This window comes from Crassostrea angulata, chromosome 5 (assembly GCF_025612915.1).
Source record: "Crassostrea angulata isolate pt1a10 chromosome 5, ASM2561291v2, whole genome shotgun sequence".
Classification (NCBI taxonomy): Eukaryota; Metazoa; Mollusca; class Bivalvia; order Ostreida; family Ostreidae; genus Magallana; species Magallana angulata.
In genome coordinates this window covers 45,659,451-45,788,789 of record NC_069115.1, presented here as the reverse complement: position 1 = coordinate 45,788,789, position 129,339 = coordinate 45,659,451, and the positions used below count along the sequence as shown (strand labels likewise).

The 129,339-nt window shown below is 32.0% G+C and overlaps 8 protein-coding genes and 1 long non-coding RNA gene across 13 annotated transcripts; 7 read left to right on the top strand and 2 right to left on the bottom strand.

The window, feature by feature from the left end:
* The first annotated feature begins 3,710 nt into the window (after positions 1 to 3,710).
* Positions 3,711 to 14,140, top strand: LOC128185172 (uncharacterized). Of its 2 annotated transcripts, XM_052854836.1 has the most exons (10): positions 3,711 to 3,919; positions 4,834 to 5,092; positions 5,445 to 5,504; positions 5,794 to 6,013; positions 6,524 to 6,631; positions 7,488 to 7,698; positions 8,050 to 8,135; positions 8,269 to 8,400; positions 8,825 to 8,920; positions 12,015 to 14,140. In XM_052854836.1, exons 1-10 carry the CDS (start codon positions 3,775 to 3,777, stop codon positions 12,165 to 12,167), a joined length of 1,470 nt encoding a protein of 489 aa, XP_052710796.1. In that variant the 5' UTR covers positions 3,711 to 3,774; the 3' UTR covers positions 12,168 to 14,140. The 2 variants fall into 2 exon arrangements, with proteins under 2 accessions (XP_052710796.1, XP_052710797.1); XM_052854837.1 differs by lacking the exon at positions 8,825 to 8,920.
* Positions 14,141 to 17,466: 3,326 nt separating this feature from the next.
* Positions 17,467 to 40,591, top strand: LOC128186242 (2'-5'-oligoadenylate synthase 1A-like). 2 transcript variants are annotated; one of them, XM_052856025.1, is made up of 6 exons: positions 17,467 to 17,624; positions 23,606 to 24,006; positions 24,240 to 24,498; positions 24,695 to 24,861; positions 26,537 to 26,727; positions 38,779 to 40,591. In XM_052856025.1, exons 2-6 carry the CDS (start codon positions 23,626 to 23,628, stop codon positions 38,921 to 38,923), a joined length of 1,143 nt encoding a protein of 380 aa, XP_052711985.1. In that variant the 5' UTR covers positions 17,467 to 17,624; positions 23,606 to 23,625; the 3' UTR covers positions 38,924 to 40,591. The 2 variants fall into 2 exon arrangements, with proteins under 2 accessions (XP_052711985.1, XP_052711986.1); XM_052856026.1 differs by having other exon boundaries at positions 17,467 to 18,150.
* LOC128186243 (uncharacterized) lies at positions 27,246 to 36,220 on the top strand. 2 transcript variants are annotated; one of them, XR_008243910.1, is made up of 5 exons: positions 27,246 to 27,287; positions 31,398 to 31,445; positions 31,712 to 31,794; positions 35,217 to 35,302; positions 35,902 to 36,180. It is a non-coding gene; the product is annotated as an uncharacterized LOC128186243 (long non-coding RNA). The 2 variants fall into 2 exon arrangements; XR_008243911.1 differs by having other exon boundaries at positions 27,273 to 27,287; positions 31,366 to 31,445; positions 35,902 to 36,220.
* Positions 40,592 to 44,780: 4,189 nt separating the features above from the next.
* Positions 44,781 to 53,296, top strand: LOC128184890 (2'-5'-oligoadenylate synthase 3-like). The gene is made up of 6 exons (XM_052854527.1): positions 44,781 to 44,913; positions 47,866 to 48,286; positions 50,442 to 50,700; positions 50,884 to 51,050; positions 51,712 to 51,905; positions 52,770 to 53,296. The coding sequence occupies exons 2-6, from the start codon at positions 47,888 to 47,890 to the stop codon at positions 52,915 to 52,917; spliced, it is 1,167 nt and encodes a 388-aa protein (XP_052710487.1). The 5' UTR covers positions 44,781 to 44,913; positions 47,866 to 47,887; the 3' UTR covers positions 52,918 to 53,296.
* Positions 53,297 to 53,598: 302 nt separating this feature from the next.
* Positions 53,599 to 65,837, top strand: LOC128184689 (2'-5'-oligoadenylate synthase 1A-like). 2 transcript variants are annotated; one of them, XM_052854257.1, is made up of 6 exons: positions 53,599 to 55,733; positions 58,684 to 58,994; positions 60,181 to 60,439; positions 61,079 to 61,269; positions 61,692 to 61,885; positions 64,411 to 65,837. In XM_052854257.1, the coding sequence occupies exons 2-6, from the start codon at positions 58,698 to 58,700 to the stop codon at positions 64,550 to 64,552; spliced, it is 1,083 nt and encodes a 360-aa protein (XP_052710217.1). In that variant the 5' UTR covers positions 53,599 to 55,733; positions 58,684 to 58,697; the 3' UTR covers positions 64,553 to 65,837. The 2 variants fall into 2 exon arrangements, with proteins under 2 accessions (XP_052710217.1, XP_052710218.1); XM_052854258.1 differs by lacking the exon at positions 53,599 to 55,733 and having other exon boundaries at positions 58,555 to 58,994.
* Positions 65,838 to 79,101: 13,264 nt separating this feature from the next.
* LOC128185452 (2'-5'-oligoadenylate synthase 3-like) lies at positions 79,102 to 93,768 on the top strand. Its single transcript, XM_052855045.1, has 7 exons — positions 79,102 to 79,469; positions 80,449 to 80,632; positions 82,002 to 82,260; positions 82,440 to 82,572; positions 91,468 to 91,615; positions 92,665 to 92,858; positions 93,584 to 93,768. Exons 1-7 carry the CDS (start codon positions 79,462 to 79,464, stop codon positions 93,732 to 93,734), a joined length of 1,077 nt encoding a protein of 358 aa, XP_052711005.1. The 5' UTR covers positions 79,102 to 79,461; the 3' UTR covers positions 93,735 to 93,768.
* Positions 93,769 to 105,058: 11,290 nt separating this feature from the next.
* Positions 105,059 to 112,789, top strand: LOC128183924 (uncharacterized). The gene is made up of 10 exons (XM_052853156.1): positions 105,059 to 105,200; positions 105,306 to 105,450; positions 107,000 to 107,087; positions 107,275 to 107,360; positions 107,495 to 107,668; positions 107,885 to 107,982; positions 109,201 to 109,340; positions 110,203 to 110,315; positions 110,859 to 111,016; positions 112,280 to 112,789. The coding sequence occupies exons 2-10, from the start codon at positions 105,344 to 105,346 to the stop codon at positions 112,483 to 112,485; spliced, it is 1,170 nt and encodes a 389-aa protein (XP_052709116.1). The 5' UTR covers positions 105,059 to 105,200; positions 105,306 to 105,343; the 3' UTR covers positions 112,486 to 112,789.
* On the bottom strand, positions 112,713 to 128,447 carry LOC128183923 (uncharacterized). Its single transcript, XM_052853155.1, has 11 exons — positions 128,219 to 128,447; positions 127,211 to 127,290; positions 126,533 to 126,644; positions 125,677 to 126,110; positions 124,658 to 124,792; positions 123,223 to 123,434; positions 119,052 to 119,270; positions 117,390 to 117,645; positions 116,012 to 116,163; positions 114,765 to 115,009; positions 112,713 to 114,647 (listed from the first exon to the last, which is right to left on the bottom strand). The coding sequence occupies exons 1-11, from the start codon at positions 128,223 to 128,225 to the stop codon at positions 114,403 to 114,405; spliced, it is 2,097 nt and encodes a 698-aa protein (XP_052709115.1). The 5' UTR covers positions 128,226 to 128,447; the 3' UTR covers positions 112,713 to 114,402.
* Positions 120,330 to 121,726, bottom strand: LOC128183925 (uncharacterized). Its single transcript, XM_052853157.1, has 4 exons — positions 121,571 to 121,726; positions 121,346 to 121,410; positions 121,123 to 121,217; positions 120,330 to 120,623 (listed from the first exon to the last, which is right to left on the bottom strand). The coding sequence occupies exons 1-4, from the start codon at positions 121,622 to 121,624 to the stop codon at positions 120,505 to 120,507; spliced, it is 333 nt and encodes a 110-aa protein (XP_052709117.1). The 5' UTR covers positions 121,625 to 121,726; the 3' UTR covers positions 120,330 to 120,504.
* Positions 128,448 to 129,339: the final 892 nt, after the last annotated feature.

Here is a 129,339-nt window from a genome sequence, read left to right as displayed (position 1 = left end):
TATATAATGTATGGCACATATGATAGAAGTAGAAGACCGGTTGAGCTACATGCATGCATGCATGCGTGTGTCTAGAGGGAAACCGGGGGAGGAGGAAGGGAGACGGGGGAGGGTTCCGGACATTTCCTAGAAAATTTAAATTTCTTATTTACATAGTAATTAATTTCTGAATATGTGCCCAGGACTCCTCCATCCCCGGGCAAAACTGAATATCCCTTGGGCCCCTTCGAACCCCTCTGAAAAAAAATTCTGGACCCGCGCATGTGTATGAAAAGGATGTGCTACGAAATGATACAATGAAGTTTAGAGTATTTACCCCGGCACTGATATAGAGGATATATATATGCAATTGATATACAAGTGTCAACTATTGTTGGTTCATACTGGTTTAGCAGGAACAGGATATGCAGTGGGGTAGAGTATCAGCTATCAGCTAGAAGCAGGATGTACTGTATGCAGTAAAGTTCAGATATCAACGTTAACTATTTCTAATGCATATCGGTATCGCGAGAAGCAGGATATAGTGTATCAACATTAACAATATCTATAATGCATATTGGTATAGGCAGAAGCAGGAAATGCGATGGCGTTTTAAGAGTATAAACTTCTTGTACATGTATTTCTGAAGCATGGTGATATATACTAGCAAAACGCAGGATATGTTTTAAGTTTAGAGAGTCAACTTTGTCTAATGTACACTGGTCTAGCTAGAAACAGGATTTATACAATAAAGTTTAGAATATAAACTATTAGCTACATTTAGAAGGAGAGCATATATGCCTTAAAGTTTAGGGATATCAAAGTTAACTATTTCTAATGCATACATTTGTATTATGTACATATACATGTACATTGGAGTTTATGGTATCAGTTATTTCTGAGTGCTTCCTAGCGTTCCTACACTTGTCCCTCGGCCCCAGTCTCTAGAATATTATACAGTGAAGTACTTATTAACTTCGGTATAGTCTATCTATGTACTTTGTGCACGCTAGTCCAGAAAACAGTAATCCAAATGGTCTCGTTCCACGAACCCCCGACCAATCAAAATGAGCAGGGGCCCAATAAATATAATCACGCAATGCAAAAGTATCTTGTTCAAATTCCCGGACAATTATTTTTAGTATCCTCTATGATACGATAGGTCTCTGTAGACTTCTCCATTAATGGCCAGATCTCATGCGCGGTAATTTGGTGCGTACTCTATGGGGAAAAAAACATGGTCGTTTTGGCATTCGGAGACCGGGAGCTTTTCATCATTTCTTCATCCCAGATCTATTTTCAAAATTCAGTTAATCATTTTCGAAATCCCAGATAACGCAAATTAAATCTTCGATTATGGGTTTTTAATCTTGTATACTGCTGATAACGGTGCATGGATGCAGAATAAATAGAAACGCTTTGAACTAAGTACATGTATGTATCCTATGTATATTCTTTGAGGTTGACATTAGAGTGCCAACCCAAAATAAAGCATAGCTACATGTACGTAACGAAAGCTGAAGAATCTGGAGGACTGTTGGTGGGTCATGATATCTGGACTATACATGTACGACAACTTAACCCGATATCCGAACTGTGCAATACATGTACAATTTTTCTCAACTCTGGATGTTTGTCAACCCAAATATGATACCTATATTCGAACTGTAAATCTGTCCGTAATTTAATGTCATTTAAACAGAAATGTATTATTAAAAGTGTATGTATTCAGTAATGATGAAAAAAGCTATTGATATCCTAAAACGTGTAATATCGGTATCATACCAAAAGATTTCAAGAGATCAAAAATACATGTATAATCATCGAGATAACTTCATTGATTTTAAATTATGTGATATATCGGTAACAAAATCTTTAAGACAAAACTTGTTTTGCTATATTATAATAGTACTTACATGCAGCATTTCTGAATATTTTCGCTTACTTTGCTATGGAAAAAAAGCTAAATAGTACTTCTGCTAGCATATTAATACTTTGCTTCACTCTTTGTTTTTGCAAACTGACTCTTTCCATTATTAAATTTCTATATAATCATTGTTTCTTTTCGTCGATCCGTTTTTAACGCATGCTGCAAATTTTGCGATACGAACAAATTCTGAAATCTATAATAGGTATATATACATGTATATGTGCGGATTTTTCATCACACTTGCAGAATTGCCCCCTCCCCCCAAATTAAAAGAGGAGAATCGCCCCAGTCTGTGTCTGTCTGTCTGTCTGTCTCTCTCTGTCTCTCTCTCTGTCTCTCTCTCTGTGTCTCTCTCTCTCTCTCTCTCTCTGTATATATGGATCTTCCATCACAAGACAATATGGTTGTTTTCCACCCCTGCCCACTACTATCCACCTACTTTTTTGAGGCAGTTGCATTAATCTAAGTGCCATTTTTATAACAAGCTTGTTTTGAACATTAAGTGCATGGCGAGATATCCCGATCAAACGCAGCGTAACGATGCAGATAAATCACAAATAGTGGAGCGAACCCAATCAGACAATATAATCAAATTTGGAATTCAGATCACGAGTTATCTTGAAAACTGATATAACATAATAAGCGGCTAAAATTAAATGTAGGAATCTATCCTCCTTGTGGTAACTTTCCCTACTCTTTGATTTATAGAACATCAAACGACTCCACTGGCTGTAGAGCCACATTAGCAATGGCGTAACGGGGCTTCGCTGCAGCAAACCGCATCAAAACTTCAAAAGCCAGCATAAATGAGAAATTTTATAAAACGGATTTTTTTTTCTTTCTTCGAGATGGGATTATATCTACTGCATCGGACAGAATTAAAAACATCTTTAATAAAATACTGGCGAGTGGCAAATTACTGTTGCGATCTTGATATGAAAGAAGGTTTCCCCGCTGCGTTTGTTTTGATTGAAAAAAGTGCCCTTGCCTAGATTTTGCCAAAAGATGTTCACCATTTGATGTCTTAAACGTTCCAACTGAATAAATGTAATAGGATTTGATTTCCATCCACATTTTCAATTTTGGTGATGTTTATGGAGAAAAGTAACAGCGTAAATCTTGCACCCGCAAAATACATGTTATGCATGTACAATTTCAATTTCAATTTCTTTATTAACCAATTAAGGGCCCTCAAGGGGCAACATGAAGACTGTTGACATACAACATCCAATGAACATAAAAATAAACATATACAAGAGGGAAAGAGCTGGATGATTAAAAGAACTATGACAGACATGAACAATTAAATAGTATATATGTATATATATATGTATAATTATGGATGTTTCCATACATTCAATATAGTGTCTTCTGTACAAATGTCGTGTGAGTTTGGTAGGTTGGGGGGGGGGGGGGGGGGGGTTACCCCAAATACATGTATCTTGAAATGAAAATAAACAAATACATAAACAAAAATCATCATTTTCCCACAGCTCAAAGTCCTAAACTCAAATGTTTTGGTCAACCCAAAGGTCATCATCTTGAGCCCTTTTTGAGCATGTTACAATAAATCAAACACATTTATTTCTCCTTAAAATGTATGGGTATTGGCATTAGCCCTATCCTGAGGCAACTGAAACCGAATTTTCTAGACAGTACTTAGAGAGAAGGGGAGCGGGGCCTAAAACCCACACCCAGCTTCAAATCAAAGTTAATTTTTTTTCGAAGGGGGGGGGGGGGGGGGTTATTATGTTATTATGACAATGCGACGGGCTACACAAAGAAAGATAACTCGAACACGGAAGACGTAACTCGTCGATGTAAACAGAAACTGGAGGCGGGCATTGCCCAGCTCAGCTGATAAAATGACAAATATTACATGCCAGTTGGTTGCCAATGCAATTATCTGCAATGGCACAACTTACGTGGAAGAAGAGGAGAAGCTGACGTACCTTGACGAGTGGTTCTGGATCTATCTCGGTATCTATGTCGGCCTTGTACTGGTTGCAGGTAAATGAAAGAATTTTCTCGAATTTCCTCGATACTTTTAGTTTCACTTTTCCGGATGTTGATAAATCATTGAAAATCTCAGCAAATACCCGAAAAGGCAACTCAGTCATGCATGCGTTGATAGATGTGAATGTGTTGTTAAAAACTAGACAGAAACCTGACTTCTCTATTTATTTTAATATAATTTAAAACACATCCTAGGCCTATTTGTGGCAGAGGATACATCTAATGGCGCAGGCTCAATAGCATCACACTTTTTCTAGCATTAGCTACTGTGTGTTAATCCTTTGGCTGTGTTGTTTTTGCAGCTATGTATTCACTGTGTTATTATTTTGTAATTGGATGGGAGAAATAATTATTTGAACCCAGACCCTCCAAATCTCTAGTCAGTTGCTCTACCAAATGAGCTCTCTGGTATTTGAACCGATCTGACCATCACATTCCTTCCCCCTTAAATGATATTTTCCCTTGAAGACCTCCCTATGTTGTTCCCCTTGCAGGAGTTAACCTGTCAGTTCATTGCAGGGGTTGGCATGGCACCAAATGTAATGGGATGGGAGAAATGGTGGGGCAAACCAGACTGGGATTCAAACCAGGGCCCCCTGTATCTCTAGTCAGGTGCTCTACCAATTGAGCTATTTGGCAGGAGTGGTATTTGAATCGGTCTGACCATCACAATTTTAAGATGTAAAACATATGAAATTCTTTTTATGTCTGGACCTATATTAAATTGAATGAATTGAAAAAAATCCAAAATAAAATATATTGAATCAAATTTGAATTGAACAATTGAATACTGCCATCTCCAAGTGCTAATGTAGGGTATTAACTGAACAGCCTATGTTGCTTAATAATATTAATTTTTTTTTTGCAACAAAATCTCTAACCCAGGAATTTTGAATTTCTTTTAACAGGACTGATGTCTGGGCTGACCATGGGTCTTCTCTCCCTGGACCTAATGACACTACAAATCATGAAGGAGGGAGGAACCCCCAAGCAACAGAGACAAGCAAGGAAGATCCTCCCCATCGTCAAACGCCATCACTTGCTCCTAGTCACCCTACTGCTGGCCAATGCTGGGGCTGTGGAGGCCATGCCTATATTCCTGGACAGGATCTCCTCTCCTGTGATAGCTATTGTCGTGTCTGTTACTGCTGTGTTAATATTTGGAGAGTAAGTTTACAGCAATGTGAAGAAAATTCAAACATTAACATGTTAAGATGAGATCCTTGGAATCCCACAATCTTTTTTGCCTTTTGACTGACCAGGGGTTTCTAATTATGCTGTTCAATTAATTTGACAATTTTAAAGAGCTTACTCAGGTAGATCAAAAAATGAGAATATTCTGAAAGGTGGCAAAAGATGTTTGACAATGTTTGAGATTTGCATTAAAATTATTCACCAGAGACACTGGAGTACAATAAAATTTTGAAAAGCTTGGAAAGTATATGTGTTTATTTTTTGTAATTTTTAAATGTAGAAGGATTGAAGAAATCACTGATTTTATGATATTGTATTTATTCAGAGTTGTTCCTCAGGCAATCTGTACAAGATTTGGATTGGCCATTGGAGCCACACTAGCACCGTAAGTTAATGTACATTTACACAAAAACACCATTATTTTTATCCTAAAACAATTCATGTTTAACAATTTACCAGTATGCAAATACAATGTACAAGTAAATTATTTAAGGAATTATTTTTTATATTTATTTATTATGTATTTGTGATTATATTTTAGTATTACATGTACGAGGTGATCAAATATGGTCAGGGGTGATCAAATCCAATAAAGCATGATATGCTGAATGATAGATTTGAAATTTTGATGTAATGACATAGATTATGTGTAGTTATGTGTTTCTTACCTTTAGGCTCGTCTATGTTCTGATGGGTCTGCTTTTTGTTGTGACCTGGCCATTGTCCAAGCTCTTGGACTGTGTGTTGGGAGAGGATCATGGGACATTTTTCCGACGGGCCCAGCTTAAAGTTCTTGTGGACTTGCACGGTCCCAATTCCCAAGCCAACCTCAGCCATCAACAGGAGGAGGATGATGATGAACCTCTGTCAATTGATGAGGTCTTAATCATAAAGGTTTGTACATGTTACAACGTTATTCATGACAGGATGGAACAATAAGAGAATATCAAAGTCACCAATCTTCAAATAATGCATGAATAAATTGTTTTTCTGGTGCAGTATGGCATGTTGCTTTAAAATGCGTTATATATATTATGTGAAAATGGTGTGTTGATACATGTATTGTAGATACTGGTAGGCCATTGTTTGAAAAAGTTCTGTAGAAAACCTCTTTTTCTGTTAAATTCAGGTTTGATATTTACAGGTTTCCTAGCTGTGTTGGTTCATTTTATGGTTGTTTTTTTTTCACATTCTTTCGATATACTTTTAATTGGTGAATATATATTTCTTTGTGAAAAAATATTTACAATGGCTCAATTGATATTTGTGGAAAATTTTTTACTAGAAAACTGGTTGAGATTAATAATGTCAGTGTATTTTCCACTTTTAAGTAACTTAAAGATAATTTTACAGTGTTAGGCACATGTTCCTTTTTTGGACGTCTCTGTAAAATATATATTACAGGGTGCACTTGACATGAAGAACAAGACAGTGAGAGATGCCATGCTGCCTTTGGGTGATGTGTTCATGATTGATGCTGACTCAGCAATGGATAAACCTACCATGAGCAAGGTTGCTTATATATGCTTGTTTTTGTTCACTTGTATGTTACTTTATGTCTCTCTCAGAAAATTATCCCATCTTGCTTTTTTCCTTTACTGGTAAAATGTTTTACATTAAGGCCTTTGTTTGATGTTTATACTTTGTTGTTAAGAATAAATCAAGGATTTATTGTGCCACTTTCTATCGCAAAACATTTTTAGGGGAAGGGAAGTGTTTACCAGGAATATTACAATCAGCTTCCTTTAACCTAACCTAGCAAGGGTCTGATGGGAAAAAATTCATTTTAGGTTCAACAACACAACACTTATCTGTTGATTCAGTTCTTTTGAAAGTGATTCTGATGGTGCACTGTCAAGGTTCATTAAGAGGGCTCGATGATCAAGACCATTTTTAGACATTATCACTCTCCTTTAAAACAACAGCTTTATATAAAAATATAGGAAAATTCCCAAACATGAAAAATAAAATATGTGGATTTTTTATTACTAAATAATAGCTTTAAGATGAGCAAATCATATCTTAAAAGGTAATATAGATCTGATCATTAATTTGTTGACATTTAGCCTCCTTAAATCTGTTGTGTTAATTGATAGAATTTGTGGTGGCTCAATTTTTGTGGCATTGATGGGTAGCCCTCCCCCATGAATATACATCCTTGATGAAAATAGATTTTAAAAGAGTTATTTTTTTGAAAACCAACACATCCACAAAATTACACCCCAACGAATAAGCAAAAAACCCACAAACCACGTAAGTTGGCTACCCTTAAATTTAAATGATTCCACAGTACCTGTGAAAACATATTTTCTTGATCACTTTCTCTTAGTTTTTCACTATCAAATAAATAAACCCTGATATGTTTCAGATTCTGCATCAAGCCCACTCTCGTGTCCCTGTTTATGAGCACCATGAAGGCAATGTAGTGGGGTTACTGCTAGTCAAGAACTACATCATGTTGAACCCCGAGGACAGAACCCCTGTGCGGGATCTACTGAACGATTGCACCCGGAGCCTCCTTTATGTTTATGATGATATGCCTTTATTTGATTTACTGAATATATTTCAAACTGGAAAAAGTAAGAGTCCTACATGATAAAATACATTTAAGAGAAGTAAATACTAGTAGTCTCAATCATGTTCATTATTTATAATCTACTACAAAGCATTGTAGTGCAGTATGAAAATACATTTAATTCATGGGTGATGAAAGTCATGTTCATTATGATTAATAAACATTTTGACTACCATTCTCATTATGTATATACATGTACAAATAACAGGAATATCATCTTGATGTATGTTACCTGTTAAAAGACTTGATGAAACCTTTCATATTACCATATGACTTTTTATGATAATACGTTATGTCAAATTTTCTTGTCTTTTATTTTACATTCATGCAGTATGTATCAATTTTGATTGGACAGGTCACTTAGCCTTTGTGAGGAAACACACAGAGATAAAAGACATAGACGAAGGATATGAAGTGGAAATTTCCCCAGAATCTCAAGAGGTTAGACAAAATAATTTCTTTCTTAACCTCATGAATTATTTAAGGAGGACAGCTGTGTTGATTTTTTAACAAAAGATCTTTGCAATGCAAACAAGGACATATTCTAGAGATGTCTTTTATTTCTTAATCTCAGATAATTGGTATAATAACATTGGAGGATGTGATAGAAGAGCTAATTCAAGAGGAGATAATCGATGAAACAGATGTCTATGTAGATATACACCAGAGAATTCAGGTGGCAAGAGCGAAGAAAGCAAGGCTATCTGTAAGTGCATTAGTTAATTTGGCGTATTCTCATTTCTGTCTTCTTTAGAATGTGGTGATTTTAGAATTTAGTACACAAGCTTTTATTTTCAACATCAACACTGTAAAATGCTTTGACAGGTTATATTTAATTTCATTATATTTTTATAATTTTTAATCTACATGTTGTATGAACTAACAATTCTATGTATTTTCATAACTAATTTGTTTTTATTATTTTCTAATTGTATTATGTTGATTTCAGTTTTTCATCAATGAAATTAAAAAAAAATTAGATCTTGAACTTAAGTTTGTAGTTTGGTCACAGATAAAGTAATTTTTCCTTTAATAAAAAAAAATCATAAAAGTAGGTTTTTATTAAACCATATATGAAATAGAAGTATTTAGTTGATAAAGTAAATTTACCAAAAGAGCTTTTGTTTTAGATGTTAAATCGACTTCACTCTCAAGACCCTGATCGGAGTAATCTCCCTTCTGCCAGTAACGCAGCAGGCTTTCATATCTCTGAGTTAGATGATATTGTGAGTGGGATACCCTTGATGTTGTTCTTTAGCTATATCTCTGAACATGTTGCCTGCTTTTGCTTTAGATTTCTTAATGTTTAGAAAATGTTCATGTAGCATTAGTCTTTTTGTATTTACATGTTACTTTACAAAGCCTCAATTGGTAGATAATTATTTCTGTTAAATTTCAAATCACTTGTATCAGCTCTTTGACATTAGACTTTTATTTATTTATCTGTAAGACCCATTTTAGTAAATACCTCATGTGTTGTTTAGTATCAGTTGCAGTGGCTATCTATCAATCTTTTTATCTGCTTTTAGCTAACCTAGTATAATTTTTTTGTTTACCATAAACTTTCTAGAAAGGCGAACTATTCATACACAAATAAAATACAATTGCCTTAAACAAGGTTATTAATTAAATTCTGCTTGAAATTAAAAATTGATATAAAATGTGCACATATCAAAGCCAAATTGCAATATATAGAAAACGATACTTCTACGGTTCAATTGATAATAATGTTTTAAATACAGACAGATACGGGAATGAAAGAAACCAGACCTAAATAACAAAGATTGTTTGACATGCATTTTTAGTAAACTCAGGTGACCTATTGCTATCCGTTTTCGTCCGTCGTTGTGCGTAATGCGTCGTGCGTCGTCCGTTGTGCGTTAACAATTTTACATTTGTAACTTCTTCTTAAAAACTACAAGTCCAATTGTGATCATTTTTGATGTGAGGCATCTATATGGTAAGAGGAATATAAATTGTGAAATCCATGGCTTTACTGTCCCCGGGGTCCACAGGTGGGACCAAATATGCAAAAAAAAAACCCCAAAATTTTCAAAAATCTTCTTCTTTACTCCCACACATGTGAGGAAAAATCAGGTTGCATGGTTATGATGTCCATGAAGCCCTCTACCAAAATTGTGAAATTTATGGCCCCTAGGTCAGGGGTTTTGGCTCTAGGGTGGAGCCAATATGGCCATATAGTAAAAATGTATTGAATCTTAGAAAATCTTCTCCTCTACTCCCATAAATAATTGTTAAAAACTAAATGCATGAATACGATGTTCATGAAGCCCTCTACAAAAATTGTGAAATTCAAGACCCCTGTGTCAGGGGTTCAGGCTCTATGGTGGAGCCAATATGGCCATATAGTTAAATGTATTGAATCTTAGAAAATCTTCTCCTCTACTCCCATAAATATTTGTTAAAAACTAAATGCATGATTATGATGTCCATGAAGCCCTCAACCAAAATTGTGAAATTCATGGCCCCTGGGTCAGGGATTCAGGCTCTAGAGTGGGGCCAATATAGCCATATAGTAAAAATGTATTAAATCTTAGAAAATCCTCTCTACTCCCATATACATTTGCTAAAAACTAAATGTATGATTATGATGTCCATGAAGCCCTCAACCAAAATTGAGAAATTCATGGCCCCTGGATCAGGGGTTCAGGCTCTAGGGTGGGGCCAATATGGCCATATAGTAAAAATGTGTTGAATCCTAGAAAATCTTCTCCTCTACTCCCATAAATATTTGTTAAAAATAAAATGCATGGTTATGATGTCCATTTACTCCTCTACTAAAATTGAGAAATTCATGGCCCCTGGATCAGGGGTTCAGGCTCTAGGGTGGGGCCAATATGGCCATATAGTAAAAATGTATTGAATCTTAGAAAATCTTCTCCTTTACTCCCATATATATTTGTTAAAAACTAAATGCATGATTGTGATGTCCATGAAGCCCTCAACCAAAATTATTAAATTCATGACCCCTGGGTCAGGGGTTCAGGCTCTAGGGTGGGGCCAATATGGCCATATAGTAAAAATATATTGAATCTTAGAAAATCTTCTCCTCTACTCCATATATATTTGTTAAAAACTAAATGCATGATTATGATGTCCATGAAACCCTGTACCAAAATTGTGAAATTCATGACCCCTGTGTCAGGGGTTCAGGCTTTAGGGTTAAGCCAATATGGCCATATAGTTAAAATGTATTGAATCTTAAAAAATCTTCTCTTCTCCCACACATGTGGGCAAAAAAATTGAATACATGGTTATGATGTCCATTTACTCCTCTACTTAAATTGTGAAATTCATGACCCCTGGGTCAGGGGTTCAGGGCATGGTAGGGGGGGGGGGCAATATAGTGTTAATGCATATAATGTTTAAAAATCTTCTCGTCTATTCTCACACATCTGTATGAAAAACCGACTTCATAATTATGTTTACCAGAAAGTCCTGTACTAAAATTTTCAATTTCATGTCACCTGGAGTATGGGTTTTGACTCTAGGGCAGGGCCAAAATGGATGTATAGGTATTAATCCATATAATGTTTAAAAATTATCTTACTCCCACACACCTGAAAACTGAATTCATTATTTTGTAGACCAGATCTTTAAGTTTTCCAACAAAATTATAGGTTTCATAGTTCTTTTTGAAAAATGTCAGGCAGGGATATGGTCGTCATTACAAATTTATAATTTTTCTACACCAGAATGAAACCTAATTAAATGCATATATGAGACTCCTCGACAAGATTGTGTATGGGTTATATGCTACTCAGGTGACCGTTAAGGCCAATTGGCCTCTTGTTAAAATTTGCTTTTGGAAGTTGATTTATTCAGAATTATTTAAGCATATCAGAAATTTTGTTTCAATTTCTATAGATATTCTATTACATGTATAAATGAGATATTTTCTTTTTATCATAGCTTTTTCATTTATCATTCATTTCATCATCATTCTTTGAAGCATTATTGTCATCAATTATTTTTGTAACAGTTATAATTACATATTACTCTTAAGATAATCAAAAGAAAATTGCCACAAAATTCATTGTTTATAGTTTTTTGGGGACTTAAGCATCATGTAAAATATTGTCACATCGATCAATTTCATTGCCTTCTTGAAAAGGGGAATTACGAGCAGTTTATTTTTTCAATTCTAAGTAAAAACAAAATTGAATTATTTCCCTTTTTCAAAATTTACTTACCAATAATAATACGCCATCTGTCAGCTGCATAATATTTTGAAAAAGATTTGCTTGAGAAACTAAAGATAAATTTTTTAGTCCTTATGTGTGATATTTCATTTTATAGTGCATGACCAAAAGTAAATCCCAGCCGGCCCTGAAGAAATCTCCAGTGAAGCGGGCACTATCAGGCTCTGTCCCAGAGGACAGCAACATGCACCCCAACAACTATGATGAGGGGGACAGGGCCCCACTGTTGTCTACAGTTGTCTTCACTTGAATCAGCTGAAATCAACCTTAATTGGCTTAAAATCTTTAAATTATTTACATCATAGTATTTATACATATTTTGTTTGTGATATTTTTGTATATTCTATATACTTCGATCAATGCATTACATGCACTTGTTTTTGCAATAATGTAAGAAATATATTGTTATGAAATCTTTTTTTTGCAACTTTTTGCTTTGACAGTTATATTATACATTTAGAAGGACCACACATAAAACATTTAGTAGGCCACATGTGAATTTATTTCAAAATATTATCTACAAGGACCACACATGATTTTTTTTTCAATTTCATCGAATCTGTCATTAAAAACATAGTTTTGTTAAAAAGTATCTTTGGGTATTTTTATTTGCATAACAGGGAATCTTAGCAAATGACAAGCATGTGTTCATTAATTCTATATTGGGGTCCAAATATAGAAATAACCATCTGCTTTCCTTTTTTTCTGTATCTACCTTGTTTCTATATTGGCAATGCTTTTGAATTGAATTACATCAAGAAAGGTATGTCTATTACTATAATGTAAAATTTGATTTTTACAAACTCAAAGTAAATTTGTATTCTATTTGCACTGTGCTTAAATACAGTTTTACTTTATTTATAGTATATATATCATTTATTCAAAACTACAAACTGTTTATCTCCACATGTTTTCTTTTGATAAACTGCTGCTCATCGTGTGAAAATTGTTTCTTATTCATAGTGTTTATTTCTGGTGCATGCAATTGGACAAAAAATTACAAAATTGACTTTCAGAATCAACTACGAATACAATGTAAATTCTTTGTTTAATTCTTTCAGCCCCTCACTAAGTGGTGTATTTATTGGTTGAATATTGAATGTTTAATTGATTTTAATCAATAATGAATGCCAAAGCTCATTGGAATTGACTCTGTGTGTGTATTATTATAGTAATGTACTTTCATACCATACATGTCAGGTATAATTGAATTTCTTCTGTATGAATATTTCATAACTATCATTTTATGTTTTCCTTATAAAATGTTATAAAAACAGGTGACTTGATTTGGTATTAGAATGTGTAGTAATATTTGCGTTGACATCCTGAATTCTAAGTGCTATTTTTGATAACAGTTGTTGAAACTGTTTTTATCTTTCATTACTAGATACATGTGTACATATACGTAGTTATCTTTATCAGTTATCTTTACCATTTGTTTTTGTTTGTTTTTATTTTACATTTAAACTTACCAGGGGCTTTTGATAAAGTGTTTTTTTTTTATCATTTTGGTTACGTAACACCAGAAAGTTTAGATAACCTTTTGCAAAGGCAAATCACCTTCTTTATAGATGTATTGCGGTAGGAAATATTTATTTTGGTTGATGATAATTTGTTTCCTTTTAACTGACAACACAATCCTGAACAAATTATTTTCCTTTCATATTTGTGTCTCCTTAATCATTCTTCGAATGAAAATGATTTGTTTAATGTTCAAAATTTTGTTAAGGTTAATTAAAGTTTTCCACTCCTTTACCCTTTCTGCTGCTAAAAATTTGAAAAGATAAAAAATCAGAAGTTGTGTAGCCTTACTTGCTTGTAAAATGTTGATTACGTATCTAAATTAACACCCAACAACTATTATCCTGTGTATTCTATTGTAAATGTCTGGTTGGATGGGATGATGTAATTTTACTGTTTATCCTAATTAGTTACATGACTTATAATTACAAGGGCTTGAAAGGGTAAATATATATGTTTGGTCTGTCATTGCTTTGATAATCTATTTCTCCATTACTTGGAATATACTTTGTATTGTTATTGGCGTGATGTGTCTCAATCCGAGTCTGTTGAACAAATAACTGTCATGTATTTAGTTCTAAGAACTACCTTATATTTGAGCTATTCTATTAATATTACATATATATAGACTAAGTGTATAATCAGTTCACATGTATTACATGAATAGATGTTGGTTTATTTTACATATTAAACACTGTTACTTTAAAATAAGTTCTGTTGTTGTTTTTTTTAATAAATTTTTGATATGATAATTCAACAATTTTATGTATAAACTAACATTGAGAAGAGGCAGTAATTACTTCTTCAAGAGTTCAGATATCACGAAACATAAGTCTATTGGAAGAGAGATCTTTATAACGGAGGTTCGATGATCAAAAGAGTAATTTCCCCAGGGTCAGAGTAGGACCCGCTCGAGAGAGGGTCTAGTTTGAATATGAAATGTTTTGTTCAAATATTCTTCTGAATAAAAAATAAAAACTTTGATTTTAAATTAGGAAAAAAATATCCAATCTACGTTAGCACATTTACACAACATTTAGATTATTACAATGCAATATCATAACTCAAGAGAGAAGAAACAATGGGAAGGTACCCTGTCAAGTTTCAGAAAAGTACTACGATGTGGGGGACGGCCCCACTGTTGTCCACAGTTGTCGTTACTTGAATTACTTATTAAGAATCAACCTTAATTGGCTCAAAATCTTCGAATTAATTTGGTTTAAATATCTATGCATAATTTGTTTGGGATATTTTTGTATATTATATATAATTAGATCAATGCATTACATGTATGTGTTTTTGCAATTATGTAAGCAATATATCGTTGTGAAATCATTTTGCAACTTTTTGCTTAGAAACTTATATTATACATTAAGATGGACCACATGTAAAACATTTAGATTGGTCCAATGTGAATGTTTTTTAAAAATATTATCTAGAAGGACCGCACATTGATTTTGATACTTAATTTCATCAAATCTCTCATTCAAAACATAGTTTTGTAAAAAAAAAAACCCAACAAACTCTTTTGTTTTTTTTTATTTGTATAACATGGAAAATAAACAGATGACAAGCATGTGCACATTAATTATATCTATCAGGGGGTCCAAACATTGAAATAACAACATGATTTCCCTTTTTTCTGTATCTACCTCGTTTCTTCTTTGACAACTACATCAAGAAATACACATCTATTACTGTACAGTAAAATTTGATATTTTCAAATTCTAAGTAAATTTGAATTATATTTACACTGCTTAAATACAGTGTTATATATATATATATATATATATATATATATATATATATATATATATATATATATATATATATTCTTTGCATATATTGTATTATTTCTTATAAAACAGTGTTAGAAGGTATTTTTTAACCACTTTTTGATAGACTTTAGTTGTCTTTAATTTTGCAGATACATGACTAAAGTTTTTTCTAAATCATGTTTGTTTTGTTATGCATAAACCAAACAGGTGCATGAAATTAAATATGTTTAAAAAATAAACAGGACGGTAGATTGGATAAGTTTATAGAACCCAATGTATAATTGAGGTGTAGATAAATAAAATGCATCTATATATATAAAGGTCACCAGAAGTCCAATTCGGCGCATGCTACTTTCCTCATTTAGTTTTCAGGAAATATGAATGTTTATTTTTCTCCTTTACTTTACTACAGGAATGTGAGTAAGAAATCTCCTGATGTCGTAACTATCCTTTTAATTATAAAAACAAGTTTATAAGTTTTATATTTTTTTATAAGTTTCAGTTTTCCATTTTTTGAGGTATTAAAGTTACCCCCCCCCCCAAAAAAAAAAATTAATTAAAAAAATGATCTTTTCATTAATTATTCACAAAAAGTTTGAATTAATAAGACAGTGTACTAAAAAAAATTATATTGGCAGGTAAGCTTCACCGTAAATATTAACTAGTAAATATTAACACCCATGTCATTCTGATGTGATTTTGAATGTGTGTGATTGACGTGGATAAGAAGTGTACTCTCTCACAGTTTAGTATGTAACAAATATTGTTATAATCAGGGCTATTAATAACAAATACATGTTCTGCTTATATTGTTCTGTCCTTGATATGATATGCTATTTCTTCATTCCACAATGGCCTCTTTCTGGTGTGATATGTCTCAATCCTAGCTTTAACATATTTTAACGAAGTTAAGTATGATATAATTCTGTGAACTTTGTGTACGTAAACTAAAGAAAGAATAGAGAGGAATCTTTAGAAACCGGTATCTCGTGTCATTAGAAAATAATAAATTTAAAATGTTATAAAGATTCATAAAAATTGCACACTGCTTCACTGCTTAGATGCCTTGACAGGCTTGAGCGGCGAACTTTTGAGACCTTTCACGATATCTGAAATGGTGATGTTACAATGTACACAAAAAGTGACAAATTGTTTCTTTTTGGGAAATACAGGTAAATAAGGACAAAGACAAAGGTTTCCAATAAATATGCGACTAACTTCATGAAGTATGTTCGTTCAAAACTGAATATAGATGCCTTTAAGGTGGGCCCATACTCAGCATGTTCTTTTTTATATTGAAGTGATGTTGTTTTTTTGTTTTTATCTTGAAATCATTAGTTTGGCACCTTATATAATTAATTTTTTTTCCAAAAACCATGTCTTAACTACGTGTATTTATATCTCTTATTAAAATCTCCACAATATGTATCCTCTCGTCTTCATACACAATTTCAGCAATTTCAATTTCTTCTTCATTTCTAGTTTTAAATGTTTTTTTTCAAGTAAAACAAGTTTTAAATATATTTTTTAAATTTTTAATAAAGTTATATGTGATAAATACATAACAGTGGTTATTTGTATTCAAAAGATATATCTTATCATATTTTGGTAATTTAATGGTTTTATTGTTTAATTGTTTTCTTTAGAATTTTAGATTTATATCTGTTGCACTTGGAAAGTAAAAAGAGAGGGGACAACATGTTTAATTTTCTACTTCCTTTTAGAAAATGTACACCCACCATTTCGCTCAATCAACATGAAGGTTTGTTTAAAAAAAACCCCAATATTTTGAATCCTATAGAAGTTAAAGATGACATGAATTCATAAAAGCATTTGGTTGCCATATTAGTTTCGATCGCTCCGCTACTGCCACTGGGGTATATATACAGGTCGGGAAAGTTACGGTCGGTTGCTTTCCGATCGAGGCATTCAGGTTGCACGGACTTCAAAATGCATAAACTTCACTCTGTAGTAAAGTGTTTGTAATAAAGAATAATGCAAACAACAATCAATAAAATACAAAATATATTTATTCTTTGAAAGAATTCCCAATGCACAACGTCTGTATCTTTTTGAAAAACCCCGGCGGCACTAATTCCAACCCAGTAGCTAAATGATAGTTAATCCAAGAAAGTAACATCGTAACATCGACTTGTTTCCATCGGTTTCTATAAAAACGCTCCGTTTCTAAAATCCATGCGATCATTGACATTACTCGATCCGCCACCGTGTGTAGTTGCGCATGTGCAATGTTATAACATAACAGGAAAACAGTTCTACAATTATCGAGGATTTTTGAAGTATATGTGCCTGGATTTCAGACTGTCTTGTTACGTCGTTCATTGGATATTCCTTGCCGTCATATTATTTTTGTTCAAAACGCGTTTCTACACGTCTTTTCGTCCAAGGTAACGTATTCGGTTGTATGAAATACTTGAATGCGGTGAAGCATGAATAGTGCTCTCGGCCTTATATAGGGAGTGTGTAGCGATGAGCAGAACAATAGAAATCGACAACTGATATGGCGGTAGTCGGTGATAAAAGGGAAATAATGCGTATTTATGAATTCATGTCAGCTTTAAGGTTTACAACCTTCTATACATGCAGAAACATTCGTCTGCTACTAATGCAATATTACTTGTGTTTAAACAAGGTCTATACAACAATTATATGCTCAATAAGTAATGATATTTACATGTTTTCAATGATTTAAAAGAGTATACAGAGCTTTCATTGATAACGTCACCTGAGTACGAAAAAAATCTTGTTTCGTTATCTTTACAAACATCCGAGCTAGGCCGACAAAATGTATGTTACGAGAGAATAATAAGACGTAATAAGTATACATAACATTTTCTGAAAATCCATTCACCACGGGTCAATAAACGTCAGGTGGTATAAGGTAAACACGGAACTAAAGAACTATCTCGAAGGGTAAGCTACCTCCGAGTTCTTCTTATTTATTTATTACATAATTGCATAGCTTCTTGCAGAATTTCTTCTTTTCGCCAAATTGTATATTTGACCATTCTATAAAAGGTTATCGTACGAATGAAGGGGACGGTTACAATCTTGTGTTTCAGTATAAGTGTTAATCCCACATAATGTTGTTTTAAAGAACCCCTAGGATCAATATACAAAAGCAAGTGCATTCTATGAGATGATACGCAAAATAACAAAAGGACCACAACGATAACCTAGGAACCATTAGCCATAACTGACCCGAAAAGCTTTAGACCGTCTTTAGAGTATCATTCACAAAATATCTACTAGTAGACAACATAGTAGAGTATATCTTTTTTCTCCATATATTCTTAATTTAAACATTAAGCTCCTTTTGTTGCTTGAATTGTTGAAATGATTTTTTCAAAAATGTTCCACTATTTTGATGTAATCATGCAATCCGTTCTAAAGCTTCAAGCAAATTTTTATCACTAAGCGTTAAAGTTGCACCCTTTACTGATACAAAGTTCTCAAATTGAATGCAGGAATTTTATTTACACCTCTCCATTTTCCTAAGTTTCTTTAACAGGTCGGGTACACTACCTTATATGGATAGCATTATTTAACACGTGTAGTTTAACATTAGTAATACATTAGTTTTACTATTACATGTACCTGTAGTGTTTTGTACAAGTGCATTAATGATGAAACTCGATAAAGAAAGACAGACAGATAAAAAGATGATAGATAGTTTAAGGTAGACAGCTTAAAAGATACCCTTTTAATTAGATACAAAATATTCATCAGTCTGCAGAAATCTAATGACTATAATTTAAAAAAATTGTAAAACATTCTTTACTGGCAAAGTTTTAACCTATGATTTGTTAATACTTGAGAGTTATTGGGTGGACTGTTATAATTTTAACCGGGTTTTCCGTAGAAGAAATCCAGTTAATAAATGGCAGGCGGGCGGCTGCCTATGATGGAATACCCATTTTGTCTTGCAGATCAGCTGTACATATATTAGAGATATGCATATTGCTTAAATTTTGAAAATCTATGCAAAAATAATAGCTGTTGAACCGAGTCGTTTGTCCGGATAACTCGATCATCCTACAGATGCCAAGATAAAATCTTTTTCTATTTTAAAATTCAGTCGTTTAGATGTTTACATTGCTTAGATTTTGATTTTTTATGAAACATGAAAAATATACATGTTGAACTTAGTCATTTCTTAACAAAATGTTGTATATAGAAACCCATTTTGTGCTGATAATTCCTCCTACATGTAAAAGAAAAAGCAATTTTGCAATAAGCCATTGTTCTTTGAATGATTGAAACAGGGAATATTTAACTATATTAGAACATAAATAAAAGAAATCGCTTAAGAAAATGACATATATACAAAGGCAGAAAAACAGCTTTTTTTCCAGGCAGTGGAGGGGTCCCAATGTTACAGTAGGCCCATCCCAAATTTCTAGTTACATTTAGTCGGCCAAATGACACTCGATTTCGTAATATCAGAAGTATTATTTTTGTTTTTTGTGCATTTATAATTTCTTTAACATTTATATCTAAAATACACTGGTACACTGACTACCTACAGGTTAAGTACGGGAAAAAGATTCTTTCAATCAAATATGAAGTCGTAATGGTTTTAACACCAAAATGACACTCTGGATCCATTTACTAGATCTTGACCTTAATTATCTACCTACTGAAATTTCGGCAAAGTATATCATTTTGCCCTGCAAGAGAGCAGTACCGCAGTTATCATGAAGGAGTCTATTACTTTAACAGAGCTGGCCAAATATATTTCATGCCGATCATTTCTTTAAAAGGAATACTTTTTCCCCATTATATTGCACATATGGTGCATACTTTTATTCCAGATTACCCCCCCCCCCCTGCAGTTTTTAAGACATTTGCAGTTCAAATGTACAGATATGCACAACAGAGCTAAGCATCATGCTTTAAACACTGTGCCGGATAATAATGTCAGTGGCAAGGTGACATTTTTGCACCCGCTTAAGTTGCAGTTTCGGAAAATTGTTTTTAGTGTGTTTCACCTGACAGGTGAGATATTTACCTTTAAATTTAATATCCCATAGGAAAATGATAATTCCCAAAGGAGAATGGATTCTCCTACAGGAAATATTGACAATCCTATAGGATTTATAAAAAAGTCCTATAAGAATTATATATTTCCTATAGGAGAATGGTATTTCCTGTAGGACATTGATTCAGACATGTAGTTTTCCTATAGGATATTAAGTTTTCCTATCGGATTTTATCAAATCCTATCGGAATGGAAATTCCTATAGGAAGTTCTTGTATTCAGATAGGAAATTTCAAATTACCTTTAGGAATATTGTTTTTCCTATGAGAAAATATTCTATGCCTATAGGAATTTATTTTTGAAAGGTAAATATCTCACCTGACAGGTAAGATACAAAGATAACAAAGGTTGTTGTTAACTCTTTAAGCAATGGTCTATCATTGAATTGTTCGATATATGCACCATAGACGGGTGCAAAAATGTCACCTTGGCATTGGCATAATTTATCCAGCACAGTGTTTATAATATTTTAATAATATTTTGAAATCACTGAAACGAAATTATAATCATGATTATGTCGGGTGTAAAAAATGTGTAAAAAGCAAGGATGGCTCAATATTTTAGGATAAAGTCTGATTTATTCATTGTAATATTTACATAGAGTGTATATATTTCCCCTTAACTCTGCATTGGAAATCTGCGACGTTCAATTTCCCTTGAATATACTAAGCCTATTCATGTGCCATGAGCTAAAATGTAGAAGTCATCACGCGTTTTGAATGCATTTATTTTTGTAATATATAATAAAATGAAACGTTCAATATGTACTTTGAAAAATAGTTGTAAAATCTGTTATAGTCGTAAATATCTGTTAACAAAACATATTTTTCTCTACAAAGCTTTTAGCACTGTATTTTTAGTCGTGACAGAAAACTAAATAACATGGCTGTTTCATATGTTTTCATTTCCCTGATATAGCGCGTATACAAAGTTTTTAAAGTGACGATACACAAATACTTACACACATTACTCATTTTCCTTAAAATCTGATTAAGCTTTCTGTCCATCTATATTCTGCTAAACCAACTTATGGAACCCATTCTATCCAGGCAGCTTTATAGAAATATGTATTTGCATTTTATACGATGTTTTTTAATAATTAGTAGGATTTCAAAATTACTCAATTGGAACCTTATAGTGTCATAACTTATGGCAAAATAATCCCTAAATTCCCTGTTGGATTTGGGGCGTTTCCGCTTGCGTCAGGCATTGATTTTTTAGAGATGAAAAACCGTATTATAGATGATTGATTGTCCCTTTTTTGAATACAGTAATAACATTTAAAGTTTGGTGCATATCGTTTACTGAGCAAGTGAAAAGGCCCGGGTTTCATTTTCAGGCACAGTGTAACTTCTTTGTAAGCTTTTTTAGTCCTATTTCGCTAGCAATAATTTAGAAACATTTTTAGCAGATATAAACCATTTAATTCCATTTAATGTTTCGTTTTTGCTTTTATTTATTATGCATAATATTTATTTTGTTGGTTTTTTTGTTGATGTTACGCCTTAGGCGTATTTTAATACTTTAAATTCTATCTTTTCATTTTTAGAACTACATTTTAAAATAAACATCTAAGACATCATCCGTTGCATAACTTAGGGCCCGTAGAAAAAGATTAATTCTTAATCGAATATCTATTATATAATTCTTATCCAGGTAAGCTTTACTGCCTTCAAAGTTGTCAATCATCATACATATTTTCTTCTTTATTAATCATATTGATATTAATTATAATATGCCAATGACAAAGCAAAAGCAATTTTAATTATTTTGATGGGCTTAGTGACTGCTGTTAGTGGCTACTAGCTTCAAACTTGTTGTCTGTCTTATAGTTGTTTGTTTATCTAAACACAATTTTATCAATGTATAAGCATTTTGTCATTGTATAATAAATATCAACAGGAATACCTTCTAATATTAGGCGAATCTAGGAAAATGAAAATGTGTTATTTTATTTTCATTCAGTCATGCAATTTTGTATCATTAAAGGGAACAATTTCAACACTTACTGATAAAGGCCTGATTAATTTTTGAAAAAAAAATGTTCCCCTCTTTTTTTTTTGCACTAAAAAATTAGCCTCCCATTGTAGCTGTACCCTACTTCAGGGGATCATAACTTAAACACATATAAATCTTCACTACTAGGATGCTTTCAAACGTCATTTTTTCTTTACATTCTATTAATCTCCCTATTTAAGAGTGCGTGGTCCTTCATTAAAGCAAACGAACCCAATTCGCAAAAAATGCTTTGTGCCAAACTTGGTTGAATTTAGTTGGCCCATCGATTTTGAAGAAGAAGGTAAATATATGAAAAGTTTACAACGACTTAGGTGAACTAAAAATCATTTAAATGGATGTATTTTTGGTAAACTTTTATATGAATAAGCTTAAACTTTAAGGTTTATGATTTAAATTCATATGAAAGGATGATTTTTTGGGGAATCGATTAGTCCCTTTTGAAACAAAATATCAAAAGATGTTTCGTGAAAAGTTCTAGTTATTTACTCTCCTCCTTTTTCAAACTTGTTTATTTTATTTCATAACTTCAAAAATCCGCAAACAAAAAGTGGAAACAAAGAAATTTTAACACAGGTACTAGAAGTATATACATATAAAATTTATGCGAATACAATATTTGTAAGTTGTATTTTTTTAAACCCGGAATTTGTAATTTAAGTGTTGTAAAATTGATTTGAGATTCAATTTTTTTTTATTTTTTCCATGATTTGACTGTATGTATAATAACTACATGTACGAAATTGAATAAAGAATAAAAAAGAAAAAAAAGTCAATCATATAATTATAAACACAGCTAACTACATATGTACAAGTAAAAGTCTTTTCCGATCTGTTTATTAATAAATATTTTTTGTTCTTGGACCCGCCCATTCTGTTCTTTTCATTTATTCACACTTCTTTGACATTTTTCAAAATCATGGAGTATTTTCTGTAATTCATTGTATAATTAAAAGGGGCCCTGACATGTTACGGTAAACCATATATGGCGGCAAATACTAACAAATGCAATCATTGAAGTTTTCTAATCATGTGCAAATAATGAAATTTTAACACCAAAATAACAAAACGCATAATCTTGAAAGACGAATGTAAGTTATCAATATAATGTATACTTTTGGGCACATACTTGCTCTAAGAAAACGTAGAGTAGAGAACACGAAATATACAAAATATGGATTAGTCATACATACATATTGATGCTTATGAATATTGCTAGTATGCTTAAAAAAGTACTTTACAAATTTTATAACATGGTAATGTATGTTTTTGATGTGGCAATTACAGCTGCTTCTTTGATGATAATTTCAGATTTTAAACTTTAAATAAAGATGCCAAGACAATACACATTTGCATACCGAAGAAGTAATCCACACCAGTTTCCTCATTTTTGTGGCACATGCGTACCACAACGCCGATTTCTGCTTCCTTCACATAAAGAACAGCATGATCATGATAAACATGGAATTTCAATACCAACCACATCACCTTTTTTTGACTACTCCTTACCGCGATCGCTTCCCAGCTTCGGTTTGTCTGCTTCCTCCTCCTCATTGAGCTCTATTACAGCAGATAAACTGAACACATTCGTTCTGAAAGAAATTGAACCAGACACGACTTATAACCAGAGTTGTAGAGCTGTGGTCGATCGGCTTTGTCAGTTTATGCAAAACAGCTTTCCAGATCAACTGAGACCATCGGGAGTTAGAAAGGTAAATTTACACTTATAAAAACTATGCTAATTTTGGTTTGCTGACATCTTTAACTTTTCTGAATATTTTTGTTTTTCATTTGACGCGCCTTTTGAATTAAAAAATAAGATTAATAAAACCCTTAACAATTGTTATTCCTTGCGTAAAAGTGCGCGAGATTTTATTCTCTAGATGAAGACTACTCAGTTGTGAAGATGCCAAAAGTACTGTTGCAGTCTTATCTTGTGTTGTAGGGTGGGTCACTAGGAAAAGGAACGGCAGTTAAAGGGAAGTCTGATGCAGATCTTGTTGTTTTCTTAGCAAGTTATCATACCATATCAGAGGTTCGACACAATCTTAGGGATATTTTTGCTCGGATGAAAGTGTACCTCGGTACATACGGCGGCTGTTACATCGAAAGAACAACACCACACGCAGTGCAAGTGACCGTAACTTGTCATGGTCACTCTCACGATGTCGACATACTTCCAAGTGCAGATATATTAAGATACAGTAAGTAAACTTTTAGATGCATACATTTAAGATACATTTATTTCAGATAAATTCATAACAAAAGCATTTCTACAATTGCGATTAGATATTGAAAAAAATGATGAAAAATATTGAAGAACAGAAATTGTCAAACTAGTGTCTTAACATTTACTATAAAATATAAAAATGACAAAAGAGCGATTTTTGTAAATTGCAGATTCCAAAAATGCCATTTATACAGAAATGGAGACCTGTTTGCCTAAAGCAAGAACATATTATTCTGCCGCCCTCTCTCCACTTCAGGTTGAGTTTGTCTCTGGGGTTCCAACAAAAGTCAAGACATTGATTCGCTTGATCAAATACTGGAAAAAAACAGAATTTAAAGTATCTACATTTTAATATTTTAGCACATAGTTAAAGCAAATCATCTGTTATAATTGAAATTTGTAAAGTGGTAAGAAATTTCGACAAAACTATCGTTAAGTCTTGATGGGATTTTACATAGTATATGTGACATTCATAAACAACATTATAGATAAAAACACTGACACCTGAAGAAATGTGAATTATTAGGCTGCAAAACTTAACAAAGATGGATAATTCATGAAATCCAAGTATCATTATTTCATATGTTTAAAAAAAAAATTGAGGAATATTTATAAATTCTGAAACCCTCGGCATTTTCAAAAGAATATTACCCTGAATGTTTTCTATTTTTAAACAAATTTTGATTTTCCTTAAACCAAAATGTACAAAAAAAAATAAAACGTCACGAAGTCAAATCGCTTTATTCCTGAAAATGCGTTTATTTTCTATATTATATTTATTAAAGTATGTATGTCCATAATAGCAGCTTTGAATTAAAACAAATTATTAAAAACGTGTAACATATGATTGCAGATTATGATTTATTTTTTACCTAGCAAGTATTTTACAGGTCTTGTTCATGCAAAAATGTGTATTATTTTACTTATCACTGAGTTTACGTATACAAAAGTACAGATATATCTAAATCACTTTAGTACACAAGTCTATCATTGTGGTGAGTCGTATGAAGTCCAAACAAATGTTAGATATATACATGTATAAAGAAAGTATCTATACTACTATATTAAAATAAAAGACTCGAATGTTTGGGCTTTAATACCGAGAAATCGAAAGATTACTGTCATTTGTTTTATATATTTTAAACATTACTGGCACTTGGAGATTACCAATTTGTTTTTATTTTTTCTCAATCAAGCTTCGCTAATTAAAAATCAACGAAAATTCCGGTAAACAATCCGGAAATCATATAGATTTTTCAGATTTTACAATCTTGCCCATGCGCATTACATTCACCCTTAATCCCGAGAGGCTCTTTAGTTTTTGTTTCCACAATATCACATTTGCATGGATAAACTCAGAAACGATATTAGTGTAAATTTTCATTAAAATTTTGCCATATACGGGAGATAACTCTTACTCAGTGCATTTAATATGAAAAATCACGATAGTTTCGAATGTCAACTCGAAGCAAGTGAAAAACCTTGCTGGAGAAAGTGTTGAATTCTTCATTAATATGAATTAAATTTTTAGATGAAAGGTATTTACAGGTTCAAGATGGTTTATTATGAATAATCTGACTTATTTTCAAAGCAGCTTCATTAATTTTCTCCAAAATCGTTTCGGAGCTATTCTGCAATTTTTTGCTTCAATATGGGAGGCATTTTAATTTAAGTGGTATAGGTCTGTCCCGAGACACAGTTAGATTATTCTAAATAAGCAGGATGTAGTGAAAATAATAGCGCTATTGTAGGCTTGTAGGCTTATAACTTTATTATGAAAATGGCAACAATACGGTGTGTCGATGTATCTTTTTCGTAAATGTCGGCCATCATATACAATGTCAACCCGTGCACGCACGGGTCAAACTCTAGTGATAATTTAATGAAGGAAACTGTTTAAACTCACATAACCGAATAAAGTGTCAGTTAGAAGTCCAACTATGCCACAGTAATCTAATTATAAAAATTATAAAAAAAAACAGAAATAATTCATGTGATATATCTCTTTTAAGGAGAGTACTGTTGGTCAGAGATTACCATCGTCCTACGTATTGGAACTAATAGTCATCGGGGAATGGGAAGATGCCGGGAGCCCTCAAAACTTTAATCTCTGCAAAGGATTCTTCCATGTTTTGAGAGCTATTACTAACTACAGCCGTATTAGACACGCATGGATTAAGAATTATAGTACCAACTATGTCAGGTGTGTATTCCTATACGGTATATCTGTTGTAAGAACCCAGGCAACAGTCAAACCACAATCGTGTTTTAACCACAAAAAAACCCAAACGTTTTTGGATGTGTATTCTGACATCATTTTAAATGAGTGTTAGTAATCATTTCGAAAACCACCATATGGTTATTCTGAAACAAATGTTCACACGCTGTAAAATAAACCATATGACGACTGAAAATTGATGTGTGTGTGTGTGTGTGTGTGTGTGTGTGTGTGTGTGTGTGTGTGTAAGCACCTGAATACCACTACACGAGTATGAATACACACGTTTTATCCCACTACATTTTTTCTTCCCACTACATGCACCCGTGTAGTGGGAAGTAAAATCGTTCGGAAACGTTATTTCTCATCGTACTTGATTCAAAAAATATAAAATCGTACTATGTTCGGGTTTCCGGTGTGTATGTGAATTTTTTGACACGCATCGTGGAGTCCATTTGAGTACTTTACACACTTCCCTCCATTGGATATAAATAGCGCATGCGCAATCGGAACTTCCTACTCGAAGATGGAAATAATTGTTTACAGTAAGTATCATTTTTTCTTCGATATCTAGGGAATTATATCATTCTATTCTAATAGATAAATCTGGTAAACGACTATAACAAGGTCAGGCATTGTCTTTCCTGTTAAGTTTTTCACTGATAAGAGAACACGAGATCTAATTTTGACATCATGCGAATGCCATATTCATAATCAAAGAAGGGATCGTAACTTATTTAGAATTAAAATGTGTCTATTTTATTTCAAGATTTATTTAATTATGGAACAGATTATTACTTATATTTTAAGGGATATATCAGTACCTTCTTAGTGGCCGAAATTCGGCCCCATTCCTAATCAGAAATAGGTGATATTTCCTCAATTTACAGATTTAGCGGTATTTTTTCCCAACTGGTTAACACTGAGTCTATATTTAATTCTTTTAAATAAATACTATGTATTAAAAGCAAAATATGTGATCTTTTAACCTCAATCAGCATAGCTTTTATCATAATACCTGTTTAAAAACATTCTGTAAACATTGCCAACTTTTAATCCTAATTTCCTCTATCTTTCTAAAAATCATAATGCTGTGTTCTGTGGAATAGTTATGCTGTTTCCACATACATGTACTTGATTGATATACCTTTTCAATTGTACTATTTCATTAAAAATACGGATGAATTACGTTACATAATTATATTAATACAAACATATTAGGGGTTTTCTAAGTGATTTAGTATACTGATTTAAGAGCGTTAAAATGAAAAATATAAGTTTCCTCATCAGGGTCCAAGTTCAATAGGAGAGGATTTTTACTTAAACTAATGATGATTATTTCTTAACATTAGTATAGTTTAGGATAAATTAGGGTACAAATATTGATTGAAAAAGATTTAGACGGTTTCCTAAGTGAATAAATATACTGAATTCATAACGTTTAAATTAAAATTATGGGTTTCTTTATGGGAGTCTAAGTTCAATAAAAAAGGATTTTTACTTAAACTAATGGTGATTATTTCTTAGTATTAGTGTAATTTGAGATAAATTAGGATACAAATATTGATTTAAAAAATTTAGGGGGGGTTTCCTAAATAAATACTACACTGATTTTAGAACGTTAAAATGAAAATTAAGGGTTTCCTTATGGAAGTCTAAGTTCAATAGGAAAGGATTTTTACTTAAACTAATGATGATTAATTCATAGTATTAGTGTAATTTAAGATAAATTAGGGCACAAACATTGATTGAAAAAGATTTAGGGGGTGTCCTAAGTGATCAAGTATACTGATTTTATAACGTTAAAATGAAAATTATGGGTTTCCTCATGGGAGTCTAAATATAACAGAAAAGGATTTAACTTACACTAATGGTGATTATTTCTTAGTATTAGTGTAATTTAGGATAAATTAAGGTACAAATATTGATTGAAAAAGATTTAAGGGGTTTCCTAAGTGATTTAGTATACTGATTTAAGAGCGTTAAAATGAAAAGTATGAGTTTCCTCATGGGGGTCTAAGTTCAATAGGAAAGGGATTTTTACTTATACTAATGATGAATATTTCCTAGTTTAAGTGTAGTTTAGGATAAATTAGGATACAAATATTGATTGAAAAAGATTTAGGGGGTGTCCTAAGTGATCAAGTATACTGATTTAATAACGTACTTTAAAATGAAAATTATTGGTTTCCTCATGGGAGTCTAAATTTAACAGAAAAGGATTTAACTTACACTAATTGTGATTATTTCTTAGTATCAATGTAATTTAGGATAAATTAGGGTACAAATATTGATTGAAAAAGATTTAAGGGGTTTTCTAAGTGATTTAGTATACTGATTTAAGAGCGTTAAAATGAAAAATATAAGTTTCCTCATCAGGGTTTAAGTTCAATAGGAGAGGATTTTTACTTAAACTAATGATGAATTTTTCTTAACATTAGTATAGTTTAGGATAAATTAGGGTACAAATATTGATTGAAAAAGATTTAGACGGTTTCCTAAGTGAATAAGTATACTGAATTCATAACGTTTAAATTAAAATTATGGGTTTCTTCATGGGAGTCTAAGTTCAATAAAAAAGGATTTTTACTTAAACTAATGGTGATTATTTCTTAGTATTAGTGTAATTTGAGATTTTTTTGGATACAAATATTGATTTAAAAAATTTAGGGGGGGGGGGGCCTAAATAAATACTATACTGATTTTAGAACGTTAAAATGAAAATTAAGGGTTTCCTTATGGAAGTCTAAGTTCAATAGGAAAGGATTTTTACTTAAACTAATGATGAATATTTCTTACCATTAGTGTAATTTAGGATAAATTAGAGTACAAATATTGACTGAAAAAAAATTTAAGGGGTTTCCTAAGTGAAAACATACTGATTTTAGAACGTTAAAATAAAAAGTATATGGTTTTCCTAATGGGGGTCTTAGTTCAATAGAAGGAAATTTTACTTAAACTAATGGTGATTATTTCTTAGCATTAGTGTACTTTAGGATAAATTAGGGTACAAATATTGATTGAGAAAGATTTTAGGGGTTTCCTAAGTGAATAAGCTGTATACTGATTTTAGAACGTTAAAATGAAAATTATGGGTTTCCTCAAGGGAGTCCAAGTTCAATAGTTAAGAATTTTTACTTAAACAAATGATGAATATTTCTTAGCATTAGTGTAATTAAGAATAAATTAGGGTACAAAAATTGACTGAAGAAAAATTTAAGGGGTTTCCTAAGTAAAAACATACTGATTTTAGAACGTTAAAATAAAAAGTATGGTTTTCCTCATGGGGGTCTAAGTTCAAAAGGAAAAAACTTTTACTTAAACTAATGGTGATTATTTCTAAGTGTTAATGTAGTTTAGGATAAATTAGGGTACAAATATTGATTGAAAAAGAATTAAGGGTTTCCTTAGTGATTAAGTATACTGATTTTATAACATTAAAATGAAAAGTATGAGTTTCCTCATGGGAGTCCAAGTTCAACAGGAATGGATTTTGACTTAAACCAATGGTTATTTTTTCTTAGTGTTTATGTAATAAAGTATAAATCAGGGAATAAATATTGACTGAAAAATATTTAGGGGGTTTCCGAAGTGAATAAGTATACTGATTTTAGAATGTTGAATGAAAATTATGGGTTTCCTCATGGGAGTCTTAATTTAACAGGAAAGGATTTTACCTAAACTAGTGGTGATAATTTTTTAGTATTAGTGTAATTAAAGATAAATTAGGGTACAAATATTGATTGAAAAAGATTTAAGGGGTTTCCTATGTGATTAAGTATACTGAGTTTAGAACGTTAAAATGAAAAGAGTGGGTTTCTTCATGGGGGTCTAAGTTCAACAGGAAAGGATTTTTACTTTCACTAATGGTGATTATTTCTTAGTATTAGTGTAATTTAGGATTAATTAGGGTACAAATATTGATTGAAAATGATTTAAGGGGTTTCCTAAGTGATTTAGTTTACTGATTTTATAACGTTAAAATAGGAGAATGATTTTCCTCATGGGTGTGTAAGTTCAATAGGAAAGGATTTTTACTTAAACTAATGGTAATTATTACATAGTATTTGTGTAATTTAGGTTAAATAAGGGTACAAATATTGATTTAAATAAATTTAGGGAGTTTCCTTAGTGATCAAGTATACTGCATTTATAGCGTTAAAATCAAAAGTATAAATTTACTCATGGGGGTCTAAGTTCCACAGGAAAGGATTTTTACTTAAACTAATGGTGAATATTTCTTAGTGTTAATGTAATTTAAGACAAATCAGGGTAGAAGTAAAGATCCAAGAATATTTATGAGGTTTTTGGAGTGAATAAGTAAACTGAATTTTTAACGTTGAAATGAAAAGCATGGGTGTCCTCATGGAGGTCTATTTAGTTCAATAGGAAAGGATTTTTTATTTAAACTAAAATGGTGATATAGGTTTTTTTTTTAATAATCAATTACATGTACATAATGTATACTGATTTTTTCAAGTTAAAAGCAAAAGATATTGGTTTCCTCATGGGGTCCAATACTTTACAAAAGGATTATTTTATATACTCACGCTGATTATTTTGTTGCATTAATGAACTCAACATGTAACCAATATTATTCTTCTTTTTTACATTTTATTTTAGAGACTCAAAACCAAATTTTTTGTTGCAAATAGTGACTGATGTGCCTTATGATGTAGATGTTGGATATTGTGCTTTTCCAGGTAATGAACAATATTTTTCTTACTGTAAACAAGCACATGCTTAAGGGAAAAAAAGAAAGAGGGATATAGAAGAGAAAGAAGCTTTATTTGTACTTTAGTGTCTATGAGTAATACTTTTACATTTGATCTGAGTGAGCTGAATTAAATTCTTTATATAATTATATATTACTGTATACAATATATATGATTATTAAGAAATTAAGAATGAACAATTAATTGTGAATGATACTATGCATATCTGAAATTTTTCTACATTTTCTTTTAAGAGAAATGGCCCAAAATGGAAAGCATCTGCAGACAATGACTGATATGTTTTTTGATGCAGATGTTTAAAATGATGCTTTTGAAGGTATCAGTATAATTTTTGTTACTTATTGTAAACAACTAACTATTACAAATAATAACAGAAAAAGAGAAATGCTATGTGTGTGTGTGTGTGCGTGTGAGAGAGAGAAAGAGAGTGAGAGAGAGAGAGAGAATTAGATTGAAGGGGAGAAATAGTGAGATGACTTAATACAACTAATTTGTATAAATGAAGTAATTTTTCTATTTAGATATTTTACCTGAATGTCACTACATGCGTGTAAATAACTAAATGTGATGTCAATTTGAAAGAGAGAGAGAAGCTGATAGACACTAAGTTTGATTTAAAGGAATTAGATTGGAAGGGAGAGAGGAAGAGAGAGAGAGAGGAATTATTGAAAAAAAATGAAGCATTTTTTCTATTTGGATATAATACATGAATGTCACTACATATGTGTAAATAACTAAATGTTATGTATATTTGAAAAAAAGTCAGAAAACTTGATAGAAAATAAGAAACAAAGGAATTAGTTTGGAAGGGAGAGAGAAAGTGACTTATTAAAACTTTTTGTTTGAAGTGAAGCAATTTTTTTCTATGGAGATACTTTACCTGAATGTCACTACAAGTGTGTAAATAACTGAATGTTATGTCAATTTGAAAAAGAGAGACAAATAACTTAATAGAAAATATGAAAAAAGAAATTGTATTGGAAGGGAGAGAAGAAGATAGAGGACATGAGAGAAAGAGAGAGAGAGAGAGAGAGAAAGAGAGAGAGACAGAGAGAGAGAGAGAGAGAGAGAGAGAGAGAGAGAGAGACAGAGAGAGAGAGAGAGAGAGAGAGAGAGAGAGAGAGAAGTTGATAAGAAATAAAAGTTGAAGAAATTAGAGTACAGGGATTAAGATAGGAAGTGAGATGAGAAATTTCAACTTTTTGTATAAATAAAGTAATTTTTCTATTTAGATACTTTACCTGAATGTCACTACATTTATGTAAATAACTTAATGTGATGTCAATTTGAGAGAGAGAGAGAGAGAGAGAGAGAGAGAGAGAGAGAGAGAGAGAGAGAGAGAGAAAAGTTGATAGAAACTAAGCTTGATTTAAAGGAATTAGATCAGAAGGGAGAGAGGAAGGGAGAAGAATTATTAACATTTTGTTAAAATAAAGCATTTTTTTTTCAATTTAGATATTTTACTTAAATGTCACTACATGTGTGTTAAAAAGTAAATGTAAAGTGTATTTGGAAAAGTCAGAGAAATAGATATAAATTTAGAGATAGAAGAATTAGATTAGATTAGAATTAGAAGAAGAGAGAGAGAAAGTGAGAGGACTTATTACAACTTTTTGTTTGAGTGAAGCACTTTTTTTCTATGGAGATACTTTACCTGAATGTCACTACATGTGTGTTAATAACTAAATGGAATGGCAATTTGAGAGAGAGAGAGAGAGAGAGAGAGAGAGAGAGATATTAATAAAAAAATAAGAGAGAAAGAAATCAGTTCGCTACAGAGAGAGAGATAGATAGAGGATGTATTAAAACTTTTTATTCAAATGAAGCAATTTTTTTCATTTGACATTTTTAGCCTGAATGTCACTACATAAGTGTAAATTACTAAATGTGATGTTAATATGAGAGAGAGAGATGTCAAAAAGAAATAGAAGATAAAAAAGTCAGAGTGGAGGGGAGAAAGGAAATGAGACTTAATGCAACTTTTTTGTATAAATAAAGCATGTTTTTCTATTTAGATACTTTACCTGAATGTCACTACAGACGTGTAAATAACTAAATGTGATGTCAATTTGAAAGAGAGAGAGAGAGGTTGATAGACACTAAGTTAGATTTAAAGGAATTAGATCAAAAGGGAGAGAGGAAGGGAGAGGACTTATTAACATTTTGTTTAAATAAAGCATGATTTTCAGTTTAGATATTTTACCTGAATGTCACTACATGTGTGTAAATAACTAAATGTGATGTCTTTTTGAAATAAGTCAGAGAAATAGATATAAATTTAGAGATAAAGGAATTAGATCGAGAGGGAGAGAGGAAGTGAGAGGACTTATTACAACTTTTTATTCAAAGGAGGTAATTTTTTGTTGTTAATTGAGATACTTTTACTAAATGTCAGTACATGTGTGTTTATAACTATATGTAATGTCAATTGGAAAATAGAGAGAGAATTTAATAAAAAATAAGAGAGAAAGAAATCAGTTTGGTAGGGAAAGAGAAAGATAGAGGAAGTATTAAAACTTTTTGTTCAAATGAAGCAATTTTTTCTTTTGAATTTTTTTTGCCTGAATATCACTACATGAGTGTAAATTACTAAATGTGATGTTAATATGAGAGAGAGAGAGAGAGAGAGAGAGAGAGAGAGAGAGAGAGAGAGAGAGAGAGAGAGAGGAAATATAAGATAAAGAAATCAGAGTGGAGGAAAGATAGGAAGTGAGACTTAATACAACTGTTTTGTATAAATGAAGTAATTTTTCTATTTAGATACTTTACCTGAATGTCACTACACGCGTGTAAATAACTAAATGTGATGTCAATTTGAGAGAGAGAGAGAGAGAGAGAGAGAGAGAGAGAGAGAGAGAGAGACAAAGTTAGATTTAAAGGAATTAAATCAAAAGGGAGAGAGGAAGAGAGAGGAATTATTAACATTTTGTTTAAGTAAAACATGTTTTTCAATTTAGATATTTGACCTGAATGTCACTACATGGGTGTAAATAACGAAATGTGATGTATGTTTGAAAAAGTCAGAGAAATTGATAGAAATTAAGAGATAAAATAATTAGATTGAACGGGAGAGAGGAAGTGAGAGGCCTTTTTACAGCTTTTTCTTCAAAGGAGGTTTCACTATGTGTGTGTAAATAATGAAAAGTAATGTTCATTTAAAAGAGAGAAAGAAGTTGATAGAAAATAAGTTAAAGGTAAAGAAATTAAATCGGAAGAGAGAGAGAAAGTTAGAGGACTTATTAAAACATTTTGTTTAAATCAAGGGATTTTTGTTCTATTGAGATGAAGTTCAAATGAAGCAATTTTTTCTTTTGAATTTTTTTTACCTGAATGTCACTACATGAGTGTAAATAACTAAATGTGATGGCAATTAGAGAGAGAGAGAGAGAGAGAGAGAGAGAGAGAGAGAGAGAGAGAGAGTCAGTGAAATTGAAACAAAGTTAGAGACAAAGACCTTTGCAGAAGGTAGAGAGGGAGTGAGAGGACTTATAAAAGAAATGTGTTCAAATGAGAGAGAGAGAGAGAGAGAGAGAGAGAGAGAGAGAGAGAGAGAGAGAGAGAGAGAGAGAGATCATGTAGAACATAACAACAGCAGCAATATTTGAACACTTTTATATAGGTCAATTAAACATTTCTAAAAACTTCCTTGTATAACAAAACATAACCTTTTTTTATAAAGAGTAAAACAAAGTAAACAAAATCTTTTTTTTTATGTTTATTGTTGTCTTATACTTTCAGGAAAAATATCCAAGCTAAATGAGGTTTCCTGAGAAAAGTGTTTGTCTCACATGGAAAAGCCATTGTCTAAGATTATACATATTAAGGTAAAGTATAAATTAAATGTTATTTCTTAAAAAGAGAGAGAAAAATAAATAAAGAGAGATGAAGAGAGAGGGGAGAAATAAAAAAAGAGAAAGAGAATATAGAGAAAACTTCTTTAAGTTTTCATCAATATGAAGTTAATTCATCATTGATACACTTTTCCTGAATGTCACTAGATGTGTGTAAAAAGGGGATAACAGCATGAAACTGAGATAAGGCATTAAAAAAAAAATGAAAGATAGGGAAATTTAAAATAGAAAGAGAGGGAGATAGTTTGTGAATTTAAAGTTTAAAGTGAATTTTTAACTTAATGCCTCTACATGTGTTTTTCATTGATAGTTATGAGAGAGAGAGACAGAGAGAGAAAGAGAGACAGAGATACAGAGAGAGAGAGAGAGAGAGAGAGAAAGAGAGAGAGAGAGACAGAGAGAGACAGAGAGACAGAGATACAGAGAGAGAGAGACAGAGAGAGAGAGAGAGTGAGTAGTGATACCTTTTAGTATTGCATAAAATCTGAAAAAAGTACATTTGAAAGTCTTGCTTTACAGAGATGAAACACATTCTCAGAATTTATATTTTGACAAATATTTTTGTGTTGCAGCACCAGTGTTCAGACATAGGTTAACTTCCTAGATAGACGATTGAGGACCAATAGTGTCAACGGAAAAAAATCTACGCCATGAATATTGCTTTAATCAATACTGGTTTAGAAATGATAATGAAACTCTGGTACATTTTTGATTGATCGTGTGGTTTTCATGTATTCTCCCAAAAATGAAGATATGAGAGAATTAATACACTTTTTACGTGTACATGTACGTGTAAATTCAGTTGAAAGTTGGGTTATACAATGTACATATTTTGCTGTTTTAATGTTCCTAAACGATCATATTGCCTTGTTCATATTAATATTTAAATGTTTTAGTAATACTCAATAAAAAGTCAGAGTCTAATTTAATGTCTTAATTAATTTCATAATCATTGATATTCATTTTTATTTAACTTATCAACATCACTACGTCAAAAAATATATGCGCGGATCCAAAAAGAATTCCAGGGGGGTCGGACGGTTATTTGAGTTTGTCGTGGGGGGGAGGGTCCGAGGCATATTTTTGGTAATTTTATAATGTAATTTAAAGAAATTTTAATTTTGAAAGGGGGGGGGGGGGTCAGACCCCCCTGACCTCCCTCTAGATCCTAGCATGAAATAAGCTTAGCTAATGCATGATCTTGTTTTTGTATATGCCTTGCAATATTATGTAGAAATAATCAATGTGATTGAGCATTTTGGTGTGAATAATTGCATGAATTTTTATATCATAATCTGTAATTTCACCATTAAAACTAGTGCTCTACTCAGAAGTTGTGCCGTCATTCTGTCTTTTAATAATCATACAGCTTTGGCTGAAAATGAAAGATGATGGATGTTTGTATATGCGTGTGATATACATGTATATGTAGGTAGAAGGGGCCTGTGATAGGATTTCTCTTTCAATAACTAAACTGCCACGGTCCATTAGTTGTTCTAATTACAACATTCGGTTTTAGCTATTCAAAAATCAAAAAAATAATTGAAAAACAAAAAATTGGATTTATTCAAAGATTTATAGGTTTGTTACATGTATTTTGAAATATTTCGCACTTTGAAAAAAATTCAAAGTGTGTTACTAGTAATTTTGGAACCAGTTAAACGCGCTTTTATTTTTTTTTCAAAGTGCGTTGATATCGTCGATATTATAAAAAACTGTTCAGGATTTGGTCCAAATAATTGATACTTTTATTGACATACAATAACTGATTGTTTTAACCTTGGTTTGATATTGTTTAGCTCAATGCGATATATTTTAAAAAAAAAAAAGAACCCAATGCATTCTCAGCTTACTTTATAAACAGTTTCTCGAATAGAATTTTTTTCTGATAAGCTTACGTAGTTTGACAATTTACACAAGAACAAATCAGGAGTTTTAAATTATCCAAATATGACATAAACTGCATCGCGTAGCAATTGCCTTTTTCCTTTTTTTGTCTATGCAGCAAAACTAATGTACTTCTTATCTGATACATTGGGCTATGTCAGAAACGTTTACTTCAAGTTGCTGAATATCATACGTTTTGGATAGAAAGATAAGGGGTAGGCAACCTTCTTCCTGAAATCAATTACTAGTAAATGATGCACTGGTAATTGACCTGTATGATTGGTTAACCCACACCCACCCCCGTTCTCAAAGACGGTTAATGAGATTTACTAGTGTTAACAATTCATCATACAATCAGCAAATTAGAAATTCAATTCCAGATTTTTCTATTTTAACATAATTTTTTAAAGTGCGTTAAGTGTTTCGATAATAAAAAATGTTAAAGTTCCTTCATAACGCACTTTGAATTTTTTTTTTTCAAACTGCGTTAGCTTAGTCCTAAGTTTAACGCGTTTTATTTTTTTTAAGTGTGTACTTTTCTCAAAGTGTGTTGCCACATACGTTATTTAAAATCCACTATAAATCACAAATCTTTAGAAACTGTACAAAAAATGAATGGTGTATCAAATCATTTGATAATGAGAAGTTGGGATAAATAAGTAAAATTAATGTAAGTAGTCAGTTTCATGTGTGTATTTCAAACCTGACAATGTAGTGAGAATCGTGTGTCTAACTGGTGGGTCACGTGGTCTGATGTAGTGGAGTTCAGGGGAAAAACCAAATTTTTAATATAATGAATTTACGAATTATTAGCCCCCTAGGCTAATAAGAGTAGACAGTCTTTTATAAACTTGCTCAAATTTTTTCTTCACGACCCTTAGAAAATAGTGTAGTGACATTCTGGTGAAAAGTCATGTGTAGTGAGTTTCATGTCTTTACGAGTATGTGTGTGTGTGTGTGTGTCGTTCCTACAAATAAATGATAAAATAAGAATTACTCAACTGTAATTATACTTACATTTAGATGATGCGTCCAAGTCAAGTGCAATTTTCTAATGGCTGTGTTAGTTAGCGACCGGAAGTTTTAGAACAAAGAAAATCTTATAAGACCAAAACAATCTAAAAATAATTCATACATATCAAAGAAAATATAAGTAATCAAAGTTTTATCAAATAAAACAACAATCTAGAGTTAAGCGTGAAAAATATCGAAATAATATTCATTTGAAAACATCGATTGACTAATGGACTATCTTTAAAAACTAATATAAACAGAACAGCATATAGAGTAATGGGTAAGTAACCCGATTCACACCCGATAGGACCGCGGTTAGACACCTTGTTACGTCAGTGACTTTTATCTTCATCTTGTATTTTTCTACAATTAAAACTGATACAAAAATATTTTTGAAACACATATGTTACAATATAAACTATTGCACATTTAATTAACAATGCTTTTTGTGGTGAATCAAATGCTGCATATTTACTTCCTCTGCAGCTTAATTAACTTTTTTGATTTCTATATTCCTGATTAATATCTATAAAAAGTATTATTTTCAGTGGTCCATATTATGTGGTGGATCCGGCAAATCCTTTTAACAACGTGATGGAATCCTGCGATTGGGATAAGGTAGCAGAAAAAGCAAGAGTATTTTTGCGGTCACCATTATTCCAAGGACTATCAGCTTTGAATGGATGGATGTAAAACTTTTACCAATTCAATTTGCAAAGAAATAATGTCCTACCTTACTCAGAAACGTTAGCTGTTGTTTGATAAATAACAAACTGAATAAAAATGCTTGATATAAAAGACAACCCACTAATGCTATGAAATTATACCATTAATGTTAAAAATGTACAGGTAACTCTTGATGGCTCGAATTTCGATCGCTCGAAGTTCTTGATCCTTGAAGTGAGTCTCCAGTCCTGATTTTTTCCACATATAATTAAGCAAATTTACTCTTGATTTCTCAAACTCTTGGTCTCTCAAAACCCATCAAAGTTAATCTGCAGTCCCGTTATTCATAATATATTGTTTTTTACCCTCGATACCTCGAAGTGTCTGTGTATATGCAAGCGTTACCTTTAATTAACATTCACACTCGGTCATTGAAATGGTTCAGAGCGCTAGACGCGTGACCTGGTAAAGGATTTTTTTTCCAGACGCTTGCCCTACTATTAATGATCGATGATTGACAATACCGTTACATATGATTTTTTTCGTTTGAGGGACGAATTAGACAGAAATCAATTTCTACTTGGTATAATAATGAATTAATTATCCGGATATATAAGGTTTTCATTCGAATACCTGTTTGTGTCACCTGGTTCTTAAGAACCGGTTTATTAGCAAGGCTATATAAAGAATTGCTCAGGTGTTAAATACCAGTTTAGGACGACACGTACAGCGGAAAGTTTAAATTTTCAGAATTGTTTTATTAAAATAAATAAATCATGTGATCCAACTTTATGCCATTATTATGCGTGTGTACGTTTAATATGCCAAATATTAAATAGCTGCAGCGTGTCGTTGCTAATTCCACACAATGTGTTGTTATTTACTATAGTATCATAGTATCCAGCTTTCATTTGGAAAGTAATGAATGGATTTAAAGGAGAACTAATCTACAATCAACATCGACCGTCTCTCGATAATTTGGAGACGTAGTGAAACTGAAAAAGAAATAGTTTTAAGATAAAACGATGATTTTGAGCAAAAGCCAAAGATCTCTGAATCATAAAACTTCAGAAATTATGCATCATATATCGGCATCATTGTCATTATAACGATTATCGCCTGAAGTCACAAGTTTTTACAGCTGGCGCTGGACCCGTACAGTGGTCGATTCTCGGTTATTTGGTTTACGACAAGACCTTTTGCAATCCGATACGTATTATTCACGATACTGATACTGGGGAATCTGATCAAAATAAATAAATGTCATAATTTTATTCAATGTTTCTATTTAGTTTTTAAAAGTCCAGATAAGTATATTTAACAGGAAAAAAAGTTGTAAAAGCACATACGTAAGGTAAGCATTAAGGTAAATTGCTGGATCATGACATCCATTAAGACTAAATTTAAAGCCCGTCGGTCAACCCGGAAAATTCTGAATTCTTAAAAACATAAAAATTAATAGCAAAGAGTTGAATGTTGTTTATATGAATTTGTGAAAAATATACTGGTCAAAGAGGTTGTTTAAATAGAATAAAAAAACATTGTTATTGTGTTGCTAAAATTGTGGTAAAGATTGGTGATATTTTATTATCCGTTGTAAAATTAGGAAAGAAAACTATTTTTAAAGTTAACTTTAAGAATCACCTGTGCATTACACATGTGTTACGTGTATTAATGTATTTCACCCTTACTCATTTGATTTAATTAAGGTCTTCCGTTTCCAACGGAAGACCTTATAGTGATTGTAATGTTTCTTTTTATTATTATTTTTTTCCCCTTTTTGTCTTGTGAATTTCTCAGAGATGTCTCGATGAATTTTTATAAAATTTTCACGAATGACTGAAAATATAAACATCTAGAGGCTTTTAGTAAAAGATTTTCTAAATTCACTTCCGTTCGTCCGTTTCCTGTCCCGCGACAAAAAGCTTGTCACCTCGAGATCTCAAAAATGGCAAAGACTTGAACATCCAAACTTTGTGGGGTGATAGATCTATAGCTGTAGATGTGTTTAAACACTTTTGTTTTGTTCGTCGTAACTTCCGGTCGTTACCGGAAGCACTTCAAAAATAATTATTTTTACGCATTAAATTTTTTGTCCATAGAATAAACATATAAGTATAAATCTATACATAAGATATCTCTGCGATGTAATATCAACAAAAAAATTCTACTTCCGGTGAGATATCTCAATTATCTCAGGTAAATTTTTTTAAACACATTTTGTACCCGCGAGATCTCAGATACTATAAGCGATCAAGACACGAAACTTTCATGGATGATAGACATTTGATTGGAGATGTGTTTAAACAGTTTCATTTTGTCTTCCGTCACTTCCGGTCCACACAGGAAGAGTTTAAACAAATCGAACTTTTTATCAGTTTAACTTTTTGTCTTTGATATCTGTAGTGTGCTCGATTAACAATAAAACACAAAGGGCAAGTTTACAAAAAATGTTTAATAAAATTTACATTAAGCACTTCCGTTTGTCCGTTTCTTGTCCCGAGACAAAAAACCTTATTTCGATGAGATCTCAAAAACGGTAACGACTTAAACAATAAAACTTTGTGGGATGATAGACCAATGTATGTACATGTGTTTACACTATTTTGTTTTGTTCGGCGTAACTTCCGGTTATCACCGGAAGCACTTAAAAATAACTACTTTTACGCATTAAATTCTTTTGCCATAGAATAGATATATAAGTATCAATCTATACATAGGTTATCAATGCAATGTTATATCAAAAAAAAAATTCTACTTCCGGTGAGATATCTCAAATATCTCAGGAAGCTTTTTTGAAACACATTTTGTACAAACGAGTTCTCAGAAACTATAAGTGATCAAAGCACAAAACGTTCATGGATGATAGACATGTAATTGAAGATATGTTTAACCGGTTTCATTTTGTTGTCCGTCACTTCCGGTCCACACAAGAAGAGTACAAACATATTGAACTTTTTATCAGTTTAATTGTTTTTCTTTGATATTTGTATTGAGCTCGATGAACAATAATGTACAAAAGGCAAGTATAGAAGAAATATTTAATAGAATTTACATTGAGCTCTTCCGTTTGTCCGTTTCCTGTCCCGAGACAAAAAACCTTTTTTCGACGAGATCTCATAAACGGTGTCGACTTGAACAATCAAACTTTGTGTTAGATGTGTCTTCTTTATAATGTTAAATTTTCAAATAACTGTTTCTTCCGGTGAGATATCTCAACTATCTCTATGTAGCTTTCCTTTTTACAAATTTGATGCCCGCAAGATTTTTGACACTGTGAGTGATTGAGACACAAAGCTTTCATGAATGATAGACAGTTGATTGATGATATGTTTAGCGGGTTTTATTTTGTCAACTGTCACTTCCGGTTTTCACCGGAAGGATTCAAATAAATCATATTTTTATCAAGTTTAACTGAATTTCTTGGGTGTTTCATGTAGCCTGATAAACAGTGTTGTACGCTAAGCAAATGTACGAAAAATACCAGCTTTTTTTGTTTATTAATCACTTCCGTTCGTCCGTTTCCCGTCTCCAGACAAAAGCTATTGCTTCAAAGAGATTTCAGACTTGGCAGAAATGTTAACAACCAAACTTTGAGGAAAGATTGACTTATGATTGTACAAGTTTTTGTTTAGTTTGGCATTACTTCCGGTCGTCACAGAGAGTACTTCAAAAATTGATTTCTTTTTCAATCTCGTTGTTTTACATGGAAGTAACGTCTGGATATATCATTCACAATAATTATCATATCAACTATATTCTCTATGTGAGAGAAGCAATGTCTACGGTTAAATTGATTCATGTATATCAAAACGGAAGACCTTTTTGTTGCTTTTGCAACAAGAGTCTAGTTATGGGTTTATTATTAAAGAATTAAAATAATCATTGTCTGAACAAGTGGAATCAAATTTAAAATTACTAAAATAAACTTATGTAGACGTTCTTTTTTGTATTCTTACACCATGCCTGTCCAATATTTGATTGAATAATTCACAATTGATTGTTTAGGTTACTCATCGTGTTTATGTTACAGTACTTTAAATAGCTTTTTTAGGTAATATTCATTATAACAATGGTTGAGACTCTTATTTTCTGGGATAGACAATTACATGTACAAAACGATCCTCAAACTATGTCTGTTTGTTAAGGTTTGCATAAACCAAACGGGAAGATTTATTGAATGTTTTGATACATATATCAATTTTTATGTAATAGAAGATAAAATTTCAATTACTTTTATCAGGGATCTATACAACTTGAGGGTGTAAAGGTATGCAAAAAATACCTTTGTATTAGTCACCAGAAATTGATAAGTGAAGAGCAGGATTTTTCCTCATTTTGTGATCGGGAAATATCTGCTATCATTTATTTATGATATTGTTTTCTTTTATTCGACAACAAAAAATTATAAAAGGTGTTCATTTTTTCCTTGTTTTGAATTGTTTTTTCAAAGCTGTTCTGTCAAATTTTACATCGAATTAAATATACATTGTTAAACAATGATTTGTTTAGTAAATGAATAATAATTGGCAATGCAGTAGTTTTTTTACGTTCATTTGAGCAAACCTTTTACGGAAAAATGATGTATAAAGTCTGTCTACAAAATAATCTTTACAAAATAGGATGACATGTTAGTTCGCTCCATATAAACACTTTCCACGATTTCAAGGCAAGTATGACCGTGCTTAAGACTTTGGCAAACGCTAAAAACGCCCATAAGTTTGCTTTTAAAAAGTTTAAGCAAATCAAAAATAACTGTGTACAATTTGGACTTGTTATAATCGATACACAATATGGAGGCTAAAACATAACATACCTTTTTTATTTTCTTTGATTTTTTTTATTTTTGGAAGAAGACTGAGCTGTTGAAAAGATTAAAGTCTATAACTTTTTTTCGGATAATTGGTTTGCGAAAAAAAATATTGACACAACAAAAACAAGAAAATGGGACTTTGCAGCTTTAAAATTAAAAAATTACGTTCATAATTTTATCGCTTTAAATAAATATGAAAGGTTGTTAATTTTTTCCTGCTCTAAAGAAGTTCAATGGGGTAAAAAGCATATTTGTTTTACTCGTACATGTACATGTAATGAGTGGTCAATTTGCTTTCTAAGTTAATACATTACATTTCTTTTTATTTACACCAATATTATTGTAATGACATGTTTGGCCATGGGATGGCTCCCTCAAATATTCCATGTTTGCAACATGATCTGTAATAAAGGCTAGACATTGGGGATAAATGTATGTGTTTTGTCATTGGTAAACTGTATATACAATTATGCTATGTCTTAATAACTTTAATTTTTCTATATAATGTGAGTATTAGCAATATTTGTCTTATAATTTTATTAACAAAATCTAGTAAATACAGAACTATAAGCTACTTGTCATTAACCTGTGTTTTAAGGACCATAACAGCTTTTAATATCCTTCTTAGTAGGACGTTCTGTAAAATTAAGAAACCAGTAACACCCCTGGACTCGTCATTTTAGCTGGCCAAAGAGTCGTTTTAGTATATAAATGTTTTACTCCAGTCTTTACATGCCCAGTCAGATCTTTTTCTTAAATTTCTGAAACAGTCATCTGCTAATGAATGTTCTTTTACATCGTTATACTACGTGAATATGAAAAATACCCCATGCCAGGATTAAAAAACCCAACGACGACGCAATTCAGATCGGTATAATTACAGACAGACACGCATGTACGATATATTGAACTTTTATTTTAAACCAAGACTAAATGCAAAATATATACCACATCGCTCATTTAGACGAAAATGACAACAGACACTTTTTCAACTTTCATTTTGTTTATCTTTATACAAATATGCATAGCTATTTTTTTTAAAACCCAAACCTTCGTCTTGAATCACTGCCAGCAAAATATATGTCGTACAGGGATGATTTAATTCTAAAAATAAAGACACGTACATTTTCCGAAAATCATTCAGTTTGCAATTGAAACCAATCAAGTAGTCTTGGGTAATTACAGGACGAACTATACTCGAAAGGTAAGTCACTTGCGATTCATTTGGAAATTTACTCTAAAAAACTTACACTTGTTGATTTATCGGTGGTTGTCCTTTACGCTCATTCGTTTTATTGAGCTCCGAATTCTTTTTCCCAGATAACTATACATTATTCAATAAATTATAAACTTTTTTTTCAAATTGTTCTTATTCATGACATATTGTTCAAACTTTTCAAAACAGTAACAGTTTTGATTTAGCCTAATATTGAATGAGAATATTCCTGAGGGTCCGTGGGTGCGTTTGAGGACGATTATGGGTAATTAAGCAATGTGTACTGCAATATACAAAATCCAAACATTAATTTACTGTATTGAATCAAAAGCTTAGCATTTTCAGTTTAGATAGATGTCAATAAAATAAAATTGGATTGTACATTACTACCACCTCGTTGCTTTATATCATGATAGCTATACATGATAGCTTCCGTATATGCCTTAACATAAAATGACATGGAACCCTTCAGTTTCCAAAAACAATAGAACTATCAGGTAAAGGCAAAACATTTCCGATTTATTTAAACTAATGCTTGAATCCTATCTTCTCCTTGATTAAATAGTTATTCGTCTAGTTCTCATAAAACCTTCCCAACTTAAATACAGTTTGCATGTAACGGTATCTTGAATCAAAACAGTACGAAACACAAAAAGTTTTTTTTTTAATTAAGCATTGATCAAACCATAGATACGTGATAACTGTGAAGTTCAAGATACACGGGTTGTTCTAGTCACATTTTTATATCGTAAATAACGGAGAAAGAAAGCCTGGCCGAGGAATAAAAAACCATAACTGCATATCTTTTAGCGAATATAAGATAAACATCTGCTCTGGTATTATCCTGTTCAGTTCTTAATAAATTATAACGAAATACTTCAAAAGGGTTTTAAGATTTCTTGTATTTTGAATCTGTTTGCAGTACCTTCCGATCAAGCTTACAGGACATTCAAATTTAAGTCATGACGTCATCAATGCGTACATCTACGTAATACGATATGATTTTTTATAAATCTTTTCTCTGGGACTTTATTGGTTTTTGGGTCTACATTTGGTTGTTTTAATGCGTGAATGTGTACAACGACCTTGTCAGCAAATACAATCTTCCACTAGGTCGGTAGCATGCTGACTGACGTTTTTCATGCTAATTGTTAGACAATAATTAATCATCTAATTGTCTACGGACTTTTCCGTTTTTTTACCGATTAAAACAAAGAGCACATGACGGGTGTGATCGGTCAGCAGAGGATGCTCACTCCTCTATGGCACCTGATCCTACCTTTATCTTTTTTCAGGTCCAAGTTGCTTTGCTTTTAATTTGTATTTCGTTTTATGGATTTTTGAGATGGTTGACAGTTTGTTATTGTAATTTTTTCATGATAACTTAGATTTGTTATTCTGCAGAATTACATGTAATTCAGATGCCATATGTATTCATAACGCCCCTGCGTCATAAAAACGTCATACATTGTAATTGCATGCATTGCGAGTTCATCAATGTACATGCAATACATTTGCCAAATGTGTTTTATTTCATATTAAGCAAAACATGTCCTTTCCACATCGAGTTAATTATGAAGAACAGAACACCTCTTGCCATTTGAATGCAATCAACAGTATAAAGGAAAAAAACGAAGCTCTAATTGTTCTTTGCAACTCTGCCAACAAATTAAATCTTTATGCATTATCTAACTGAATTTGAATATTTAAACTAAACTATGATTCATATATAAATACGTGAAGTAGTCTAAGGTTCTTTCTTTTAAAGTTAAAGAGCGCTTCATTGAAACCATACTGGGAGGTTCGTTAGGAGGTTCCTTCTGCTCTACGTTTTTTGCATTTTTTGAGGGATCAGACTTTGCAAACTATGTCTATCATTTTGAAGAATGTTTGTTTATATTTAAACCTATGTAATAAATTAAAAACTTGATAAAGAAAAATCAGAACAAATCCATAATTCATCTTACACCAACTGGTCGAAGTTAAGAGTTTATTTTTATAGAAAACGTTAACAAAAACCAAATTCCTGGCATTGCAAAAAGACATCAGGTAGCCCTTTTTTTAGGCTAACAAGATCAGTTATCTCACGAATATTTGAACAACGTTAACATATGTTGTTATATCATTTAAAATAAAAGAAGGAAGCAATGCAACGCTATAAAGCTATATTTGCCGTCTTTAACGAATATTTTTAAGAAAAGAAATGTTTATTTATTTTTTCATCAAGCAACATATTAAGCTTACATGTATTACAAATTATAAAATTTACGCGTTTAAAAGTATTGATATAATTGAATATGATTTCCAATTCTATTAATTTTGTACATTCCGGACCGGGCTGTTATCGTCCAAGTTTGAAATATTCATTATTAAAACGCAAAACCTATTCAGAATAAAATACAAGATGTCGACGCGGAAGAGTAGTCGGAATCCTGGTAGTGGGCTTATGCATAAGGGAAAAAGAAGACAAAAGAGCTAGATATTACGAGTCGAAGGTCTGTGAAACGGATACTAGTCAAATTAATGATACTTTATTCATCTCTGATCAGATCTGAAAATGGTGGTCAATATTTTTACACATATGTTAATGGTTTGAAATATGCATAATAACATCAATTTCTCATTACATTAAATAACCTTAATGCTTATTTATTACCAATGAACAACATGTCGCATTTGCCACAATGTTTTCTTTTATGCAGCTTATGACATTGGTTTAATTTACAACTTAGCAAAAATAGCGTTAAATACGGCTTTTTGAAAGCTTTAATGTTTACAGTGCTTCGATATTTGTTATTAAAATTACTAAAAAAGTGTTTTATTTTTTAAAGACGCATTTCATAAATACATTACTTTGGCATTATATACATTGCTTGCAAAGAATGAATTCATATATAATATCTGTAAATTTTTAATGTAATTGTTTGTAATTTGATTCAGATTATTTTTGGCTGACAAAAAGATGCCAAAACATCGGAATGCTTCACTAGAAGCGAAGTTTGAATATCGACGAGAACATCCTGACAAATTTCGGTATGTTTGCAAAACATGCGTTCCTGAACGTCGTTTCGAGCTTATCGAACACAAAAACAGCCACGATAGAAAAAAACATGGAAGTCTGATACCAGCGACAACACATTCTTTTGCATATTCATTGCCACAATCACTTCCAACTTCCAGCGTCTCTGCTTGTTCTCCAACTTTGAGCTCCATTTCAGCGACGGAACTAAACTTATTCGTCCAAATGGAAATAGAACCAGACACGGCTTATAACCAAAGCTGTAAAGCCGTGGTCGATCGACTCTGTCAGTTTATGCAAAACAACTTTCCAGATCAATTAAGGCCTTCAGAAGTTAGAAAGGTAATTTTTTTTATTCACCCCGTCTCTGAATATGTATCATTTTTTTTTTAAATTAGGAATGGATGGTCATTGTCATATACCATATAAATCTCTTGAGAAAGAAGAGCTCTGAAGAAAGATATAGAGAAACAATCAACCTTTAAAGTCCAAATTGGTATATTTTTTCTATACTAAGCAGTAGTTCATATCCTTACAAACCATTTTTGGAAAAAAATAAGGATGATTTGATTGTTAACTTTGTTGACCTTTTAGCCTCCTTAAAGGGTGATGCGAAACCTTTATTTTAGATTAAGCTGTTCTCAAATAAACAACTCAACCCACAGGTTTCCACCCCACTGACGTTTTGTTTATAACTTACTCCCGGTAATATATAGATATAAAACCATATTCCAAAAAATACAATATTTCCAGATTACTATTATTGCAATATTACAGGTGATACCAGTACTACTGAAAGAATATACATGTTTAGCATAAAATAAAACAAAAATCACACCCATTGTAACAGCACACAAAGAACTGCTAACGCCCGTTTCCTGCCTACATTTTATATCCAAATATTTCGGAATTTCTGTCAGATATTCTAAAACTAAGTTTTCTACTAAAAAGTATAATCAAATCCTAATCAATTTGTATCAAAATAAAATGTGTAATCAAATTATTTATTTTTAAACAAAAGTTTTGCTAACGCGGGGTCTAAAAATTTTTCATTGAAACCGGTCTCTATGAGTGAGGAAAATTTTATTTAGCAACCAATATGTGCATAAAAACTTAATAATAACATATTTACGATATATATTAAAGTTAAATTTCATTTTAATTCATATCTGTTAATTAGTTTTCGATAATTTACAAAGCAAAATTCTTTTTTTGGAATGTATTTCGGTCTGTAGACATATGTTCCCCCCCGTGAAACAACAAACCCTATGGTAAAAATATGCTAAATAACAATAGTTAAAACCTCTCAAAAGGAATTTTTGTTTCACGGGGGGGGGGGGGGGGAGATGTTTTAAAAAACATTTCCGTTTTCCGTTATTTTCGATTATGATATGAGCTATTTTAACCCAAAATACAAAGTTATCTCTCTTTGTTGACCAAATCATTTATATTTAATGAAAATATACATAAATAATTACATTATTATAAAAAAATTAACTTTAATTAGACAACTTTCAAAAAATGACTTTTAGTTAGGCGGCTAGACAATGCTATCGTTCGCAGTCCTTGAAATGTTTAAACCTATAATTAACATGAGAATTAAACAAGCGTTTTTACTTAAGCTCATGATATGGCATGCCTTGATATGTCTCAGGTATTAGCAACTTTTGCACAAATTCAATGTCACCATTGAAAAACCATGAAGCACCAAATTTTTATGCTCTGAAGAAAACAATATTGATAGATATATTGAAAATAGGGATGGCAATATATTGCCAAATTGCTAATCGGAATCGGAATTCGTTCAGACCGATTAACCGGTTACTTATATTGAAATACGAAGGTTTTTGACTTGTTATTCTACAGCAAGCGACTCATCTATAGTTTTAGTATCACCCTTTTTAAAATCAAAATGATCATTTGTATCAACAGAACTTTTTTTGTTTTAACATAATGAATTTAAAATTTCCAGTACTCATTGGTATTTGTAGTAAGCACACTGAATCAAATTATATGAAAAGCTGAACAGAAAAGGCAATGGCACGTTATTATATTATATATAATTAAAATTGACACCCCTCGAAAACCATTGTCAACCTCCGCTTCGCTTCGGTTGACAATGGTTTTCTTGGGGTGTCAATTTCAACTCTTACCATCCCAAACAGGCACTATCTATATAATATATAATGGAAAACGACCTGTCTCCCCATTAATCATACAGCTCGGGGTACTACTTTTCAAGTTAAGTATGTGTTTAAGAAACCTTAAATGTACACGCTCGATAACATCAATATTTTCTTAACCCCATATTTCACAAAAGTAAAGTAAAACTGGCAAAACAACCTTGTCAAATAAGTCTAATTGAAAACCAAAGGATTTCTGATTTTGTAACCGGTTACCATTGTTCCAACCGAGTAATCGGTTAACAGCTTTGAGATTTTTATCCCTGATTGAAAATAGTTTATAAATCTTTATAATTGTATGCCCTGCGTTTTAGAGTGGGTCACTAGGAAAAGGAACGGCAGTTAAAGGGAAGTCGGACGCCGATCTTGTTGTTTTCCTAGCAAATTTTCGTACCATGTCAAATCTACAAGACAATCTAAGGGATATTTTAGCTCGAATGAGAGTGCACCTCGGTACATACGGTGGGTGTGACGTTGAAGGTACAACATTGCACGCAGTGAAGGTCTCCGTTAATTGTCATGGTCACTCTCACAGTGTCGACATACTTCCAAGTGCTGATATCCTAAAATACAGTATGTTAAATCTCATATCTATATGTATACATTGTTAAAAATGGCTTTCTACGAATGCAATTGACTATTTAAAAATATAATGAACAGGACATTGAAGAACAAGCACTTGTTATAACTGTTTCTTTACATTTAAATTACTTTAAAGTTTATAAATGAAAAATTAACAATGTTTGTACTTTGCAGATTCAAAGAATGCCATTTATGCAGAAATGGCGTCCTCTTCTCCTGCTGCAAGAGAATACTACTCTGCTGCCCTCGCACCACTTCAAGTCGACTTTGTCTCTGGGGTTCCAACAAAAGTCAAGACATTAATTCGATTGATCAAATACTGGAGAAAAACAGAATTTGAGGTTTTTGATCATTAATAATTTTTTACAAGAGTTTAAACATATCTTATAAAATTTAGAATATAAAAATGGTAAGAGTTTTATACAAAATCTCTTATGTGTTGTGATGGGGTTTTTCATATATCATGTGATAACTCCAAAATAACAATTCCGGTATAAACATTGTTCCGTCTAGTAATTGCCATGATTATGCAGTAAAAATTAATGAAGATGGGTAGCTAACAACATCTGGGTATTAAACTACAACATGTACTTTCATGTACAAGAGAAATGTTAATAAAATCTGTCAAAATTCGTCAACTTTAAAAACACTTGACCTTTAGAAACACTCTGGTTAAGCAAAACATTTTCTGACATCATAACTTTTTTTTAAAATGCAAAATTAGAAAACCTTAAAAGAATTAATAACTTAAAAAGTTTACGTATGAAATGTGTGTATATCAAATAAATAATGTATTACATGATTTGATAAATATTTTCTTAAATGTATTTATTATTAAGATGTGCATTTAATATGAATAGTAAGATAAGCTAAGCATGAAAGTAAACAATTCAAACCCACCTTACCAAAGATAATGTTAGCTAGGATTCAAATTATGTCAGTAGTCAGGAGGACTGCAGTTATAAAAATAAAAAAATAGATCTTTAGTCTTTTGTTTTGAAGGAAAGTACAGGTCTTCAGAGATTACCATCGTCCTACCCACTGGAACTGATAGTCATCGGGGAATGGGAAGATGCTGGTAGACCACAAAACTTTAATCTCTGCAAAGGATTCTACCACGTATTGAGAGCAATTGCTCACTACAGGAGTCTGAAGCACGCATGGACTATAAATTACCAATCCAACCATGTCAGCAGGTCTGTGTAGTAATCTTGAAGTTAAAATATTTTAAATCAGCAAACTAAAAGAAATATATTTTTTTATGAGTGACGTTCATGTCGTTAAAATGTTGGTGTATTAAAATATATTTTCATAAGCCATGATTGCAAAATAAACTACACTTAATCTTTAAACTGTTAAAAACATTGATAATATTATAGATTTAAAAAAAAATTAATTCCGCTGTGTTTCATTGTTTCCGTGTAAATTTTCATTTTAAGTTAAATGATATGCTTTGTGTTATTCTTAGCTTTTTGTACACATTTAATATAAGTCGATTTAGATTTAGTAAAACTGCCAAAAAGTGAACATTTTCACAATTTTTTTATTATTATATTGTCATTTTTTTTATTACACGATAATTCATTATTATATATATATATATATATATATATATATATATATATATATATATATAATATATATATATATATATATATATATATATATATATATATATATATATATATATATATATATATATATATATATATATATATATATAAAGATATATATAGTTTGAACATGAAGTATTGAGGTAGAAAGCATTTGTTATCAACAATTATGACGAAATACACCAAACACACAAGAAATTTAATTTCTCTAAAATCTAGTACAGCTGTTGAAAAAAAAATCGATAGAAAGTCATCGTTCTTTACATCATAATGATTTAACCCACTGATATATTTTTGCAATAATATTGGTGCCTCCTATATGGTTTGATTTGAACATATTTTTATTGTACAAAAACACAATTGGGATAAGGTACAAGTTCCATAACTTGGAGTGCCCTTTCCCAGCCTCCTATATTGTAATTTATAATAAAGATGTATTATTTTTAGTGATGAATACTATGTGGTTGACCCTGCAAATCCTTTCAACAACGTCATGAAAGCCTGTAATTGCTGGGACATTGTTGCAGAGAAAGCAAGGGAATATTTGCAAAAGCCATTGTTCCGACAATGTTCTAATTTGGACGGCTGGGTGTAAACACATCAACCATTTAAATCTTCAGAGATAAACCCTCGCAAATTTGGAGAATATTTTAACTGTTAATTAGTTGTAAAGAATTCTTCAATCAAAAAACTTAAACAACGCCTTAGTTTACACTTGACATTTTTTGCGTGTTACTGTTAAATTTAGAAACATTAAAACCTTAAAAAAAACTATATATTAACTGATTTTTTTTTTGTTTGTAGTGGAGATAATTTAGTCAGTTGTAACATCACTTGCAATAAATTGCTTACCATAAATAAATTGAAAACTTACTTATTTAATCAAATTTCTTGATTATATATTAACACTATAATGATATGCTAAAAAAGTAAATATAAATGTACTGAAAGGTGGGCTTTTTTAATGTGCAGTTGTGAACACTGTGTAGGATTATGCCTACCCCTCTCCTCTCTCTCTCTCTCTCTCTCTCTCTCTCTCTCTCTCGAGAGAGAGAGAGAGAGAGAGAGAGAGAGAGAGAGAAATATGAATGTAAAAAGGTGAGTAAATACATACATATTATATATATATATATATATATATATATATATATATATATATATATATATATATATATATATATATATATATATATATATATATGCAGTGTACAAGTCTACTACAGTTGCAATACATTAGCTGCATTTGTTTGTGTTGGTTCAGCATTTGATTTTGGCAAAGCGTCAGAGAGTGAATAAATTTTTAAGTGGCTATCATAATTATGTCTGACAAATAAAACAAAATTCTGTATATTTCATTGTATAACAAGTTTTTATAAACCAACCCCAAATTTCTTCAATGTGCAGCCGAATTCCAACGCTTTGTAAAGTAGTTTATGAATTTCATTTGCATGGTGCATGTTCCCAAAATGCAGTACTTGTTTTTAAAATATTTATTGGATAAAAAAATTTGTTTTACAAAAATTTAAAAACATTTTACAAAAGTAAGATTATTATAGCCTTTTGACACAGGCATCTGACCATATATATTTTGTCATAATACAAATATATACCCTCTACCTAACAATACATAACCTAATAGTACTCTGTGAAGATCATTGTCAACATAATATGTTACACGTACAAATGCTCAAAACAATAACGGTTTCTCAGGTGCCGCTGCGTCAGGATAGACACATAGAGATTCATCAAACATAATAATTTTTTGTGCGTCGCAAATTGCCAGCGTTTAACTTGTAAGGATATGTAGATCCCAGTCGTCCATCGGATTTTTTTTTACCTAACTCTCTCTTATATGCCGTGTCTTTAATGCTAGCATAAGCCCACTAGGAATAATTACGATTGTAATTTTACCATCATTAGACGTGTAATACTGTAAAATATAATTTACATGTAGTATGTACATGTACTCAAAACTAAAAAATAAATATATTTTTAGACGCGATTCCTTTCCAATAATTTTTGCTGATTCTGTTAAGAAATAAACAGCAATTTCAAATGTTTGCCGGGATATGAAGTTGGTTGATCACGTGATTAAATCCTGTGAAGCCCAAAGGGCTTCTCAGTAGATTTGATTACGTACCAACCAACTTCATATCCCTGTGAACTTTCAACATTAACTATAAGCGCGCGCTATAATCATTGTGACGTCATGAAAAAGTTCAAACAGAATTTAACGTTGTCACTCATATAAGGAAGCACATTTGCAAATGTAAATATTATGTAATTTTCTCCCTTAACAATTAGTACACCTGGCGTTCAACTGAAAATGAATATAGAACGTTATTATATCAAATAACATGACCATATAATGTACAATGTAGTATCGATTATTAGAAAGATATACATTAACAATGTACTCGTGTTTTTTTTCAACCCCATTTTTTTGATTATAGATTTATTATAAATGAAATATAATAATTCATTGTACAGCATGGTGAAAAAAAATATTAATTTCTGTCCGATTTTTATTTCTTAAAAAATGGTTATTCGTATAGATTACTGAAAAATATTTTTTATCATGATGTTTCTTAATAGCAATTGAATTTGATATTCTGAATAAGAATAACTGGGAAATTAATTATATTTTGAAAGGAATAGTTATTTGTATACGTACCTTATTCATTGATTTCAGTGAAAAAACATTATTATATCTACCACAATCACATTTGCTGACTTTTAAAAATATTTTCATTTAAATCGAAGACTAAGGGCGCTTTCCATTAACGTTGACTCGCCGGCGACGTTATCGGGAAACGGTGACGTAAATGGAACGGTTGGCAACGTCACAATGCTCAACGAGGACGATTGCAGCTTAAAACTGATACTTAACTTAAATTTTGATCCAGAAAGTTTGGCTATTTGCAGTTTTAATGTAATTCAATGTAGTAGGACAAATGTTAGTTTTAGAAATACTGGTTTTGTAGAACAAGATAACCTCGACGCCATATTGTTTCCTAATCGGCAACGGTATATTGCGTTGCCACAATCGCTCGCCGGGTACGCGCGTTCCAGCAATCGGCAACAAAGGCAACACCGGCATATCCGGCGATGCCGGTTAAATGGAAAGCACCCATAGTATAAGATTTTAACAAGGATATATGACGTACATCAACAAACTTTAAAGCAAGAATAAATGTTTTGTTAAGATATACTACAGACGGAGAAAAGAAAACATTCCTTGAATAAACGTAATATGTCTATACACGTGTGTGCAGTGTATACAGACTGAATCACTGCTAAATTTGTTCTTTAAATCTAATAAGGACCCCACTGACGTGAAACAAATTCCTAAAATCAAATTAGTTGTGTCGCAATAGACAAACACAGAACTAAAGATATCCTGCTCGACTGGTAAGAAGCCTATAGCTAATAGTTAAGTATTTTTATAATTTATCGAATCATAAAAATTAACTTCAACTTAGAAGCAACAGCTTTTTATGTACAATATCAATGATATTGATATATGATAATGTTATGTACACTACTGTTTATGAGTAAGTTTTTAAGTCTATGTTTTAGGTGGCTTAAACTTTTTGCGTCAATTTCAAGATTGTTTCAGGCATGTAAAAGTAATAGGGCTTAAATTCAGCAGAGGAAATAGTCTACCTAAATGAAGGATAAATGATACCAAACTAAAAGGCCAGAACAATAAATGTCATATAAATATCAGGAAAATAATCATCGTAGTTAAGAAATGTAAAGAAGGGGATGTTGCTGGGAGGGGATTAATTTTACAATACAACGAGTGTACAAAAGATTAGATGATCGCTCAGTTCAATGATGAATTCATTTTTAAATAATGTTATGCTAGTATATAAACATTTCGTTACATATTTTTTAAGAGTGGTACTTGAGTTAACGAAAACTCGTTGACATACAAAGAAAACATGAACCAAACATACGATGACGCTCGCTGAGAAATATTCAATGCAAACACTTTAATAATCACCGATCGTTGTCTTGTAATATGAAATATATATTTCTGCAAGTAAAATGTATTGGTCTCAACTACATAATGAAAAATAAATTTCAATGAATTGAAATAAGTGTTAATTCGAGTACCTAGGGAAAATCATGTATCAATACCAATCAAGTGGTTTCTAGTTTATTGGAATAGGTAGGACATCATTAAAGGGGCATGGTCATGATTTTGGTCAAAAATTATTTTTCCAATTTAAATGTTAACAATGCTTCAGTAAGGCATTTTATATAGGCAACTAAACTTTGAGTGTCATTTGTTGAGTTATAAGCAAGTTATAGATCCTATAATTCTTTGCTATGTAAACAAAGCGTTTGTTGAATGTTGTTTGATGTTGCTGGGAGGGGATTAATTTTACAATACAACGAGTGTACAAAAGATTAGATGATCGCTCAGTTCAATGATGAATTCATTTTTAAATAATGTTATGCTAGTATATAAACATTTCGTTACATATTTTTTAAGAGTGGTACTTGAGTTAACGAAAACTTGTTGACATACAAAGAAAACATGAACCAAACATACGATGACGCTCGCTGAGAAATATTCAATGCAAACACTTTTAATAATCACCGATCGTTGTCTTGTAATATGAAATATATATTTCTGCAAGTAAAATGTATTGGTCTCAACTACATAATGAAAAATAAATTTCAATGAATTGAAATAAGTGTTAATTCGAGTACCTAGGGAAAATCATGTATCAATACCAATCAAGTGGTTTCTAGTTTATTGGAATAGGTAGGACATCATTAAAGGGGCATGGTCATGATTTTGGTCAAAAATTATTTTTCCAATTTAAATGTTAACAATGCTTCAGTAAGGCATTTTATATAGGCAACTAAACTTTGAGTGTCATTTGTTGAGTTATAAGCAAGTTATAGATCCTATAATTCTTTGCTATGTAAACAAAGCGTTTGTTGAATGTTGTTTGAATGTTGAAGTAAAATTCCAGTTTTAGACCTAAAATGAATGTGTTAAATGTTAAAATTGTTTCTTTATGCTTAAAATGAATAAAAAGACAGACAAATCAGCTAAAAAAAGATTTTTACTAGTATATTGAGCATTTGTAAACAAAAACGGGACAAGAACCTTGTTTACATAACAAAGAATTGTGAACCCTGTATCTTGCTTATAACTCTACGACTGACTCTAAAATTTCATTTGATTATTAAAATTGCTTTTCTAAAGGATTGTGACTAATAAAAACAGAAAAAATAGAATTTGACTCGTTTTAAGAATTGCAGAAGTGTTTGTTCAATTAAGCGTTAACTTATTGTTTCAAGGAAAGAAACTTACTTCTTAACTGTGATAAGAATGCAATCAGACCGTAGCACAAAAAATGCACTGTAACACGCTATATGATTCAAGCCTAATAAAAATTTAATCTTAAATCAAATTCTTGACCTTTCAGAAATCGTTCAATAACAGAACTTTAAATTCCCCTAAATCAATCTTTGATAAGGTGTCTATTACGAATAAACCTTAATTTAGGCCCTCTAAACCATTCACAATCTATGCTGCAAATTAAAGCTTTGTTTCCGATTAAACTTCAATGTATACTTATTGTCTAACGAATCGAGGATTTAAATTGTTTATTGAAAATCAATCAATAACGGATGGATCTTTATCAATACAAAAGTAGACGTTCAGAATCTCAATTGGGCATTTAGGCGGTTGTGTCCAAGATTTAAAAAAAAACTAAACACTTTTACTAGATATGTATATATTAACTATATTTACCTAACGAAGAAATTGATCGGAATGAATACCAAGCAACACGGACAATAACATTAACTATATCTATATCTATATATATATATATATATATATATATATATATATATATATATATATAGAAAATTTGAAAAACGAAAGACAACACAGAGTAAAACGTTAGCGCTTTCATTCAATCTTCAGACGTTTTTTAAATAAGTGTTATGTTAAAAACGTCTGAAGATTGAATGAAAGCGCTAACGTTTTACTCTGTGTTGTCTTTCGTTTTTCAAATTTTCTATATATAAAACCGGACACTGCGATATTTTTTGGATTTAACTATATATATATATATATATATATATATATATATATATATATATATATATATATATATATATATATATATATATATATATATATATATCGCCAATCAAATGAGATTTTACAACTAGAATTAAGTTATAAGTTTATGAATTTATTTGCTTTCGATTCTCTGTGAAATTGTACTATACTTTAAGCACATATATTTTTACAAACGCTTTATCTAATAAATTTTTATAGAATGTTTTGAAGGAATTTAATCCATTGTTGCGCAATCTTTAGATACTGACTGAGAGATGACAAGAAACCGAAAAGCCGTATTTGAATATCGGAGAAATCACCCTAAGGTTTTTAAAGAAATTTGCGAAACATGCATCCCACAACGTCATTTCAAGCTTCTTTCGCATAAAGAACAGCATGATAAAGATAAACACTCTTCTCCTTCTCTAAGAACTATTAAAGCTGGTGAACTGAACTCTTTCATCTGCGACGAAATTGAACCTGACACGACCTATAACCAGAGATGTAAAGCCGTGGTTCATCGTCTCTGCTGTTTCATGCAAAACGAACTGAAACCATCAGAAGTTATAAAGGTTTGGCTAACAATGCTCTCTCTCTCTCTCTCTCTTCCCTTTACTTTTATTGTAAAGATGAATTCTTCTCTATTTGTGACAAATGATTGTGATAAAGAATAAGGGTATCCAATTAACTTATAGCGTCATTATACACTAAAAAGACATTTTAATTTGAAGTTAATTTAGTATATCGCGAGCCTAATTTATATTTCTTTAATTGATAATTAACTATCATGGTACTAAATATCAATTGGATTAAAAATAATATATTCAGTTTTAGACTCAATTGAATCAATACAGTTTTGATATACTCTGTTCCAAGAAATCCTCGATTCACATATGCTTCATTGCTCAATATTGTAAGTACCTCGGGGTTCAAACAGTATGAAAAATTTCCAACAGTTTTCTTTTGAAACACTCTAACTTGAAACTTCCTCTAGCATATCAAGTTTTAATACATGGCCAAACTGTGATCTTTACGCGGAGATTTTGTAATGGAACTGATCCAGATTATAACATTGAAAAATTGTTCGAGGTGTACCGAAGGACTTACGAATAGAAAAAAAGATGTCAACATTTCCCATTATAAATCTCAAATCTTCCAAATGTGCTGCATAAATATCTTGGTACATACTATAGTGAATTTTTCATTATATTGTTCAATGCGGTAAAACCACTAATTTCTAAAATCGTATTAACTTGGATCTCCATGATACTTGGCCTATTAAAATTCTAGTAAACAAAGATAAAATCCTTCATTGCTCCATATTTTCTGCTCATCTGTTTTGTTGTTTTGCAAAAATACAGCAAGCTAATTATGTATTTTTGACACGTACTGTAATATATGTTCCTGATTCTTAATCTGTTGACCGATATCAATTTATACGGAGTCAATTACAAGTATATGTGCAACTAATATTCATGCATCATTTTATATATTCATGCATCATTTTATGCAAAGAAGTATTACATTGTGAAAATATTATGAACATTGATATAATCATGTGATTCTTAGTCAGGATTATACTACTGACTTGAAATATTAAGATTTTTATCAGGCAAACAAACATTTCTGTTACCAATCGATGTAACACGGTTTTTATTCAGAAGCATGAGATACATGTATATATAATTTGGTCAAAAACTGCCTTTCAAGGAACCATCAAATACAATTTTGAAACGTGTAGAAAATGCTTTGTTGTAGAGTGGGTCACTTGGCAAAGGAACAGCAGTAAAAGGGAAGTCGGACGCTGATCTTGTTGTTTTCCTGAACAATATTGATACTATATCGGAACTTCAAGAGAATATGACAAGTATAATAGATGACATGAAATCGCGTCTTAATAAATGCGATGATTGTCATGTAGAAGGATCGACACAATTCGCTGTCCAGATCAGCATTAATTGTGATGGTCATTCTCACAGCGTCGATATCCTACCCAGTATTAATATTATAGGAAAAGGTAAAAAAACGCAAGATTTATTTAAATTAAGGTAGTTTGATACAATAAACAACATCCAAAAAGTCATGAACAATAAGCAAGTTATCAGGCTGACATAAACTAAAATTAGGGGATTGTACGTAAATAATTGATTTTTATGATGGTGTTGTACATATATGATATCTGTCGACCAATAGTTGTAAATTGACAATTTTGTACAAAGTATTTAATCATGTTAAGTCAGTTGAGTTTTAACAGAGAGGAACAGTTTATGTAGCTTTTACTAGGAGGTTTTTAGAAAAGTTTTTGTATTAAAATAAATCTTTGAAATTGACCTTTCCCTATATGATGAATGTTAGCAACAGATGATGATTTTTTTTATTAATTATTTAAGAAAAACTCTAAAGGTGAAACTTTATTATTTGATAACTCTCTTCAAACAATACTAAGATGCGAGTGCTTAAACTTATAACCTATCATATATTTAAAATGATAATAATGTATATACTACAAGTAAACAAATAAAGAAGGTACATGTAAATGTACGTTCTATTAATGTTACATGATTCAAAATATTTTGTCAATTTTTTAAAATTTGTTGAAATATTTACATGACTGTATAAATGATACTAAATACATTTTGATAATTTCTAATTGTAGAAACAAGTGAAGCGATAGATGGAGCGATATATGAAAAGATATATAAAGAAATGAGAAATGCTTCACAATATGATAGAAAATATTACTCTGCTGCCCTCGCTCCACTCCAAGTAAAATTTGTTTCGCGCGTTCCACCAAAAGTCAAGACCCTGATTCGCTTGATCAAATACTGGAGAAAAACAGAATTCCAAGTAATCATTTACATAAACATTCAATATATATACCTCATTTATTTGGATTGTTATATTCAATAGAGATAAAATGTTAAAGATAAAAATAAGTTTTACATGTAGTAAGAAGTGAGGAATTCTCAAAGATAATACAGTGCATCGTCATATAAACACGTTTAATAAATAAGATTAAAACGCCCATATCTTAACCGTAATCGTTTCGATTTTAGATAAGTGTGAGTTTTGAGATGTTGTTTCCCTCACACTTGTAGCGTTATTTTTTTGTCCTAAAGAACAGACATCATCTTATTTTATTGCTCGTGTTCTTGATAGTTTAAGTGTTTTGTTTATATTTCATGTTATAACTATAACTATATATATATATATATATATATATATATATATATATATATATATATATATATATATATATATATATATAGGAGAGGACTGATAAACATAAATTACCTTCGTCCTACCCATTGGAACTTATCGTCATAAAAGAGTGGGAAAATGCTGGGAAACATGAAAACTTTGATCTCTGCAAAGAATTTTATCATTTGTTGAAAACATTAGCTGACTACAAGAGTCTGAAACACATATGGACTGAAAATTACAGTTTTAACAATTTTGTCAGGTAGGCATATTCATCTTTTTCTAATCAACCGAGTCGTCAAGGATAGTCAGCTCTACATGTACTAGTTACATAGTAACAAAAAACGAAAAACTGACCTACATGTTATATAAGAAAGTCTACAAATATTACGAAATGAAAAGAATCATACTTAACACAAGGCTGCTTCAGCACAGTTTCAACACATATCTTTATTTATATTGTTTTTCATAGTATAGAAATAGTATAGAAATATACAGAGCGAGCATGTACGCACTTTATTTTATAAAAAAAAATACTTTGGTTTAATACGTTCCATATTCATGTGAAAATGTGAAATAGAAGTATCCTTTGTAAAATGGAATGGCATCCATCAAACACAATCTTTCAACAATTTTTAAGGATATCTTTATGACATTTATTTTCTGAAATTAGTAATACATTATGCTGCATATATTTTTCTATGAAGATAAAACAAATTAATAAATCAAAAATAAACACTGATCATTTATATTGTAATTATCACATTGAACACTTGCTTATAAGGCAGCTGCCAAATCCTCCCTCTGGTAAGTGATTAAGAGGGATGTGCGGCCATCTTGTATATTTGAGAATAAAAGTGTAAACATTTATTGAACTTGCCCCAAAATTACTAAAATTGTTATTAAAAGATAAAAATGCAATAAATATGAGGTTCTACGTGTTGTTTTGAATGCAAATTGCGCATACAAGAGCAGCACACAAATAGTTTTCTTTGAGGAAGGGGGAATTTAACTCTCCTATGCAGTTACTCAGTCAAACCGGATGTGAAACAGCGTTCGGACCTAAGCCAGAGTTCATTATCGTCTCGATCAACCAGAGTTCGGCTGTCTCCGTAAATCTCTGACAAGCAGTGAGCATATGGAAAGACTCTCTTCTTGTCGGAGATTTACGGAGCCAGCCGAACGTCTGGTTGAACGAGACGATAATGAACTCTGGCTGGTTGAACGAGACAAGAGTTCAATATTATTCGATTGCTTAAATATCCAGAAATATTTCGATTACTGATACATAGTATGAATAAATTAACTCTATCTATAAATATAACACAACAGGAGTCCTATGAAGTTTTAGCATGATTCTTGCCACCCCCCCCCCCCCCCCGAAATTCATATCGATATTAGAAATAAAATGTGCATCATTCTAATACAGGAAAGAAACTACTTGCCATTACATATTACATATCGCTGATTTTAAACCAAATAACGCTCAATTAAATTAACTCCCATCAGTACCTCCGTACTTTGATTAATCATTTAGAACTGCTCAACTACAGACTTAAACTCAAGATTTAAAAATCTTGAAAAATATGAAAGGAGGTGCGTTGTATTTAGTTGTCCATTTTACAACTATTTTTTGAGAGGTCTAAACATGCTTATTTATATTGTAGCATTGTCTCAAAACATAATAATCTATTCTTAAAATTGGTCTCGAAAACCATCAATTTGCACAAGAAATATTGCTGTGTCTATAGGAGTACTTTGATGTTATATTTTCTTCGAAAAAATATCTTTTTTTTTTTTGTTTTAAACATGTAATATTTTGAACCTCTAACATACTTCTCAAATGAATTAGATTTGATATATACTTAAAGACCTGACAAAAACCAATTTGGAAGCGGTGAAGAGATGTCTGTCATATTCACCACAGATTGCTTTAATTATATTGAGATTATTTGTTTATATGGAAATTTAACGTCAATGTGCCTCCATAGACACAGGAGTTCTAAGTTTAGACCAGATTGTTCTTGTTCTTAAAACAGATCCAATGTGTATCGTATTTTGAGGCAACAATAATAGTTGTTGAAGATAATGCAAGATTTAACCTTTTTTTCAACCAATTGTTGTAGAGAGGACACCAATGAACCCTTTTCTTATTTTTTCACATATTTAAATTTTCAAATAAGTCTGCAGCTGTGCAGTTCTACAACTGTATCAAGTGCTATATTTTTCTGTTCTTGTTTGCGTAATTTGCATATAAAACAGCATGTAGAACCTGATATTTATTCCTTTTTCATCTTTTGACAACAGTTTTGGCCAGTTGTAGATAGAAACAAGGCAACTGAAAAAATGTTAATATTTTTATTCTTAAATTTACAAGATTTCTGCACACCCTTAAACACAAACTTCTATTTGTTTGCTCTAAGGCTTCTCCTTTATCTAGATATTGTATAAATTATTTTTTCAATATATTTCAAAGATTTCGAAATTTGGGCAAGAAATTCGTATTAACATAAGTTCTTGAGGAACTATTTGCGTGACAAAAATTATGATTCATTTTTAATGTTCAATATACAATTGTATGCTATGTGGCATGCCATTTTTGAATTTATATTTTGCTATCTGTCATACAGTAAATCTAATATACTGAGTTAGTGTAAATCCAAAGTTAACAATATGACATAGTTGTTATTATAATATTGTATTCACCTATCCAATTTGACACGGTGGTTGCATTTAACATTTAAATTTAATGTGCTTTTTGGTCATTTCTGTTCATAATTTTCTTAGCAAACCTTACTATGTGGTTGACCCAGCCAATCCATATAACAATGTAATGGATGCCTGCGATCTCTGGGACCATGTAGCCAAGAAAGCAAGGAAATTCTTGAAGGTGCCTTTGTTCCTAGGGCTGCAAAGCTTTAGTGCCTAATTTTAAAGTGCATTCCATGTTAACATTCGGAGAAGAAATATCGTATCCAGTACAGAAGCGCTAGCGCCAGCGTTTTATTCATTCCTTACTACCTAAAGGTTCCTATAGACAGCACTTGTAATTTTGGCGCAGTGTGAGACTGGCCAGTTTCCATATTCATTAGGATGTTTGTTCTATTGGGATGGGTCAAATATTCTTTTTTTTCGAAAGCTTGTCTAGCGGTAACATATCACAGGACCACAGATTTGTGTTAAATGCAAGGTTAGCTTTAAAGGCTGAGTTGAACACGTAATTATTTTTATTTACTTTGATGTATGTTTAAATGGTTATTGCATTGTTCGTGTGGGTTATAAGAAGAAACAAGAAACAATCCAATATACATGGATACAGCAATTCTATGCATATCTTTTACATTCTTATGCTATGGTATGGTATGAAATTTTAATGAATTGCTATGGTATTTCAGCACAATGCTATGATATTTGTATGCTATGCTATGAGAAATTGTAATGAAGGGCTTCATGATATGGTATGCAATGTTATGCTATTGGATTTGAACTAAAACACCTCCATACACAATAGAGTTCCAAACATTTTGAAGTAAAATTAAAAGAAGCCTAAAATAGTGTTTATGCTATGCTATGGTATGCTATGGGATGAGATTCCAATGCTATGCTATTAGATTATATGCTTAGGGATGAGATTCCAATGCTATGATATTCAAATGCTATACTCTGATATTCCAGTGATAAGCTTTGCTATGGATTATGTTGTAAGCTATATGCTTGAACTGAAAGTAAATGAAGGGGAGTGCAAACAGGACTTTATTTTATCACTTTATTCATTTTCAAAAGTAAGTTTAAAGGTATGATAACCATTATGTCATAATACAAGTAAGAGTGTTTAACATGGTTTTTGCATTTTCGATTGATTCAAAATAAATCCATATTCTGTTCTAATATTTTGTTGCACTATTTTTAAAAGCTGAAATATTTACACTTGCAAATAGTTCCCATGTATAATACTATTTGAGCAATTTGTTGTTATTCTTGCACAACATCAGATTGGGCCATAATGTCATGAATAATTTTTGTCACTAGATTTGTTCACTAGGTTTTCTATTTACACAAATTAGCTGAGTTTTATGTTTAAAAAATATATTAGGCATAAAGATAAGCTTTATTAAAACGGGTCTTTTTTTTTGCAGTACGAATCTTATTCATTCATTCTTTTAACAATATATCATCAATTATGAGGATAAATTATCACGTTTTATGATTCACACAAAATCATGTTTACGGGTTGACATTGTGACTAAACGAATCAATGTCATTGGACATTGCATTCGCAATTTGTCAAAGTAGTAAAAAATCATTTATAGTTGTCTGACTTTCCCAACAAATCCCGATTTAAAAATCACCAATATTCCGTGGATTGTCTACTGCCGACGTCAAAAATAACTCGTTCTGCTTTTTGTTTGTTTTGTTTGGTAAACAAATTAAAAAAAGCTTGTCTTTATATTGTCAAGGAATGATACTATGCTTGTGAATCTAATTCTTCGGTAATTCCTCCATATCTCAGCTTTCAATCATTTTGTTTTAAAACTTCAAACCACTTTGTGACTTTAACTTCCACGAAAATAGTAATATTATGTTATAAAAAAGTGTTGTCTTGTAATACGTTTTTTATGTTTATTCATTATGTTCATTAAGTACTTGCAACATTGTTAAACTATATTTTGTTACTACTTTTAATCAAAGCGGCCTACAAGGTCATGTAAATCTTCCATAAATATTGCCATTAGGGCTTTGTGGCATTAAATCACGTGATAATCCCGTATTTATATCCCATATAAAAATGATACATTATTTCTTAATAAGACCAATTGTCCAACATTGCACCAACGTCAGACTGACATTGGGCTAACATTAATCAGACGTTGGTCTTGTGTAACATACGTTGGCCCATTGTTAAGCAAAGATAAGAAAATAACATATTTGACATTATACCAACTATGGCTTAACATTCGAGGCTATCTTGAAACCATTAAGTAAAATTGGATTGGGCAAAAACCATTTGTCAATGCTGTTTAAATGTAACCAATGACGTACGCTTGCTATCTATGTAGAACAATAGTATTCGGCCGCCGCCAACACAATACCAAGGTCAAAACTCGTAGTAAATACCAATTCTAAAACCGCCTCGGGGTTCGGGTTCACCAGTACATACACTTTTCTCCAGCAGAAGGATTTCTCAAGCGGAAGGAAACATCTAAATTAAGGGAAAGTTGTGCTAATTGATATTTTTCTAAATAACATACGAACAAACGCTTAAATAAGCATAATATGTAGTCTTTTGCAATGAATTATGTATATAGCAAATTCGCTGTACTTTTGAAATATAACAACTTTGTTATACATATATAACAAATTACTGATATAGCAAAGCAATTTTACAAGTTCTAGGACTCGTTAGAACCTGCTTTACTCTAGAGCTTATGATTAAAAACGAAACAGTTTCATCTCTCTAAACCTGAGGCTAGATATTGTAAAAAATGTAAAATATTTCAATAATAGTTTTATTAACTGTTTCATTACCTTGGTTCAGCTAAATATAAGTAACATATCTAAGATAAACACTTGTTTGGCTGGGGTGCTATTTGTCCTTTTCCGCCCGTATGAAACGCATATATGGTTACATTTTCCAGTAAGGTTCAGCAAAACATGGTGCGCGAAAATAATGCTCGGAATTTTAAAGATAACGAATCTTCTAGTATGAAATAAGGAATCATTGAGTTTAAAGGTTTAAAATTATGTATGTGTACACTTATACAATGCAACGTTTTAAACAATATTCAGTATTTTCGATTCCAAAAAAAGGTTTGGAAAATAGAGATTAAACACACCATATACGCGCATCCAAAAGTTATGGTCGGATAAAGTAGGTCAAGAGGTATTAGATAAATCGGCCGTGATTTTAAATGATAGCCTCAAATTTTAAGAATCAACAATACAAAACTTAAGACTGTTACTGTTTTCTAGCATGTATAACATTTTACCTTTCATTGAATTCATTAAACTTCATACTGATTCAATGAATATCGAATTTGCAAAGTATAATTGGTATTATGTCATTTTACTTCAATTTTTCAAGGCAATAACTAAGTAAGAAAACAAAATAATAGGAAGGACACGAATGCAAAATCTTCTTGATTGGTGTTGGAACACCAGGGTTTGCTTAGGTGTGTTGGGTCAAGTTTTACCTGTTATTTGCTTTTCTCCAATCATCACTGTTGACTTAATTATCTGTTGTGTAGGGGCACTGTCTTTTATCGTCGGAAGGATAACCGCTGGTTCTACAATACATGCATGTACACGTAAACTCGTGAAGTCTATGTTTGAATGAAAGTACTAAAAGTACAAATATCTAGGCTCAGGCTTAGCAACTTTTTCATGAAAGAACATTACATCAGACTAAATATGTACATGGAGTCTACTGAGTCTAAAAGCGTATTTTCAAATACGTTTTTAATTTTGATATCGTAAATATAATAAATCGGAGGGGGGGGGGGGGCAAATATTTAACACCCCAACTGAGAATTAATGTTGTACATGTGTACATCTCTTAGAACAGTTCCAACAAATACGTGCACTTTCAGTTTTATAACTTGATTTCTAATTTTAAAATGACGTAAAATGCTAAATGTTTGATCAATGCATCCCACCGCTTACCAACTTTTTATTGCATCATTGCGATAAAATTACATTGTAGGTTTTTACAAAGGACAAGATTACTATATGTGTTTAAATATACCAGATTTAAACTTACATTGACAAACTGACGTGCTATACATATTACGTTCTCCTTTTAGCTGAAACTATATTTTTGTGTGAAAAACGATTTCAACACTTATTCAGTCGACATCCCCAAAACCCTTCACCGAAGCTATAGACTGGTCATTGCTTACTCAGTGCAACCAACCAAAAACAATTTAGCGGATTCTAGCATACACTTTAGAGTCTTGTATATTATTGTTCCCAAATATATAATAAAAAAGAGTTAAAAACATATATATCATTAGTTTGAAAACAAGGTTAAATTCATTAATTCCTAAGAGCGTTTGCTGGACATTATTAATCTTTAGACTATATTGATTTTTCTATTAACGAGGAGCTCTGTATCAAAATAATCAAACTTAAAAGCTAAAATGTATATAATATGTATTTACCAAAGTATAGTTGATGGCTTAAAATATATCACATAATTTTACATAAGACACAATTTTTTGTACATTTGTATCAGGGGTTTAGAAAAAAAAATTCAGCAAATTCTTTTTTGAATTTTGAGGGAAAAAAAATAACTGACGAATTTTGATTATATTTTCCTTGTTTACGTTAATATTGATTTATGAAATGCAATACATAGAATTAAAAAATAATACGATGTTAAAGTCTGTTGATTTATTTTTAACGACATATATAACAGTCAATCAGGAAAGGTCTACCCCAAAATATGACGTGATTCATTCACTTTTGGTCTCCATTTTCTAGTTTTATTGATTTTAAAAGCAGTTGACTGAGTATGATTTTTTAATGAAAGGAACGGTTGTATCGTAATTCGTGTAGATGATGCACGAGTTTACACAGAAAAGTAGTAATTGGCGAACAAATTTATTTTTACCTATTAATTTTATATGAATCGCTGCAAGAAAATCGTGACAGATAAGTCGGTCTAAAATATCAAAATGGCTACCGTGACGAACTTTTTTTTATTGTTATAGTACTTGGAATAATCTTTTTGCTAAAAGAAATATTTCTAACGTCAGGTATCTGTGTTTGTTATCGGTATTCAAATGTTAACTTTGTTCGGTAATTCAGCAGTTTACGGAGTTTTCATAAACCTTGTATAACAAATACCGTTTGACTTGTGGATTTTTACTTGGATTACACAATTAAATAAATCTAATGATTTAAATTATCTACCAAAATATAGTTGTTTTGATTTTCCCGGTTAGTTGAAGTTTTTAAAATTTTTGAATTTTAACATACTAGATTGAAACAACTAATTCAAACTCATAGTTTTTGGAACATATTCGAGGAAAACGTGAACAATTACTAATTCAAACTTTCAAGACCCCGTCTCTCAGTACTCTCAGTACTTTGATTTCTTTTGAAATGTCATTTTATGTAGGTCAAAAGAATCAGTTAACAGATTGACAGTTTTTTATTATCTCTTTGTTGGTGAATTGTCAACACATCTTAATCTAACAGTTTATCGTTTTATGTGTCAGTCGATGTAAACCTTAAAGATTTCATACAAAATGACTTTTCCTTGAGGTGCAGGACTCAAGGTCAAGTTTTAACTCATACACAATGTCAGCATATATGACTTTGAACAACGGAGATGCATCGGTCAAAGCACAAGTTTTCAACAACAACAAATGGTCATTTATGAGAATAGCCTCTTGATACACCTCCAGGTTGTCAGTCATGCCAGGTGGTAAGATTGATGGTGGATAGTCTACATTAAAGAAATAGAACCAGAAGTCTCGAGTTTCTAAGAATGATCGCATACAGTCATAAGTAAATAGAAGCCCCAACCTGTGCGTCAACCCCCCCCCCCCCCCGCCAATAAGCTGGTTGGTCTGAGAGCCTTTCGGATTCTATACTGTGTATCATAATCTATGCTATGCTACCCCTAATCTAACTGTATGTTTTTAACAGTTCAGCAAACTTATAGGGGTAAACAGAAAATTGAATAGAAACAAAAATGTACATAGCATCATTCCATTCTTCAGTGGAGTCAACTTTTACACATTTTTCTTTCGTAATAATCTCACCTTCACTATTAATGAGAAGTTTTTTTTGTGACCAGGTGAAGACCCCTGATGGTGGAAGTGTATGAAGTTCAATAAATCTACCTTGGATTATATTTTGTTTAAATGAATCACTCACATGCATGCTCAAGTTATGAACAGATTGAATAGGTATTATATCATTGCCTTCTCCAAACTGGTTGAGGGAACTGCTGTTGGGGCTGCGGGGCCTATGCTAGCTGCTGTGTGGCTTGCACATGATGAGCTTCTTTGGGACCCAATGCTGGGTATTGTGTAGCTTGCATATTAGGAGCCGTTTGTGGAGCCAAAATTCGTTGCTGCGTGGCTTGCACAGAGAAATACGGCTGAGAAACCGAAGCTGTTTGCAGTGCGGCTTGCACGAGAAAATCTGGTTGAGAAGCTTTGGAACTTGATTGGCTTAAATTGGTTAGCGATGATAATCAAAAGGAAACTAAATAAAAGGAAAAACTAATTATCTTACAAATGACTCATTGATCTTTAAAAGTTTGTAATCGACAAACAGCAAACTTTGCCGCACTTAATGAAGACATGTGGACAATCATAACGGTAAGGATAATTTAGGTTAGTAATAAATAGTGCTTGGATTAGATGAAAATGTTATAGGAGAATTTGCGATATTGTACTTTGTGAACGAGTGAACTTAATGATTTTATCCAACATTGTACAATAGATTATAAAATATATAAATATCAATTTAAAGTAAAATGTTTTTGATATAAAACAATACTGAAAGTAAAAAATGGATCGACCGCCGGTAACAATGTTTTCTCCGCTCAACTTGGAAGAAGTAATAAAAAAAATCAATAATTTTTTTTTAAATGAACCCAAGATCAACCCCATGCAAATTAAATGAACCCAAGATCAACCCCATGTGGATTATTGAACATCCCCCCCCCCCAAAGTTTAAACGTTTGCTCCCTTTGCTACGATGTAAAGCAAAACAATAGAATTGTAGATTTATTATTATTATTACAACATTAAACACCAAATTTATTTTTAATTTAAATAATAAATCGAGAGAAATATTGTAACAAAATTTAAAAAAGGCAATTGGGAAGACAGCATGGCGGCCACGGAAACAAAGTCGGACACATGTAGACCTACAGATAATCCGTTGTAATCCATGGTTTTTTTTTAGATTAGAAATCAGGATAGATGTGGATTATAGTAGCAATAACAACTACGATGAATTAACAGAATGCTATTTTCTGTCTGTTGATCATTTGAAAAACTAATGTTTTGCGTGAGAAAAAAAAATTAACACATAATGCAACAACCTACTTCTTGCAGTTGATTTATGGAAAAGGGCGATTGAAATGTGTGCGCATGATTTATATACACGAAGGGGAGGTAATTAGTTGCAGAAGGGGGAGGTAATAAATTTGTTAATAAGGAAAAGAAAAATAACTTTAGTTACATTCCTTCGATTACCGCATCGTATACTATAAATCTACTGCATAGATGCATAATTACACGTATAAGGATATTTTAAAGAATTACCGGAGAAGATGGTAAGTGTCGTTTTTTTTTAAAAATATTTGCTATTATAACGTTACTTTATCAAAAAGCAATTTTGACTGACCTTAATATAATAATGCAGAAACATTTTGTCTTTGCATTTTTTATAAAAAAGAAAGATACTGATACATGTATCAATTAAAGTGTTTAATTAAAGTACATTATTTCCAGTCGTAAACACCGATTTTTTTTCAATTTTAAAAACATTTGACAATCATTACCGTAAATTTTGGATTGAACACAATTAGTAGAACTATATTAGTAATTTACGTTTTTAATTATTTTTGTTAATTTAAGTGTGCTAGTGTAGAGTAAATTCAACTTAAAGTGTGTTGCAATGACCGGTAATTACGAGAGATGAACGTTTATTCTTTAAGTTAAAACATAATTCCCCTTTTTAAGCATCTTATGAATTGCAGTTGATTTATGGAAAAGGTGCGATTGAAATGTGTGCGCATGATTTATATACACGAAGGTGAAGAAATCAGTTGCAGAATGGGGAAGGTAATAAAATTGTTAATAAGGAAAAGAAAAATAACTTTAGTTACATTCCTCCGATTACCGCATCGTATACTATAAATCTACGGCATAGATGCATAATTACACGTATAAGGATATTTTAAAGAATTACCGGAGAAGATGGTAAGTGTCGTTTTTTTTTTTTTAAATATTTGCTATTATAACGTTACTTTATCAAAAAGCAATTTTGACTGACCTTAATATAATAATGCAGAAACATTTTGTCTTTGCATTTTTTATTAAAAAGAAAGATACTGATACATGTATTAATTAAGGTGTTTAATTAAAGTACATTATTTCCAGTCGTAAACACCGATTTTTTTTCAATTTTAAAAACATTTGACAATCATTACCGTAAATTTTGGATTGAACACAATTAGTCGAACTATAATAGTAATTTACGTTTTTAATTATTTTTGTTAATTTAAGTGTGCTAGTGTAGAGTAAATTCAACTTAAAGTGTGTTGCTATGACCGGTAATTACGAGAGATGAACGTTTATTCATTAAGTTAAAACATAATTCCCCTTTTTAAGCATCTTATGAATTGCAGTTGATTTATGGAAAAGGGGCGATTGAAATGTGTGCGCATGATTTATATACACGAAGGTGAAGAAATCAGTTGCAGAATGGGGAAGGTAATAAAATTGTTAATAAGGAAAAGAAAAATAACTTTAGTTACATTCCTCCGATTACCGCATCGTATACTATAAATCTACGGCATAGATGCATAATTACACGTATAAGGATATTTTAAAGAATTACCGGAGAAGATGGTAAGTGTCGTTTTTTTTTTAAATATTTGCTATTATAACGTTACTTTATCAAAACGCAATTTTGACTGACCTTAATATAATAATGCAGAAACATTTTGTCTTTGCATTTTTTATTAAAAAGAAAGATACTGATACATGTATTAATTAAGGTGTTTAATTAAAGTACATTATTTCCAGTCATAAACACCGATTTTTTTTCAATTTTAAAAACATTTGACAATCATTACCGTAAATTTTGGATTGAACACAATTAGTCGAACTATAATAGTAATTTACGTTTTTAATTATTTTTGTTAATTTAAGTGTGCTAGTGTAGAGTAAATTCAACTTAAAGTGTGTTGCTATGACCGGTAATTACGAGAGATGAACGTTTATTCATTAAGTTAAAACATAATTCCCCTTTTTAAGCATCTTATGAATTGCAGTTGATTTATGGAAAAGGGGCGATTGAAATGTGTGCGCATGATTTATATACACGAAGGTGTAGAAATCAGTTGCAGAATGGGGAAGGTAATAAAATTGTTAACAAGGAAAAGAAAAATAACTTTAGTTACATTCCTCCGATTACAGCATCGTATACTATAAATCTACGGCATAGATCCATAATTACATGTATAAGGATATTTTAAAGAATTACCGGAGAAGATGGTAAGTGTCGTTTTTTTTTTTAAATATTTGCTATTATAACGTTACTTTATCAAAAAGCAATTTTGACTGACCTTGATATAATAATGCAGAAACATTTTGTCTTTGCATTTTTTATCAAAAAGAAAGATACTGATACATGTATTAATTAAGGTGTTTAATTAGAGTACATTATTTCCAGTCGTAAACACCGATTTTTTTTCAATTTTAAAAACATTTGACAATCATTACCGTAAATTTTGGATTGAACACAATTAGTCGAACAAAAAAATTAATTACGTTTTTAATTATTTTTGTTAATTTAAGTGTGCTAGTGTAGAGTAAATTCAACTTAAAGTGTGTTGCTATGACCGGTAATTACGAGAGATGAACGTTTATTCATTAAGTTAAAACATAATTCCCCTTTTTAAGCATCTTATGAATTGCAGTTGATTTATGGAAAAGGGGCGATTGAAATGTGTGCGCATGATTTATATACACGAAGGTGTAGAAATCAGTTGCAGAATGGGGAAGGTAATAAAATTGTTAACAAGGAAAAGAAAAATAACTTTAGTTACATTCCTCCGATTACAGCATCGTATACTATAAATCTACGGCATAGATGCATAATTACATGTATAAGGATATTTTAAAGAATTACCGGAGAAGATGGTAAGTGTCGTTTTTTTTTTTTTTTAAATATTTGCTATTATAACGTTACTTTATCAAAACGCAATTTTGACTGATCTTGATATAATAATGCAGAAACATTTTGTCTTTGCATTTTTTATTAAAAAGAAAGATACTGATACATGTATTAATTAAGGTGTTTAATTAAAGTACATTATTTCCAGTCGTAAACATCGATTTTTTTTCAATTTTAAAAACATTTGACAATCATTACCGTAAATTTTGGATTGAACACAATTAGTCGAACTATAATAGTAATTTACGTTTTTAATTATTTTTGTTAATTTAAGTGTGTTAGTGTAGAGTAAATTCAACTTAAAGTGTGTTGCTATGACCGGTAATTACGAGAGATGAACGTTTATTCTTTAAGTTAAAACATAATTCCCCTTTTTAAGCATCTTATGAATTGTAAAAGTTACATAGTACGATGATTGATTCTTTTTTAAATTGAAAGTTTTTCTGATTATTTGTCTAAAGGTGATCATAACGAAGAGTTTTCAAAATCTTATGACAGATCGGACATTTACATATCACATCTTTTATTTCTTCAATGCTGGTGTGATAAAGAACAAGTTGGAAAACTATTTATATACACTCACCTAACAATATTGACAAAAAGATCACGACAATTCTTATCATCACAGATGTAGTGCATAAAAGTTAATTGATTGTATGTATACTGTGCTATTTCTTTTGTATAAAGTAGTGGCATGGTGAGATAAAAGCAGTTTGCGACACATGGAGAAACAGTAAAAAAAAATCCAACATATGTAAATCCTCGTTTTGATATAAAGTATAGCGTATGAAGATCGATACAAGCACAGAAACAAAAGCTGCTTGAAATATTCCCAATCTTGACACTACTACGATTTACGTTAGTTTACACAGTTAAATTTAATCAGATTTTAAAAATGATTCCACGCCACCTCTACAGAGTGTCTGTAATGTAGCTGTTTTGGCCATGAAGTGTGCTTTCGCTGTTTTATATGTACTTACATGGATATCTTTCTGAATAGCCTAGACACAAGTCTGGGTTTTTTTTCACAGTAAAGAGCCTATGACAAGCTAGGTCGTTTTGAATAGACAATTCACGAAGTTCCTTAGCAAACATATTCAAAGGGAGATGGTCACAATTTTGTTCAAATTTTATTTTTCCGTTTTTATCATTACCATGTAACTATGCTTTAGGAATGCATTTCTAATTATCAAATAAAATTTGAGAGTCAGTCGTTGTATTATAAGCAAGACACACGGGTCACAATTCTTAGTCATGTAAACAAGGCTCGTGCCCTGTTTTGTTTACGTAGGTTCGATTCACCAGTATAAAATCTTTTACAATCTTATTTGTTTATCTTCTTATTCATTTTTAGCATACATAAACAGTTCCTAACGTTTAACACATTCATTTGATCCTTAAACTGGAATTTTCACTTCAACATTCAAAATGTGAACAAAACCTTTGTTTACGTAGCAAAGAATTGTAACTTCTGTAACTCGCTTATAACTCAACGAATGACACTCAAATTTTGATTCACTATTAAAAAATGCCTTACTGAAGTAATGTAAACATTAAAATCGAAAAAATAATTTTTTACCAAAATCGTGACTATGCCCCTTTAATGTATTGCCATTTATTAATTTTTAATTTATGATACAGCAGTTGCATGAATAATGAGCATTTAAGCAATAGGCTATGTTTCTCTGGTTTTTTTTTTTTAGTAAAACAGAGCCCAAATTAATTTGATAGTAACGTTTCGATAACTAGAAAAGTATTTTAGAATAAGATAACACACCGACGCCCCGATTAGGTCGCCTTAGTAGGTGTAAGGTGGGCGAGGCTCTCCTCGACCTAGTAAGCCACTGTGCATTAAAATGCAGAAATCTGAATCTTGGAAAAGTTCTTAAATTCAAAGCATGAATAAACAACATTTAAGGCAAATTAAGCTTCTTATTAAGTTTCATATTGTATAATATTTTTTTTAAAAAATTGAATATAGTTACTAGAATAAAGGACAACGGTGTTGTACAGGCATTTGCAATTACTTTTTGACAAAATATCATCTCTGGAGGCTGCATCTATCTGTCCTTTTCTCTGAGTGGGTTTTACATGTTTTAAGTAGCGATCTTGTTCATTCCAAAGGCACCAATTGGGATATTTTATTGGTGGAAAAAATATTTGAAAAGGGTGTTTTTATGCTTCTCTAAATTTTATTCTTTTAACAGTCTGTGAAGGAATGTTTATGAAATTGTGCGATATTTACTGTTCTTCCAACGATTTCATTAAGATTCATAAACTGCAAAGGTTTCCATAAGAATATTACACTGGAATATATAACACGTGGTGTGTTGTGACCAGAACAAAATATTCATAAATGTCAATATTTGAAAGAACAACATCTATACAAAAACAACCTCATCAGCCTGCGGTTAACTGGGAAAGGTATATGTAGTAACTAGGAAGATTAGTTTTAACAAGAACTTGGACTTTCACTGGGAGGTTACTCATTTATTTTAGCCAATGACAAGAAATAATCGAAGCAAATAAGCAGAAAAAGTGTAAAGAAGCAATAACACATTATTAAATGGTGTAGAATTATTAATTCATTTATAGGTGCAAGAATTAAATGTGACATTTTTAAAACTAAGTAATCATTTTTTTTTTTGAAAATTAAAAAATGCGTATATTCTTACGCTGACAGCTAGGCCGTGCTTTGGATTGTGTAAATTTCTTGCTAGTCTTGCATGTATAAATTACAATCAATATCCGTAAGAAAAAAGAAACATACATGTACCTGTACTTAATGGATGTTAACATAGCTTTTTACTCATTGCTTATTACAGTTATAGACTTATTCTTCAACGCTTGATTGTTTAATTGTCATGGCATAAACTTCTGAAAACAAGAATAAATACTAGTATGTATGTCATGCTTTTTATGTCTTGATCCCACCAATAATGTCACTCATGAGGTCGATAAATGAACTGAAACTGAAAAGTGTTCGGAAGCTAAGTATATTGTACAACTGACAAGGGAAATAACTCTTATGGACTTATATGTTTTAATGTTTAACCTGTTTGTCTGTCTAATATAGATTCTTCGTTTTCCTTGTAATTTAAAACTACAGCTTGATTTACTATGATTATACTTTAGCCTTATATACAGCTTGTTATGTACAACGACTGAAAAACTGACCATTGAACACAGTAAAACCAGCTATATTAAGGTAGTCCATTCACAACAATCATGTTTCATAGATTAAAAGATTGCAAGTTTGAACACTAAAATCTTAGTGTGATTTTAAGGGGTTTATTAAATAAAATAGACTCACCTTTAAAATTTTAAAGAGCTTGAATATTAACAAATGTATCATATGTTGAGGTTAATATTGGGGAAAATGCATTTTTAAATATATTTTAAGTACAAGTTGTTTTCTTACATTTCTTTTGGTAAAAAGTTTCAAAAAGTTTTCTTTTCTTTAGATATGCTTTTAAAAAAAATCCTAATTTACCATATATATTTTCTGAAAATGATTTTTTCTAATTTTCCTTAAAGGAAAGCAACTCTTTAAGAAAATATTAAGTGCTAAACGTTCATTGAATTGACTAAATACATACTCCCAATTTACGTGTGTATGGCATTTTTAAAAGGGATTAAAACCTCCCTGGAGTCATATGTATTTCTTGCGTCCGAATAGATCACGTCTTTATTCTGTAGAGCTAGTCGTGTGAATTTTTACCCCAGCCAGCCAGAAGCCTGGGTATTGGAATCTATTAACAATTCATAAAACACTATACAGAAATGTAAATTTTTTGGACGTGTACATTTACAAAGTTATGTATGTACATAGAATACAATTCATCTTTCTCTTCTAGTGTTTCAGCGACAACAAAGATCTAGCTTTGTTCATCTAGTAGACATGCGAGAAACATTTTACAAATTCTAAAGTTGTTTTAAATCTGACACGTCGCATTGTATACAACGAATTTTGCCGTGTAAACCGGTCTTTGACCTTCTTTTTTGAAATTCAGATGAAATATAACATATAAAATATGTTAGATAAGTGTGTCAAAAGCAACATTTAAGGCTAAATGAATAGATCACTTTAATTACAGTTGTTTGCCAGTCATGTTTAGAAATAACACTCTGAATTTTACAATATTATACATTGGTAAAGAAATTTGATTATACACAGTTCTCTATTAAACGAGATCTAAAATGTGTATGTATTCTTTTCTAAATACAGTCACTTCAAGTATCTCAAAATATAAAGTTTTAGAAAATTAGCATATTTTTTATATTTTAAAAAATGTAAAGTATCTAAGTTAACAATCTAATAATATTGTTGTAAATAAACTTGCATATACATGTAATCAACTTTACGTGATATAGTGACACATCCAGGCATAAGCAATAACGGTATATCATATTTCAGTAACGCACGAGTGGTTAAAAAAACCATACTAAATCTCAGCGAAGGAAGTAAATCAAAATCTGATTCCGCAAGTGAAATGAGCTGAACATTTTACTTACATTGGAAATAAGCTTAACGGTAAGAAACGTTTTTATTATTTTAAGATCGTTATTTGTTACTATCTTTTTTCCAAAATCAACCTAGTTATTTTTACGGTAAAATTGAACTGAAAGTAAACCTATGCAGAGATATGTATAAAATGTTTGGTAACTTCACTATTAGCAGGTACTTTCGCTTAAACATGAATTCAACATTTTTTAGTAATCTTCTCCAATAGCCAATCCCGAAAAAAATGGCTTTTCAGTAGTCTATCCCCGGGGTTAACTTTCTATATAGTCAGTTTTCCCATATAGCAGGTGTTTTCTCTTCAATTAACTTTTAGATTTCGTCAACAGAAAACCAGCCGGGGTAAAAATAAATAGTTTGAAAATCACCAAGTTACGTGTACACTGTACATGTTAAGGTACGGTATTAATTGCCAATTTATAATTCTAAATCGACAATGTCTTAACTTGGGTTATGTTATAAATGGAACTTAATTTTTTTTCTATATATGTACACAGTATTAAATATTATGCAATCACAAGATTGTATTCATCTGTTCTGAATTTGAAAACGATTTCGGTATTTTATTTTTTTAAAACCCAGCTGACTAACCACGTCGTTTAGCTGTTTGTCTATTTATAAATCGAATCTTGTCAGGGCCTTGTCAATGTTGTGAAAATCATTGAAGTACATGTGTACGTCACACAAACTTTTTAAATCTCATGATGTGCCTCAACTTTATTTTTTTTTTTTAAATTTTGTGTTTTGCTTTCCATGATGTGATTCATAATTAACCATTGTTTGATATTGTTGTAAACAAAGAAATATTCATTGTTTCTCGTTTATTACATGTAAAAACTAGACAAATTAAATATTTGAATTATATCAATGGTTCTTTGGTATTTTTTTCAGAAAGAGAGACAAACTATAAAACAATGCTTGAAAATGAATTGACATTTTTAACGAAATTATTGAAGTTTTCCATTTTTTTATGAATCAATACAGTGGAATAAATTTGGACGAATCTAGGTTTTACTTTTTCTTTGCAATTTCTGCATAATACCTTTGTGTAAGTCGAACAAACCGGTATCAATTACATCTCTAGTTTGCTTTTGAGGGGGATATCTCATAAAATGTATTTAAAATCGAAAAAAACCCGATGTTTTTCAAACTTCCTTTGAATATCCATTGTATAACAAACATTTTACAGGCCATCGATATTAATTTCAAAAGAAGCATTAAAGAGTAATTATTAATAGAAACAAAACTGACTAAATTCAAAATACTGCAAGTTATATATAATTTTACCAACCATGCAAGTCGTGTTTTTTTTCTTCAATTATTTTTATTTTTAATTCGGGTAGATGTTGTAATTTTGCCTACTTTTTTATTTGAAGCCAGAAGATGGCACACATTTCATCCCTGTCCACTATCACATCATCTGAACTTAGCTCTTTCGTCAAAAGCAAAATTGAACCAGACACGGCCTACATCCAACGCTGCAATGCCGTAGTCGATCGTCTCTGTCAATTTATGATAAACAGTTTACCCCCCACATTGAGACCATCAGAAGTTAGAAAGGTAAACATGACACCAATTCATATTTATTAGTTTTGTACAAACTACAATTGTTTCTCTTTCTTGATTTGTAAAATAAATGTTTCAATAACAATCTTCGAATCGTCATTAAAGGTGTACAGTTATTAAGGGTTTTTTTTTCTGTCGACTCTATCGACAAAACAAAGACTTAGTCAAAATCTCTTTAGAAAATCACTTCTCTATTAAATATTTTAAATTATTATACCTTTGCGTATTTTTTCTATGTGAAATTATATCAACTAAACCATCTTTGCAAGGCAAGGGTTTACTATCCACTCTGCTTCTTTTGCAGAGGATCAGAGTTGATCGTACACCCTTGGCTTATAAGAAGATACAAATAAACAAGATAATATCTCCAAAAATGAAAAAGTTTCCGTACAATCTACCAATGGTGAATAGTGATCAAAATTATTCACCAGCGGCATGTGATTTCCCTCGTTTTAATGTTGGAAGACCTTCGGTGTAATCCAAGTTGCTACAGAAACTTCTTTAAAAAAGTCCTTTAACTTTAACAGGTTAACCTTACAAAATTTTTAAGATGAAATTGTTACCATGTCTCTTTGATAAAGTGATCAAACCAACCAATTTTGGATGCCAGTTGATGTGGTAACGATCTTGTCTATTTCATTTAAGGTTAAATCATGTGATCACAATGCCGTAGCCGGTACATCTTTGATTTAACTTAATTCAATTAAACAAAAACAGCGTTAAGAAATTAACTACAACATGAGTTTGGTTTGTAATGAAATCAAATTTTATTAAGCTTAATTGGCTTTTAAATAATCTCTCGTACTAACCGTAATAACATCTTTATTTCTTAGAATCACGACTGAACAAGTCACAAGTCAAAATATATCATAAGTCTGTGCATTGATCATTGTGACGTCATAAATATGTCCCTCTGATTAGTAAAAGTGTTCAAAATCAATGGATGATTTGTTTTTCTGTGTCTGTAGGTTTGCGTAGATTAACTAACAAAGTACTTTTAATTATCATCACACTAGTAAAGATTCATATCGTCCAAAAAACCAGTAGTAATTTATTATAATGTAGGATATAAGGTAGGATAACCGTGCATATAGCAGAATGTGTAGTTACAAATCAGCTTTAAATATCCAAAATATCCTGACTTAATAATGACATTATTTAAATTAAAATCACGTTAATTTATTTTTCGAAAATTCTTTTATAGTGAGTTTTTGAAAGAATTTTGCAATTTAAAAGAAGAAATGTTAAATTTAACCCAATTATTAAAATGCTTTATCTCTTGCAATTGCCAATGAAAATACGAAAGCCTTTTTAAAATGTCAAGACAGTTTTAAAGAATTATTTATAATAAAATATTTTACAGTGTGGGTCTCTCGGAAAAGGAACAGCAGTAATAGGAAAATCAGATGCAGACCTTGTTGTTTTCCTTGCAGAATTCCATAGCATATCAACGCTCCGTTCAGAGATTAAACGTATTTTGGATGAGATGCAGGAATACTTTGTTAAGTTTGGTGGGTGCAAACTGGAAGGAAAAACTTGGCACGCAGTCAAGTTGTTAATTACTTGTAATGACCACACCCATAGCGTGGACATACTACCAAGTGTCGATATCTTAAAACTGAGTATGTATACGCCATGCATGGATGAATAAAAATGACTCTGATTTCCTTTCATTAACTGTAACAATTTCTTTGAAGATACACATGTACATATATTAATTATATGGGTGTATCTGCTTACCATTGGTATTCGAACAGTCTTTTTAATGTTGATGTTTGCTTTTCGATTTCTCTTATTTCAGAGACAACAAAAGATATCTTTAAAGAAATGGAGTCTTTGTCAGATTGCGAGAAAGGATATTACTCTGCAGCTCTCGCTCCACTGCAAGTTGAATTTGTCGCTAGGGCTCCGACAAAAGTCAAGACTCTTTCAAAGTAATATATATATATATATATATATATATATATATATATATATATATATATATATATATATATATATATATATATACTTAAATAAATAAAACAGAATGCGACAGTCCAAATTAAATAAATTGTTTACTGTTAGCGCTTTCAGCCATGTCGGCTCTTCAGACAGTTATACAAAATTAAAAACGTTGTTTGTAACGTTGTCAATGACGTCGTGTTTTTAAAGTTCATTATGACGTCACAATGTACATCAAGGTAGCGATGGCGTGAACTTTATCAACGCCGTTAAGCAATGCATAGACATATAATACAATACATATAAAAATTATATATATGATAAATCTATTTTCGATTAAGTTTCGGGTTAAATATTTTAATAAAATAGTCCTCTTTTGTGGTTCGGGCGATTTCATTTGAATTCCACATTTTGTAAAACGGAAATATTTTAAATGTTCCCTTTCCGCACTTCGCAAAATGTTCCGAACATGGAGTGTTTCTCACTGTTTCGTCCTTTATTTGTTGTTTGTGGACTCTCACTCGGGCGTTGAGCTGGTTAGTCTGGCCAATATAATTTTCTCCACATGTTGGACAAGTCGCACAATATATCAAATTAGACGATTTGCAGTTCATTGGGGCATTAGGTTTTAAAATTTGGCCGCTTTTTAATATTATTCCTTCTCCCTCCTGTATAAGGTCACATGTTCCACATCGGGGGTCGCCGCACTTTTTGATGGAAATAGTATTGCTGGACGAGAACTTTGCTTTGGAGAGAATTTTCCTCAGATTCGGCGCTTGTCGTCTGCTGTTTATGAAAGATGATTGGTTTAACAGTTTTTTCATATTTTCTGATTGTTCTAATATTGGAAAAAAAACGTTTTGCTGCTTTAAAAATATTATGGTTACACGGATTATGTGTAGTTACAAACGGAATTTTCTCATCTTGTTTCTCCTCCTTAAGGCGGGTCCTTCTAAGTTGTGCTAAAGGAATATCCATAGCCCGGTTAATTCCGTCATTAATGAGTTCCACGGGGTAATTCTGTCGTCTAAGGTGTTGTTTTAACTCTTGAAGCCTTTGTAGGCGAAGAGAAGGGTGAGTCACAATAGTACATACACGCCGTGCCATGTTGTATGGAATATTCCTTTTTGTGTGAGACGGATGACATGAATGAAAATCCAAGTATTGATGGGAATCTGTTTCTTTGCTAAATAAATCGGTAATGATATTCTCGCCGTCTTTGATAATAAGAATATCTAAGAATGGGAGTTTCTCACGATGGACGTCTATAGTGAATTTTATCGAGGCCTGCAGTTCATTTAAGATAGAATGAAATTTTATAAGATCCTCTTCCGTTTTGGTCCAAAAGATGAAACAGTCATCAAGGTATCTTTTCCAGTTCTCTTTAATGTATAGCGTAAAATCGGCATCAAAGATATCCGGCAATATACTATAAAGTTTTTCTTCAAGGTACCCCATTACAAATGAGGCATACGTAGGGGCAACTTTTGTGCCCATGGCAGTACCTTTTATCTGTAGGTAATTTTCATCATCAAAGAGGAAAGTGTTATTTTCTAGTACAAGTTTTAGTCCGGCTAAGATGAACTCTTTTGAAAGTCTACTATCTATTTGATCTGGATGCTTGTCCAACCAATATTGAATTGCCTCTAATCCTAAATTATGAGGAATATTAGTATATAGGCTGCTTACATCAAATGTAACAAGGATCGTGTCTCCTGGTACTGTTTGTGGGATGTAGTTCAGAAAATCTATATCATCACGAACGTAACTTGTCACTTTGGTGCATAGCGGTTTCAAAATGATATCCAGCATATTGCTTAACCGTTGTGTGCTAGATGCGGGTCCTGCTATGATAGGCCTCAGTTTTAGATCATTTGGTCTAGGAAGTTTGATATAAGTAGAGTTACATTTTTTGACGTTTTCTTGGATATTTTTACATTTGTGGATTTTAGGCAAACCATAAAAATTACTAGATTTAACCTCATATTTAGTCAGATATTCAATTTCATTATCCGTTAGATTGTCTTGGTACTTTCTGGTAAGTTTTTCTATTTTGAGCATGGTTCGCCGATCTTCATTCTGTTCCAGTTTTGTGTAAAACTGATGATCTTGAAGTTGAGAAAGTGACATTTCTTTGTAATGGTCTCTATCCATTATGACTATAGCCCCTCCTTTATCGGCGTTTTTAATTATAATTGATGGGTCATTTTTCAAGGTTTGCATTGCTTGATATTGTTTGTGGGAAATATTAGACTTAACAGTTTTATCTGTCACGTTGGAGTTCGCAGTGTTGCGAAGACATGAAATATAATCCTCCAGATGTTTATCTCTATTTAACGGTGGTTTGAACCCCTTATTGTTTTTAACAAGAGATATGTCATTGTTATTTTCATTTTGAAAAAACTCTTTTAAACGTAATTTTCGACAAAATTCTTCCGTGTCCGTGACAACATCAACCTTGTCAGACTTTGGTGTTGGTGTGAATTTTAAACCATGCTCTAGAAGTTGTATTTCACCAGTGTTTAAGTCTCTTTGCGAAAGGTTGATGATTTTAGGCTCTGTTGGAATTGTGCAATCAATGTTTTCCCGACTGTTTATTGTTTTTTCCGCTTCGTTTGTGACCGGCGTTGTCCTAAAAAAGAATTCTCCGGATTTTGTCGTGATATTTGTGAAGAGTTTCCCGAATGAGCTCTTTGAATCCAATTCTGTCCCGAGGAAGAATTCCTGGAATTATGATACGGTCCTTTTCTGTAGTTCCTCCTAGGTTTGTTTTGATGTTGTGGTCGTCTTTCCCTAGAAACGAATCTCCATCCATCAGTGTTTTGTTGACTGCTGTGTTTTACTCCGTTTTGGTTATGTCTAGAATATTGATCTGACATACTGTTTGAATCATCACTACGGCGAACATGATGTGGGATTCCTTTTTTAAGTGCCTCTGCATATGACATATGTCTGGAGTCAGTATTCCTTTCGTTTGGCCTGGATGTATAGCGGTTCTCCGTACGTGGGTTTTTGTACCCATTGTTTTGCTGTTTATTTCTCTGATTTTGTTTTCGTGCGTTTTTACTTATTTTTATTGGTTCGTTTCCATAGTTAGATTCATACTGTTCCAACCATGCAGTTTTTGACTCAAGAATCTTTTTTGATTTTTCCTCTTCTCTAGTGACATCATTATTCCACAGTTCAATAAGTTTTTTCCGAATGTTGCCATTGCTTCTTTTGTTCAATTCATCATACATCATTGCATCAGTCTTCTCATACTTGTTCTTGTATTTCGGAACTCTGAGACGTAGTAATATAATTTCCGTCTCAAATCTTTGAAGTGCCAAATTAATTCTAATTTTGGTTTCCTCACTTGGCTCTGCTGTAATTTCTTTTACCCGAAATTTCCTCGGAAAAATAACGTTTTCCTTACTTTTCCAACTCTCATATGTGTCAGCGAGATTTTCACTTTTAATAGCATTCCAATATGCTTGTTTTCTTTCATTCAATAATTTGAACCACAATGCTTTCATTTGACTTCGCTTTTTGAATGCCTCTTTTTCAATATTACATTCATTCCATTCTTGAAATAATTCCTGCACATTTGTATTGGGAATTTCATCCACGTTATTTTTTCTCGATGCAGTGCTTTCAATTTCCATTCTATCTAATAACAACAGTTCTACCTTTTCCCTGTATTCACGGGTTTGTTGTTCCAAAGTTTCAAACATAGTAGTAAAGTTATCGTACTTACTACAGAGAATCGATATTTTTCCGGATATTTCTTCTAAAATCCTTTCGATTCCGTTGTTTTCCGCTACCGATTTGGATCTGGTCTGTGACATCCTGATCATGTACCAGTCAAAGAATATGTAGATAAATAAAGCCTTGGTACAGCAAAAATACTTAAATAAATAAAACAGAATGCGACAGTCCAAATTAAATAAATTGTTTACTGTTAGCGCTTTCAGCCATGTCGGCTCTTCAGACAGTTATACAAAATTAAAAACGTTGTTTGTAACGTTGTCAATGACGTCGTGTTTTTAAAGTTCATTATGACGTCACAATGTACATCAAGGTAGCGATGGCGTGAACTTTATCAACGCCGTTAAGCAATGCATAGACATATAATACAATACATATAAAAATTATATATATGATAAATCTATTTTCGATTAAGTTTCGGGTTAAATATTTTAATAAAATAGTCCTCTTTTGTGGTTCGGGCGATTTCATTTGAATTCCACATTTTGTAAAACGGAAATATTTTAAATGTTCCCTTTCCGCACTTCGCAAAATGTTCCGAACATGGAGTGTTTCTCACTGTTTCGTCCTTTATTTGTTGTTTGTGGACTCTCACTCGGGCGTTGAGCTGGTTAGTCTGGCCAATATAATTTTCTCCACATGTTGGACAAGTCGCACAATATATCAAATTAGACGATTTGCAGTTCATTGGGGCATTAGGTTTTAAAATTTGGCCGCTTTTTAATATTATTCCTTCTCCCTCCTGTATAAGGTCACATGTTCCACATCGGGGGTCGCCGCACTTTTTGATGGAAATAGTATTGCTGGACGAGAACTTTGCTTTGGAGAGAATTTTCCTCAGATTCGGCGCTTGTCGTCTGCTGTTTATGAAAGATGATTGGTTTAACAGTTTTTTCATATTTTCTGATTGTTCTAATATTGGAAAAAAAACGTTTTGCTGCTTTAAAAATATTATGGTTACACGGATTATGTGTAGTTACAAACGGAATTTTCTCATCTTGTTTCTCCTCCTTAAGGCGGGTCCTTCTAAGTTGTGCTAAAGGAATATCCATAGCCCGGTTAATTCCGTCATTAATGAGTTCCACGGGGTAATTCTGTCGTCTAAGGTGTTGTTTTAACTCTTGAAGCCTTTGTAGGCGAAGAGAAGGGTGAGTCACAATAGTACATACACGCCGTGCCATGTTGTATGGAATATTCCTTTTTGTGTGAGACGGATGACATGAATGAAAATCCAAGTATTGATGGGAATCTGTTTCTTTGCTAAATAAATCGGTAATGATATTCTCGCCGTCTTTGATAATAAGAATATCTAAGAATGGGAGTTTCTCACGATGGACGTCTATAGTGAATTTTATCGAGGCCTGCAGTTCATTTAAGATAGAATGAAATTTTATAAGATCCTCTTCCGTTTTGGTCCAAAAGATGAAACAGTCATCAAGGTATCTTTTCCAGTTCTCTTTAATGTATAGCGTAAAATCGGCATCAAAGATATCCGGCAATATACTATAAAGTTTTTCTTCAAGGTACCCCATTACAAATGAGGCATACGTAGGGGCAACTTTTGTGCCCATGGCAGTACCTTTTATCTGTAGGTAATTTTCATCATCAAAGAGGAAAGTGTTATTTTCTAGTACAAGTTTTAGTCCGGCTAAGATGAACTCTTTTGAAAGTCTACTATCTATTTGATCTGGATGCTTGTCCAACCAATATTGAATTGCCTCTAATCCTAAATTATGAGGAATATTAGTATATAGGCTGCTTACATCAAATGTAACAAGGATCGTGTCTCCTGGTACTGTTTGTGGGATGTAGTTCAGAAAATCTATATCATCACGAACGTAACTTGTCACTTTGGTGCATAGCGGTTTCAAAATGATATCCAGCATATTGCTTAACCGTTGTGTGCTAGATGCGGGTCCTGCTATGATAGGCCTCAGTTTTAGATCATTTGGTCTAGGAAGTTTGATATAAGTAGAGTTACATTTTTTGACGTTTTCTTGGATATTTTTACATTTGTGGATTTTAGGCAAACCATAAAAATTACTAGATTTAACCTCATATTTAGTCAGATATTCAATTTCATTATCCGTTAGATTGTCTTGGTACTTTCTGGTAAGTTTTTCTATTTTGAGCATGGTTCGCCGATCTTCATTCTGTTCCAGTTTTGTGTAAAACTGATGATCTTGAAGTTGAGAAAGTGACATTTCTTTGTAATGGTCTCTATCCATTATGACTATAGCCCCTCCTTTATCGGCGTTTTTAATTATAATTGATGGGTCATTTTTCAAGGTTTGCATTGCTTGATATTGTTTGTGGGAAATATTAGACTTAACAGTTTTATCTGTCACGTTGGAGTTCGCAGTGTTGCGAAGACATGAAATATAATCCTCCAGATGTTTATCTCTATTTAACGGTGGTTTGAACCCCTTATTGTTTTTAACAAGAGATATGTCATTGTTATTTTCATTTTGAAAAAACTCTTTTAAACGTAATTTTCGACAAAATTCTTCCGTGTCCGTGACAACATCAACCTTGTCAGACTTTGGTGTTGGTGTGAATTTTAAACCATGCTCTAGAAGTTGTATTTCACCAGTGTTTAAGTCTCTTTGCGAAAGGTTGATGATTTTAGGCTCTGTTGGAATTGTGCAATCAATGTTTTCCCGACTGTTTATTGTTTTTTCCGCTTCGTTTGTGACCGGCGTTGTCCTAAAAAAGAATTCTCCGGATTTTGTCGTGATATTTGTGAAGAGTTTCCCGAATGAGCTCTTTGAATCCAATTCTGTCCCGAGGAAGAATTCCTGGAATTATGATACGGTCCTTTTCTGTAGTTCCTCCTAGGTTTGTTTTGATGTTGTGGTCGTCTTTCCCTAGAAACGAATCTCCATCCATCAGTGTTTTGTTGACTGCTGTGTTTTACTCCGTTTTGGTTATGTCTAGAATATTGATCTGACATACTGTTTGAATCATCACTACGGCGAACATGATGTGGGATTCCTTTTTTAAGTGCCTCTGCATATGACATATGTCTGGAGTCAGTATTCCTTTCGTTTGGCCTGGATGTATAGCGGTTCTCCGTACGTGGGTTTTTGTACCCATTGTTTTGCTGTTTATTTCTCTGATTTTGTTTTCGTGCGTTTTTACTTATTTTTATTGGTTCGTTTCCATAGTTAGATTCATACTGTTCCAACCATGCAGTTTTTGACTCAAGAATCTTTTTTGATTTTTCCTCTTCTCTAGTGACATCATTATTCCACAGTTCAATAAGTTTTTTCCGAATGTTGCCATTGCTTCTTTTGTTCAATTCATCATACATCATTGCATCAGTCTTCTCATACTTGTTCTTGTATTTCGGAACTCTGAGACGTAGTAATATAATTTCCGTCTCAAATCTTTGAAGTGCCAAATTAATTCTAATTTTGGTTTCCTCACTTGGCTCTGCTGTAATTTCTTTTACCCGAAATTTCCTCGGAAAAATAACGTTTTCCTTACTTTTCCAACTCTCATATGTGTCAGCGAGATTTTCACTTTTAATAGCATTCCAATATGCTTGTTTTCTTTCATTCAATAATTTGAACCACAATGCTTTCATTTGACTTCGCTTTTTGAATGCCTCTTTTTCAATATTACATTCATTCCATTCTTGAAATAATTCCTGCACATTTGTATTGGGAATTTCATCCACGTTATTTTTTCTCGATGCAGTGCTTTCAATTTCCATTCTATCTAATAACAACAGTTCTACCTTTTCCCTGTATTCACGGGTTTGTTGTTCCAAAGTTTCAAACATAGTAGTAAAGTTATCGTACTTACTACAGAGAATCGATATTTTTCCGGATATTTCTTCTAAAATCCTTTCGATTCCGTTGTTTTCCGCTACCGATTTGGATCTGGTCTGTGACATCCTGATCATGTACCAGTCAAAGAATATGTAGATAAATAAAGCCTTGGTACAGCAAAAACACTTAAATAAATAAAACAGAATGCGACAGTCCAAATTAAATAAATTGTTTACTGTTAGCGCTTTCAGCCATGTCGGCTCTTCAGACAGTTATACAAAATTAAAAACGTTGTTTGTAACGTTGTCAATGACGTCGTGTTTTTAAAGTTCATTATGACGTCACAATGTACATCAAGGTAGCGATGGCGTGAACTTTATCAACGCCGTTAAGCAATGCATAGACATATAATACAATACATATAAAAATTATATATATGATAAATCTATTTTCGATTAAGTTTCGGGTTAAATATTTTAATAAAATAGTCCTCTTTTGTGGTTCGGGCGATTTCATTTGAATTCCACATTTTGTAAAACGGAAATATTTTAAATGTTCCCTTTCCGCACTTCGCAAAATGTTCCGAACATGGAGTGTTTCTCACTGTTTCGTCCTTTATTTGTTGTTTGTGGACTCTCACTCGGGCGTTGAGCTGGTTAGTCTGGCCAATATAATTTTCTCCACATGTTGGACAAGTCGCACAATATATCAAATTAGACGATTTGCAGTTCATTGGGGCATTAGGTTTTAAAATTTGGCCGCTTTTTAATATTATTCCTTCTCCCTCCTGTATAAGGTCACATGTTCCACATCGGGGGTCGCCGCACTTTTTGATGGAAATAGTATTGCTGGACGAGAACTTTGCTTTGGAGAGAATTTTCCTCAGATTCGGCGCTTGTCGTCTGCTGTTTATGAAAGATGATTGGTTTAACAGTTTTTTCATATTTTCTGATTGTTCTAATATTGGAAAAAAACGTTTTGCTGCTTTAAAAATATTATGGTTACACGGATTATGTGTAGTTACAAACGGAATTTTCTCATCTTGTTTCTCCTCCTTAAGGCGGGTCCTTCTAAGTTGTGCTAAAGGAATATCCATAGCCCGGTTAATTCTATCTTAAATGAACTGCAGGCCTCGATAAAATTCACTATAGACGTCCATCGTGAGAAACTCCCATTCTTAGATATTCTTATTATCAAAGACGGCGAGAATATCATTACCGATTTATTTAGCAAAGAAACAGATTCCCATCAATACTTGGATTTTCATTCATGTCATCCGTCTCACACAAAAAGGAATATTCCATACAACATGGCACGGCGTGTATGTACTATTGTGACTCACCCTTCTCTTCGCCTACAAAGGCTTCAAGAGTTAAAACAACACCTTAGACGACAGAATTACCCCGTGGAACTTATTAATGACGGAATTAACCGGGCTATGGATATTCCTTTAGCACAACTTAGAAGGACCCGCCTTAAGGAGGAGAAACAAGATGAGAAAATTCCGTTTGTAACTACACATAATCCGTGTAACCATAATATTTTTAAAGCAGCAAAACGTTTTTTTCCAATATTAGAACAATCAGAAAATATGAAAAAACTGTTAAACCAATCATCTTTCATAAACAGCAGACGACAAGCGCCGAATCTGAGGAAAATTCTCTCCAAAGCAAAGTTCCCGTCCAGCAATACTATGTCCATCAAAAAGTGCGGCGACCCCCGATGTGGAACATGTGACCTTATACAGGAGGGAGAAGGAATAATATTAAAAAGCGGCCAAATTTTAAAACCTAATGCCCCAATGAACTGCAAATCGTCTAATTTGATATATTGTGCGACTTGTCCAACATGTGGAGAAAATTATATTGGCCAGACTAACCAGCTCAACGCCCGAGTGAGAGTCCACAAACAACAAATAAAGGACGAAACAGTGAGAAACACTCCATGTTCGGAACATTTTGCGAAGTGCGGAAAGGGAACATTTAAAATATTTCCGTTTTACAAAATGTGGAATTCAAATGAAATCGCCCGAACCACAAAAGAGGACTATTTTATTAAAATATTTAACCCGAAACTTAATCGAAAATAGATTTATCATATATATAATTTTTATATGTATTGTATTATATGTCTATGCATTGCTTAACGGCGTTGATAAAGTTCACGCCATCGCTACCTTGATGTACATTGTGACGTCATAATGAACTTTAAAAACACGACGTCATTGACAACGTTACAAACAACGTTTTTAATTTTGTATAACTGTCTGAAGAGCCGACATGGCTGAAAGCGCTAACAGTAAACAATTTATTTAATTTGGACTGTCGCATTCTGTTTTATTTATTTAAGTATTTTTGCTGTACCAAGGCTTTATTTATCTACATATATATATATATATATATATATATATATATATATATATATATATATATATATATATATATATATATATATAATTTTTAACTATATTTTAAGGTATTAAAACAATGACAATATCGATACTCATATTTTATCATTTTCCTTAATAGCCACCATTTTTTATCATTTTTATCATTACAGGAAAATACCAGTGATCAAAGACTACCGTCGTCTTACTCATTGGAATTGATTGTAATTGCAGTTTGGGAAACAGCAGGTAAACCCGAAAATTTTGAATTATGCAAAGGGTTCTACCATGTATTGAGAGCAATCGCTTACTACAGGTGTCTGAAACACGCATGGACTCTGAATTATGATTCTCATTATGTTCAAAGGTAAAGTATTATAGCTATAAGAATGTTAACGTTCTTCAGTTCTTTGAAATTCAATGTTAATTTATTGATAAAACCTCTGTGTTGTACGATCATAATGAGTTCATTAACAAAATTAATGATAAATGTGCACGTCTTTGGCAATGTGCAGTGGCACGAAATGCTGAAAGATATGTTGATTCAGCTGTTTCGTATATTTATAATTTTTTGCGATTAAAAGTAAAAATATGACTATGTAATTTGCTGATTATAGTATTTTTAAACATTGCTTTTGATTCAGATGTTGCTAATTCTTTGTCGAATGGCAATATGTATAACATTTCATTATTAATGAAAAACATTACAAATTTTCAAACGGCTACGATTGGTTAGCATTATTATCATCGTCCATTGAGGCTACATAAAACTTTTAAAAAATTAAAATATACGTATACCCCTTCCACCTTCCATCTGAGGCTCAGTTCATTAAATAATAAATCACTGAGCCAAAATGATGGAAATTGTCGGGGTTTTTTTAAACTTGTAAATTATGCACTTTTAAAGTGGATTGATTGATCATCGTTCTTAACTGAAAGTACAAAATGTAATAATTGTTTAAATTACTTTAAAGTATTCTGTGTCATCGATTGAATTATGGCGATTTATGGCAAAATTATCCAATTCTCATTATACAAGTAACACTATCTTAATGGAACTGAATTTGTGAATTTTATTATCATATATTTCAGAGACCCGTTCTACGTTGTTGACCCAGCTAATCCTTTCAACAATGTATTGACAGCCTGCAATTGTTGGGATATGATAGCAGCCAAAGCGAAATCACTCCTGCAAGCGCGATTATTCGAAGAGTGTGTCGATGGACAATGTGGATGGCAGTAAACAAAATGTTGGCTTACATGAAACTTTATTTTTTTTAATACAATATAGGTGTAGACTGAAAATATTTTCTTCATGGGTTTTACTTACATGAACTACTAAACTTTTAAACACAATTATTAAGTTATAATTAAGGATATATAATCAACAATTTAATTTATTTACAAACTTTAATTTAAATGGCGACTATTGTAACACACTTAGAATCTTTTGTAGTTCTAAATTTGTACATTTAAAGTGAAGCTAACATTTTCCTTCGGTACATAGATTGATAACTATTTTATGAAATATGAAATCCCTTTTCAAAACTATTAAAGTTTGGAATATGAATAAGTGGAAAAAACTTAGTGTAATTTACTTTTCAACATATATTACAATCTCATTTCAAAGTAAATACCAGGTACATGTAGTTCCAGTCATAAAAACACAATTATATTAGTTACAGACGACTATATAGTTTTACGGGATTTACCCTGGATTATGTTTTATATCTTAATACACAACCAATGTTGAAAATCATTGTTTTTGTATCTTCACATTTTGGAGCCGGAAGACAAATCACCCTTTATATTAATGAATCGGTTATTTTTCTTTTTGATCTATCTGCTTTGCTTCTTTTTCTCAAGTTCTTCCACAATTAAATGAATTTCCTATGTTAGTCCATTTTACACAATGAGAGAGCGAACAATAAAACGCACAATCTATACAGACCTTTCTTGTAATAACGAGATAATTAACTCACAATAACGAGATCTTTTCTCCTAATAACAATATAATCATCTCTTAATAACAAGATATTTTCTGGTTATAAAGAGATCTTTTCTGGTAATAACGAGATAAAGTTATTTTTTATGTGTCCCTATTTGTCTTTCGTACATACTGGTCGAAATTTGTCTCCGGCCCAGAAATTTTTTTTTCATTTATTGAATACAAATGTATTGTATACATTCTATTTTTGATTACTGGATTTTCTTATATTTGGAATAAACAATGTATTGTAAATGTTGACTGGATTGCTTTGCTGTCAAGCAGAGACTCAAAGACCAGTTTGTGCAAAAATATATGTATAGTCGGTTGATAGTTTAAATTCTTTTTTAAATATATAAGTCAACTTTTGGATATGTACTTTTAAAATGTATTTTCCCATTAAAATTGTAAAAGGTAGTTGGTAAATTTCGGACGTCAAATGACCGACTTCCTGCAAAAATTAGATGTTTTTTTGTATTCTCTTAATAAAAGAATCTTAACCTTATATGATTATAATCATATAACAGATAAAATATATCAAAGCAAAAAAAAAAAAAATACTTAGAACCTAGATTTTGTAAAAATTCTATGAATGTGAACAAATTATAAACTTAAAAAAACCAAAAACTCAAAACACTCTGTTTATCTATGAATTTTATAATCGGTCATTCCTCGCTAGACATTTGTATACTTATCTCCCTTTTTTAATTTTTAAATAGAACTTCTTACCTCATGTCTTATTGGTAAATATTTATATTTATCATAAGATTGGTTAATTTCTAGCTCTCTGATATCATACAATCTAAAAAAATTAACATTTGATTGATTGATTCCTATTTCTCTGATTGGCTGATATCCAGCACTATTAAATATATTCATCTCAGGTGAGCTAAGGAGGTCAATACCTAATATTATATTTTTTCTACATTTATGTGAGAAAGCAAAGTAGACATAGACAGTAATGTTTTTAAAAGTACATGTAATAAAGTTTAGTGATATTTGAGTACATGCAAAAGCAAAACGTGAGTTTAAAAGGAACTTGTAAGAATTATAAAAATTTACCATTTATATAAGTGAATAATTCCTATAAACTATGTTTTAAAGCCTACTCACTGCTGAAAATTGCTTAGTCTTACAGTTTAGGCCTCCCACTCAATGTTTATTTAAACATGCTTTCTTTTTGTTGTTCATGCAGGTATGAATGTTGCTAGCAATGCGGATAAAACAAAACAATCCGCGTTAGGGTGTTCTGGGGTTTTTTTTTTGCGATGCTATTTACATCAGTAGAATTAGTTGAAACACAAAAGAAAGCAAAATCTAAATACAAAGGTAAAGGTCAGGTAAATAGCAATGACTGTGTGGCCGATTACGTTTGTACAAAAGAATAATCACATAAGCCAGTCCACTATAACAGAAAAAACGGAAACATCAGTGGCCTTCTTGAAATCTAAGCTAAGATAACATTTTTGAAAATATATAGGGATATAAATACGGGATGGTATGTGAAAAAATCTTCCATAAAGCCCTTTTGGCCTTACGGGATTTGATCACGTGATCTACACGTATTTATATCGAGATTTACGTTTAAAACTGAAACCATTATTACTTAATAGTACTATAATCTGGTCCGACAGAACTTTTCACAGTGTCAGATGAAATAGCTGATAGTAATAAAAACGTTACAAGTCTAGGAAACATCCAAAGTGGATGTAAACATTGCTTTATACTAAAAATTAACGGTTTCACTTTCATAGTTTTCAACTTATTATCCACTACTTACTTCCATTAGTATGGCGTCAATGGCTGAAAAAAATATTACGTAAAGTAAATGTTACATTCCATTTTATAGATGTTTTGAATCCAACGATGATGTCACCCATAAGGTGGATAAATGAAACCGAAATTGAACTGAAACCGAAATGTGCCCGAAAGCTATGTGCAACGGACAAGGAAAATAACTCCTAGTAACTTAAACAAAAGGAAGCAAAATCATGTATCAGACCTCGATAGCCATTGATCAATTCACAGGCACGTAGCATCGTTTTTAAAAGTGGGAGGGGGCAGACTCATCCAAAATAAAATCTTGAGAAGCAAAAAAAAAAGGAGGGGGGATGGAAGGATACTTTCGAAAATCCATCTCCGCTAGCCAGAAGTGATGCGGATCAAAAACTCTTGGCTAGCAAACATGTCAAAAAAATCCTTATTTGTGGTGGGAAGGGGGGAGCAACAAGTTTCACTTTAGCCTCAATATTTCACTGCTTATTTCCTGTGTAATGGTGATCGTCACACAGAATAAACCTGTTAACAAGGGTTTTAGAAATATCCTGTCAAATCGGACATTAACATAATTATCACGTCCTGTATTTCTTCAATTCTTGATGTGATAAGGAATGCGTTGGAAAACTATTAATATTCACTCACCAAACATTATTGACAAAAAGATCACGACAATTCTTATCGTCACAGATATAATGCATATATGTTTATTGATTGTATGTATTTTGAGATATTTATATTGTATAAAGAAATGGCATGGTGAGATAAAAACAGTTTGCGACACCTGGAGACACACAAAAAGAAAACCAACATTTGTAATCTGTCGTTTTGAATTAAAGTACAGCGTATGAAGATCGATGCAACCGCAGAAACAAAACTGCACAAAATATTTCCAATCTTAACACTACTAAGATTTTCGTAAGTTTACGCAGTCAAAATTAACCGGATTTAAAAAATGATTTCACGTCACCTCTACAAAGTGTGTGTAATGTAGCTGTTTTGGCCATGGAATGTACATTTGCTGTTTCATATACTTGCATTGATATCTTACTGAATAGTCTAGACACAAGTATGTCTTTTTTTATTTTCACAGTAAAGAACCTATGGCAAAGTCGTTTGAAATATACCGTTCTCCATGAATGATCTTTGACCAAAAAAATTAATGCATTGCTATTTATTGATTTTTTATTAAATAAATTTGATGATACGGCAGTTGCACATCTTCTGAGTAAATTTTACTATAATTAAGTTAAAACATTTGACAGTTTATGAATAATAAGCATTTAAACACTTGGCTAAGACTATATATTCTTTTTGTAAAACAAAGCCCGGAATAATTTTGTAGTAACGTCTTGATAAAAAGAAAAGTATTATAGAATAGGATAACACAGAGACGCCCCTTAAAGGTCGCCAGACAAGGCCTTTTAGCGACTGTATATGTAATGGATATACTAATATGCCGAAAGCAGTTCTGTATCAAATAATATAAAACAATTTCGAGGCCCGTTATAGGGCCGAGAACTGTGTCTGTGATATTTTTGATACATAAGTGTTTGAGGCATATATCGTATTTAAATCACTCCATTGAAAATCATTGTTGATTCCTGAGACAGTCCGATTTTAAAGAATAACAGTATTATTAAGAAGCTCTTTAATAATCGGACTGTCACAAGTGAAAATTTTGACTGCTGGAACAAGGGAATGACATGACAGCAGTGTTTTAATGTTCATTAATTAACTGAAAAAAGGATATCGATTTCTTCAAAAATATTCTTATGAGTTAATTATTCCCTATAAATGCCATAACGTCTATTCATTCACATTTCATTTTTTCTAGTGATATTCATGTCTTTTGAGAATTGTTCCAAGTGATTAGCTATCCGTAAGAGAGAGAGAGAGAGAGAGAGAGAGAGAGAGAGAGAGAGAGAGAGAGAGAGAGAGAGAGAGAGAGAGAGAGAGAATGTGGGTTTACTATTTTGAAGCGAAGATAGGTTAAAATGAACATTTTTATCTAAAACATCAAGCAGTAGCACATAAATAATGTCGTAAAATTGTCTTGAAAAGTCGAATTCATAGCAAGCATGTAGAATTTGTGTTATCATATATATAGATTTGTAATGAACCCGGCCGTAAATCCATTTTTTTCAGAGGGTACGGAAGGGGGGGGGGGGGGGTTGAATGGAAACAAATACCGTTTTAAATCTCTCTGTACTCATCGCTTTTTTTTTTTTAAAGAAAGGGCCCGGCAATATGATTTTTTTTTTATATGCCATACAAGAAAAACTTTAATTAGATTTAATACGCATTAATTGATCAAAGATAATTTTAATCGAGAATTTTATAGGCAAAAGTAAGTCACCGATGTACACACATTTAGGGTGTATTTTTTATTTTATTGGACAAATGATCAACAAAGACATTGCAATTAGGATTAGACTTCTATATAGAGGACATTCTGATAAAGTATTCTAAGCTGTGTATACCAAAAGCCGTCTTCATAGAAACGGACACAATCGATCTTTTAAGAAAGGAGTGTAACTGCATGTAACGGTTCACCGGAAATACATTGACCACGCGACGAATCAACACTGATCAATTAAATAATCAAGTTTTTTGACGGAATAAGTTAAGTTTATCATATATGTAGGCCTACATGTTTACACGTGATGTCGACTGTCTTTCTCCCGCGGTATTCAGGAACACGTATTTGTGTAAAAAAAATCGCTTGCATCTTTCCTTCCGTTTAATGCATTTCACCGTTTGACAAAAAACCCACAACTAGCAATTTATACATGCTATCGCTTATTCTAAAATTATAAAGGTATAGGAATATATATTTACTTACGTATATACAATGTTAACTTTGCCAATTTAATTTTTTCTGTTTGTTAGAAATGTTCATCTATCTCATACTCTACTGCAATTGAATATTACCGTGGTACATAGAAATAATGCTTTTTAAAAATGCAGACTTTACTGGTAAATTCTATTGGCAAAATACTGAAAGAACTCAAGATTCCATGTACAGATTCAGCTGTCGTCGCAAACGTCAAACTATGACGTCATTGATGATGCACGTTGTAAGCATGAATCCACAGTATAAAATTACTAGATAAAACATGGTAAAGTTCAGTTTATATGCAATTCTTCCGCAAATATTTAATAAAATAATGATTTTGTAAATAATCACAAATAATTCTTTATCATTATTAATTAAATTCTGCTATTTCAATAAAAATAATTACCCTAAAATAGAGTGGTCTGTTTTATTTTCTGTTACTAAAATTTTCAAAATTTGTAAAATACACATTGGCCACACTTGAATACCTCTACGAAATTTTGCAGGCAGAAGCATTTATGCAATATCTCTCAGTTTTAAAAGTTTCAAAGAGGTACTCAAGTGTGGCCACATTCAAAATTGGCAAATACTGCAGTAAAATCTACAATTTTCAGCTATTTTTAACGATCATAGTATGTTTGATGATACGCATGTGCTAAACGGTGGGACCGAAGTGAAAAAAATTCATATGCATAGATGCAGAATATTGTGCCCTACATTATAAGTAATTACAATTTGTATTGTTTCAAACTTGAGTTTTGTGAAAATTTTAAGGCACATTTTGATGCTTCGTGGCTCTAGCTCAAATTTAGAAACCTTACGATCATCTTCAACCTAATAAGACACTGGCAATTAAAATGCAGAATTCTGAATCTTGTGTAAGTTCTTAAATTCAAAACATAAATAAACAACATTTAAGCCAAATAAAGCTTCTTATTAAGTTTCATACAGTTTATTAGAGCTAATTAGTTATTTTGATTTAGTAGATATTTGTAGAGAATTTCACCCAAATACAGAAAGATATACTTGGAGAAAACCTAATTCATTAAAGCAAGCAAGGCTAGACTTTTTCCTGATATCAAATTCATTGATAACACAAGTTAAAAAGTGTGTCATCATAAGCTATGGTCAGACCTGTCACCAATTAATATGTTATTATTATAAGAGGCCATCTGGCCTTAACGGTCACCTGAGTAGCATATAACCCATACACAAACTTGTCGAGGAGTCTCATATATGCATTTACATGTAATTAATAAGGGTTTCATTCTGGAGTACAACAATTATAAATTTGTAATGACGACCACCTCCCTGCCTGAAATCTTTCAAAAAGAACTGTGAAACCTATAATTTTGGTGAAAAACTTAAGATCTGGTCTACAAAATCATGAATTTAGTTTTCCTTTCAGGTGTGTAGGAGTAAAGAAGATAATTTTTAACATTATATGCATTAATACCTATACATCCATTTTGGCCCTGCCCTAGAGTCAAAACCCATTTACCTTCAGACAGAATAAACCAGATGACATCGTGTCGTGTCCAACTGGACATTAATACAACACGTCTTCTATTTCATTAATTCTAGATATGATAAACACACATTGGAAAACTGATTAATTAAACCCTCTCCAAAAGTTGTTGTCAGTAAAATCACGACAATTCTTATCATCACAGATGTAGTATAAAATTGGTTATTGATGGTACGTATTCTGAGACATTTCTATTGAATAACGCAGTGGTATAGTGAGATAAAAGCAGTTTGCGACACCTGGAGACACACAAAAACCCGTGTAATCTATCGTTTTGATTTAAAAAAAAAGCTCACGAAGATCGATGCAAGCACAGCAACAAGCACTACGTACTTTATTGACACTACTAAGATGTACGTAACTCGCTGTTTTGTTATGGAATGTACTTTCGATGGTGAATATGTACAGTACTTGCATGAACTTGTATCTTTGTAGCCTGGACACAAGTTTGCTTCCTTCCTTTTTCAATAAAGAGCCTATTGCTAAGTCGTTTAAACGTATGTCCTTTTTTAAACAAAGCCCGGATTAACTCTTGAGGCAGTTTTTGTATATAGTAACGTCTATATAAAAAGAAAAGTTTTCTAGAATAGGATTACACAGCGACGCCCCCATTAGGTCGCCAGGCAAAGCCCTAGTGGGTGAAAGGTGGGCGAGTCCCTAATAAGTTTTACGATCTTAGAAACCTAAAGAGTAAAATGTTAACATCGTCGTTGACCTAATAACTGATTGTGCATAAATGCGTATATCTTAACCTTGCAAAAGTTCTTTTTTAAACTAAAGCAAGCTAATTATTAGGTTTTTATACATGTATAATACGATATTTTATAAAATTTGAAGATGGGGGAATAAGATGGCGCAACTGCCCATTTGGTTTAGTCGTAAAATACGATTTCAAATTAAACCTTTTTTTTCAGTTAAATATATTTGATATGTTATAATACAAGTTTACAAAAGGGTAATTTCTAACTATATTCAGTTTGAAAAATTTCATAAAAAGGTAAGAAAAAAAAAATAAATCCTCAAGTTTTGGTGGTATCGAACCTACAACCAAAAGCCTAACTTCATAAAGTTACTTTAATTCTAGTGCTCTAACCACTGAGCCATTTCATTCACAACAAAGGACGTTGCTTAAATGCTATATGAGGCGTTGGCAACGAATTTGCGGACTTGTATTATTTTCTAAAACGTTCAATTATTGGGCTACAAAGTGGCATTTTTAAAGTATAGTGGGTCATCTCTCCACATTTTTGTTGATTAAAATCGGTGTAAATTCCATTAAACCGCATTTAGACTATGACAAAAATATGGAGCTCAGACCCACTCTATAAAAGAAAAGGCATTGAAGTTTTAAAAATGACACTATTTTGAGGTTTTGACACGCATACGCCAGTTTAATTCAACCTATTGCAGGTAATTAAAATGTTTAAGGGTTACAAACCGATGTCACGTTAAATATACATTTTTTTCAATTATTTTTTTTAAAAAGTATCAGATTTAATGATGTTTTAATTTTGAAGTATCTAATAATTCCTCATATGGGCATTTTACACGCCTTATTCGCCCATCTTCTTGAATATACATTGTAGTTCTAAAACAACTTTGACTTTCCAGTTTAAAACTAACAACTGGAAAAAAGTCAACGCTGTTTTGCATTCATTTGCAATTACGTCCTGGCAATATATCATCTAGGTAGGCTGATAACCTCTTTTTTTAATTTTCTGAGCGGGTTTAACATGTTTTAAGTTACTCTGTAACACAATCATGTTTATTTGAGAACCACGCATTTGAGACATTTTACTGTTCAAAAAGAAAACAATTTGTCATGGTTTCTTTTAAAGCTTTCGTTTCTTTAAACACTTTGTGTAGGAATGTTTATGAGATTGTGCTATATTTACTGTTCTTCCCACGATTTCATGAAAATTAATAAACCGCCAAGGATGTAGAAATACAGTCAAACATGTCTAATAAATATTGAGGAGTACAAAGCATAATGCCATAGTCAAGTCCCATCAGAATATTACACTCGAAGATACCGGTATAACATGTGATATGTTGTGAAAGAACACATTACAACCCTCCTTCATAAAAGAATATTATTTGAAGGAACAATATTTATTTCCTTTTTACCCTGTGGTAAACTGAGAAAGGTACATGTAGTGACTAGTAATGCTAGTTTTAACAAGAACTTAATAGACTTTTGATGAGATGTTACTATCTAGTTTGCTCGTTAAAACAAGCTGTCAGATATTGATGTCCTTTCTTTTGATTCGCTAAAAGTTGATATTCATAAACTGTCAAACTTTTAGAGTTTATTTTCTCAGGAACTGCCTTGCTGTGTAAAAGTAAAATTGATGCAGTTTCAACTGAAATATACAGTCCTGGATGAAGTCGGACATCCATTTTGACTTTCTCACGTACCAAAGACAAAGCTTTTGTGAAAACGGCTCTATTATATTTTGGGCAATTGGAAGGAAAACATACGTATTTAAGTATGTGATAAGCTAGAATTGTTATGGGGTGTTCATTTGCCAACCTTATAAGATGCACTAGATGAAACTTCAATGATCATCCTTTGTTAATTAAGTTAATTTGTTAACTAAGGGTCTGGAAAGGCAACTGAATGGTATGTCATTCAGTAACATTTTAGCTTTCCTTAATTACCTAGTTTTGTCTTGTGATGGCAGTATTATTCATCAACGCCTTTTTGAGCTGCAACTTTGTTTTCTATCATTATTGAGGAGGAGAGGCTGGTTCTGTATTACCTTCCAATACTACTATTCAAAAGACAGCGCGCCTCCTTTTCAGTGCACTGAGGCTCCAGTTTCCAGGTTTCCAAAGCTCCATGAAAACAAAAGAATTTTCAGTAATTTCTTCCCACACAAAAATATAACAGTAGACTTAAGAAGTTGAAATACTACTGGTAATTGTTTCAGTGCTACGTGAATCATTCTGTCGATTATAATCAAAAGCAAACACGTGTTCATGGAACAAGAGGAAGTGTCACGAATTCATTCAAGAAAACTTGCAAACTGAATAAAAAAACAAACTAGACAGAAAAAAAAACCATATACGTCCCACGTCAATGTTTACTTCTACTCACAATCTTTCATATTCTCATTTGCGCAGCGCGGTTTCATTCACAAATTTTATGACTTAAATGTTATTTTAATGAGGATTTTTTTTCCCACCTGCTTTCATGGGAAGACTAAGTACGCATTACCCCCCCCCCCCCCCCCCCCCCATCAATTCACTGCAAGATGTCGGTTCTAATTTTCCTCGGGTGATGCTTTATTTATTAATAAATTGTTTTATTTCGGTCTAACTACAAATATTGATAATATGGCCAGTTATGAATCTTATTGTCATAATGATAGGATATCTGTAAAAATGATAAATAGAAAACAGTGATTATAATAGCGGTTCTATATCAATACGGTGAGAGGTTATCAATAACATTTCGTGTTTAACCGAGTTTTTGTTTTATTAGGTTTTGTTTTCCAGTGCAATCCCACATTTTGATATAATAATGATTGTATATTTTAAACGAGGACTTTAACCAATTACTAATTGCTCTTTGTTGAGTTCTTCGAGTTTCATGCTGTGTAGTAAATGGATTTGAGAACGTTCTCGTTAGATTTTCATTCTGAGCAGAAATTTTTTTTAAATGTAATGTTAAATAGATAGTTAGTACTTCTATGCAATAATAAATTAAGGTATTCGGTATATTTTAGTTATTTTTAATTTAAGATCTAAAGTTATAATCTGCAACTCATTTTACTACACTGAAGTATTTTCTGGGTTATTTTTGATTTGAAAAAAAAAAAACACGTTTTTTTTCTTTTAATTAAGAATCATGATATCATGATTCATGAACTTTGAATCATTTCTCAAGAGCTTGGACTTTGGGTAGTTGTGTCAAACAGCAATGTGACATAGGCATGCATGTCTATTTCATTGCTGGCCACTCAGCCATGGCTCTTTGAAATCAACAAATTTGTCTAGATTTTAAGCTAATACTACATGTAGCGTCACTTTTAAGTTGTTTTGATGCAAGAAAAAGATGGTTAAGTCTTATCAAAAGTCCAATGTCTTGATAAAAGGGTCCTAACAGATTTAGTATGTATACAAGAACAACAGCAAAAACCATTAAATCAACTTGTATTGAGCCAACTGTACACATTGTTATGATTCCATGACCCCCCCCCCCCCCCTTCCATCTTCCACCCCCACCCCCCTCGACAAAGCTTCTTTAGGGGATTTGGGGATTAGGTTATCTCGTAAAAACTTTGATTGATAGAAAAAAATCTAAGTTTACTCTAGCACCTTTTGATCTATCACTTATTGAAATATCTTTAGCGAAAATCTTTACTCAGGAGCTTGGGTAATCTCAATGCGATACTGTATTTATCTAACGTATGGTGTTCCGATGGGGCCACTTCGACCTTCGCACTTTCGCCTTTAGGTCGAGGCGCGAGAGTGCGAAGTTGCGAAGGCGAAAGTGCGAGAGTGCGACGGCGAAGGAGCGAAAGTGCGAAGATGCGACGGCGAAGCGCGAAGTTGCGACGGCGAGAGTGCGAAGGTGCGAAGGCGAAGGAGCGATACTACTATCGCACTCTCGCCGTCGCAACTTCGCACTCTCGCCGTCGCAACTTCGCACTCTCGCCTTCGCCTTTACTGTTTGTAGAGCTCTCTATCGTTTAAAGATAATTTTAACTATAAAAAATGGCGTCTCCGGCAGAAGACCAGCTTCTGAGAAAATATTTCCAACAAGGACTGTCATATATTGAAATCCAGATGTTGATGTATTTAAACCACGGTATTGAATTAAGGTAAGCAGACTATTAGGTGACAGAAATATAGATATGGAGTACAAATACAAATACAAATATTTTATTGGCACAAACACAATTACAATAATTGGCAAAGGCCAAATGAATACATAATGACTAGGAAGACAATGTTCCAATTATAGTCAGCACTAGCATCTCGTAAATATTCAATAACTGTGAATAATGTCAGACACGGAAGTATATCCACAGGCACCTGAATTTTTATTAATCAGTTGCTCAATGAGCCAAATATAAAAAAAATTCTACCCTACTATATATAAATACTCAAGATTTACATGAATTGTAGATGATAGCATTACCAATTCTTTTAGGAGGAAATGTATAGTGAGATACTTGCATGTATATCATATTTGAACTCAATGCTACACGCAACTGGATCTGATTTATGTGGCAAATCGAAGCCGGAGTCAAAATTGTATTGCACACTTTGTGTATTTATATTTAGTAGGGGTAGAATTTTTCGATATTGTGACGCGGCTCGAAACGTCATCAAAGTTTGCATGGGTTCGGATTTTTACGAGCCAATAGCGTAATTTGTAGTGCAACCTCTTAAGTGTTGTATATCCACAAGAAATAAGTCAGGTATATAAAACAATATAAATATTAAAAACTAATGCGAGACTATTAACTAAACAATGAAACACTTAAGTAATTCAAACACCTGTTAAACCATTTATTACCCCCCAATTATTTATAGGACTACTACTGGTGAAGATTTATGTGATAAACTTAGTGAACAGATTGTGGTGAATCGCACCACCAACAATTCTTTATCACCAGCACTCCCGTTGTCCTAAAACTATGGTGAATCAATGCCACCAATAGCTTTCTTTAACTGTAAGATTCTAAACACCTGTAACTCAGTGTAAAAACATCACCAGTAGTAATATAAATTAATTCCTTATTAATAAAAGTAAGTTTCAAGAATTCCATAGGAGCACCGTAGATAATCCAGATTTCACCCAAATTTACCAATAAAACTAATCTAATTATTAACCATAAAATCACCAGTTCAAATCAACCAATTATAAAATTTACCAATTCACGGGGTCGGCTCTTAATTGTGCCTCTAACATCCTCAGGATCTGAAGAACTGCAAAGCTAATTGTCGCTAGGTTTATAAACCCTGCTGCTGTAATCAAAAGGCTATTAACACACAGGTGTCCTCATCTTCCCCGTCTAGCCAACCCCCCCTTACTGACCTAAATACACAGATTGTATCTCTTAGGCCAAAATTCACGATTCATTAAGGGAATTAAGCCATCTATTATGAATTACAGCTGAATTCCAAAACTTAAAAGAAAATTAAAGTTATACATGACTGTATAACTATATTTGACTTATTAATTAAGCGACTACCGATAATTGTTACAAATTCAGGTGCCTGTGGTATATCATACATCTCTGATGTCACCTTTGTCAATATTATTTCGGAAGGCTCCCCCACCCACTTAAAACTATGCTACATGCCTCAGATCAGATGATCATAAGTATGTACATCAATAATATATTCATTTTTTTTATTTAGTTACCGTACACTGAAAAGGCGTCTAAGAAATTTAGATCTTAAAAAAGTTGGAAATTGGAGTTTAGATGAAATCATTCCTGTTATCCAGGTAAAATTGAATAATTAATTCAGGTATTTAAAAGATGTCTTGTGGTTTAAACATATGACAAATTAATAATAATTGAATACAAGAGTACTCTCACCCTAACCAGAGCTTTTATATTATTAAGACGTACACACATGTAAGGTACTAGTATGCATGTCAGGGTTAAAGTAATCTATTACTATTGTTTTAGATGGAGATTAAAGAAGGCTCAAAGAATTTAGGTTGCCGTAGTTTATCTAGGAGATTATTTTTAAAACATGGAATATTTGTTGGAAGGTATATACACAAAAATACAAGAAACGGGCAAAGGCATATTTAATAAATAGTTCTTATTTAATACATTAACAGTGAAAAATACTTGTTGAAATAAAAGAAAAATAACATACAACATTTTTCTGTTATTTATGCAGGAATACAACAATGTGTGCCCTTAGAATTTTAGATCCAGAGGGAGTGTCCCTTAGGTCACAGCATTGTTTATCCAGACGCCAGTATTATAACCAAGGACCCAATTTTCTTGTTCATATTGATGGATATGATAAGTTGAAACCATTTGGATTTTGCATTCATGGAGCAATTTGTGGGTGAATAAACAAGAATTTTTTATAATTTCAGTACATGTATTATCAGTTCATGCTGACATCATAAATTGATAATTGAAATTCATATGTACTTGTAAAGATTTGTAAAAATAATATATTTTATGTACATTTTATTTCATTAAGATATGATAATTGACATTATTACTACATGTAGTATCATATGGTACATGTTTCATTTAAATTTTGTTTTTATGGTAGGTTTTCTCGTCGCATCCTTTGGTTACGAGTTGCTAGAACAAATAACAATCCAAAGGTAGTTGCCTCATACTTTCTGGACTATGTTGAGGAAATAGCAGGTACTGATTTTAAAACTGTAAGAATTTTATTATTAACTCAATAAAAAAGTCATTAATGACTGCATAATTGTCAAGTGCAAATTTGTCAAACTTTTCTCATTTTCATGAATTAATTTGACTTTTCTCAGCTCACAAATGAAAAAAACATGGTTCTTTAGTTTTAGGAAAAAACATGTGCATGCAAATTTTTATAGATTTTATTCTTAAGTACATGTATGTAAAAGAACTAATCAAAATGTGGCATGTTATCCATGATATGGGAAAAATCAACAAATGAATGTGCCCCACAGCCAGTAAACATATATATGTTTCTTACTTCATAAACTTGGTTAGATAGTTTTAGTGGGATACAATATATTTGTACAGTAAATGTAGAAGGAAAGAAAAATTTGGTGGCTTGACCAGTAAGTCAAACCCAGGACCCTGCAACACTATACATGTATAATCAAGTGTCCTACTACTATACTATCCATGATATGATATACGGCCGGTACATGGTTCATATAGCCCCAACTTATATAATATATTGCATTCTATCTTTAGACTGTAATACATGTATTCTAAACAACGTCTCTATAGATTATTAAAATTTAAAACAATGCAAATTAAATAACGGTAACAATTCTTTAAAAAAAATCTATATTCTGGCATATATTGCAGTTTCTATTTGGTAGGAGGTGTAATGCAGATTTTGTGAAATGTTAATATCATACCCCCCCACACACACACACACACAAACGAAGTGTCCATCCATCTGTCCATCCATCCATCTCTGTGCAATCTGTCCAGTCCATATCTTTATTATGGCGGAACGTTGGATGTTCTTACTTCACACAAAGATGAGGGTGTGTCATGATTTTTTACCTCAGGTCAATTGGGCAAGTTAAAGGTCATTTACTAAAAAATTAGGAATTCCTGTCTAGAATATATCTTGTGATGAAATATGATTAGAAACTAAAATTGACACAAAGATTGCTTGTGAACTGTAAATATGTCATGACCTTGAGCTTTGGTCATATGTGCAAGTTTCAGGTCACAATTAGAAAGACCATGCATCCATTACTATCTAATAAAGAAATATTTGAGTTACCAGGTATATGTTCTTAGCAGGGGGTATTATTTGTGAACTTGATCAGAGTACCTCTAGTTTTAAATTGGATTTAATTAATCTTTTAGAACTTTAACTGTTGTTAAATTCATCAAAATTTTCCAATTCAGGAGTACCAAGATGCATTAGAATAGATGCTGGAACAGAAAATGGTCACATTGAAGACATGCAGAAGGCTTTTCGTTGGAATGATGATGATGCTATGGCTGGAGATAAAAGTGTGATCATTGGAAGTTCCACATCAAACCAGGTAAATATTCTGCCATTATAATAATATACAGTCATATATAGTGTACATGTATATTCTAAATTATTAAAAACCATAACCCCGGCATGGCCTGTACCATTAATGGGGCATCCCTACTTTTGGATTTCATTATTATTTATAGTAAAATGTTTAATCATTATTCTTTTCCAAGTTTCTTATCTTTGGTGTGTTTATTTTTTATCGGATAACAAGATTGATGCATTGTTCCTTTACTGCATCTTCTCTTTACATGAATTATTGTTATATGGATTGTCAAATCTTGGAATATTTGAGAATTGCTGATCAGCAAATGTAGCCAATGGGCCTCTTGTTAGCCATGCTCTGCTAGAAGCAGAGTCCCAGAGGCTGTAGGCAGGCAAATCGCCAATGTTAATACTGCATTTGTATAAATAGATAACTTCAAAAGCAAACAAAAAATCAAACAGTGTCACAGTAAAAGCTTCTGCTATACCAAATACCGGTAGTTAAACATGTAAAACAAAGAGCCATGCTTTGTCAAATGTATTGGTTTTATAGTCACTGTCAATGAATAAATTTAGCATTGAGGGAGTGTGTTTTTTTAGTTGTCAATATTTTTATACATGTATACGTGTTCCAAAAACAAGGCTTATATGCATTTTTATTATTTTATTTTCATATTTTTATTAGAATTGTGCAGTTTTGAAAATTTGACTTCTTTTGTACATATATTGCATGTACTGGAAAAATTGTCACATTGCAACTCCGTTGACAAAAGAATTTCCCTAAACATGTGTACCATTGCATTTTTTCATGGATATCTGGTACCTTTATTATTTGGGAATTTTATAGTTATATGGTACAGTAAACCTTTTTTTTAATATAGAGAATAGAGCGATGGTGGAGATCACTTCGTCAATTGGGTGTTGGATATTGGATAGACTTTTTCAAAGATTTAGAGATGCAGGGATATTTCACATGTGGAAACCCCATGCATATGTAAGTTAATTTAATTTTGGGATTTCCATTAATCTTCTAGAAAATATTCTACATGCAATATATTAGATTAGAATAAACTTTCCTCAAATGATTTTGTATAAGCTAGGCCTTTGAAATGACAACCAGGCTTTCTAAGATGTGAATTTTTGTTTGAAGAGCACTTGTGTATTCTACTCTTGACTTTTAAAACTCACAACACATCATATATATCAAAATTGTAATATATTTTTATCAATTAAATCTTTATCATCAACCCAAACATAGTCACAGCAAATGAAAGATTTAGCCACCAAAAATAGTTATAATTTTTTCCTGTGCCATATTAAGCTAGATTACTGTAGCTAGATTCCCAATAAAACGCGAGGAATTAATATCTTTATAAAATATGTTTAAAGAGATGATAGTTATGCTTATTTAGAGTTGGCTGTGTATTGCTATATAATCTATATACGGTAAAAAGAAAATAAATAAAACACCTGTTCCTTGCTTTTTTTAAAGAAAACATTATTTAGAAGTTGAAATTTATATTTTTCTTTTATGCAGAGAATGTTTGAGATTTTGCTTTATGGCCATATTACAAAGGGATTTGGATCACATCAGAAAAGATTGGAATACTCACAATATCAGACATCAATCAAAAAATGTTGTAGAATGTCCCTCAGGAAAGCCAGATATCATGTTCTTCAATCCAGAGCTTTATGGTAAAACAATGTTATAAACCTATATATAGTTCAATGAAGCTGATCGAAAATAAATACATATTTTGTCCTAATTTTGGCTTGCAAAGGTTTGTTAACCCTGTGAGTTTCCACAGGGCCAACAATACCTGCATATATGTGTAGCTTGTTTATCTGATGGGGGTAAAGAAATAATTACTACTGGTGGAATCGATCCAGCGATCACATTTTACCACTAGGCCACACATATAACACTTTTACAACATGTTCTTTCAATATACGGTATGTGGCTTTATACATGGCTGTTTCAGAAAAGTCACTAGTTGAAATATGTGTCTACTTAAAGCAACAGGGTCCGATTTTTTTGGCTATTACAGTATCAAATAATTTTTCATACTAGTAAACCAATTATCTCAGAAGGTTATAGACCTTTGCCTAATTACACAAGCAGAATCAGTCTCCTTTCAAAGTTAGAAATATTCAAAGTATATAAAAATAACCTCTTTAAGGTCATACAAAAAAACCAAACCAAATGCATCATGGGTAAGTTTAAAAAAGGGAACTGAACGAAATGTTCACAGGTCTATTTTTGATTTGCCAAAACATTATGACCTCTATTACAAGCAATGTAAAAGTCGTATAGTCATAATACAATCATCCCCACCTCAGACGTCAGGGGCAAATTTTATTGAGGCAAAATAACATGTACGATAGCCTTTTAATATTATTTGTTTTCTTAACAAATTTTGTACATCATTTATTTTCATTGAAATATGGCTTAATTGACCAGGAAAACTACTGAAATTTCTATTATTATACACATACTTAGCATGACCATTGTTTAAAAGTATATACAACAATTGATATAAAACTGAATTAAGGAGCTTTAATTTTCAGTACAAAGACCAAATTAAATTAATGTAAATGTGTACTACATCTGTAAAATAAAGTTTTTATCAGGTTTCTTTGGTTTAAATTAGTTCAAATGACAGATGTTTTATTGCATACTATTTTCCTATTTACGGTATATCCTCAACACACCTTCAGATTTTATTGATGTGGTGTAGAATAACTTAGTCTTTCATGGAAAATCCCTAAGTGAGCTATATACCTCTCTTAATATGTATGGTACTGCATACCTGTTAAAATGTTACATATACAAACTATATAGATTAAAAAATTCTTTGCATTTCTCAAAGATTTGTGAACCATATGGTTCTCATGTTAATGATGGTTATCAGGGTTTTTTTAATGCTTAAAATGAACTTTGTTTAAACTTTATTGTAGATGCTGTTGATTACAAGTTTCCAGTAGAAATAGATGACATAGAAGCAATGAAAAATTTCTGTGAAGTACCCAACAAGTTTGGATGTAGAGAGGATACCCTAACTCATTTAATGGACCTTATGAGACAAGGAGGAAAATCAATACCTTGTGAAACAGAGGAAGCTGTTGAATTGTTTTTATGGGTTCTTCAGCAATTACGTGCTTAAGTTGAAAGCCACCAACTTATTTATATTACATTGTATAAATTGTGTATGCCATGATGATCATTAACTTTTGCGGGTGACTAGTGACACATATTTTTTCAATGTATACCTGTATGTACCCGGTATCTGTGATGTTCCTAAATATTTAAGAGAAAAGTAATCACTGGATCAGAAATGCAAGCATTAGCACTGCACTGTGATAAAAATGACAAATAACAGAAGACAAAAACTGAGTGTATAATTTTCACATTTATTTTGCATATATAGTTCATAATGAAAAAATTAAAATCACCTGAATTTATCTGTTTCCATGTGTTACTGCGTCTTTTATGTATGATGTATGAAATGAATTTATGAAAACATGTACAGTATATAAATTTCTTTTAAATACTCCCAATTGCTCTATACTTTAACTAAAAAAATATTCTATTATTTTCATTCACAAGCAGATACCAAATTGTTTACAATCAACTATGAATATAACTTCAAAAAGATTTTGAACATGTCAAGCATGCATTATATCATATTGCATTTTATTCAGTATGAAGATTTAGCTTTAGTGTAAAAAAAAGGAAAAGAAATATTTAATCAAGTGTTCTTTCACATAAAATTTAGTTTAAAAAAAACTTTAGTTATAAAAGTTTCAATAGAACATATTTAAAAAGAAGAGGAAACCAAATTAACACAATAACAACAAATAAAACAATAATTCTAGTTTTAAAATCAAATAATTGTGTTGAATCATTATACTTTCAACAAAATCAATACAGTGCACTATATAAGGATATGATTGATAACTGAAAATCATTTTAACAGAAAATGTACTTGCATAGTTTCAAAAAATTCTTCAGTCATAATTTAATGAAAAATTGAATCTTAATTATATTTGCAAATACACGTATCTTATAACTGATTCCTTTATGAATTCAGTATGTGACATCTCTAAGTTGAACATACAAAAATTAGGATGCAAACGCCGGGTAAGTTAACAACTACTCTTTCAGATTTTACAAATACAAATTTTTGTTTTTGAATTTGAAAATGTTGAGTTCGTTGTAAAAAAAAACAAGAAGAAGAAATCTACAAGTCTGTGCTTATTATGATGTCCCTGCTTCTAAAAAGAATGGTCACCATTAGCCTAAATAACATATGAAATTGACTTTGTACAAAAATGAAGCTAACCATACATCATGTCATGTTAAAACAAAGATCATGTTCAAAGTTCAGATATGTCAGAAAAGCAAACTAAAATTTGTAATGGACAGACACACAAGGTGAAAATGTATACCCCATTAGGAGTGAAAGTATCATTTACCTAATCAAAATGAAAATCAAACTTGCCTTTCCTAAAACCAAAAACAACAGTTACTGTTGAGCAGCTTTAAACTCTTAACTAAGAGATCAACTCAAAAACAGGGTCAACAAAAACAAGATATCTGCGAGTCAATAATCACTAGTGATAACCCCTGCTCTGATGTGAATATGCAAAATAAACAAAAATCGTCATTTAACGGAAGTTGACATCCGATTGGAACAATAATTATATCCCACAATATGATATTCCTAAACAAATAGTGTGTTATAATTTCAAGCATCTGCAATAAATAGTTGCTGAGAAATCTTTGACGAAAAATTGTTTAAAAATTTAAGCTAAAATTAAATAAAATTGTCATTTAACAGGAAGTTGATGTCCGATTGGTACAAAAATGTATCTTACCATATGGCATGCCTAAACAAATGGTGTCTTAAAATTTCAAGCACCTACAATTAATAGTTGCTGAGAAAAATGTGACAGAAATATTTGTCACGGATGGACAGACAGACAAACAGACACACAAGGGTAAAACAGTATACCCCCAATTCTCCTTCGGAATGGGGGTATAAAAAGCTGCAGAGGGTTTGATAAAGGGTCCCAAGGCTTTAAGCTAGGTGAAACCCCCCTGTCCATGTGATGGCTTTAATCATGTCGCATCTGAACTGATCAGGGTCATTATAACCTCTCCACAACCTAATTACCAGGGTGCACGTATGAGCTATTGGTAGAAGGTATTGAGAGTTCTCATTGAAGGTGATTCGAAGTTTATGATCGAATCCCAATGGAGGCACTTCAGATGCTCCAGTCCAAAATGCTAATAGATCCTCCAAGGAAACTTCAAGAATGCCAGCTGAAAATATTTTAAAGGTGTTTTATATAATTTATATGTGTAATGTAATTTATTATACAAACTTTGTTTGCGGGAAATACAAATGTACATTAAACTTTTTTTATAACATAAATCTACCTTCACAGTCGGAGCAAAAGGATTCGAAGCAATAAATTGCTTCATCTTCTTGTTGCCGATGATTGGAACCCACGGGGCTAAATTCTATTTTGTACATTTGTCTAAGCCCACTAAATGTCAGATGGTTAACTGGATTGGGGGTGAACAAAGTCTTGAATTCTTTAGCTGCCCTCAAAATTGCAGAGGTATGAAAGTTCCCAACTCTATTTAGACCATCGATAAACTGGGAAATTTCACTGTGTACCCTGAAAAAATTGCACACAATATTGAATATGGTATCAATAGCTTTTAAAATTGCATCAAATGTTTGTAGCTTTAGAGAGAGAAAGAGAGAGAGAAATGTCGCTCTGATGTTAATAATTTCATGAAATTAATAGTTGCTGTGAAATCTTTGTGTCACATAAGCCTTATTAATGGAATATTTATTAAAATATATTGATATTTAATAAACTAATTCATAAATCATCACCATTTTCATCATCTATAAGACAGTGAATTAAAGAACATTGGAATTTACATATCATTCATATTCATGGTGTTTTACATTCCTTGGTTGAGTTGGGATTGTGAAAGGTCAAAGGTGTTTGGGTCATGTGAGAGCTGTATGATGGGTTGTTATTTTGAAATAGTAGTGAATAGGTAGTTTTACAAGTTTTAGACTTAAATTAAGTGCGCATGCTTGGTGCCAAATTCCTGAACTAATTCACTTCACCCCCAGTCAGCCAAGAGAAAGGAAGATCTCCTTCTCCATATCATATCATAATAGTAATATAAAACAACTATCATTTTGGTAAGTTTGTTTGCCACAGTGTTAAAGTTATGTGATGAAATAATCAATTATTCAAAACATAAATTAATCATATTCAAACATCTAAAATTGTTATATCCCTGTAAAACAGTTACTATATAACTCTATACGAAAAAAAGTCCAGCATTTTGACTGTTGGACTGGAACTGTTGGATTGGTACTGTTAAAATTGACTGTTAAAAAAGACTGTTGACCGGTGATGTCACATTCCGCGAAAACGTGTTATTGATTAGAAGGGGTAAAACAAAACAGTTGTTGACTGTGTCTCGGGCAACAGTTGCATGATCTGTCGGACCGGCTCGCAAACTTTTCATATTCAGGGGTTCAATGTATTTTGTCAAAATCTATATACTGGTATATGTAAAATATAGCTCCGTCATATGGAGTTGGAGATGAATTACATGATAATGATATATGGAGTGTGCAATTTTTAATTTACCTGAAATATATTTCATTTTTGAACAAGATTTTCAACAGTTCATCCTTTCTATCAATCTTCAGATTGTATGGTGCAAGGCCTTGATTTAGAAGCCAATCGCTGTTTTTGGATAATGCCTCTTCAAATTGTTCCTCTGTTGTTGCCTCTTGAATCTAATTATAGATGAGATAATAAACATTGCATTATACAGTAATTTACCAGCAAATATATGTATGTAAAGTAATATCCATTTGAAATAAAATACTAACTGTTCTGATCTATACCATTATTGACCTATTTAAACATATTGCACAATAGTATGGGCATAATTTAGAGGCAAAGATGCAAGAGTGCGAAGGCGAAAGTGTGAAGATGCAGAGGCGCAATAGTAGTATATTGCTCCTTCACCCCTGCATCTTCACCCTAAAGGCGAAAGTGAGAAGGTATTGTTGATTCCTTATTTTATGCAACTTTTTAATTTCGAGACTCAACTGTTTTGCATTAAATCGAGAGAATATTAAACCAAGAATCCTGAATTTCTATTAAAGTTATATTTGGTTTACATCCTTAAAAAAAATTTAAAAGCAAGATATTAAAATCAGCAAGATGTGCATCTCGCAATTGGATATTAATTCCTTGCGGTTAATTTGGAATCTACAGAACTGTATGTGTTGCCTCAAACTTTGTTGTATATGAATTATATTTATTGAAATCTTGGTCTAATAAAAACTGTCTAAGCTATTTGCCCTCCAGTTCAATGTCGAAATTCAATCCCAATTTTCCGGGCTTTTCTGACAGAGCTTAAAAAAATGGCTCAAATGTATGGTATTAACATCACTGGATGTAAAATTTTTTACACAAAATGGAGTCATTTCAAATCAATTTAAGTAACAGCTAACAATCTTATATGTCTCTTCTGTGTTGTATCTAAGGATATATGAGTTTAAGATGGTATGGGAATAAGTACCTCCATATTGTGACACACTACCTATCTACATATAAGCAATAAATTAAGATATAATTTTATAAATTAAATTCTTACTTAACGGCATAGCACAATTGATTTGCTAGAGCATTCACTATAAATTTGTAGGTCATTGAGTTTGAAACCCACTAGGGCTTTAATAATTTTTACCTTTCCAAAACAATGAACACCTACCTAATACATTCACTGTGTTTTATCTAGCTCTGCAGGAAAGACCTGATAAGTAGCCATTGTGTCAAACATTTTGAGATAATTTCGACTCAAAATTATGTTTGACACTTAAATATATATAATATATATCGCAATATTTTATTTATAAAATACATAAAAACATCTTGAAGATTGTCCCATATGTAAAAATATGCTGAAAAGTGTATTTTAGCAATTAGCGGACTGATCACTATATATAGTTACCTGAAGAAAAATAGCTCTGACATCTGAGTCTATAACACTTGTAAAATCTTGAACGTCAATGTCTCCACCAGTCATTAAAGAAAATAAATCAGTATTGAAAACTGGCAATCCTGGCCCACCATTAAGTATACTCCAGGCCACAAGGGTACCACAGGTTTCGTAGGTTTTTTTGTGAAGAAGACTGATATCATGTCTGAAGACCTTGTTGCTGTCGGGTCCCTCTAATATAGCCTCTTTAATTGCCTTCATCAATTCTCTGAAATGTAAGTAAAGATTTAACATAAAAATTCATTTCTTAAAATATAACATAACTGTTAAAGGTACCCAGTTATTGAAGCTTCACTTATTTAACAAGGGCACCGCTAAGCATTTCCTCGTGACATAAATTGAAATGCATTATTTAGGAAAATACATGTAAATTTGTCAGATCAAAATAAATATGACAAGTTAAGACCACTTTGAATTCATAATATCTATTTTATCCCAATCCCCAAGATTTTTGGTGTATAAATTGGGAAGGGGGGGGGTTACATTTTCGTGGTTGCACAGTTTTCCTAATCCTTGCAGAAACTCAACACATATGCTTTAAAGTTTAATAATTTACAGTCATTTAGTGATCTTTTAGGTTTCATAAAAGCATACATGCATAAAGGATCCGTACCGGTATACATTATGAAACGTAGCTGAAGATTTAGCGATCTGTAGTCTGCTCTGATGAACAACCCATAGTAGTAGATATTAATAAATATAAATATGAAACAATTTTCGTGTGATAAATGTTCAATACCTGTCAAAGACTCTTGAATTTTGGACTAGTTCTATTGTAAGTAAGAAAATTTGTCCGGAAGTCGACTGCTTGTAAATTCGATGTAAATTGGATGACTTTAATCTCTTGCCTGCTTCAACTTTTAACTATGGGCAATCTTCTATATAATCCTCTAATACTACAAAACATTTGTTTTTTACCTTTACTGGATTTAAATACCCAAAAATGTCAAGTTGTTGATTTAAACTGCATACGGTAGTGATTTACTTCAAGTCGTACATAAAATTACCGAAAATGTCTATTGTCAAGTCCATACATAAAATTCCTCTATTAGCTTTCGTTTTTTACAATAATTTAAAACATATTGAATCAACTGACTTGGAAATCAATAGGGTTGTCCTTTTACCATGCCAAAGAAGTGTACAAAGTTTAATAAATATTAATGAGAGGGTTTTCTTAGAATTTTGCTAAAAAGCTGACAATGGACACACATACAGACACACACACACATCAGCGATGCTATATCCTCCTCTCAACAAATTGCACGAGGGAATAATAAACTGTTTTGCATTAACAAATATTTTACAAATAAGCATTAATTCATAATTTCAGACATTCCAAAACTGTGCAGGCTCAACTCTAAGGCAGATAATTATTTCATTTCTCTAATGTTCTTGTTAATACTGGCCCGCTTTAACCAAAATTTTTAAATCAATCAACTCAATCTTCAACTCAAATACTTAAAAAAAAAGTACATGAATTTGAAATCAAAACTAGACTTGAAGCAGAGTTGGGACTTGTGGAAAGTTGGTGATGGTGGGGCCTGAAGATGAATGAATTGATATAAAATACATTTTGCAAAGTATAATGGTTAAATAAATCTAACTAACATGTACCTGAAGAATTCTCTTTTTGGACCACCTAAATCATCTCCAATCTCTCCACTGAAACTAACATGAAAAGGCAAGAGGAAGTTGAAATTTGGCCTTGATACTGCTCTAAATGTACTCTGTAAAAGCTTTCCTCTGTGTACTACCACTGAAACTGGTGCCCCATCCTTTAAGTGACTTCTAGCTACCCACCATTTCAATATTCCTTCTAAAGATGGCTCTGGTCTACAAAATACATTCATATTACATTTCAAATGCATTATAAGTCTACAAAGGCAGAAATTAAAAAAATTATTTTGTCTAGCTCTTAAATACTGCTTTCTAACCCCCTCCCCCCAAATAAAAAAATAAATAAATACTTACATGAGAAATTACTATATGTAACTTAAATATACGTACAGTTATGAAATATTTCAAATGAGTTACTGGTTTTCCTTTATTCAAATCTTGTAATAAATAATTGTAACCGTTCTGTAAGATATATTTTAAGTTTTTATTTTGAAAACTATTTCTGTTGTTCTTTCATTTCTATACTCAATAGAGAAATGATTATAGATCTCATTATCCACCCAACACTTTAAGGGCTGAGCATGACATTGGTCACTAAAGGGTATACAAAGTAATGATACTGCATGCATGTGATAAAATGTGGGATTTTGACATTCTGTAATATGTTTGAAATATATGTTCATGTCCATTTGAAATATATTTTCATGATAAACATGTATATATTAAAGATTTTAAATTAAACTTAATTATGCATTCAAATCGATTGTAAAATGCATTTATGACAACATCGTTGCACAAAATAAAAAAAAGAATAGGCTTATGGGCCAGAACAAAAGTTATTGTAAGCAAGCTCTTAATCCAAATTTTAAAATATGACTGAACTTTTTTCCATCAATCTCAAAGACTTCACTATGAATTCTACAAGAGAAACTTTTATAGCATTGAATCATGATTTTTTGAAGTATACCCAGCAGGCATTCTAACGTTGATTCAACGTTGAAACAACGTCATGCCTCAACGTTGAAATGACGTTGAATTTTGGTTGAATATGAAAGTTGAATGGACGTTGAAATTTTGACGTTGATTCAACGTTGATATCTGACGTTGTTTCAACGTTGATTTAACGTCTTCTGACGTTGTTACAACGTTTAAATTTAGTTGATATTTGGTTGAAATGCTACAACTGTTTGACCTTGAACACTGATTTTTTTTCGCTAATTGCAGTGAATCATTTTGCCTCAAATTATTTTATGAACAACATGACACCAGAACAAATATCATTAATCAATTTATTCAAGAGAGAAACAGTTAAATAAATTGAAAGTATCACTTAAAATCACTGATGGATAACCTAGCTCACATCTGTAGCCAGCTTTTCACAAAAACATTAGTTTAAGAAGATGAAAAAGAGTAAAATCATTAGTTCTGGTCAAGTGAACGTGAAAAACAGTCAATCTCTTCTCCTTCTTCCACCTCCTCCCACACGCTCCGGGGCATATTTTAGGAATTTAGCCAAATCTTCATTGAATTTTGATTCTGTATACTGTGTATGAGATGTCAATACAGTTTCTGAAACAGACATAAAGGTGCTTTATAATATATGTTCCTCTGTATATATTTTTTTCTTTACATAAAGACAATTCAACCAAAATTGGATCCTTTGATCTGCTCCAGTGGCTTTTTCCTTGCAGATCACGGGATCTAATTTCAATTAGAGTGCCATAAAGATAACACACCATTTTTAAATAGATGTATACTGTAGATTCCTAATTAAACACAAGGAATTAATATCCATGTAAAATTGCCAAAAGCACATCTCACGGATTTTATGATCTCCCTATTAATTTTTGGCAGGTGTTAATTTAATGAATATATATGATAAAAATTATGTGTTCTAGCAATTTGATGCATTAAATAATTGAATCGCAAAATGAAGTAATCATGAAAAATGAGGAATCTACAGTACTCTGCGTCTGCACCAACTAATCAAATTATGTTTTAATTGTTTCAATCTACATGTACTACAAATGAGAAATTTGACAGTAGTAAAAATCAGAAAACATTTTACCTTTTATAAGGAGGTAGAGTTGGGAGGAACCAAAAGCTTTCTTTCCCCGTTTTCCCTTCATGTTTAGACCAGCCATGTACGAGTTTGTCATAGTTCTGAAAATAAATTGAAATATGTCATACTTCAAATACTTAGTATTTCATATCACTCTGAATACAATGTCATACATTGATTTTTTCAATTAATGATCTTTAATTATTCAGTAACATCATTCTTTATTTACCTTAACATTGCTTTCTTCATGTGGTCAGTACCATCTGTACCTCCAATCTTTTGAAGCAAGAATTTCTGAAATGCAATTGTTCATTTTCATTCATACTTTCAGTTTGTAGTGTTACTGCAATATATAAATTTACATTCCAAATATTTTTTGCATGTAAAGTGTGTGAAAAGATACTGAAGTAATAAGACCGTAACACACAAACGGAACTCAAAAAACTCGTATTACAAAACGGCTTCGATCAGTTGCCTGGGTACACTTATTGAGTATTAAAACTTGCATCGTTATGTTGGAGACCAAAGATCAACGACAACAATAAAATCCCAATTCTATTTATAGTTTCACTCTTCTGTTAACTTGTACGTAAATCGGAAATTCTCTTAGTTAACTCGTCCAAAGAGTCATTCGTGATACGTGTGAACTATCGTACATAACATTACTAACGTTAGTGGTGAAAAAAAAAATAAAAACACCACAAAAAACACCAAAAACTTAAAGACATTTTCAAGGCTAACAATACTTTGATATTATTAGACTAATGTAAGTTGGAGATCGATCAATTTTTACATGCATTCTCTGTTCGTTAGTGGTGAATTCAAAAACACGCGCCATGCGGTTAAGCATTTTTTTCTAGCTTGAAAAAAATAAAAACATTATACAACATGCATTATATAATTGAAAGAAACACTTACTTTACTATTTTAGAGGATGAAATCCAAAATGTCCTTGTATTAAAGGTCGATGTAGAATTTATAAATGCTGCTCCTCACGGTCTCAAGTTTGGATTGGCGTTCAAAATGGCTTCCCAGCTAGGATATCTTATCCCCAGCTGGACACTGGTTCTTTGTTTCAGTTGGCGCGGTAATTTGTTCGCGCCAGTAATTAATACTTGTCTGGCCAGCATGCGCTTTCAAGCTGAGCAGATATGGAGGATGTGCAATAGATCAATGGCTATCGCGCACCTTGCCGCATAATTTGTTTACATGCGCTAACTTTCGCCATAACTGAATTTATTTCACTATCAACAGTTTTATTCATTAACACTATATATATAAATGATTCATAAAGTTACTTAAATCATTTCAAGCTGTGTAGATATTTGGGGGGGGGGTTACAAGATCAATGCCTATCGCGCGCTTTCCGCATACATGTAAATTCATTACATGTGCGATTTTTTGCCATCACTGATGATGTTTTTTCACTTTTTATGCCCACAAATTACAGAATTCAATAATTACACGAAATTATGAAAAATACAATTTTATAAATATATGTATGAGAAATTTGGTCGATATTGGTCAGAATATCTGACGTCTAACTAACGTTGAAAATTTGTCATGTTGATAACGTCTTTTTCTTCAACGTCGCACAACGTTGTATTTTGGTTGATCAACGTCGTCAACCATGATCAACGTATTTTCAACGTTGGTACAACGTCGTATGCCTGCTGGGTACACTCTCATAACTGCAGCGGTGTGTGCATACAAATTGAGTAACGCGCGTTAGCGCGTTATGAAAATTTGTATGCACACACCGCTGCAGTTATGAGAGTGTATACTTCAAAAAATCATGATTTAATGCTTATATTTACATTTTTTTTAACTTCTTGCCTTGTCTGCAAATGTGATTCATACCTTAAAATTCCTATCCTATCCTAAGGGTGAGTTAATATTAATGGAAGAGCCACAGTAACAGCCACAAGCGTGAACTTTGATTTTCGCTTGTGACTTTGCAGTTTACAGCGTTCAACGTTTGTGACGTCATAATAAAACTCGTCAATTTGACCTTTGACTACTTGTTGCATTTAGAGGCATTTAAACATCACGAAATTTAATGGAAAAACACAGTAGAATGTAAATATAAGTAAATAAATTACTTACTCGGAACTTTCCAAACTCTCTCTTATAGCCATTTCAAGTTCATGATCGAATTCCGAAAGTCCAGGTTCATGAAGGATAATGATTGGTTCATGTTCTGTCGGGCAGTGAGTATTTGCAGCCGCATGATTTGAAGGAGGAGCATCAACATGAATGTCCGGCAAATCCAAAGCAGCTGATGTTGATGTTGAGGGTCTATCTTCTGAACTTAAGCCCTTAATGTACATAAAATTGACTTTAATTTTTCAAACTAGACAACATTGAGATCATGACCATCTCAAATGGCCCCCCTTAAATATTATGAACAATTGGATGAAAAGAATTTCAGGGAGTTTTACTTTGACTTTTACCTATAACTTAAAAAAAATTTCCAGCTGATATAGAACTTCTAATTCAATCTCATTAACTCTTGCATACAGACATTTTCTCTCAGTCCGAGCAAGATTAAGCAAATGGAAAATAATATACAGTCTTGTTATCTACTATATGTCCTTCTCATTGATTTGGTTCAAGGTCACTGCACACCTTTAACCAAAAAGCTCCAACAACAGGTAAAGTATTAGCCAGCAGGGCTAAGTGGAGAGTATATATATGCTCTATTAAAAGAGGGATTTTTGTGTGATCGATATGACCTTGATACTTGACCTTTAAATATCATTCAAGGTCAATGCATATCATTGGATCAAAAGCACACATTGTGGATGAAGAATAGCCAGATTGGAGCAAAGGGAAAGGGAATATGCTCCAGAAAAGTTATCTCAGATGGACAGAAAGATGGATGGACAGACTGATTACTATAGGGTTTCCGCAAAGCAGTGCCCTAATGACTCAATTAAATAGGATTCAATCCATTTTTACAATACATGTAGCATATAAATAAATAAATAAAAAAATCTTTGATCCCTGATAAACACATAAATACTTTATTAGGATTATAAGTGAATTAAACTGTGAAATGACATACATTGCATGTATATTTGATACATTGCATGCATGTATTTGACAGTATTGCACTATGAAATTTGATTTCTGTTTGAATGTTTTTTTTATCTTCATAGCATACCAAAAGTTGAATTTGTAATGCTTCATTTAATTGTATTCACATTTTGTTCATAGATGTCAACATTAAGTGGGTTAATTTGACAGGAAAAAATATGATTGTGATCCACATATTTTGATCCCTTAAAATTAGTACAGTAAAAAAACAAAAACTGACTGTTGCATTTTTAGATCTATATTAAAAAGATTCACCATTTAATTTACACTGAATGTGTTTCTCCCCCCCCCTTTTTTTTTTGGGGGGGGGGGGGGGGGGGGGTAATAGTTCTCAGGGTCTGAATGAAAAAGATTTTAAAGTTAAATCTTAAAATATTAAATAGCCCAATAGTTCTCTAAAAGTACAAGTAATTGGTAAAATTCTTCTCCTTTTTATATCTACCTCAATAATGTTCAGTCTCCTTCGTTTAAGTCGGGGGAATGTGACAGTTGGGGTTCCTGTATCTTCTTCATCGGATTCTAGAGCAGTTATCACACCGCAGCTTGCTTCACCATTGGTTGGCCTTTTGAAACTTTTCTGTACAAAACAAGAATCCTGTAGATTAAATTGCTCACATCTGAACACAGTATAGCACACGTCCTTGTTTCTGGAATAGTTCATCATACAGTATGATAACAACAACACTGCATGTTAATTTTCATCTTAATGTTGGTATAATTTACCATGGGCACAAGTGCCTGTGCTGTATTTTAGACCACAGATAATCAAAGACAGATATATACATATATATATATATATGCACACACACACCCCCATACACATGTCATACATATATACAGATTATTACATAGCAGTTTTAATATCGCATCATATATTACCCAAAGGTCACTGTACATTCACAGGAGACAAACTTCCAGGTTTACCGGTATATTGCACAAGTTAGAAAAGGGTATATTTTCTATAAGATATTTCATACCTATTTACTCCATGGCTATAAGGACAATAGAAAGTTTATTTTCCCTGAGACAGAAACTATTTCTCGAGGCGAAGCCGGGAGGAATAGTTGTTGTCGGAGGGGAACAATAAAAAACTTTTTGGGACTTTAAATGATTCAATCAGATGACCAAAAAGATCATTTTTTATTGTTTCATGAACTCAATTACCTCATATAGATTTTAAACTTTATTACAATGTATTAAATGTATATGAGATTTCTTCCTTTAATTATGTTGAAAAATTATGGCAAATTAATTTTGATTTGTCTGTAAACTGAAAAGTACATGTAATTGAAGCCTTAATTGATCTGTTCTATGGTGGAATTCCAGTCTATTAATTATGCTAATTTTTTTTTTACTGGCATGTACAATTAAATGTATTTAAATCAAATTGAGCCAGTTTTAAATTAGGTCCAACAACCTTATTCTTCCCTTCTTTAACTTTTAAAAATTCTTATAACTCACCAACTCTGTGTGTAAGTAAATTCGCACAGGGGTTGATTTCATCTTTCTGAAGTAATTTCCAACTGTAAAAGACTCCCCATTCTCGTCTGTCTCTTGAATTGGAGAACCAGAAAAGGATGCCAGATGCACATCTAAGGCATCTAGTCTCAAATCCTGGGCCTCAGACATGCCATTTGGAAAAAAAATATCGGTGATTTCACTTATTAACTGATTCAAAGTCAAGTCTTTGTTAAAATCCACGATCTGTTGACCTCCCCCTTTGCTTGCAGAGATCAGTTTGTATACTCCTGCCCTTATTGAATGTTTCCAGCCAACATAAAGTCTTCGTGTTAACTTTGTTTTCTGATCCTTTTTCGGGCTTTTGGTTCTGCCAGTCTTCCTCTGCTTTTGGAGTTCAAGAAATGTCTTGATGCAACTCATTGGCGCATCACTCACTAAAACATGAAAATGATATTACTTCAAGTTTGCATAAATTGAAAGTATGATTTTAAAGTGATTCTCACCATATTTTTACTTCAGAAAAAATGGGTTTATTGACCATTATATTGTACACGAGTGGTTATAATTTAGGGTAAAAAATACTGACCGCAAATTTTATGTTACTAGTAAGACAAGGTAATTAATTTCAGTGTCTTTTGCAGCAACTGAAGCATTTTCATAGCTCTCTGGCCTCAACAGAAAAGGTTTAATAGGGGGTGGGGCAGAGAGTAACAAAAAATGTATTTATAATACTATTGGTAATATGTTAAAATAAAATTGTTCACCCTATCCTAAAATGTTTTCCTGGGAAAAGCCAAGACTTGATTTTCATTAGATGTTTACAATTCATTCTTAAGTAAATAAATGTATTTGTAACCTTTCTTGTGATTCCGACAAGCTTGCTTAATTTTCAATCTTATTCCGATAGAAACAATTCCAAGTTTAATGAAGTCTTCGTCTGTCATCTCCTCCACTTCATTGATGCCAATCTAAATTGTACAGTATCATGTATGTTTGATCATGCATTTCACAATGGACATAATTTTTAAGTACTATAAAATTACTTAAATCAAAAACCATTTATTAATGCATCAAAAGTAAACAATAATTAAAAAAAAAAATTTAAAGTAGCATCAAATCTGATCACATTAGCCTAATCTGATTAAACTGTGTGTCAGTTGATGTTAAGTGATGTCATTTAATATACGGTAGTAGGCCAGTACTGCATCAATTAATGACACATCCAATCATATTGAAATTCAATTTAACAGAGAGCTTCCAATGTTTCTCCATAAGAAAGATATCAAATTAATATGTTTTTTTCCTTCTAATGACTTTGAACTTGCATAGATGACCTTAGGTCAAAATCATGTAGGAAATACCATAGAAAAATGGATCGAACACAATTGCAGACAGATGGACGAACAAGGTGATTCCTATATTATAGTATATACCCCCAATCTTTGTTTGCAAGGGGAGGGAGTTACTGATTGGTCCACTTACATGTTTAAAAATCAAGATTAGCTAATCCTCTAGAAGATCCTACAAAACTTACCATATTTTCCTCAAAAATCTTTGTGTAATGGCCCAATCCGATTTTTTTTAGGATGGTGCACAACTCATCAGTTTCAGTTTCTGCAATTAAATTATTTAAGTTTGTAAAGCTATTAATTTCAGCATATAATTACTTTTATATATACATTTGCAGATAAATACATAGTCTTGTAAATGTTAAACAATAGTCTAAAGCTAAATGTATACTTGCTGTGGTTTCAGATGTTGATCACAGTTTTTTTTGACATAACCCTTATTTATATATATTATTGTATCGTTTACCTTAACAATTCCAAGGTGTGCATATTTTGTGACGTTTTACATTGGTGTTGCTTTTTGTGTGTGTATTACAAGTATATATTCCATATATTCTGTCAAATTTTAAAACCAAATATTTCCCCAACACATCTAACTTTTATAGATTTTTCACTTACATGCCTCAGACTAATTTTTAAACACCCCCACCAGCCAAGTAAGATGAAATGGTGTGGTCTAAAGGTGACTTGATCCCAATGTGAATTTCAAATACTTCACTTTCCAAGGTTGGTTAGAACATTTATAGGAAAATATTTGAGGCCATTTCCATGGACATGCAGTTATATATACACTATGGAGGAATATTTAAACTGTCGTGACATCACACGTGTACTCACATTGTAGATCTAGCTATTTCATATTTCACAAGAATATATCAAAATCTATCTCTTTTACAGTGTGTGTCATTTTTTCGTTCATAATTTTATGTGTCGATAAAATGACGTAACAATGCACAAGAATTAAGAACTGGCCACTACCGACTCTCGCATTTTGTGTACCATTTACAACTATCGTTTATATGAATATTTACATCATATACTATTGTATATAATCTATGACTGTCTAGTGATCATTACCGTTACCATGGTTACATACAACAATAGGCTAAAATGATTCTATATTTCGTTTCATGAAACAGTAAGTATATATTCATCAATAAAATATAGGCCTAACTGTACAAAATAATGCCTACCATCCATTTTAGCGCCGTTTACTCTTTAACGCATGCGTATTTTAACATCCGAGTGCGTTCGGAAAATTTCGGGCGAGTCCGTTACCTGCATCAAAGTTCTATGAAATCAACCGAGATTTGCTGAATGGAATAAAAAAAGGCGAAGGCGAAACTGCGAAGTTGCGACGGCGAGAGTGCGAAGTTGCGAAGGCGAAGGAGCGATACTACTATCGCTCCTTCGCCTTCGCACCTTCGCACTTTCGCCGTCGCATCTTCGCGCTTCGCCGTCGCATCTTCGCACTTTCGCCCTTTCGCCGTCGCACCTTCGCACTTTCGCCGTCGCATCTTCGCGCTTCGCCTTCGCAACTTCGCACTCTCGCATCTTCGACCTAAAGGCGAAAGTGCGAAGGTCGAAGTGGCCCCATCGGAACACCATACTAACGTGATGTTGATCTGACGAATCCGTGTGTGTATGCGTTCCAATAAATTGAATGTCAGCAATTTTCATCAGAACAAGACCTTGAAAACAAGTGCGTATGTAACCGATATTAAAAGACCATAAATCCCACGAGAGCTTTATGAAATTAAAATATTTTAAACGAAAAAACTAGGTTTTTGTAATACGTGATATGAACAGTCTCTCGAGGTGAATGACTAAATATCAAATGCAATTAACTTGCAAAGCGCATGACAAATATGCAGGATACAATTTCGATGAAGAATGACAAGTAAATATTGAAAGCTTTTAGAAAAAAAATACTTTTGAAATACCATTACAAATCAAATGCAGCAGCATGTATTTCTACTGCTTTTAAATAATCAATTTCTGTCATTCGATTTAAACTTGGTATTTTATGCACGCGCTGAGTTGCTAAATTCCTGAATAGGCCATTTCTGTCACATGATATAGTTACTATTTACATGCACCAAAGTTATATTTAAGAAATAATTATTTATTGTAGAATCACATTTCAAAATTAATTGCCGCCTATAATATTGTTTTGAAAACATAACGTTGATAGGTAATTTAACTCTTAGTTATTTTCATTGGCTAAAAAGTCCATTAAAGACATACGTTCTTTTCCGATAACAACGTGGAAGCGCGTCCGCGGAATAGAATCGACAATAAAAACTAAAACTTG

What these genes read in the sequence shown, in the direction of transcription:
- LOC128183924 (XM_052853156.1), top strand. Translation starts at nt 105,344, where the DNA reads ATGGCGTCTCCGGCAGAAGACCAGCTTCTGAGAAAATATTTCCAACAA. An exon ending in AAATCATTCCTGTTATCCAG is followed by an intron (nt 107,088 to 107,274) that starts GTAAAATTGAAT and finishes CTATTGTTTTAG; the next exon opens with ATGGAGATTAAAGAAGGCTC. An exon ending in CTATGTTGAGGAAATAGCAG is followed by an intron (nt 107,983 to 109,200) that starts GTACTGATTTTA and finishes TTTCCAATTCAG; the next exon opens with GAGTACCAAGATGCATTAGA.
- LOC128184890 (XM_052854527.1), top strand. Translation starts at nt 47,888, where the DNA reads ATGCCAAAACATCGGAATGCTTCACTAGAAGCGAAGTTTGAATATCGA. An exon ending in GGCCTTCAGAAGTTAGAAAG is followed by an intron (nt 48,287 to 50,441) that starts GTAATTTTTTTT and finishes CCTGCGTTTTAG; the next exon opens with AGTGGGTCACTAGGAAAAGG. An exon ending in TGCTGATATCCTAAAATACA is followed by an intron (nt 50,701 to 50,883) that starts GTATGTTAAATC and finishes TGTACTTTGCAG; the next exon opens with ATTCAAAGAATGCCATTTAT.
- LOC128183925 (XM_052853157.1), bottom strand. Translation starts at nt 121,624, where the DNA reads ATGCAAGTTTTAATACTCAATAAGTGTACCCAGGCAACTGATCGAAGC. An exon ending in CAACTGATCGAAGCCGTTTT is followed by an intron (nt 121,411 to 121,570) that starts GTAATACGAGTT and finishes ATTGCATTTCAG; the next exon opens with AAATTCTTGCTTCAAAAGAT. An exon ending in ACTCTACCTCCTTATAAAAG is followed by an intron (nt 120,624 to 121,122) that starts GTAAAATGTTTT and finishes TGTCTGTTTCAG; the next exon opens with AAACTGTATTGACATCTCAT.
- LOC128186242 (XM_052856025.1), top strand. Translation starts at nt 23,626, where the DNA reads ATGCCAAGACAATACACATTTGCATACCGAAGAAGTAATCCACACCAG. An exon ending in GACCATCGGGAGTTAGAAAG is followed by an intron (nt 24,007 to 24,239) that starts GTAAATTTACAC and finishes CTTGTGTTGTAG; the next exon opens with GGTGGGTCACTAGGAAAAGG. An exon ending in GGAAAAAAACAGAATTTAAA is followed by an intron (nt 24,862 to 26,536) that starts GTATCTACATTT and finishes ATCTCTTTTAAG; the next exon opens with GAGAGTACTGTTGGTCAGAG.
- LOC128185452 (XM_052855045.1), top strand. An exon ending in AAAGTCAAGACTCTTTCAAA is followed by an intron (nt 82,573 to 91,467) that starts GTAATATATATA and finishes TCGCCTACAAAG; the next exon opens with GCTTCAAGAGTTAAAACAAC. An exon ending in AAGATGAGAAAATTCCGTTT is followed by an intron (nt 91,616 to 92,664) that starts GTAACTACACAT and finishes TTATCATTACAG; the next exon opens with GAAAATACCAGTGATCAAAG.
- LOC128184689 (XM_052854257.1), top strand. Translation starts at nt 58,698, where the DNA reads ATGACAAGAAACCGAAAAGCCGTATTTGAATATCGGAGAAATCACCCT. An exon ending in TATTAATATTATAGGAAAAG is followed by an intron (nt 60,440 to 61,078) that starts GTAAAAAAACGC and finishes TTCTAATTGTAG; the next exon opens with AAACAAGTGAAGCGATAGAT. An exon ending in AGTTTTAACAATTTTGTCAG is followed by an intron (nt 61,886 to 64,410) that starts GTAGGCATATTC and finishes TAATTTTCTTAG; the next exon opens with CAAACCTTACTATGTGGTTG.
- LOC128183923 (XM_052853155.1), bottom strand. An exon ending in GGAGACTGAACATTATTGAG is followed by an intron (nt 123,435 to 124,657) that starts GTAGATATAAAA and finishes ATGTACATTAAG; the next exon opens with GGCTTAAGTTCAGAAGATAG. An exon ending in TCAGAGCTATTTTTCTTCAG is followed by an intron (nt 116,164 to 117,389) that starts GTAACTATATAT and finishes ATCTATAATTAG; the next exon opens with ATTCAAGAGGCAACAACAGA.
- LOC128185172 (XM_052854836.1), top strand. Translation starts at nt 3,775, where the DNA reads ATGACAAATATTACATGCCAGTTGGTTGCCAATGCAATTATCTGCAAT. An exon ending in TTTCCCCAGAATCTCAAGAG is followed by an intron (nt 8,136 to 8,268) that starts GTTAGACAAAAT and finishes TCTTAATCTCAG; the next exon opens with ATAATTGGTATAATAACATT. An exon ending in TCTCTGAGTTAGATGATATT is followed by an intron (nt 8,921 to 12,014) that starts GTGAGTGGGATA and finishes TTCATTTTATAG; the next exon opens with TGCATGACCAAAAGTAAATC.